This window comes from Amblyraja radiata, chromosome 19 (genome assembly GCF_010909765.2).
Source record: "Amblyraja radiata isolate CabotCenter1 chromosome 19, sAmbRad1.1.pri, whole genome shotgun sequence".
NCBI lineage: Eukaryota > Metazoa > Chordata > Chondrichthyes > Rajiformes > Rajidae > Amblyraja > Amblyraja radiata.
The window spans coordinates 23,285,901-23,430,079 of NC_045974.1; the positions used below are offsets into that span (position 1 = coordinate 23,285,901).

At 45.9% G+C, this 144,179-nt stretch overlaps 3 protein-coding genes and 2 long non-coding RNA genes across 6 annotated transcripts in view; 4 read left to right on the top strand and 1 right to left on the bottom strand.

Moving 5' to 3' along the window:
- Positions 1-4,740: 4,740 nt before the first annotated feature.
- LOC116984003 (podocan-like protein 1) lies at positions 4,741-16,768 on the top strand. Its single transcript, XM_033038026.1, has 4 exons — positions 4,741-4,891; positions 6,171-6,248; positions 12,665-13,487; positions 15,472-16,768. The coding sequence occupies exons 1-4, from the start codon at positions 4,876-4,878 to the stop codon at positions 16,556-16,558; spliced, it is 2,004 nt and encodes a 667-aa protein (XP_032893917.1). The 5' UTR covers positions 4,741-4,875; the 3' UTR covers positions 16,559-16,768.
- Positions 16,769-25,416: 8,648 nt separating this feature from the next.
- Positions 25,417-26,872, top strand: LOC116984007. The gene is made up of 2 exons (XR_004414858.1): positions 25,417-26,109; positions 26,534-26,872. It is a non-coding gene; the product is annotated as an uncharacterized LOC116984007 (long non-coding RNA).
- Positions 26,873-51,432: 24,560 nt separating this feature from the next.
- Positions 51,433-89,607, top strand: dcn (decorin). Its single transcript, XM_033038028.1, has 8 exons — positions 51,433-51,830; positions 66,063-66,276; positions 74,758-74,870; positions 82,054-82,267; positions 84,228-84,341; positions 86,248-86,341; positions 87,735-87,873; positions 88,796-89,607. The coding sequence occupies exons 2-8, from the start codon at positions 66,093-66,095 to the stop codon at positions 88,988-88,990; spliced, it is 1,053 nt and encodes a 350-aa protein (XP_032893919.1). The 5' UTR covers positions 51,433-51,830; positions 66,063-66,092; the 3' UTR covers positions 88,991-89,607.
- Positions 89,608-143,251: 53,644 nt separating this feature from the next.
- LOC116984006 overlaps positions 143,252-144,179 on the bottom strand; it is a 6,313-nt gene continuing 5,385 nt past the window's right edge. The window contains exon 3 of the long non-coding RNA XR_004414857.1: positions 143,252-143,630. This is a non-coding gene — a long non-coding RNA (uncharacterized LOC116984006). The remainder of the gene's footprint in view (positions 143,631-144,179) is intronic.
- lum (lumican) overlaps positions 143,356-144,179 on the top strand; it is a 13,401-nt gene continuing 12,577 nt past the window's right edge. Inside the window, exon 1 of one of the 2 annotated variants that reach the window (XM_033038029.1) lies at positions 143,356-143,636. The gene's annotated coding sequence lies outside the window, so the exon portion shown is untranslated. The remainder of the gene's footprint in view (positions 143,637-144,179) is intronic. The other variant, XM_033038030.1, reaches the window with a different exon arrangement.

The following is a 144,179-nucleotide window of genomic DNA, read 5'->3' on the forward strand; positions in this document are numbered from 1 at the left end:
AGCAAGGAGGGAGGGATGTGGCGGGCGAGGGTCAAAGGATAAATGTCAGGGAGTGGGAGGGGGGTCACTGAATGTGGCAGAGGTATGTTGAGGAAGGGGGTGGAGGCACAGTGGAAGCGGCTGCAATCAGTACGTATTGGAGCAAGTCGGGGAGATTCTTTGGTGATTCAGTATCCAGGCAATGCATTGTTGAAGCAGTCACTAATGATGCATTGGTGGAGTAATATCTGACAAATGCATTTGATGGAGCACTCTGGGTCGTGCATTGTTGCAGCAGGTCTGGGTGATGCGTTGGTGGAGTAGATCTGGAATATGCATTGGTGGTGTTGGCTGGAAGATGCATCGGTGATTCAGTGTCCAGCCACTGCATTTTTGGGGCAGTGTCTAACGATGCATCAATGGAGTAATGTCTGACTGATGCATCGTTGCAACGGTGTCTGGGTGATGCATTGTTGCAACTGTGCCTGTGTGATGCATTTTGGCAATAGTGGCTGGATGATGCACCTTTGCAACAGAGTCTGTGATGCTTTTGGTGCAGCAGAGTCTGGGAATGCATTGATGTTGCAGTGTCTGACTGATGCATTGGTGGGGAGTTCAATGGTGCTTTTATCGTCACATGTGCAAAGTGCAAACACACAGTGAAATTATTTTCTTACAAACAGTCCAGTGGAGAATTGCTACACCCAGACGTCCATGATTAGCAAAGTGTACGGAATTAGTCCACTGAGCCCGCATGCAAGGGGCGCATAATTTGTCTGACTGATGCAGAACAAGGGGTCACAGTTTAAGGATAAGGGGGAAGTCTTTTAGGACCGAGATGAGAAAAACATTTTTCACACAGAGAGTGGTGAATCTGTGGAATTCTCTGCCACAGAAGGTAGTTGAGGCCAGTTCATTGGCTATATTTAAGAGGGAGTTAGATGTGGCCCTTGTGGCTAAAGGGATCAGGGGGTATGGAGAGAAGGCGGGTACAGGATACTGAGTTGGATGATCAGCCATGATCATATTGAATGGCGGTGCAGGCTCGAAGGGCAGAATGGCCTATTCCTGCACCTATTTTCTATGTTTCTATGTTTCTATGCGCTGGTGGATCAGTTTCTGACTGATGCTTCGGTGGAGAGGTGCATGTTAATGCATTGTTGCAGCATTATCTGAGTGATGAAGGAGGATGCAGCCTCCACTGAGTCACTGTGGCAGTGAACACCCGCGTTTCATTGCCTCTGAGGATGGTGACCTTCTCCCCTGGCTTCCCCCCGCACTCCAGGATCACAGAGGGGTTTTGCTTACAATCTTAACTGGGGCCCAGTGCAGGCCAGCAAGCTTACTTTAATCACCCTTTACTGGACCATATCATGCACTAAATGTTATTTCCTTTATCCTGTATCAGTACACTGTGGTCGGCTTGATTGTAATCATGTGTAGTCTTTCTGCTGACTGGATAGCACGCAACAAAAAAGCTTTTCACTGTACCTCGGTGCACGTGACACTAATACATTGAACTAAACTAAATGGGAGAACAAGGCTCAGTGGGTGCGAGGACTTAGAGCAGTGGAGTGTTGGTTGATGTGAACCTTTTGAAGGGAGGGTCAGATAGAGGGTCAAACAGCAACTTGGTGATAGGCTCAACAACACGGAAGAAGCATCAGCAATACATTCCATTACTCCTGGTGTGATTATTTGGTTAATATTGTGTGAAATTGTGGATAGTGCTATGAAAAGATTAGTTTTGTCCTGTCATTAGGGGACACCATTGGTGTTTTAACAGCTAATAATTGAGACACAGAACGGGATTTGGGTAACTCAGCCCTGCGGATAAAACCTTATGTAATGTAGAGTCAGAGAGTCATGGTCACAGAGTCCCTCTAAGCCTTTCCTATCTATGTACTTGTCCAAATGTCTTTTAAATAGTGGCCCCTGCTTTTTTTTAGTTATTAGAGAAACTGCATGAAAACAGGCCCTTCAGCCAACCAATTCCATGCTGACCATGTTCACACTTGTTCCATGTTTTCCCACCGCATCCAATCCTGACGTACAAGGGGCAATTTACAGAGGGCAAATTGCAAACTCGCATGTCTTTGCGATGTGGGGGGAATGGAGCACCTGGAGAAAACCATATGGTCACAGGGAGAACGTGCAAACACCACACACTGAGCACCTCCTCTGTCCTCTGTTATCAGGCTTCTGAACGGTCCATCCATAAGCTAGGGTACTGTCCGATTAACCTCTACCCCATTGCGGACATTGGACTTGGTCTATGGAACTGATAATGTGTAGGAAGGAACTGCAGATGCTGGTTTAAATCAAAGATAGACACAAAATGCTGGAGTAACTCAGCGGAACAGGCAGCATCTCTGGAGAGAAGGAATGGGTGACTTTTCAGGTCGAGCCCCTTCTTCAGACTGATCTGTCTGAACTTCAGAATACATATTTATGTGTTTATGTATAGTATTATCTGGTCTGATAGGATAGCATGCAAAAGAAAGCTTTTCATTGTACCTCGGTAACCGTGACAATAATAAGCCTAAACCTACATCAAAAGTAGCATGGCCATCTTCTCTACGATGATATCCATATGGCTTCAATATGCAGGCAGTTCAGAGAAGGTTCACCAAGTTGCTTTTTATGATGAATGAAAGGTTTGTCTTGTGAGGAAAAGTTTGAGCAGGTTGGGACAGCATTCATTGAAGTCTAAAAGAATGAGGCGTAATTTTATTGAAAACTTTCAGGCTTCTTGGAGTGGGAAGGGGGATGGGAAATACACGGAGGATGTTTCTCGTTAGGAAGACATGTGGAATTTGAAAGTTTTCTTCAGACTGAGGCTCATCCTGTGGTGAGGAGGCATATCATCTCAATCTGAGGATCAGGAATATTCGGAATTCTTTAACCTATGGAGCTGCAGTGAGGGACCCATTGAATACATTAAAAGCTGAGATAGACAGATGGGTAGTCAAGGAGTTGGATGGCACAGTAGCACAGCAGAGCAGCTGTTCGATCCTGTCTACCAGTGCTGTCAGTACGGAGTTTGTACATTCTCCCTGTGACTGCGTGGGTTTTCTCCAGGTGCCCCGGTTTCCTCCCACACTCCAACGACTTGCAGGTTTGTAGGTTAATTGGCTTCAGTGAAGTTGTACATTTTCCCGAGTGTGTAGGATAGTACTAGTGTATGGGGATTGCTGGTCGGCGCAAACTCGGTCGGCCGAAGGGTCCTGTTTCCACGCCGTATTTCTAAGTCTAAAGAGTCAAGGGTTATAGGAATCAGGCAGTAAAGTGGATTGATTGAAAAATACAGCATGGAAACAGGCTCTTCGGCCCATCGAGTCCACGCGGACCATCGATCACTGTTCACACTAGTTCTATTTTACCCCACTCTCTCATCCACTAAGGGCAATTTACAGCAGCCAGTTAACCTACAAACCCGCCCATCTTTGGGAAGTGGGAGGAAACTGAAGCACCTGGAGAAAATCCATGCAGGCACAGGGAGAACATGCAAACTCCACACGGATAGCGCCCGAGGTCTGTATCGAACCCAGGTCTCTGGCGCTGTGAGGCAGCGGCACGGCCAGCCGCACCAGGAGGTGAGGCGGAATGGGTTCAAGTTACCAAATAGCCCATTGCTGCTCATCCCGAACAATGTACTCCCATCACTATGATTGCAGGGAATGTAGGTAGCAGTTTGGCATGGCATTAATAATAGTTCCGTTTAGTTTATTATTATCATATGTACAGTGAAAAGCTTTTTTGTTGTGCTGATTACAGTCAGCTGTCCACAGTGTACAGATACACGAGAAAAGGCATAAAGTTTAGGGCTGCACGCTGGTACAGTGGCAGAGTAAAGGGCCTGTCCCACGAGCATGCGACTCCATGCGGCAAGCGCGACCTAACGTGGTCGCTTGAGCCGTACAGTCTCGCGGGGCCGGTCCCACTTCGATCGCCGGAGCCGTATGGAGTTGTGCGGAGCTGGTCCCGACATCGTGCGGGGCTCCGAAAAACTGACCGTGTTCAAAAATTCCGCGCGGCAACGGCAGCCGCCTCGACGCCGTACGCACTGCCTCGACGGGCGTGCGCAGCGTCTTGACGCCGTACGCATCGTCTTGACGCCGTATGTCACGCGCGAACTTCCCCGGACTTCGCTCGAACTTCACGTCACTCACTCGACCTCCGCGCGGCACCCGCTTCCGGTTTGGTCGCGCTCGGCGCATGCAGGCACATGTTGGTGGGACCGGCCCTGTACGGGGATCACTCGACCTCCGCGCGGCCCCCGCTTCCAGTTTGGTCACGCTTGCCACATGCAGGTCGCATGCTCGTGGGACAGGCCCTTTAAGCTAAAAAGCGATGTAATTGAGTCTTTTACATTTCCACACTGGGATAAAAGTTCTGACTGTCTATCTTATCAAAAAAAAGGGTGGCACAGCAACATAACGGTAGATTTGCTGCCTTACAGCGACAGATACCCGGGTTAAATCCTGACTACAGGTGCTGTCTGTACAGAGTTTGTACGTTCTCCCCGTGAACAGGTGGATTTTCTCTGGCTGCTCCGGTTTCCTCACGCACTCCAAAGGCGTCCAGGTTTGTTCGTTCATTAGCTGTGGTAAAAATTGTAAACTGTCCTTTGTGTGTAGGATAGTGTTAGCACGATTCTAGTTTGCTCCATGACCTCTTGTGACCTTTCTCCTCAGGGCCGCACACACACATGCTCTCTTTCAGTGTTTGCTTGTGAAAATCACAGCATGGGGACACATAGACCGCTGGGTACTTCTGCCTTATAAATCGGGATAAGAGGATGCCTGAAGTGACCAGAACCGCAGTGATAAATGGGCAGCAACTTCTGCTGGAGTCGAATGCACCGTCTGTGATAAAGTCAATTTCTGCCGAAGGATGAAGAAATTTGAAGGTAAGGATGTCTGAAAACAGAGCAGTCGTCGTTTGTAACTGTTCTTGCATGTGTCGCAGTATGTGGAACGAAAAGGGAGAATTTTGTTGCGATATGAAAGAGCGCTTATAAGTTCATATAAGTTCTAGGAGCAGAATTAGGCCATTCGGCCCATCAAGTCTACTTCCCCATTCAATCATGGCTGATCTATCTTTCCCTCTCAACCCCATTCTCCTGCCTTCTCCCCATATCCCCTAACACCCGTACTAATCAAAAATCAGTCAATCAGTGCTTATGATGATATTTAGGGAATATTATATATATATATACGGAACTTTTTTGGTGTTTATTATGGGTTTTATACTGTACCATGTTTACATATTTATTGTGCTGCTGCAAATAAGAATTTATTTGTTCCATTCCGACCTTGCCTTGATTCTTGGGAATCTGAATGTGCACGGTTCACGTATTGCCAGAAGATACGAAGGCAATGGATACTTTATGGAGGCATACCACACAGAAATGGACAACATTCACACTGACCTCTATGCCCCTATTAATATTGCATCCATCTTTGTCTTGTCTATTCAAGTCCCTGTCTAAATGCTTCATCGACATAGTTTGTATCTGGTTACACTACCTTACAGGGAGCATGTTTCAGGTATCAGCCACACTCTGTGTGACAAGCTCACATCCTCACGTCCTCTTTAAAACTCCATTCTCTTCACCTTACACCTGCACGCTCTTGTTTTTGATAACCATACCATAGGAAGCTACATAAGGAACAACAAAAACCACACAAGGAAAGATGAAAGGACACAAAGTGCTGGAGTAACCTAGCAGGTCAGGTAGCATCGTAGTTTAGTTTGAAGAAGGGTATCCACCTGAAACATCACCTATTCCTTTTCTCCAGAGATGCTGTCCGACCCACTGAGATATTCCAGCTTTTTGTGTCTATCTTTAGATTAGTTTAGTTTAGTTTAGAGATACAACGTGGAAACAGGCCCTTTGGTCCACGCCGACCAGCGGTCACCCAGTACACTAGCACCATCCTATAACTAGGGACAATTTACAGAAGCCAATTCACAGACCTTGTGGGCCGAAGAGCCTATTCCTGTGCTGTACTGTAGTTGTACAGGTATGTATGATGTTTACATATCTGTTGTGCTGCTGCAGGTAAGAATCTCATTGTTCCGTTTCGGGACATATGACAATAAAACACTCTTGACTATGTTCTTCATTGGACATGATTGAATCTGTGTAATTCTCTGCATGTTGTGCTCTATGTCCAAATGCACAGGCCGAGGGAAGCCTTTGGTGTGGGCTTTGCTGTGGGCATCTCTGCTGCTCAAAACCTCAGCTGTCAACCCACAAAACAGTGAGTAATGCGAAAGGTTTGAAATTCATCATCTTCAGTATGCAACGGCTCCGGGTGAAAGTCGACATGGATGCTTAGCATGTAGAGTGTGGATGAGAACTAGTGTGGACAGGTGATCGACGATCAGCATGGACTCGGTGGGCCGAAGGGCCTGTTTCCATGCAGAAACTTTCAAATTGGTCATTCAAAAAGTTTGAAACCACAAAAACCCTCCCCCTCACCTCGGTGAAGATTGGTGATAAACTTTTTAGTTAAGAAACATGAAGAAGGGTCTCGACCTTTTAAACCTCAGTGAAGTAATCATGGACGTCAAAGATCTTATAGCGCTATAAGATCTTTGATGGACGTGTCTCACCCCAGTCACTCCCTCTTCTCCCCTCCCCCATCAGGCAAGAGGTACAGAAGTGTGAGAATTCACACCTCCAGATTCAGGGACAGTTTCTTCCCAGGCTTTTTCAAGCAACTGAACCAACCTACCAATAACTCGAGTGCCGTCTTGACCTCCCATCTACCTCATTGGAGACCCTTGGACTATCTTTAATCGGACTTTATCTTTCACTAAACATAATGCCCTTTATCCTGTATCTGCACGTCCAAGCCTGGACGTCTTGAATGCAATCGTATAGACATATCGCTGTCCAGATAGCACGCAATATAAAACTGTTCACTGTACCTTGTTACAGGTGACAATAATAAACTAAATGTGGGCAGTGGGCAGGTGCTATAGACCTGCACGGGAAGGTAGACGCTCCCGCCCCCACGAGTCTCGGGCAGATGGGGCTCGTCAGCCTGGGAAGGCAGTCCATCGAGGAGAGGGAAAACTCTGATTTAAAACCTCCACTGCCTTGTGGCCATATCCAGTCATGGAAGAGGCTCCAGGAGTAAACCTCAAGAAAATCTGGAGTCGGAGCCCCTAAGGCAGTTCGACGTTGTCTACAACCTCGCTCTGGCAGCTCCTGCGACGGTGCTGGTGCCAAACTGTAACGGCCCTGCTGTTCCTTTGGATCGATCAGTGACGTAGAGAGGGGGGATGTGCTGCATGGGCAACAGCCTGTTCCCCATATGACATTGCCCAGGCTTGCATCCAAACCAGGATGCATCACCCATGGTCAGTCATGACTTTTGTATTGTATTGTATTGTATTCAAATTTATTGTCATTGTCTCAGTTAGAGACAACGAAATGAATTTCCCTTACAGGCAGTATCATAAAAATAAAAATAAATAAATAATAATAAATAATAAAACATATTAAAAATAAAATAGAATTTAAAAAAAAGCACAAACAGTGAAAGTCCACGACACAACATAACACAGTGGCACCAAGGTGAGGAAGGCACCATAGTCCAGCCAGCCTCCACTCCGTTCTTCCCAGATGTTCACTCATGGTCGAGGCCTTCCTAGCACCCGCAGTCGCCGCCCTGGGTGGCCCGATGTCCAGGCCCTCACGCCGGGCTGGTGGAACGCCGACGCCGAACCCCGACGGTGAACATCCTCCCCATCAGCGGCCCGGACCTCCTGATCAGCCGCCTCCCGCAGCCGGAGTCCGCAGCTCCCGAGTCCGCAGGCCGAGCCGGGCAGAGTCGCAGGACCCCGCGCTGTCCATCAGCGCCGCCCGCGTTGGGAGCTCCGCAAACCGCAGCTCCATGATGTCGGTGCCACAGGTCCAGCACTCCGGGCTCCAGACGGCGATCCCCAGTAAGGCATCGCCAGCCCCGCGATGTATCAGCGCTGTCCCGCCGCTGCTGGAGCTCTGGTCGATCCCGGCAGGAAAGGCCACGCCAATCCAGTAGGTAGGCCGCTGGGGGGGGGGGGGGGGGGCGAGGACGGGACTCGAATAATAGTCGCGTCTTCACCAGGAAGCGGCTGAAGGACGGTATCTCCCGCACCGTACCCTCTTCCCCCACATAAAAACACAAAAACCCCACAAAAAAACACACTTTTACATAACTAAATAAACAAAAAAACAAAAAGATACCGGGCTGTAGGTGGAGGCTGCTGGCACCAGCGCCACCGGAATGACCGAGGGGGGCCTACTACTAAGTAAACTAAACTAAATCCTCAATGATGATTATTTCAAACTCACTTAAGGTCATAAGGTCATAAGTGATAGGAGCACAATTAGGCCATTCAGCCCATCAAGTCTACTCCGCCATTCAATCATGACTGATCTATCTCTTCCTCCCCACTACCCTGTGATGGGCTCATTGAAGGAGAAGGGGAATCTGCCTTCATCTCCCACTCCCTCTTCTAAGTAAGAATCAATTGCCTTGTGATTCAGCCTGGACTGTATTATGAAAGTCATAGGATCATACAGGACAGAAACAGGCCCAACTTGTCCACACTGACCAAGAAGCCCCATCTACGCTAATCCCACCTGAATGTGTTTGGCCCATGTCCCTCTAAACCTTTCCTATCCATGTCCCTGTCTAAATATATTTTAAATGTTGTGATAGTACCTGCCTCAACTACCTCCTGTGGCTGCTCTTTCCATTCACCCACTGTGTGAAAAGGTTGCCCCTCATGTTCATGTTAAATCTTGCCCTCCTCATCTTAAAGTGTATGATCCAGAAGTATTGTGGTATATGATTTTCTCTTATACGAAACTGAAGGTGAGAGGCATTTTGCAGGCAGAGATCAACGTCCAAGGTATGTATTGAAGTACTACGATCTTCCAGGGGTGAAGTTTTTTAAAAAAAACACTGAAGAGCATAAAGTACTGGAGTAACTCAACAGGTCAGGCAGCATCTTTGGAGAACATGGATTGGTGATGTGTCAGATTGAGACCCTTCTTCAGTCTGATTGTAGGGGGGAGGTGAAAAAAGCTGGATAAGAGGAGAGGCATTGTAGAGGAGAGAGGGGGAGAAGAGGGAGTGAATGGGGTGAAACACATTGAAGATAGACACAAAAAGCTGGAGTAACGCAGCGGGACAGGCAGCATCTCTGGAGAGAAGGAATGGGTGACATTTCCGGTAGAGACCCTTCTTCAGACTGACCTTGGCTATGCTGGTGGTCTTGCCGAGGTAGCGTGAGGTGTAGATGGAGTCTGCACTCAATGTTAATTTCAAATCGAGATGTATGGCTCGGGGAAGGGGTATGTGCAGCTATGCAACATTGGATCTCAATGCAATGGGCAGATGGAGAGGTCCTGGAATGTGCAGCTTCCTTTTGTGTGAAATGCTCAAGACTTAAACTTAATACTCTGTAAAAATGCAAAACATTCAGGCATAAAAGGGCCCTAAGGCTGCTGAACAATCTGTTAAAGTAATCCAATTTTTTTCATGTGTTAAGTTCTCCAGAAAAGGTAAAGTTATAAAACAGGAAAAACTTAAAAGGGGTGGAGGAGCTGGAGGGTGGGTGGGAGGAAGGAAGTCATTCAGTCCATTGTCTTCGTACTATCCACAAATAGCTCTCCAATCATATCCGACTAACTTAATGGTTTTGAGGGTTATGCCTCTTCCAGTGCAGAGCCAAGTATAAGTTTAATAAAAAGGAACTGCAGATGCTAGTTTATACTAAACATAGACACAAGATGCTGGAGTAACTCAGCAGGTCTGGCAGCATCTCTGGACAACATGGATAGATGATGTCTTGTGGTCTGTAGAAGGATAACAACCTGAAATGTCACCTATTCATGTCCTGTAGGAAGCTGCCTTCTCTGGGATTACCATCTGAGTTACTCCAGCGTTTGGTGTCTATCTTTGACATTCTAAGTTTGTCAGTAGTTTCTGTCTCTGGGATCTTTTTAAGAGGGATATTACAGATCTCTCCTCCCCCCCAGTGAATCTCTGTCATTATCATCTCTTCTCTTGTCAACAATGAGTTGTTATGGGCTCCAGCCTGTTGCTGGCCCTGCTTTGTTCTGGCCGTCTCTGCTTTTCTGACCCAAAATTTCACCTATTCATTTTCTCCGGAGATGATGCCTGACCCACTGAGTTACTCCAGCATTTTGTGTCTATCTTCGGTATAAACCAGCATCTGCAGTTCCTTCCTTCACTGAAAAAAAAACCTATCCTTATCCCCCCACTAATCCATACACCAATTACATTAAATCCTTGTCCCGCATAATTTTCATCTTAAATCAGGAAATCGTTACTTCCGACCCTCTCTGTCTAGACCCTTCAAACCTCAATTAAAACTCAACTAGACACACACAAAGGTCTTATTTTCAGACCTAAATTAAGGGGTGTTACTAATCTGGGCAGTCACAGCTGGGTGCTGCAGTATCACTGGCAATGTTTAGCTTAGTCTTAGTTTGTTTATTATTGTCATGTGTGCCGAGGTACAGTGAAAAGCTTTTTTGTTGTGTGCTATCCAGCCAGCGAAAAGACTACGCAATAACCTACCTGAACTCCCGGTGGCTCAGCACTTCAACTCCCCCTCCCATTCCCAATCCGACCTCTCTGTCCTGGGTCTGCTCCATTGCCAGAGTGAGCAACAGCGGAAATTGGAGGAACAGCACCTCATATTCCGTCTGGGGACCTTGCGTCCGTATGGCATTAACATTGAATTCTCCAATTTGCTAGCCCTTGCTGTCTCCTCCCCTTCCTTAACCCTCTAGCTGTTCCTCCCACCCTCCCATCCGCAGCCCTCGGGCTCCTCCTCCTCCTCCTCCCCTTTTCCTTCTTTCTCCCCCCCCCACCCCCATCAGTCTGAAGAAGGGTTTCGGCCCGAAACGTCGCCTACTTCCTTCGCTCCAGTCAGCCGAAGACTATACATGACTACAATCAAGCCATCCACAATGTATATAAAGGATAAAGGAATAACGTTTAGTGCAAGATAATGTCCAGTAAAGTCCATGTAAAGATGGTTCGAAGGTCTCCAATGAGGTAAATGGGAGGTCAGGACCACAATCTAGCTGGTGGGAGATCTGACCTGTTCTTTGAACTTGCCTCTGTTGTACATAGGGTTGTTCATGCTACCCTTGATTATATCTTTGGCTTAATCCAACGATATCTCTGCACCTCAGAAGGTGTAGGAAGGACCTGCAGATGCTGGTTAAAAACAAAGATAGACACAAAATGTTGGAGTAACTCAGCGGGACAGACAGCATCTCTGGAGACCCTTGGGTCGAGACCCTTCTTCAGACTGTTGTGTTGGTATTGGAGTTGGTGTTGGTTATCAGGACAGACAGCATCTCTGGAGAACATGGATAGATGACATCAGAATGAAGAAGGGTCTCGACCCAAAATGTCATCTATTCATCAGTCTGAAGAAGGGTCTCGACCCAAAACATCACCTATCCATGTTCTCTAGAGATGCTGCTTGGCCCAGCTGTGTTATTCCGACTTTTTGGCGTCTTCTTTTGTAAACCAGCATCTGCAGTTCCACATAACGACAAATACTAAACATCTGAAGTTAAAACAGAACAAAGTAGAAAATCTCAGCAGATCCTTACCTGGCTGGGTCGTACGTGATTCCAAACCACGTACCTTCCTCGTTGTATGATGTGTCCCGCAAGCCATGCAGTTCAGGGGGCAATCAGTGATGAACGGTAAAAGGAGTCCAACATTCATCCACATCTCAGTCACGATTGAAGGAACCAACCTGGACAGCAGTGACATAGAGCCATACATCAACGAAACAGGCCCTTCGACTCAACTTGCCCACGCCCACTAACATGCCCCATCTACACTAGTCCCACCTGCCCGAATTGGCCCATATCCCCTCTAAATCTTTCCTATCCATGTACCTGTCTAAATGTCTCTTAAACGTTATGTCTCAACTACCTCCTCTGGCAGCTCGTTCCATGCACCCGCCACCCTTTGTGTAAAAAAGTTACCCCTCAGGTCCCTATTATATCTTTCCTCCCTCACCTTAAACCTATGTCCTCTGGTTCTCAACTATCTTGCACTGGGCAAAAGACTGTGCATTTACCCAATCTATTCCTCTCATGATGATGAGCACTCTATAAGATCACCCCTCATCCTCCTCCGCTCCAAGGAATAACGTCCTAGTCTGCTCAACCTCTCCTTATAGCTCAGGCCCTCGAGTCCTGGCAAATTCCTCGTAAATCTTCTCTGCGCTTTTTCCAGCTTGACAACATCTTTCCTACAACATGGTGACTAAAACTGAACACAATCCTCTAAATGTGGCCTCACCAACGTCTTGTACAACTGTAAAATGGCCGCCCAACTCCTATAGTCAATATGTGTGGGAAGGAACTGTAGATGCTGGTTTGCGCAAAGGATAGGCACAAAATGCTGCAGTGACTCAGCGGGTCAGGCTGGAAAGACCCTGGAGAAAAGAAATACAAGTAAGTGACGTTTTGGGTCGAAAATCTTCTTCAGACTAAGAGTTAGCGGAGATGGAAACCGGAGTTATGACAAAATACAAAGAACAAAAGAATATACTCAATACTCTTGACGGATTAAGTTTTGTTGAAATGTTGATGTTGTGCTTCTTTCTCTCCCTGTAGCCATGAAGGGCAGGCAGATTGAAGTGCAGATAACAGGAACCTTTCTGCCGTCGACCCAGACACCGACCAAGGAGACTGTGCCTCAGGAAGACGGAGGTCTTCCAATATCTGGAGTTGAGATACTTCGTGTCGCTCCAGAAGATAAAATGCTTGTGGCCGGTTACGAGACCATCGTGACTGGTGACGGTGGGCCTTCACCGGCATCGCACAGCCCCGCTCAAAGCCCCAATTTGCAAAATCCCAAACGGACCAACATAGCGACCAGCGTGCCCAATGACACTAGTCCCAGTGGGAGCTCCGCGCCAACTCTACATGAGAGACCTAGCAACATCCAGGCTCCTCATCAATTAGAAACCAATGTGGCCACAGACGTCGTGAACACGAGCCCAACACCAACACACCGCCCAACCGTGAACCATTCTCTCACACCGGCCAAAGGTTCTTCCCAACACGCTAACTACATGCCAACAGGTGGTCACTTGGCCAAACGCTTAGGACCTCAGTTGGCAATGAAGAACCCACGCCGGCCCTCAGCTCCCAACATATCAGGGAACTATTCCGCCACCATCCTCTGGAGGCCGGGACGCGGGAAGAACGTCACCAATGGCAACGTCAAGCGGTCAAAGCAGCACAAACTCACCAAAGCCACGAAGAAGTGTCAGAAACAGCCATCTGCCAAGCTGAAGGTAAAGCCCCAGGTCCCTGGGAAACCAGGTCAGACAAAGCTGCAACAGGAGCAGCAGAAGAGGAAAAGCGTGAAGCCAAAAGCGTTCCCCTACTTTGAAGATCATTACTGTCCCCCACATTGCACGTGCTACGGAAGGTATGGTTTATTCTGTATGATGACCTTTCAGACATGAATAACGTAATTACTGGGCATGGAACCAGAGTGGGCGTTGAAGAAAAACATTTTTGCTCTTGCATGGAACATAGAGTTTCTGCCTAGCAGCGCCAGAGACCCAGGTTCGATCCTGACCTCGGCTGTTGTCTGTGCTGAGTGTATGTTTTCCCTGTGACCATGCGGGTTTCCTCCCGGTGCTCTGGTTTCTTTAGACTTTAGAGATACAGCGCGGGAACAGGCCCTTTGGCCCACCGAGTCCATGCCGATCCTGACCTACACTAACACTATCCTACGCACTAGGGACAATTTTCTGAAGCCAATTAGCCTACAAACCTGCATGTCTTTGGAGTGTGGGAGGAAACTGGAGGACCTGGAGAAAACCCCCGCAGTCACAGGGAGAATATACAGTACAAACTCTGTACAGACAGCACCCGTAGTCAAGGTCGAACCCGGGTCTCTGGCGCTGTAAGGCAGCAGCTCTAATGCGACGCAACTGTGCCGCACATATCCTGACACATTCTAAAGAGTGCAGGTTTGTAAGTTAATTGGCTTCTGCTAATTGTCCCTAGTGTGTGTAGGATAGAACTAGTGTACAGGTGATTGTTGGTCGGCGTGGACTCGGTGGGCCGAAGCGTCTGTTACCACACTGTATCTCTAAAATCTAAATCTGAAATCCAACTACTCCATATTCTCCTCTCTTCGCACCCTCGTCCCAAGCTCCCTCTAGATCTTCAGATGCTATATTTAAGAGGGAGTTAGATGTGGCCCTTGTGGCTAGAGGGATCAGGGGGTATGGAGAGAAGGCAGGTACGGGATACTGAGTTGGATGATCAGCCATGATCATATTGAATGGCGGTGCAGGCTCGAAGGGCCGAATGGCCTACTCCTGCACCTATTTTCTATGTTTCTATGTTCAGCTGCCACAGAGAGCAAACAGCTGTGAGCTTGAGCAACACTGGAAAACATCTCAGGAACCTCTTATGCTCTTGGAGAGCATGAGTGAGACACTATTAATAAACAGGAGTGAGCGGGTCAGGCCAACGTGTGTGAGATGGGTCAGATGGGAGGTTCTGCCTTGGCCAGTTTCCAACAATCCGTCCCAGCCATGATTGAGACCGTCCTCCCTGCCAGTGGCAATGTCCCTTCCTGCGGTGACCTCACCCTAGAAGGACACAGAGTGCTGGAGTAACTCAGCAGGCCAGGCAGCATCCCTGGAGAACATGGGTCGGGGATGCTTCAGGTCGGGACCCTTCTACGTCTCCTGTCCTTTGGGTGGCAAAGAGACGTAGAATCACACCCTGCGCTAGCCCAGAGAGTGAAGGCTCATTAATCATTGTAGAAACAAGGAACCACAGTTGCTGGTTTACCCAAAAGGACACAAAGTGCTGGAGTAATCATTTTACAACTGATGGACTGATTGAAAAGCCTTGGCTCCATTAACTGGCATTATCATCTATCAGGTCTCCTTCTTCTCCAGAGATGCTGCCTGAACCCCCCCCCCCCCCCCCCCCCTGAGTTACTCCATCACTTTGGGCCTATCTTTGGTATAAACCAGCACCTGCAGTTCATTATTGCAGAGGTGTCAGGCAGTTTTTCTGTTCAACATCTCTTTTCAGGGGAAATAACACCACTTATTAATGAAAAAGGACACAAATTGCTGACTCTAAATGCCACATAAGGAAGGTATACAGTGCTGGGGTAACTCAACTGATCAGGCACCATCCCTGGAGAACACAGACAGGTGACATTTCTGGTCAGGACACTTCTTCAGACTCAACCAACCCCACACGTCACCTATCCATGCGCATCGGAGACGCTGCCTGACCCGCCGAGTTACTCCAGGACTTTGTGTCTATCTTTGGTGTAAATCAGCATCTGCAGTTCTTTGTTCCTGCGTCTGTAATTCTAATAGGAAAATACCTTTCAGTTATTATTTCTCTCATTGGTATTAAATATTTACTTCCAGGGTTGTCCAATGCTCAGATCGAGGACTTAACAGATTCCCGTACGGAATCCCCTTCAACACCAGGAGTCTCTTCCTCATGAACAACCAGATCGATGTGATTCCTATGGAGTTACTGAGCGAGTATGTATCGCTTGAGTTCCTCGTGCTCAACAGCAACCGGCTGACAGACGCTGGGCTGGAGGGCTCTCTGGAGCGTATGGAGAAGCTGACTCGCTTGTACCTGGACCAGAACCAACTCTCCCGTGTTCCCGTCACTCTGCCCCCTTCCCTGGAAGAGCTGACGCTCAACTCAAACAACATCAGTACCATGTCAGCTCGAGACTGGGCAACGTACAGGAACCTCCGAATCATCAGCCTCAATGATAATAGACTAATGGAGGGATCCATCCCTGCAGGAGCACTTGGTCCAATGCAGAACCTTCACACCATTAAAATGGAGCACAATCTCTTGGCTGCTGTCCCCACCGACCTTAGCACCAGCCTACGAGAGTTGTACTTGGAAGGGAATCAGATTCAGAAAATAGCGGACAATGTATTTAGCAGCTCTACCGCACTCACACATCTCAGTCTCCATAACAACCAGGTCAATAACAGAGGCATTGGCCAAAAGGCTTTCCAACATATGAGCAAACTTGAATATTTGGATCTCGGTAAAAACGCCCTCACTGCTGTTCCCAAGCAACTTCCTTGCTCCTTGAAGGAGCTGATTCTTGAAGGGAACGCTATCGGTGCCATCAGGAAAGGTAGCTTTTGCAACACGTCGGACTTGGAGGAGGTTTACCTGGCGCACAACCGGATCGCCCTGGTGGCCACTGGGGCATTACGGGGGATGGCCCGCCTCCGGTTTGTGGACCTGAGTCACAATCGTCTGCTCCATGTGCCCCGGCAGCTGCCGTTAACCTTGCACTATCTCTACCTGCACGGCAATCATATCTCTCACTTCCCCAGAGACGCCCTCTGCGATCGTGAGTGGGCGAGGAGCCATCTAATACTCGTGCGCCTTGAGAAGAATAAACTGGACCCGGACCAGGTAGACTCCCGGGCTCTGAGGTGTCTTCGGGGCCACCAGGTGATTCATTTCGAGTGAACGGCAAATCAGAATAGTCATGTCTAACATCAAGAGAAAGCTCCCACTTTCCAGCAGAATCCATTTGGACATTGAGTTTATTCTACATTCAAGGCGCATTATCCTTTATTGCGGATACCATTTCATACCACTAGTTTTCCTCCCCCTGACTCTCAGTCTGAAGAAGGGTCTCGATCCGAAATGTCACCTGTTCCTTTTTTCCAGAAATGCATCCTGACTCACTGAGTTACTGCAGCATTTTGTGTCTATCTTCGGTGTAAACCAGCATCTGCAGTTCCTTGTAGGACCAGCAGCATCACTGGAGATAAGGAATGGGTGACATTTTGAGTCGAGATCCTTCTTCGGACTGACCAGCATCTGCACTTCCTTCCCACACATCCGTTATCCTGGTCTCTCTTGTGAAACCCTCATCTCACCAAACCCTCATCGCCTTGAAATAGGAGTCATTAATTAAATGCAGTAAAGAGTTTCATTAACAACAAATAGTTTGGCTGCTTCTTCTTTGGTTGGGCTATTTGACACAGGAATTGATACTGTAGTACTTGAATAAAATGACCATTTATTTAATTCGGAATTTTTGATCGTCCTTATCAGCTTGGTTGGACCACCAAAGGAAAAGTGTGGTTAGTTGAGGTTGGTGGTGTTTTGGGGAGGGAGGGAAGGTATCGTACATGGGGCGGCATGGTGGTGCAGCGGTAGAGATGCTGCCTCACGACGTCAGAGACCCAGGTTCGATCTTGACCTCAAGCTGCCACAGAAGGTAGTTGAGGCCAGTTCATTGGCTATATTTAAGAGGGAGTTAGATGTGGCCCTTGTGGCTAAAGGGATCAGGGGGTATGGAGAGAAGGCAGGTACAGGACACTGAGTTGGATGATCAGCCATGATCATATTGAATGGCGGTGCAGGCTCGAAGGGCCGAATGGCCTACTCCTGCACCTATTTTCTATGTTTCCATGTCTGTGCGTAGTTTGAACGTTCTCCCCGTGACCGCTGGTTTCCTCCGGGTGCTCTGATTTCCTCCCACATCTGAAAGACGTGCAGGTTTGTAAGGTTAATTGGCTTCTGTATAAATTGTCCCTAGTGTGTAGGATAGAACTAGTGTATGGGTGATTGTTGGTTGGCTTGAATTCGGTGGGTCAAAAGGCCTGTATCTCTAAACTAAACTATAATCAAATGAAAAGTTCAATGTTGTTGAACTTTGGGGCAGGTTGTAAGGAAAGAGTTCAGAGGTCACCGAGGAAATTAGAAATTTCAAATTTGGCCTCAAAACAGGAATGACCTTAGGATGGTTAAAGATGGGAACAATCTGCAAATTTCAATCAATGAAAGGAGAGTTTAGTTTAGTTTAGTTGAGAGATACAGCGTGGGGAAAGGCCCTTCGGCCCACTGAGTCCGCACGGACTAGCGATCACCCATATATTAGTTCTATCCTACACTCTAGAGACAATTTCCAGAAGCCAATCAGCCTACAAACCTGCACATCTTTGGAATATGAGAGGAAACTGGAGCACCCGGAGAAAACCCACGGGGAGAACGTGCAAACTCCACACAGACAGCACCCGTTGTCAGGATTGAACCCGAGTCTCAGGCGCTGTGTGGCAGCAACTCTACTGCTGCACCACTGTGTCAATGTTGAGATGTTAATTTTAAACCTGTGATTGTTATATTCTCACTAATTTGGAAAATCTGACCCTGAAGGGGAAGATTAACATACCAGGTTGTGCAAATGTGCGTAGCTGCACGATTTAACTGATGGACCTACAGTTCTTAGGTATGCATTCTTGTACGATGCACACTGGATGAAGTGGGATTCCTCAGTGTGTGGTAACAGGCCCCATTCATCAGCCTCCAGTCTTTCAATTGACCCAGAACTTTGAACCATTTCCCACAGCGGTGGGTTCAGATTCTCACCACTCTGTCAAATCCTGCAAGCATCTAACACATCTTGATTTCATCAACCCCATCATCCTTTGCATTCAAGTAAATACAGGCCAGAACCTGCCCTGTAAATTAACCCTTTTAGCCCCAGTAACATTTTAAGATGGCGGCGCTGCCTTAGCAGCTGCGGCTCGCCTGCAATCCATCTGTTTTTTTCTTTTTTGTTATTGTTCTTTTGTCCTGTTTTAGTTAATCTTTGGTTTATTAGGTTGTGTATGTGTGTGGGTGGGGGGAGAAACATGTTTTTGGTCTCTTCCTTCGGGGGGGATGCGACTTTTCTTGTCGTATCCTCCGCCCCCGTCTACGCCGAGGCCTAATAGTGGAGCCGGGGCAGCGGCAGCGGCCACCCGGCCTCGGAGCTGGGGCAGCGGCAGCGGTGACCTGGCCTCGGAGCTGGGGCAGCGGCAGCAGGCACCCGACCCGACCGCGGGCCCAGTGTCGGGAGCTCGCAGGTCACAGGTTGCGGACCTGTTCTCCGGAGCTCCCGCAACAACAGCTGCGTCCGCTGGACTGGGGGGGCCGCAGCTTCGACCTCCCCGGCCCGCGGAGTTGAACCGGCCCGTTCACGGAGCTCGGATTCAGCCGCGGGACTGACATTACTTACCATCGCCCGGCGGGGTCACAACATCTGAAGCCTGGATCGCCTCGACGCAGATGGAGAATAAGAAGGGATGAGACAAAGACTTAAGACTTTTGCCTTCCATCACAGTGAGGAGGTGCCTGGTGAACTCACTGTGGTGGATGTTAATTTGTGTTTATTGTGTGTTTTTTGTCATTTTGTACTATATGTAGGGCTGCAAGGCAACAACATTTCGTTCAGACCGCAAGGTCTGAATGACAATAAAGGCTACTTTTGACTTTTGACTTTAATGAAGTGGTTCGTAAGTTCATAAATCACAGGAGCCGAATTAGGCCATTCGGCTCATCGAGTCTACCCCGCCATTCAATCTTAGCTTACCCTCTCAACCCCATTCTCCTGCCATCTCCCCATCACCCTTGACACACTTACTATCAAGAATCTGTCAATCTCTGCCTTAAAAATAGCCGTCTATGGCAATGAATTCCACAGATTCACCACCCTCTGACTGAAGAAATTCCTGCTCATCTCTTTTTCCGTAGGTACATCCTTTATTCTGAAGCTGTGTCCTTTAGTCCTATACTCTCCCACCAGTGGAAATATCCTCTCCACATCCACTCTATCCAGGTCTTTCACTATTCGGTAAGTTTCAATGAGGTCCCCCCTTATCATTCTAAACTCCAGTGAGTACAGGCCCAGTGCAGTCAAATCTAATTGGCACCTATATTCTCTCTGAGGTCAATATATCTTCTCCAGCGCTGCGATCCAGAACTGATTTTGGTTACTCCAGGTGTTGCCCAAACTGTGTTTACACAATAATTTTTATGATTCCATTCTAATAGCGAAGGAGGCCATTTGGCCCATCAAGCCCTATGCTGGCTTCAGACCAATCCTATTAATCACTCCCCCCCTCCTCAAAAGGACACAATGTGTTGGAGTAACTCAGCGGGTTAGGCATCATCTTTGGAGAACATGGAAAGTTTCCTATTATCGACCCTGTAGAACTTAAAGCAATACCAAAATACTATGGGTACAGGACATCAAACAGGAAATACTGGAAGTATTCAGCAGGTCAGGGAGCATCTATGAAGCTATAGACAGAGTTTCCTTTGGATCTTACCTTTCGCACCTCTGTTGTTTGCTACGACAACTGGACACAAGGAACTGCAGATGCTGGTTTACAAGGAAAAGACACAAAGTGCTGGAGTGACCCAGCGAGCCAGGCAGTGTGTCTGGAGAACATGGATAGGTGGAGTTTTGGGTCAAGAACCTCCTTCAGATAGATTAATAGGTCTGCCCTAGATCGCACGCGATCTAACCTTCCAGTGCAGCCTACCATGCGGAACTCTATCAAAGGCTTTGCTGACGTCCATATAGACAACGGCTACGGTTTGTCTTTGTCAACATTTTTGGTTACTTCTTGAAAGAAAAGCGCAATCAAATTTGTTAACTATTCAACAGGCTGTAAGACTTGTAGGATCTCACTTTGATTATCCAGATTAGTAAATATCTTTCATAATTCCAAATTGCTTGATACATTCTTCTGCTGCTGATATTAAAAAGTTAAAATTCCTGACTGCTCTGTTAATCAATCACAAAATATTTGAAAGCATCAGGCATGAGAATATTATTAACACTTTCAGCCCTTCTCAGTGAAGGATCTGGTTACCAGTGATAACACAATGACACTTCTCTCTCCACCTTCTCTAGACTGGCTCCCTCAGTAGGAAGAGATGCTGCTCTGTCAAAGTTACTAACTTCCATATTAGTTTAGAGATACAGCGATGAAGCAGGCCCTTCGGCCCACCGAGTCCACACCGACCAGCGATCAACTGTACACTAGCTCTACCCTACACACGAGGGACAATTTACAAAAGCCAATTAACCTACAAACCGGCACGTGTTTGAAATGTGGGAGGAATCCAGAGCAGCTGGAGAAAACCTATGCCACGTGGTCACAGGGAGAACGCACAAAGTCCGTGCAGACAGCAACAGTGGATTGAACCCCTGTTTCTAGCGCGGTAAGGCAACAATTCTACCACTCCGCCACTGTGCCCCCCTGTGAGATCTTAAATTGAGGTCCTGCCTTCTCTCTCAGATGGACTTTTAATGGGGAAATTGTTCATCACGTACTCCCCATCTGCTCCATCTGAACTTTCTCTGTAGCTGTAACACTATATACTGCACTTATGAAAGTTTATTTTTTTCTTTTGCACTACCCATTGTACTCATGTATAGCATATTCTGCCTGTATAGCAGGTTTTTATTTCATTTTATCTTGGTACATAGAGTCATACAGCATGGAAACAGGCCCTTCAGCCCAACTTGCCCATGCCAACCAAGATGCCCCCTCCAAGCTAGTCTCACTTGTCTGCACATGGACCAAATCCCTCTAAACTTGTGACAATAATAAACCAATACCAATACTAATCTATCACCAGCTTTTGGCTAGGAAAGGTTTAGATTTAGGTTTAGGGCTAAACTCAAACAGGTGGGACTAGAATAGATGGGGCATGTTGGTTGGCATGGACAAGTTGGGCTGAAGGGCCTGTTTCCGTGCGGTATGACTCCATGACTACTGCCGTATTGGCCTTTGATCCTTCCACACCATCTGGGAAATACAGACAACGACATTGAAATCAAGCTTGCTAACCGCGCACTAGCAGCTGAAGAATGTCAGATACTCTGACCTTTACAACACTTAGCCACATAAACAGTAGATTAGTGTTAGTACAAGTTTGAGGACTTCAATGGCAGGGCAAGAAGAGGTATCGACACTTCATAACAGAACACCAATGTTTTCTTCATTACTTAATTGAACTCCATTCCTTGTTAAACATTGGAAACTCAGGCACAACTTAAAATAAGTGCGGCACAGTGGCGCAGGGGTAGAGTTGCTGCCTTACAGCTCCACAGCCTGACCACAGGTCCTGTCTGTACGGAGTTTGTACGTTCTCCCTGTGACCATGTGGGTTTTCTCCAGGTGCTCTGGTTTCCTCCCACGCTCCAAAGACATACAGATTTGTAGGTTAATTGGCTTCTGTAAATTGTAAAATTGTCCCTAGTGTGTAGGATAGTGCTGGTGTATGAGGCGATCGCTCAAAGGCGCGGACCCGGTGGACCGAAGGGCCTGTTTCCGTGCGCTATCTCTAAAGTCGAAAGTATCTATTCAGGGGCAAAATTTAATGAGGAAACCATCAACCACTTCATAGTTAGCTCTTTGCTTTGCAGATGCTGACTGTAAATGCCAAGTAAGGAAGGTAGACACAGAGTGCTGGAGTAACTCAGCGGGTCAGGCAGTATCTCTGGAGAAAAAGGATGGGTGATGTTTCGGGGCAGGACCCTTCTTCGGACTGAAAGTAAAGGGGAGGGAACTCGAAGTAAGAAAAGCAAGAGCAAAACAGGGCTGGCAACAGATGACCAAGGAAGGGTGGAGCCCACAATGGCCCATTGTTGGCTGAGGAAGAGGTGGTAGCAAAAGGATACAAGGATGTGAACAGTGGAACTAGTAGGACGACTGTGGTGGGGAGGGGGAGTGGGGAATGCAAGGGTTACTTGAAATTAGAGAAATCAATGTCCATACCGCTGGATTGTAAGCTGCCCAAACAAAATATGAGGTGCTGTTCCTCCAATTTGTGTGTGGCCTCACTTTGACTGTGGAGGAGGCCCAGGCCAGAAGCTCACTATGAGGGTGAGGCAGCCTCATCAGGATTTTCCTTATCGGGATTTTCGCGGCCCATCGGTGGGTCAAATTTATCCCCTGTGGTTGGGGCGCTGGAACCCCTGGCCTGGCCGAAGCCGGCAGGTCCGTTCCCATAGCTGACTTCAACGGCTGACTTTGTGGGCAGGTATCTCGGCCCCTCCAGGGCCGTGACCTCTGTTGGTCCAGCAAAACGGATAATCCAGATAGGCTCTTGAACCAAAATCGGTGGTGGACACGTTTTGTGTGTTAAATGCCAGACGTGGGTCATTTGGGAGTATGATGTGCAGTTCTGGTGCCCCTGTTACAGGAAGGATGTGGAAGTTTTGTAGAGTGTGCAGAAGAGGTTTACCAGATTACTTCCTGAATTAGAGGGTATTAACTGTAAGGAGAGGTTGCACAGACTTAGATTGTTTTCTTTGGAGCATGGGAGGCTGAGGCGAGATCCAATAAAATAACAGATTATATGTTAAATGAGAGATAATCTTTTCTTTTTGCAGAATATGACTTAGGTGTAAACATTGGCCTGTGATTTATGGAGTCATTTTGGGAAGCACAGTGGCGCAGCTGGTAGAGCCGCTGCCTCATAGCACCAGAGACATGGGTTTGATTCTGACCTCGATTGCTGTCTGTGTGGAGTTGGCATGTTTTCCATGTGACCACAAATTTAGTTTATACACAGTGTGGAAAGAGGCCCTTTGTCCCACTGAATCCACACTGACCATCGACCACCCGTTCACACTAGTTTAGTTTTGTTATTAGTTTAAAGATACATCATGGAAACAGGGCCTTTGGTGCACTGATGTACAGCGATCCCTGTACATTTGGACTATTCTACACACAAGAACAATTTAAAATGTTTAACAAGCCAATTAGTCTGTAAACCTGTACGTCTTTGGAATGTGGGAGGAAATGTGTAGGGACTGCCTGCATCCAGACACAACCCACGTGGTCACCGGGAGAACATACAAACTCCAAACAGTCAGCAACCATAGTCAGGATCGAACCCAGGTCTCTATCACATTACCGCTGCGCTACTGAGCTGTCCAGGTTCTATGTTATCCATCTCATCTAATCCCTACACATTAGGGGGAATTTTACAGAGGGCCAATTAACCTAAAAACCTGTTCAGCCTTGGGAAGTGGGAGGAAACCAGAGCACCTGGAGGAAACCCACGAGGTTTAGTTTAGTTTAGTTTAGTGATACATCACGGAAACAGGCCCTTTGGCCCACCAAGTCCGTGCTGACCAACGATCCCCGCACACCAACACTGTCCTCCACACACCTAGGACAATTTCCAATTTTACCCTAAGACATTTAACCTACAAACCTGTACGTCTTTGGAGTGTGGGAGGAAACAGGGAGAAAACGCACGTGGTCACGGAGAGAATGTACAAACTCCATACAGACAGCACCCGTAGTCAGGATCAAACCTGGGGCTCTGGTGCTCTGGTACCTTGGCACACGTACCAATAATAACTGAAAGTAAAATAAAATAAACATAATAGAAAACCTTTGAAGAGAAAAGATGAATCAGCTTGTGCTGCACGGTGGTGCAGTGAGAGTGCTGCTGCCTCAAAGCGCCAGAGACACAGGTTCTATCCTGACCTCGGCTGCTGACTGTACGGAGTTTGCACGTTCTCCCTATGACCACGTGAGTTTTCTCCGGTTGCTCTGGTTTCCTCCCGTATTCCAAAGACGTGCAGGTTTGTAGATTAATTGGCTGCTGTAAATTGTCCCTGGTGTACTAGTGATCATTGGTCCGGCAGAGACTTGGTGGGCCGAAGGGCCTGTTTTTATATTGTATCTCTAAACTAAACTAAACTAATGAGACCTGATCTCACACAGGGAAGTGCAAAAGTGTCATTAATCTAGGTCTGAGCACAGATGTTCCTATGGCTAACATACTTAACCAAGGTAATATGGTTCATACAGAGGCAAAGGCCATTCAGCCCACTGTTTATTTAAAAGACATTAGACATGGGGCAGTATGGTGGTGCAGTGGTGGATTTGCTGCCTTACAGCGCCAGAGACCCGGGTTCGATTCTGACTACAGGTGCTGTCTGTACTGAGTTTGTACATTCGCGCCGTGACCACGTGGGTTTTCTCCGGGTGCTCCGGTTCCCTCCCAGACTCCAAAGAAGTGCAGGTTTGTAGGTTAATTGGTTTTGGAAAAACTGTAAATTGCCCCTATGTGTAGGATAGTGCTCGTGTGCGGGGATCGCTGGTAGGTGCAGACTCAGGGGGCCGAAGGGCCTCTTTCCACGCTGTATCTCTAAAAACCAAAACTAAAACAAAACATTTGGACAGGTGCATGGATGGGATAGGGATAGGATTCGAGGGCTATGGGTCCTTGTGTATGGATAGAAGAAGAGTAGGGGAAGATACAAAAAGCTGGAGTAACTTGGCGGGACAGGTAGCATCTCTGGAGAGAAGGAATGGGTGACGTTTTGGGTCGAGACCCTTCCCCGGGGTCTTTCTTCTTTGTGTCTATCTTCGGTTTAAACAAGCATCTGCTGTTCCTTCCTTTACAAGAGTAAGGATGATCGCTGGTCGGCGCGGACTCGATGGGCCGAAGGGTCTGTTTCTGTGCTGTATTTCTAAAACTAAATCTAAACTAAAGCTAGCTAAATTATCCCCACCCCTCTCACTGGATTTAAGGAGGCCAGAGGGTTACAAATACTGGAGAAGCAGCTTTAAGAACATAAGGAAAGGCACCAAGAGGGCCGGTTGCTCCGCTTGGACCACTGCTCCTCCTCCTAATGCTTTCTACCTGCACTGAGCTGTCTTACACTGAGCTGCCAGAGGCCTGATGTGAGTCACTGAGTCACTGCCGCCATGGTTCAAGGTACTGCGGGGGTAGAAGGTATGCCAGACACACAGGAGGTCTGCTTGAACTTACGATCGATGCACTGATAAGGCGAGGAATGAGTTAGTGCTGCACCGTACAGCATTCGCAGAACACATATAGTCTGTCCAATGCAGCGACGTCCAGAATCAGCGGGCAGGAAGCCTCTCAGTCTGGCATCCAGCTGCTCAGTCTTGAGCGAGATTGGAATTTCAAAAGCAAAACCTCAGAGAGGAGAAGAAAGTAATATTCTGCAGTGTGTTGAACAAAATATCCGGTGGGTCAGTCCTTACCGAAGGCATATGGAAAGTTAACAATAAGATACCACAAGCTGCCACAGTGAGGGGAATGTGCATTAAATAACCAGGACTCTGAGCCAAATGACAAATTCAAGTCTAGGCAAATCCTTGTGGCCTTAAGCCTAAACACTCTTTTAACAGATGGTTTACATCTTCCCCTTAAGAGAACAGGAAACTGAGCGACCAACTGTAAGTAATTCCTTCATTATATCCAGGCTCTCTCCGCCCCTGTAGCCCCCCTTCTCCGCACATTAGTCTCGTAACCTTCTCTGCATTTTGATATGTAGAAACAAAGAACTGCAGATGCTGGATTATAATAAAGGTAAACAGAAAGTGCTGGAGTAACTCAGCGGGTCAGGCAGCATAGAGTCACTGAGTCTTGGAGCATGGAAACAGGCCCTTCGGCCCAACTTGCCCACAGTGGCCAACATGCTCTATCTATACTAATCCCATCTGCCTGCGTTTGGCCCAGATCCCTCTAAACCGTTCCTATTCAATTAAACGAAAAACCTGTCTAAATGTTTCTTAAATGTTGCGCTGGTAAAGCATCTTTGGAGAAATGTCTGAAGAAGGTTGTCCGACCCGAAACGTCACCCATCCATTTTTTCCCCAGAGACGCTGCCTGACCCGCTGAGTTACTCCGGCGTTTTGTGTCTATCTTCTACATTTTGATAATTAGGAGCTAACTTAACGGAGCAGGGAAGGAGTTTGCGGAATGAAGGGGGACGGTGCGCTGTTACAGACTCTAACACTCCCGCAACCGTACCAAACACACCTCCTGATTAACCCCTTCCCCCTCTGATGGTCTCACCCTGTTGGAGGGAAAAGAATCAACGGAGTGCAGCAATCAAGGAGAAAAGAGGACAAACAAAAATAAAATAGAGGGCTGTTACAACTTGAATGTAAAAACGTCTGCGTTTAATTAATTAATAAAAAACACTTTGGCAGGAAAGCCTTTTTTTAATTGCATTCAGCTTTTTGTTTCATGTGGAGTTGTTTCTTGTTTAGTATCTTTGATTGTGCCTCAGAGACAATAAAAGACTAGATTTCCCTCCCTCCCCCTCCCTCCACCCTCTCTTGGTGTTTTATGTGAAACGTGATAGGATTAGCAAAGCAGCAGCTTCCTTCGCGTGAGGGAGAGGTGCCTGCCTGCGGCTGCCTGTCAGGCGAATGCCCTGGGATCCAGTAGGACCCAGACTCAGGCAAGCTCGCAACCAAAAGACAAAAACGACCAGTAACTGGAGCAGATCTTACACACTGTTCCTTTGGCACACTGTCCACTGTGGCCTGTTACACTGAACTTTAGTTTAGTTTAGTTTCTCCACTTAATCTAGGATTGTGTTTATGTACACAATAATCCCACTGATCTTTATGCAAAAGAAGATTTTCACTGTGCCTTGGTACTGGTGATATTAAAGAAACGTTGAACCATTGAACAAGGCAACCTGTCCAGATATCATTTTAATAAAACTTCTTCGAACTATTCCCAATGCATAAAGAGACCAAGAGCATACACAATACTTTAGACATGATTTTACCCTAATGCCCCATGTAATAAATACATAAACTCTCTACTATGTTTTAGTTTAGTTTAGTTTAGTTTTGAGATACAGCATGGAAACAGGCTCTTCAGCCCACTGTCCACACCGACCATCAATTACACTTACACTAGTCATATCCTGCACACAAGGGACATTTTATCGAGCCCAGTTAACCTACATCTTCATTCAATACACAAAGCTCACACATACTGTTTGTCCATTTCCATGGTGATAGAAAATTACGCACAGGTCCCTGATTAAATAGTCATAGAGTCACAGAAACCGGCCATTCGGCCCTTTGGCCCAACTCACATATGACAGTGTGGTGCAGTGTTGCAGCCTCACAGCACTAGAGACCCGGGTTCGATCCTGACCTCAGGTGCTACCTGTACAGAGTTTGTACGCCCTCTCTGTGACCACGTGGGTTTTCCTCCTCCTACATCCCAAAGACGTGCGGGTTTGTTTGAATGAAGTCCTAGCCTGCTCAACCTCTGCCTATAGCGCAGGCACTTGAGTCCTGCAACATCCTCGTAAATCTTCCCTGCACTTCTTCCCTGCACGTTATTGACATCCTTCTTACGGCAGAGGATCCATGAGTCAATATCGTGGTTTGGGAGAAAGCACTCTATTCACAACCAAGCGGAGTTTATTGTCATATGCATGAAGTTCAGAAGTTCATAGGAGTAGAATTAGGCCATTCGGCCCATCGAGTCTACTCCGTCATTCAATCATGGCTGATCTAACTTTCCCTCTCAATCCCATTCTCCAGCCTTCTCTCCATTACCCTTGACACCCGTACTAATCATCCTTATATAAAGCTCTCCCGGGGCTGGGATGTTTGCCTGCTCAGTGCTGTTGGGGCTTTGAAGGGGGGAGAGGGTTTATTGTGCAGGGCCTCCCACTGACTGTCACAATCCTGGCACCACCATCCGTGGACGTGGGAGTCATAAGTTCATAAGGGATAGGATTAGAATTAGGCCATTCGGCCCATCAAGTCTACTCCGCCATGGTTGATCTATCTCTTGCTCCTAACCCCATTCTCCTGCCTTCTCCCCATAACCTCTGACAACTGTACTAATCAAGAATCTATCTATCTCTGCCTTAAAACTATCCACTGACTTGGCCCCCACAGCCTTCTGTGTGGTGGGTTGGTGGAGGGGTGGGTGGGATGGTCTAATGCAAGGACCACCACACTCCTCCACAATGGATGATTGGATAATTCTACTGCCGACCAATTTTTGCAGACTACAAGAGATTGAGATTGATGTTATATGTCATTATATTTAAATGTCTTCTATCCATTCCCTCCGCAGAGGCTGCCTGACCTGCTGAGTTCCTCCAGCACTTTGTGCTTTGCTCAAGATTCCAGCATCTGCAGTTCCTCATGTTTCTGTATTTTTGGTTTTGTTTTAATTTATTAAACTGTTCGGCACATTCGCCTTCATCAGTCAGAGTATGGAGGTTGGGAGGTCATTTTGGAATTATATAAGATGTTGATGAGCTGAAACGTCACCCATCCTTTTTCTCCGGAGATGCCGCCTGACCCGCTGAGTTACTCCAGCACTTTGTGTCTGTCTTTAGAAATTGCAGAGAGTTGTAGATGTAGCCCAGTCTATCACACAGACCAGACTCCCCACATTTGAATCCATCTACACTTCACGCTACCTCGGAAAAGTAGCCAACATAATCAAAGACTAGTCCCACCCCGGTCATTCCTTTTTCTCCCCACTCCCATTAGGCAGAAAATACAGAAGCTTGGGCAGTGGGCAGGTGCTATAGACCTACACGGGAAGGTAGACGCTCCCGCCCCCACGAGTCTCGGGCAGATGGGGCTCGTCAGCCTGGGAAGGCAGTCCATCTAGGAGAGGGAAAACTCAGATTTAAGACCTCCACTGCCTTGTGGCCATATCCAGTCAAGGCAAAGTCTCCAGGAGTAAACCTCAAGAAAATCCAGAGTCGGAGCCCCTAAGGCAGTTCGACGTTGTCTACAACCTCGTTCTGGCAGCTCCTGCGACGGTGCTGGTGCCAAACTGTAACGGCCCTGCTGTTCCTTTGGATCGATCAGCGACGTGGAGAGGGGGAATGTGCTGCATGGGCAACAGCCTGTCCTCCATATGACATTGCCCAGGCTTGCATCCGACCAGGATGCATCACCCATGGTCAGTCATGACCGAGGGGGGCCTACAGAAACTTGAACGTGCGTACCACCAGACTCTGGAACAGCTTCTTCCCCTCTGTTACCAGGCTACTGAACGGTCCTTCCGTAAGCTAGGATACTGTCTGATTCACCTCCTCCCCATTGTGGATATTGGAACAGATGCGCTACAATGCTGAGAACTATATTTTTCTGCACAGCTTTATATTTCCCTATTGTACTTGAGTTTGATGTGATTGTATTATCTCATCGATTTGGACAGTGGGCAATACAAAGGGTTGACTGTACCTCGGTACACTTGACAATAATAAACCCGAACATGGACCTAAGATTGCGGATGTGTTTGATTTAATTTTCCAAAATTATCTAAATTTGGGGAATGTTCCATAGTATCGGAAAATAGCAAACATGACTCCTTTATTCACAAAGTAGGCAAAGAGTGATTAACATCTGCTAATGTGAAAAAGTTAAAAGTTATTATTAAAGGCTTTTTGCAAGGCACTTAAAGAAAAATTCAAAGTAACCAGGAAAAGTTAACATGGTTTTGTGTAAGAGAGACCATGTTTGACCAATTTGTGGTCAAATAAAGAGGAAACGAAAGTATGTACTACAGTATACTTAGATTTCCAGGAGGTATTTGGAGTCATAGACCAGAAAGAGGCCCTTCAGCCCAATACATTCAGGTTTAGGTGTCTTCCTGTGATACCCCCATTTGCCTGCTTTTGTGCCAAATCTCTCTGAACCGTTCCTATCCAAAAACCAAATATCTTTTAGCCGTTGTAATTGTACCTGCCTCTCGCACTTACTCTGTGTTGCAGGGGAAAGAATAGTGAGGGCTAATAACTAGTAAATAGGGATGTGGATTGTGCTAATATGGTGACAGGGAGCCCCATGTCAATACCCTACTCCCGAGTGTGAGAGGTTGCAGCCACTGTTCGAGTATCTGAAAGGGCTGCTCCTCAAGTTTTGGCTACATTTTAGTCCAACGCTATTAATTTATGGGCACCCGGTACAGAGGGGGGATGGATGGGAGGGAGGAGGGGGTCTCCCTGTCGGTCTGCTCCTGGGCCTGGCCCTTTTCCGGGGTTACGTCCGAGCTCGCGTGTCCCTAGAAAAGGAACACGCGGTGTCCATGGGGACTGTGGAGGCCTTCTGTGAACGCTGGTCACCACAGGAGGTTGAATATATTATAGATAAAAATGTTAATATTTTAATTTGATAATTTTGTTTAAGTGTTTTTTAAATTGCTTGAGCTTTTTCCGGGTCTACGTCCGTGCTCGCCTGTCCCTGGAGAGGGAACACGCGGTGTCCATGGGGACTTTGGAGGCCTTCCGTGAATGCTGGTTGCCGTTGGAGGTCGAGTGTTTTGTTGATAAAGTTGACGTTATATTAATTTGATGATCGTTTGTTTGTAAACTGTCAACATAGGCAGTCTTTGATTGTGTTAATACTCTATGTTTATTTTATTTTTTGAATAAAAGTAGTTTCATAAAAATAAAAAATAAAATAAAAATACCTTGTGCTCTAATTTTGCACACTAATTTCTTGTGTGAGACCTTGTCAAAGGTTTAAAGTCCAGATATACCACATCCACTGGCTCTCCCTTATCCATTCTACTTGTAACATCCTCAAAAAAATTCCAGAAGATTAGTCGAGCATGATTTCTCCTTCATAGAACCATGCTGACTTGAACCAATCTTATCACTGCTTTCCAAATGCGCTGCTATAACATCTTTAATAACCCACCCCAGCATCTTCCCCACTACCGATGTCAGGCTAACTGGTCTATAATTCCCCGTTTTCTCTCTCCTTCCTTTCTTTAAAAAGTGAAGTTACATTGGCTACCCTCCAGTCCACAGGAACTGATCCAGAGTCGAGAGAACATTGGAAAATGATCACCAATGCATCCACGATTTCCAGGGCCACCTCCGTGAGTACTCTGGGATGCAGACCATCAGGCCCTGGGGATTTATCTGCCTTCAATCCCAACAGTTTACCTAACACCATTTCCTGACTAATGTGGATTCCCTTCAGTTCCTCCCTCCCACTAGATCCTCGGTCCCCTGTTATTTCTGGGAGATTGTTTGTGTCTTCCTTAGTGAAGCCAGAACCAATACTCGTTATAACATGATCAATGAAGTTCCTGAAGCTTGGGTGTCGTCACTGCTGCATTCCATGCCTCCACTTTTTGACTTTGTGTGTGTGTAAGTGTGTGTGTGTGTGTGTGTGTGTGTGTAAGTGTGTGTGTGTGTGTGTGTGTGTGTAAGTGTGTGTGTGTGTGTGTGAATGTGCGCATGCGCACGTGGCCAGCAAGGAATTGTGTCCCCCCTGTCCCCCGGTCCCCTCCATGTTTTGATAGTGAATTCCATGCCTGCCTGGGTGTGCTTGTACATCAGTCACTGAAAGTAAGCATGCAGTGAAGAAAACTAATGTCATGTTAGAGGATTTGAGTTTAGGAGCAAGGAGGTCCTACTGCAGTTGTACAGGGCCCTGGTGAGACCGCACTTGGACTATTGTGTGCAATTTTGGTCTCGTAATTTGAGGAAGGACAGAAACATATAAAATTCCTAAAGAATTGGACAGGCTAGATGCAGGAAAAATGTTCCCGGTGTTGGAGGAGTCCAGAACCAAGGGTCACATGTTAAGAATAAGGGGAAGGCCATTTAGGACTGAGATGAGGATTTTTTTTTTCACCCGGAGAGTTGTGTATATGTGGAATTCTCTGCCACAGAAGGCAGTGGAGGCCAATTCACTGGATGTATTCAAGAGAGAGTTAGATTTAGCTGTCTCCTGGACCTCCCATGCTCCAGGGAAAATAGTCTCAGCCCATCCAGTCTCTCCTCATAACTCAAGCACGCCAGTCCTGGCGACATCCCTGTGAATCTTTCCTGCACTCACTAGCTTTGATAAGGTGCCACATCAGAGATTGTTGTAAAGGACAAAAGCTTGTCATGTTCGAGAACACTTATTGGCATGGATAGAATATTGGCTGGTGAACAGGACATCGAGAGCAGGAATCAATGAACACTATGGGTCTTTACACCAATCCTTCATGTTTCCAGTGGGGATTTATTTGCTTACTTGAATTTGGTCGAATTGTATTTCAGATCATTGGATTGCTTTGGCCTTACTCCATTTTATCTACACCATAGAACAGTACAGCACAAGAACAGGCCCTTCGGCTCTTGATGTCTGAGCCAAACATGATGCCAAGACCATCATTAATCCACCTGCACAAATCCCACATTCCTCCATTCCCTGCATATCTACATGCCCATCCAAAAGCGTTTTAATTCAATTTAGTTTAGTTTAGAGATACAGTGTGGAAACAGGCCCTTCTGCCCACCGAGTCCGCGACGTCACTGTTGTACTATCCTCCACACTAGGGACAATTTGCAGGCGCCAATTAAACTACAAACCTGTACGTCTTTGGAATGTGGAAGGAAACTGAAGCTCTCGGAGAAAACCCACGTGGTCACAGGGAGAACGTGCAAACTCCGTACAGACAGCACCCGTAGTCAGGTTCGAACCCAGGTCAACTCGACCGCTGTAAGGCAGCAACTCGACCGCTGCACTATCGTGCTGTCTCATTAAGGATTTGACAGAGCCTTGTTCAGCTTTCCAACCTGAACCTTGTTTATTGACATAGATCTTCTCTTCTGGGACACTGCAAAGCAGATGTTTGTCAGTGCAGCTGGATCTTGGCTTCCTGTGTAACTACATTGCTTTGGATCTCAAAGCTAACTCAGCTGGAGTAACTCAGCAGCATCTCTGGAGAACATGGAGAGGTGATGTTTTGGGGCAGGATCCGAAAGTATGAAGAAGAGTCCTGACTTGAAACATCACCTATCCATGTTCTCCAGAGATGCTGCCTGACCCACTGAGTTACACCAGTACCTTATGTCCTTAATGAAAGACACGTGGATGAACATGTGTTAACAGATGGAAGCTACTTTGAGAGGTGGGACAAACGTGAGATCATATGTTTCATTGAGGTAAAGATTGTAAACCTTAAAAGCCCAAGACACAGCAAGGAAGGAAGAAGGTTTGAACAGGGAAAGTTGTTCAACTTACTACAGGGTGGAGGAAATAGTCCAATTCAGACACTTTGAGTTTTGGATGCTTACTAATGGGCCTGTCCCACTTAGGCGATTTTTCAGGTGACTGTCGGTGACTGTCAAGTTGCCGGCAGTCACCTGAAAAACCTGAAACTGGAACGGCGACTGTCAGAGTGGAACACACACACACACACATCAACACATCGCTTCCTTCACCAGGCCATTATGCAGGCGGGGGACAGGGTAAGCGGGGGTAGCACTGAGTGAAATTCACATGGTGCAAAGCCAAGGTGATACAGACACATACCACGATGAACAGGAAGATCGGTCGGTTATCCTTGGTTCTGAAAACTACTGCTGGGGTGGAAGATTGCAACCTTCACGTGGTCCGCCCTGTTTCATCAGAGGGGGAGGACGGGGATGGGGGTGAGTTATGGAAACACGCGTCTTTTGATCACATTTTACAGCTGTGGCTTTAGCAGGAACTTTAACAACAGGAGAATGTCTGTGGAAGGCAAGGTGCATTCACTTGGGTGGAAGCTGGTGAGAAGATGGCATGTTTGGACCCAGGAAACAGCTGGGGGAGTTTTCAATTTAGTTTAGTTTAGAGATTCAGTGCCGAAACGGGCCCTTTGGCCCACTGAGTCTGATATCTTACCCGCACACACTAGCGACAATTTACAATTATACCAAGCCAATTAACCTACAAACCTGTACGTCTTTGGAGTGTGGGAGGGAACAGAAGACCTTGGAGAAAACCCTTGCAGTCACGGGAAGAGCGTATAAACTCAGCGTATAAGACAGCACCCGTAGTCGGGATGGAACTTGGGTCTCCGGCGCTGCAAGTGCTGTAAAGCAGCAACTCTACCGCTGCGCCACCGTGCTGCCCAATTTTTCCTGGTCTATTCTCAGGTGTCAAGGGCCCAGAGCAATGCTCCCATTTATTTTTGTGATAGGAAAGATTCTGGGTGCCAAATGTCACCGCGGTAAAGTTGCTGCTTCACAGCGCCGGTAACCCAGGTTCGATCCTGACTAAGGGTGCTGTCTGTACATAGTTTGTACGTTCTCCCCGTGGCCGCGTGGGTTTTCTCTGAGAAAGTCAATGGAAGACAGGAATGTTCAATTAGTAAACATTTGCAATGGGTATAAAGTCTGCTGTAAAACAGAATGTTGCGGTGAATGTAATCCTTCCTTGTCTCTTGTCTTTGCTGTAATTGTTAGTTAAGGGAACGTACAATAGAAATTGTGGTAAGATGGCCTTAAACGACTGAAATGATGTACAAGGCAGAGGTTCTGTGTGTATTGCTGCAGGCTGGTTTCTGCCAGTAGGTGATTTAGTGATGTAGATGAAGTTGAACCATTCTCTGCAGACTTGCCAGTCTTGCCAGTGTGTAAGGCATGTGTGGATAGTGAGGATACCATAGATAAGGGCAGCACAGTGGTGCAGTGGTAGAGCTACTGTCTTCCAGCACCAGAGAACCGGGTTTGATCCTGACATGGGTGCTGTCTGTACGGAGTTTGTACATTCTCCCTGTGACCACTTGGGATTTCTCTGGGTGCTCAGGTTTCCTCCTACCTTCCAAAGATGTGCAGGTTTGTAGGTTAATTGTATTCTGTAAATTTCCCCTGTGTGTTGGATAGAACTAATGAACGGGTGATCACTGGTTGCCATGGACTCGGTGGGCTGAAGGGCCTGTTTTCATGCTTTATCTCTAAACTAAATTAAACTGCACAGCTGAAATAATTCCCTTTCTGGATCCAATAATTTACAGTAAATGTCTTTATATCAAATCTTTGAAACATGAAATTGCATTTAAGGCCACAATACAATTCCCCTGTCATTTAGCCAAGTGATTTGAATACTTAACCAGAAAAGGCTTTTCTCCATTAAAGAGCAAGCTGAAATCAGGGCCAATGTGGCACTGACTGTCTAACGTGTGCCAACAGACCTATTGTATTAAGTTCCATCTGGACAATAAACTTGAGTTTGAGTTTAGTTTATTGTCATGTTACCAAGATACAGTGAAAAGCATGCGTTGCGTGCTAACCAGTCAGTGTACAGACACATGATAAATATAATTAATGCGAGAAATGCTGCTGTTAGAGTAGACATTTAAAAGAATGGAGGCCAGGATAGAGTGGACATGGAGAGAATGTTTTCACTAGTGGGAGAGTCTAGGACCAGAGGACACAATCCCAGAATAAAAGGACGTGCCTTTAGAAAGATGAGGAGGAATTTCTTTAGTCAGAGGGTGATGAATCTGTGAAATTCATTGTCACAGACTGCCGTGGAGGCCGTCAATGGATATTTTTAAGGCGGAAATGGGCAGATTCCTGATTAGTAAGGGTGTTAGGGGTTATGGGGAGAAGGCAGGAGAATTGAGAGGTCAGCCCTGATTGAATGGCGGAGTAGACTTGATGGGCCGAATGGCCTAATTCTGCTCCTAGAACTCATGATTGTATTGCGTGATTGCAGATCCACGTCTTGTGACCAGCACGCAAAGAGTTCCCTGGCTTGGGCGCCAATATTGCGGAGTCAATTTCTTTCACTCAGAATCATCTCAATAATACTGGGGGCTGAAGTGACTCCAGCTGGGATTTGTTAGTCAGGCAATTATTTCTTTTGCTGGTTTGTAGTATCTTGGATCAAACACTCACTGGTACTTGGCACACTAATGATCATTTCAATATTTCAACTGGCATCTTAACAGAAGATTGTTCCCTTTATATTGATGCCAACTTGTGCAGGGCGGTTCTCAATGATAAAGCCAGCACTTTATTAGCTGTCCCTAATTGCCCTTGAGAAGATGGCGCCTACGTTAGAATGGAAACGCAAGAGACTGCAGATGCTGGAATCAATTGAGCAGTTGTGTTGGAGGAACTCAGTGGGGCAGGTAATATCTTCGGACTTTAGAGATACAGCTCGGAAACAGGCCCATCAGCCCACCAAGTACGCGCCGACCAGTGATCATTTTACACTAACAATATCCAACACACTAGTGAAGGTTTACAATCTTACCAAAGCCATTTATCCTCCAAACCTGCATATGTTTGGAGTGTGGGAGAAAGCTGGAGCTCCCAGAGAAAACCCACTCGGTCACAGGAAGAAGTGCAAACTCCGTACAGACAGCACCCGTAGTCAGGATTGCACCCGGGCCTATGGTGTTGTAAAGCAGCAACTCCACCGCTGCGCCACCGTGCTGCCCTGTGTAGAGCACGGGAGAAGAGACAGTGCAAAATATAGTTCTCAGCATCGTAGTGCACATACACCTGGTGAAGAGGTGATAACGAAGGGATAGCTGGGGAGGGAACCTCTTCCCCACCCAACAATGGGCCACGATGGGTTCCACCCTTCCTTGGCCATCTGTTGCTGGCCCAGCTTTGTTCTGGCCTCTTCTTAACTCCAGTTTCCTCCCCTATACTTATAGTCTGAAGTAGGGTCCCAAACCAAAATGTCTCACATCCATTTTCTCCAGAGAAGCTGCCTGACGCGCTGAGTTACTCCAGCACTTCAATATAGAAACATAGAAACATAGAAAATAAGTGCAGGAGTAGGCCATTTGGCCCGTCGAGCCTGCACCGCCATTCGATATGATCATGGCTGATCATCCAACTCTGTATCCCATCCGTGACTTCTCTCCATACCCCCTGATCCCTTTAGCCACAAGGGCCACTCCCTCTTAAATATAGCCAATGAACTGGCCTCAACTATTCTGTGGAAGAGAATTCCACAGATTCACCACTCTCTGTGTAAAAAATGATTTTATCATCTCGGTCCTAAAAGACTTCCCTCTTATCCTTAAACTGTGACCCCTAGTTCTGGACTTCCCCAACATCGGGAATAATCTTCCTGCATCTAGCCTGTCCAACCCCTTAAGAATTTTGTACGTTTCTATAAGATCCCCCCTCAATCTTCTAAATTCTAGCGTGTACAAGCCGAGTCTATCCAGTCTTTCTTCATATGAAAGTCCTGCCATCCCAGGAATCAGTCTGGTGAACCTTCTCTGTACTCCCTCTATGGCAAGAATGTCTTTCCTCAGATTAGGAGACTAAGACTGTACGCAATACTCCTGGTGTGGTCTCACCAAGACCCTGTACAACTGCAGTAGAACCTCCCAGCTCTTATACTCAAATCCTTTTGCTATGAATGCTAACATACCATTTGCTTTCTTCACTGCCTGCTGCACCTGCATTCCTACTTTCAATGACTGGTGTACCATGACACCCAGGTCTCGTTGCATCTCCCCTTTTGGTAATCGGCCACCATTCAGATAATAGTCTACTTTCCTGTTTTTGCCACCAAAGTGGATAACCTCACATTTATCCACATTATACTGCATCTGCCATGCATTTGCCCACTCACCCAACCTATCCAAGTCACCTTGCAGCCTCCTAGCATCCTCCTCACAGCTAACACTGCCCCCCAGCTTCGTGTCATCCGCAAACTTGGACATGTTGCATTCAATTCCCTCATCCAAATCATTAATATATATTGTAAATAGCTGGGGTCCCAGCACTGAGCCTTGCGGTACCCCACTAGTCACTGCCTGCCATTCTGAAAAGGACCCGTTTACTCCTACTCTCTGCTTCCTGTCTGCCAGTCAGTTCTCTATCCACATCAATACTGAACCCCCAATACCGTGTGCTTTAAGTTTGCATACCAATCTCTTATGTGGGACCTTGTCGAAAACCTTCTGAAAGTCCAGATATAACACATCCACTGGTTCTCCCTTATCCAGCATCTGCAGTTCCTTTCTACACCAGAGAACATAGGTTTAAGATGATAAACTAAACTAAACTTGCGCAGCGGTGGAGTTGCAGCCTTACAGCGAATGCAGCGCTGGAGACCCAGGTTCGATCCCGACTATGGGTGCTGTCTGTAAGGAGTTTGTACGTTGTCCCCGTGACCTGCGTGGCTTTTCTCCGAGATCTTCGGTTTCCTCCCACACTCCAAAGACGTGCAGGGGTTAATTAGCTTGGTAAATGTAAAAATTGTCCCTCGTGGGTCAGCGTGGACCCAGGGAAAAGCTTTTTGTTGCTGTATCTCTAAACTACTTAAAAATTAACAATAAATAAATAATATATGTTAATATACAAAAATAAAGTTTAGGATGAGAGGAGAAAGATTTAATAGGAAGTTGAAGGGACACTTTTTCACACAAAGGGTGGTGGGTGTAAGGAACAAGCTGCCGGTGGAGGTAGTTGAGGCAGGTATTGTAAAACCACTTAAAAGCCATTTGGACAGACCCGCAGATAGGAAAGGTTTCGAGGGATATGGGCCAAAGGTAGGCAGGTAGGACAAGTTGTAGATGGGGCATCTTGGTCGTTGTGGGCAAGTTGGGCTGAAGGGAATGTTTCTGTGCTGTGTGACTCTATGATTCTACTTGCTCCATTTGTGGAAGAATTCCTAGAAAAGATTCCACATCCTTTATTAGTCGCCTCAGAACCCACCAAACCCGAGAGGAAGTGTGTCATCGCCTTTTGCATTCTACCCTATCCCAAAATCTCACCTCTGTTCCCTCCCCTCTCCTCACCTCTGCTCCCTCCCCTCCTCTCCTCTCCACTGGCCCTTCCTCTTCTCTCAGTCCACCTCTGCAGTTTAGATGTTCACAGACCCTTCGGCCCACTGAGTCCACACTGGCCATCGATCAACCATTCACGCTAGTTCCATGTTATCCCACTGTTGCGTCCACTCCCTACGCATGAGGGGCAATTTACAGAGGGCCAGTGAACCCTACAAACCCTCAGTCTGAGGAAGGGTTTCGGCCCGAAACGTTGCCTATTTCCTTCGCTCCATAGATGCTGCTGCACCCGCTGAGTTTCTCCAGCATTTTTGTCTATATACAAATCCAAATGTCTTTGAGATATGGGGAGAAACCAGAGCCCCCATAGAAAACCCACGCAGTCACAGGGCGAACATACTAGCTCTGTACAGACAGCACCTGTAGTCAGGATCGAACTCGGATTTCTGGCGCTGTGAGACCGCGGGTCTACCTGCTGCGCCACCATCCCGCCCTGTTGCTGAACAACCTTGAAAGAACAACTTAACTATGAAATCATTTCTATTTTCTGAAATAATTTCGTTTGTTAGATGATTTGAATTGTTTAAAAATGTGTGATGTTTAAAGGGCTTTTATTCTTTCAAAAGTTTTGATATTTTTTAATAGTTTCTGTTGTTGTCAGCAGGTTTGTCAGTGTCTGATTGTGAGGGTCACCTACATTATCAACAGTTTTTGACCAGTTCAACATCTGTCTGAGTTGGGGTGTGCCAGAGCCATCAGTGAAAGCAACAGCTGCTTTGTAGTGGGGATTGTTCTGGCCCATTGTCATGGAGTCATAGAGTCGCAGGATCATAGAGTCATACAGCACGGAAACAGGACTTGCTTGCGTTTGGGCCATATCCCTCTAAACCTATCCTATCCATGTATGTCTAATGTTTCTTAAACATTGCCATAATACCTTGCCTGAACCACCTCCTCTGGCAGAATGTAAAATTGTCTATAGTGTGTGTAGGATAGTGTAAGTGGTGATCGCTGGTCGGTGCAGACTCGGTGGGCCGAAGGGCCCGTTTCCCAGCTGTATCTCTCAAGTCTAAAGTTTAAAGATCACCACTCAGCCTCCTGTTCTCCAAGGAATAAAGTCGTAGCTGGACCAACCTCTCCCTGTAGCTCAGTCCCTCGAAATCTGACTCAAGCCCTCTAGTCAGTGACTTGACAACATTGCCCACATAAGGCCCTGCAAGCAAATATGACTTGAAGTCAGGGTCAGCATTTCACAGTAACTTGGCGCAGTTGGCCTCTAGAGAAGGCACACAGGGACCTATCGTGTAAGTCGGCATTTAAGTGCAGACGTACACTTTCAGAAGGATAATATTTTAAGTGGAAAAGTACCAGGACCATGGCAACATGAAATGGCAACATTTTGTAGGAGAACTTGACGAGGAATGAGGGAATGGAAAGAGTAACGTCTTAGGTAACATAAATGGAAAATGCTCTCATTAGCCCAAGCTGAAGATTAACACTAAGTCTGCGAAAGTCACTCGGCAGAGTTTTCAGAATCTCCCTGTCTCCCATTGTCTACTGAGGTCATGTTGGAAAATATTCTGACTGACAATCCCCAAATGTTGTTTTTTAAAACAAAGCGTCCCAATATAGTTAATCCAGATGTCTGTTTTTTAAATCCAAAACTCCAAGGAGTTGTTTGTAAAAGAAATGAATTCATACTCTAGCAGCTGTTTGATTCTGATGAAAAGGAACTATTATAAATGTATTTCGCCCTGCACCATAAAACATTCCCAGTGGCTTCTCATTGTCAGCTAAAGCTTACTTTATCGAGTCATAGTTATAGTCACACAGAGTGGAAGCAGGCCCTTCAGCCCAACTTGCCCATACTGACCAACATGTCCCATCTACACTAGACGCACCTACCTGCGTTTGGCCCACCCATATACCACTAAACCTGAACTATCCATGTACCTATTTAATTGCTTCTCAGACATTGTGATAGTCCCTACCTCAACTTCTTCCTCCAACAACATATTCCATACACCCACAGCCCTTTGCGTGAGAAAAATACTTTGAAAACAAAAGGACCAGGAGAAGGCATTCAACAAAACAAAAGAGGTTCGGTTTCATACAGGATGTAGGAGCCAGCTTCATATTCAGTCCTTCCACAGTCATTCACTCATTCCACCACCAATGCACAGTTGCAGCAGTTTGTACCATCAGCGGCATGCACTGCTGCAACTCAGCAATGCCTTCGACAGCACCATCACGGTGGTACAGTGGTAGAGTTGCTGCCTTACATTGCCAGAAGCCCGGGTTTGATCCTGACAATGGGCTCTGTCTGTGTGGAGTTTGTACGTTCTCCCTGTGGTCATGTGGGTTTTCTCTGGGTGCTCCGGTTTCCTCCTAAATTCGAAAGACGTGCGGGCTTGCAGGTTAATTGGCTTCTGTAAATTGCCCCTAAGGTTTAGGACTGAACTAGTATATGGGTTATCGCTAGTCAGCACAAACTCATTGGTCCGAAGGACTTTTTCCATGCTATATCTCTAAACTGACAACACTGTACACAGTTTTAGCAATGTCGACTGCAATGTCGAACGGCACTCCCGTCGGAGTGGCCCAGCCCGAGGGTGGAACGGCGCTCCCGTTGGAGTGGCCCAGCCCGAGGTGGAACGGCGCTCCCGTCGGAGTGGCCCAGCCCGAGGGAGGAACGGAACTCCCGTCGGAGTGGCCCAGCCCGAGGGAGGAATTGCGCTCCCGTCGGAGTGGCCCAGCTCGAGGGAGGAACGGCACTCACGTGAGGGCGATCCGGCTCGGGGCTGGAACGGTGCTCCGGTGGCTGGGACAGCGTTCTGGCGGCTATGACCTGAGATTTTTGCCTCCACCACAGTGAGGAGGTGCTTGGAGGATACACTGTGGTGGTGTTAATTTGTGTTTATTGTTGTTATTATTGTATGATTGTATGTATGACTGCAGGCACGAAATTTCGTTCAGACCGTAAGGTCTGAATGACAATAAAGGCATTCAATTCAATTCAATTCAAGTGGTGGACAGGAGAGCAACAGGAAGTCCCCTACTCATCTTCAACATAGTACCGTGGGACCTTTAATCAGAAAGTGGATGAGGTCTCTGTTTATGTTTAATGTCTAGGCACCACATCTACTCATTCAGCTTTCCCTCAGTGTTATTGTTTAGCTTTGTGTATTGTCACGTGTGCCGAGGTACAGTGAAAAGCTTTTTGTCGTGTGCGTGGAAAGATTATACATCATTATCAGCAAGCCCTCCACAGTACACAGATACAGGATAAAGGGTGTAACATTTGGTGCAAGATCTTCTTAACGAGTCCACATCACAAGATTAGAAATCGTTCAGACAGAGCTGAGCACGCTCCTCTGCATCTGGATACAATGGCGTCTTGCGCTTCTTGTGCGTAGTGGTGGAAAGATTGGTGCAAACAGGGCCGCAACGTGAACGCTCTTTCCTTAACCCCAGTGCAACATAAAGTCTGATAAAAGATAGTTTGAGGGTCTCCAATGAGGTAGATAGTAGCTCAGGACCACTCTCTAGTTGTTGGTCGATTGGTTCAGTTGCCTGATGGCAGATGAGTTATGAATTTCAGCATAGATGGCGTGCTCAAATTGATGGAATTAGAGTTGAAACCACATCCTTTTGACTCAGAATCCAGAATATCATAGTGAATTCACTGTTTACACAACGTTAGTGAGTCACCTCTTAGTCAGAAGTACTGCCGTCATTTTTGCCAGCTGCGTTCTGGTTCCTGACGTTCTCATCCTTCGGTAAGAAGCTGAATTGTGATCAACAGCTACAAGAACAGTTTCTTCCCATCGATCACTAAGCTGTTGCCAGGGTTTGAGAGCCAGAGCTACATAAAGCAGTTGGGCAGGCTAGGACTCTATTCCTTGGAGCGCAGGAGAATGAGGGGTGATCTTATAGAGGTGTATAAAACCATGAATAGATAAGGTGAATGCAGTGAATGAGTCTTTAACCTGGAGTGTGAGAAACAAGAACCAGAGGACGGACATAAGTTTAAGGTGAGGTGTAAGATTGAATAGGAACCTGAGGGGCAATTTCTCCACACAATGCGTGGTGGGTATATGGAACGAGCTGCCAGAGGAGGTAGTTGAGGCAGATGCTATAACAGCATTTAAAAGGCATTTGGACAAGTATGTGGATAGAAAAGGTTGAAAGGGACATGGGCAGGTGGAACCTGCATATCATCAGCCCTCAGCCTCCTGCGTTCAAGGAATAAAGTCCTTGCCTGCCCAACCTCTCCCTATCCCTAGCTCAGACCCTCGAGTCCTGGTAACATCCTCGCAAATCTTCTTTTTACGCTCCAGAGAAAAATGTCTGTCCAGCCTCTCTTTATAACGCAAACCCAGTAACATATTCATAAACCTTTTTACCACCCGTCTCAATTTGATGAGATCCTCCCTATAGTAGTGCGACTGGAACACAAATGTGTTCTTACCAACTTTATGTATATGTGTACACAACATCCCAATTCTTCCACATAGTATTGTGAGCAATGAGGGCAGGTGTGCCATACACCTTTTTCACCACCCTGTCTACCTTTGTCACCACATTCATGGAACTGTGTACCTGCGCGTCCAGGTGTGTTAGCCCTGCCGCACATCAATGTTTCAATGTATTTTTACCAGAATCCAGAAGCCTGAATTTCTGACTTAGAGGCAAAGATGTGGATACTATCACAACATATAAAAACATTTGGACAAGAATATGGATAGGACAGGTTTAGAGGGATATGGGTCAAACACTGGCAGGTGGGACGTGTATCTGGGGCATGTTGGTTAACATGGGCAGTTTCCACCTAAAATGACTAAAGTTCAAATCCCACAGAGGCAGCTAGTAAAATTGACTCAAATAACAGTAGAATAAGTATGTAGCTCGAGTAGCTGTGGGCCAAAGGGCCTGTTTCAGCGCTGTATCTCTAACGTCTAAACGGGTATTAAATGCCAGCCTTGATATCAACGCTCAAATCCTATGCATTGAGAAGTCGTTTAAATGATAGATTGGGTCCTAATTTCCTGGTGAGTTGCAGTTCCCTATTCTGGTAAATCTATGTTGCAGTCCCTCCACAACTTCTCTATAATATATGAAGGCCATAATTGTACACAGTGCTCTAAGTGTGGTCTGACCAAAATTCATTACAGGTTTAGCTTAACTTCTCTGTGTTTCACTTCAATCCTTTTAGAAATAAACTACAATCCATGTTCTGCTTTCTTTCTGGTCTCATTAACCAACTTGTAGTGATTTGTTTATTTGTACTCCCAGGTCTCTTTGCACCTCTCACTGTGTTCATTCTATTTTTGAAGTAAAGCATGCTCTTGTCATTTTTCTGACCAGAGTGAAACAGCTCAAAATTAACCTCGTCGAAATTCATTGATCAGACAGTATAAACTGCTCTGGAAGTTTAGACTTTAGACTTTAAACAGGGAGCCCACCGAGTCCGCACCAACCGATGATCACCCTCTACACTAGCACTACCCTACACACTACGGACAATGTACAATTTTACCAAAGCCAATTAACCTACAAACATGTACGGCTTCAGAAAGTGGGAGAAAACTGGAGCACCCGGGAAAAGACCTATGCTGTCACAGGGAGAACGTGTGCACACCGCACAGATAGCACCCGAAGTCAGGATCGAACCCGGGTCTCTTGCGTTCTGAGGCAGCAAATCTACCGCTGCGCCACTGTGCCACCCATTGTAGTGTACTGATGCAGTCTGTTCAAGCATTGCCCACTTTCTCCCCAGTCATCCTCAACCCCCAAAATTTATAAATTGTCATTTAGGAATTCATAAGGACACAAAGTGCTGGAGTAACTCAACAGGTCAGGCAGCATCTATGGAGAACATGGATAGGTGACGTTGCGAGTCGAGACTCCTCTTTCGATCATGGCTAATCTATCTTTCCCTCTCAACCCCATTCTCCTGCCTTCTCCCCGTAACCTTTGACACCCTTACCAATCAAGAATCGGTCAAATTACCTTATGACGTGGCCTCCACAGCCTTGTGTGGCAATGAATTCCATAGATTCACCTCCTTCTGACGAAAGAAATTCCTCCTCATCTCCTTTCTAACGGCACGTCCTTTTATTCTGAGGCTGCGCCCACTTGTCCTGTAGTGTATGTAGAGGATGTCCACTCTCCCATTAGTGTAAACATCCTCTCCACATCCACTCTATCCAAGCCCTTGCAGTAGGCTTCAAAGACTCACCCTTCTCTGAGTGAATCAAAAGCCTAATTTAGTTTTAGTTTTAGAGGTGCAGTGGAGGCAGGCCCTTCGGCCCCGCAAGTCCACGCCGATACACTTCTGTGGCTGGACTTCCAATCGACGGGTCAAATGTGCCCCCTGTGGCCGGGGCTCTGGAACCCCGACCTGGCCGGAGATGGCAGATCTGTTCCCATGGCCGAATTCCGAGGCTGAATTTGTGGGCTGGTATCTTGGTTCCTTGGCGTTCGAGGCGGACCATTTCAGTACCATTGGACTCCACTCAGAGGCCGCGGCCTCTGTTGGTCCGTCAAGGCGCTGGAACCAAGAGTGCCGGAAATTCTGTGGTGGACCTGTGTCCGCGCCATTGACTATCGAGGGCCCCATCACCGTCGTTCCTTCCTAACTTCACTGTGTTTCTCTTTCTCAACCTGCTTTAATAATGGATGGGATTTATATAGCGCCTTTCTAATACTCAAGGCGCTTTACATCGCATTATTCATTCACTCCTCAGTCACACTCGGTGGTGGTAAACTACTTCTGTAGCCACAGCTGCCCTGGGGCAGACTGACGGAAGCGTGGCTGCCAATCTGCGCCTACGGCCCCTCCGACCACCACCAATCACTCACACACATTCACACACATTCACACACAGGCAAAGGTGGGTGAAGTGTCTTGCCCAAGGACACAACGACAGTATGCACTCCAAGCGGGATTCGAACCGGCTAGATTCCGGTTGCCAGCCGAACACTTAGCCCATTGTGCCATCTGCCGTCCCAAAGTTTAAGTTTAAATCATCTGATTTCATCCCCCGGTATTGACCCACCCAGCATATTAAATACTATTGGTGGACAAGATGCACCTGTAGATGTTTATGTGATGTAAGAATGCACAGTCTTAACAGTCATTTCCAGGAATTTCTTACTAATAACTAACGGGAGCAGGTAAATAAATCCAACTCACAAAACTCACTCACAAAATATTCCACTGCAGAGTTGATAGGACCATTTAGTTTTAGCTTTCATTTAAGAGATACAACAGAGCTGCTAACTCTCATGCATTGAGCGTGAGAATCACGTTTTTCGCCAAATTCTCACGCTCTCACGCTGATCACACAATTTCTCACGCTCTGCCGTCACGAGAATTTCAAAACCAATAGCAACTGCATGGGCCGCGGGTGTTGAAAAGCTGGAGCGGAGGAAGGGATGGAGCAGTGGGGTCAGATGCAGATGGGGAGCCGGGGCTGGCGAGTTTTACGGGGCTGGCGAGTCGCTCACTGCAGCTCCGGCCATGGAGCAGCCTCAGAGCAAGACTCCCGGGCATTCGTCGAAAACGTTGCGCCGCTGCCGTGAGAGCCTCTGTGCTGAATTTGCCCTGGTGACAGGCATGGACCAGGCTGCGGCTTGGTGCATCCTGGAGGACAACCAGTGGCTGCTGGAAGTAGGTACCAAGCACTGGGTAGAAGCGGTGGAAGATAGGGGCCTTCAAATGGGGGTGGTTGGAGAAAGCATCCTGCTTGCCTGCTAGATTTTCATTTACTGTAACTGCAGGAAAAATGTTCCTGATGTTGTGGAAGTTCAGAACCAGGGGTCACACAGTTCAAAAATAAAGGGTAGGCCATTTAGGACTGAGATGAGGACAAACTTTCTTCACCCAGAAAGTTGTGAATCTGTGGAATTCTCTACCACAGAAGGCAGTGCAGGCCAATTCACTGGATGTTTTCAACAGAGAATTACATTTAGCTCTTGGGGCTAGCGAAATCAAGGGATATGGGGAAAAAAACAGGAAAGAGGTACTGATTTTAGATGAACAGCCATGATCATATTGAATGGCAATGATGGCTCGAAGGGCCGAATGGCCTATTCCTGCACCTATTTTTTATGTTTCTATGCTTGAGCATATGGCAATAATATTCGACCACTTGATTTTGAAGCATTCATGCATTGTGGAGGTATTTTGTAGTCATAGAGTGATACAGTGCGAAAACAGGCCCTTCGGCCCAACTTGCCCACACCCGCCAACATGTCCCAGCTACACTATCTGCTTTTAATCCTTGTCCCTCCAAACCTGTCCTATCCATGTATCAGTCTAACTGTTTCTCAAATGTTAGGACAGTCCCTGCCTCAACTACCTCCTCTGGCAGCTTGTTCCATACACCCACCACCCTTTGTGTGGAAAAAGCTACTCCTTAAAAAGTTACCTCTTAAAAATACTTCAAACAAAGACATTGAAATCACACTTCTTCAATGCACTAAAACATGATTTAGTGGCCCCCCTCCCACACCCTCCCCCAACTCGGTTGTTCCACTCCCTCGCCAGACACCCCAAGGCCAGTGATCAGTGATCACTCAGCCCCCCCACTTTCAAAAACGTTCTGCAGCCCCTGGTTCAGACGGAGAGCACTGCCTGATGTGAGCGGAGAACTGAGGCCAATTGTCAGTGATGTCTGGATCCCAATGCTTTGTGTTTCGGAGTTGGCTAATGTTATTGTAATTAGCCTGATTTGTAATTAGTTGACAAAACCTTAATTTATTAATCCGGAATATCCAGGAGGATGGGATAAGTGTAATGTTAAAATGACATGCAAGGTGTCAGGCTGTCTGTCACAACATACAGCCCCGATAACCCACTATTTCCTTCAGTTAAATATTGGGAAGGTAACACTATTGTCATTTGCCACTCAACTATTATGTTTGTTTACCTCACTAACAATTTCTAACCCCCCCCCCCCCACCCAATCTGTGACAGGTTGAATAGAAATGTCCCCAATCTCATTGTTTTATTAATTGAACACGAAGATGAACATCCTCAAGGAGTGTAATCAGATGGAAATTGAAGCAGATGCGATGTTTAAGAGCTTGTTCAAAGAAAGGACATATTTTAAAGGAGTGACAGAGATACTTGCAGCGGAATGTGTTATTATGTGTTATTAGGAGGTTATTATTCGTCTTTAGTTTTAGCTTGAACCCAGGACATCTGAAGAATCAAAGTTTAATATAGTAATTGTGCTGATACTGACTCCAACCAACCACGCAATTAATTTCATTCATTCTTGAGGTTTTATTTTTCTGATGCCATTTAAACTTCACTCAGATTTCAATCACTTCAATGTAAAAGTAATTGGGAATGGGGAGCATTGGTACAAAAATTTACCCTCGGGTACATATTAACTGTAATATAATAATGTATGCATAATAATGGTAGGTGCAATCAAAACAAAGATATTTTTAGCATTGTTGTGTTATGAATACCACAGAAAATATTATGTACTCTCAAGATCACATTAAATAGAATATTATTGCTTAAATATATAGTTGTTGGACTTTGCATTTATGGAAAAGTTCCATCTGAGAGGAAGACAGCAAGTTACTGAAAATATTGAGGATGAAAAAGACTTCAGGACAGTTTGTTAGGAAAATGAAGAAAATGGTAACAGAATACATACAGCTGAGTGAGTATAATTTTATTGGTGAGAAATTGTGTTCAACTAATTGATGACTTCTTTGACAAAGTAACTAGCATGTTAGGCAAGGAAGCCAATAGATGTAGCAATTTTGTTATACAACATTTGGCCCGTGAAGTGCCCCATAAAAGATTACCGCATTAGATAAGCCCCTGTGGACTTGAATGTAATAGGTTAAGTCCAGGGGGTCAGATATGGGGCTTTATGTTTGGGACAGATATATTGTCAGTGCAGAGGGGCTAGGTGCAAGGCCAAGTGTGCATCCAGAGTCAAGGTCTGGAATAGTACTAGGTTTGCAGTCAATGCTGTGACAATGGGAGTGTTCAGCACTGGGAACCTCAGCAGGTAAGCAGCTATGATCAGGGTAGAATAGGGGGCCAGGTGTAAGGCTGGACTCAGGGTCCAGAGAGAGAAGGTATGCAAGTGGTGTCAAAGTCAGGAGTAGTACCAGGTGTGCAGTGAGACCCAGGTTGGTCAACATGGGCCAATTACTTGATTATAATCTGATTTCCATACATGAATATACTAAGATCATTCATGTGCTGCACCTGTCGATCAGAGCCTGGCTCCATTTTGGAATGTAATTAAGAATGTAATTTAGCCTAACCTTATTCATAGCTAATGCAATTTAAAGCATAAATATTGCATTCAAGTGTACGTTAAAAGACTCACTACAGTATGCACCAGATTGCACAATTTCAAGCTAAAAAACGCAAAAGCTCCATACCCCCCCCCCCCCCCCCCCCCCCCCACACGCTCTTCCCCCCCACAGTCGCTACGCTCCCTTGGGCTTGGTGTCTTGCAATTTCCCGCCCCCAACTTTCACCCAATGTTGGCAGCCCTGGATACAAGGTGGAATTAAGCTCTTCGGTGACCAGCAGGCCAGTGATCACCCCGTACATTAGTTCTATCCTACACACTAGGGACAATTTGAAGAAGACAATTAATCTACAAACCTGCATGTTTTTGAAATGTGGGAGGAATCCGGAGCAACCAGAGAAACCCCACGTGGTCACAGGGAGAACGTGCAAACTCCATACAGACAGCACCTGTAGTCAGGATCGAGCGTGGATCACTGACGCTGTAAGTCAGTAACCCTACCGCTATAGCACTGTGCGGATCATTGTTGGCCTAGATTCTGGTGAAGCTGCACTTGGAGGATTGAGTTCAGTTTTGATCACCCTGCTATAGGGTAGATGCCCCGAAGCTGGACAGAGTGCAGAGAAGATTATCAAGGATGTTGCCAGGACTTGAGGTCCTCTGCAATCGGGAGAGGTTGGGCAGGCTAGGGCAATATTACTACATCCACACAATATTAGGGCAAGAGGCTGCGGGATATTATAAATTCAGGAGGGGAATAAATAGGGTGAATGCACAGAATATTTTTCCCCAGTGGTAGGGAATCAAGATCCAGAGGACATAGGTTTAAGATGAGAGGGGCGAGGGTTAATAGGAACCTTGGGAAATATGTTCTTAAATAGGCAAAGTTGTCACAGAGGGTGATGTGTATATAGAATAAGCTGCCAGGGGAAGTTGTTGAGGCATGTGTAATATTTAAAAGACATTTGGAGGGGTATATGGATAGGAAGCTTGAGGGATATGGGTCTAATGCCATTTGGGGACTAGTTTAGATGGAACTGCAGATGCTGAAATCTTGAGTAAAACACTAATTGCTGGAGGAAGTGAGAGGGTCAAGCAGCATCTATGGAGGGGATAGACAGGCGACATTTCAGGTCATGTCGGGGTCCTTCATAAGACCCATCTGGTGCAGATGGGGCATGGACCGAAGAGCCTGCTACCCTGCTATAAGACTCTATGACTCTATCTTTCAGCACAGTAGCGCAGCGGTAGAGCTGTGACCTTACAGCACCAGAGTTCCAGGTTTGATCCTGACTACGGGTGCTGTCTGTACGGAGTTTGTACGTTCTTCCTGTGGCCGCGTGGGTTTTCTCCGGGAGCTCCTGTTTCCTCCCACACTCCAAAGACGTGCAGGTTTGTAGGTTAAATGTCTTCGGGTAAAATTGTAAATTGTGCATGTTAATCACAAAGTAACTATGTGGGGCTGTTACAAAGGGCCATAATGATGTGCTGAATGAACATTTGCCATTTATTTCATTTTATGAGGGAATTTATACAGCTTTGTCCATTCAGCTTCGAGAAAGTACACTGAATGAGGCTTATTTTGGTCTACTCTGAAATCCCACTGGGCTGGTTCATTATAATTCTAAAAATGGCTGTTTTTTTTGTGTCAACTTAATGGCAGGTTTCCCAAAGAGAAGAAGAGATTTATTTTTATAAAGAGCGCAGATTTTTTTGGGAGATTCTGGCAGGCAACTTCTCCATTTTCTAGACACCCTGAAAGGAACAATCCACCAAATTATTTATAATCAGCCAATTATTCCCCTAAACAATATTTTAGCTATCATGGAAAAAAAAGTTATTGCTGTTCCCTTCTCTAAAACATTAACGACGACATCTTTGATAAATTACAGGTTGAGAGGTTGTGGGTGTGTTCAAACAAGCCGTCCATTCCCTTCACTAACCCGGGAACACACAAGCCAAACAGAGGGAGGATACTAACAAAGACTGATAAAGTGTTCTTGGCTCCCACCAATGATATATGATTACCATGTGATCTGAAGTTACCGGTGTGTGTGTGTGTTTGTGTCTGTGTCTGTGTGTGTGGAATTCGCTTCAGTCATTGCACCCAAGTCTGGAAGACTTGTTGAGGCGCATAAAGCAGGCGACCCCTCTTTCTTTCTCCCCTCCTCCTTTTCCTCTCTGTCTGTGTGTGTCTCTCTCTCTCGCTCTCTCTCTCCAAGACAGCGATCTCGCTCCCTCCTTCCTCCTGCACACCTGTGTGCTGTGTACAAGCCCGGAAGATTCACCATCTCAACATCTTAGAATAGACTGGGACCCATCCGAGCAACTTTGAGGTATGGCTCGCGTCCAGAGTTGAGCTACGCTTCATTGTGATTGATTTTATTTGTTTTTTGTTTTGTGTGGGAGAGAAAAAGAAAATAATTGGTTCTGATGTTGAATGATATGTTCGCAATTCGTTAACTCAGGCAGATTTTCTACGGCGAGGCTTCACGTCCTCCACAAAAGAAAGTAACAATTGTATTGTCTTATTGCAAAATAGTTTGCTGGTTGAAGTTCTTCTTCACACGGGCGGTTTCTAAATGGCGTGCGTTTAACGTGAGGGACGAGCGATGCCTTGCGATGTTTGATCTGGTTTGAATGGCGATAATTCTGGACAAGTTGTCGAGTCCGTCTCTGAAAAGCTGGCATAAAAAAAAGTGACCTTGTATTTAGTAAGTGTACGCTGCAGTGCCCGGGAGGGTTGAATGGTTTCAGTAAAGCTGTACAACTGATCAGCTTGTGTTAGGACTGGGGTCATTGAATGAACATGTGAATACCACCGGACAAACTTACCAGTCCCACACTGGCGGTCCTGCGATCATATGGGATTAGTTAGGTTTTATTTGCTTTGGCTTTAAAAAAAAAAGTGGCATCCTTTTTAAAGCGACTGTCATCCTTGTTGGCGGTTTGTTTGCATTATATCTCTCGAATGTCTGTTTGTTTTATGTGTGTGTATATGTATAGATGTATTGATATGTGTGTGTGTATATGTGTTTACATGTATGTGTGTGTGTATATATCTGTGTGTACACGTATAAATATATATATATATATATATATATATATATATATATATATATATATACTGAACTTTTTGTGCTTATTGCATTGTTTACAGAGTACTATATGTGTAGAGCTGCGAGTAGGAATTTAATTATTCCGCTTTATGACAATAAAACTCTCTTGACTCTTAGCTCTTGATGCAGGGGGGCTGTGCGTGGGGTGGGCTGGAGGAAGTGGCGATTGAAGCGTAAAAAAAGTGTTTTTCTAGTTTACATTCCATTCATAAAGTCAAGACCAAAAAAAACCTGATAACGTGGCAGCCCAGAAGTGTGTGATGTAACGGCTCCACCCAGGGCTGCAGGGGGCCACTTGTGGGGAGGGAGGGAGAGGGGGGATAGATGAATGCAAAAAGTAATTGCAGTCGTTTTAGTTTCCTTGTGGAAGGAAATTGGTGAGCAGATTCCCAGCAGGATTGGTGAAGAGCGTATGATGTTCAGCATGGAGAGAGGCCTTTCGGCCCACAGGCTTTGTGCTGACCACCAGCCATCTATTTATGTGAATCCCACACTAACCAAGCTTTTTATTCTACCTGTACTGTCATTAACTCCACCCCCCCCCCCCCCCCCCCCCCCCCCCACAGATTCTACCACTCACCATCACCAGCGGCAATTAACCAATGGTCGATTGCCTTTAGGATGTGGGAGAAAACCTGCACATTCCCAGGAAAAACCTGCAAACTCCACACAGACAGTGCCTGAGGTCGAGACTGAACCCAGATTTCTGGCACCACGAGGCAGCGGCTATGCCAGCTACACCACTGTGCCACACTTGTGCCCGATATAAAGATCTATAAATTCTCGTATTAGTCATACAGCATGAAAACAGGCCATTCAGCCCGACTTGCCCACATCAACCGAGCTGCCCTATCTGCACTGGCCCCATCTGCCTGCATTTGGCCCATATCCCTGTAAACCTGTCCTATCTATGCACCTGTCTAAATGCTTCTTAAACATTGCGATAGTACCTGCCTTAACTGCCTCCTTTGTCAGCTCTTTCCAGACACCCACCACCTTCGGTGTGAAAAAGTTGTCCCTCGGGTTCCTGTTAAATCTTTTCCCCCTCACCTTAAACCAATGTCCTCTGGTTCTTGATTCCCCGACTCTGGGTAAAAGACTCAGTGCATCTACCCTATCTAATCCCCTCTAATTCTGCTCTTAATGAATATCCTTCACACTTCCTTTGATGCGGTGTTTTAGTCCATGCATCAGCCACACTGGGAAGATGTCAATGGAAGTTCAACAACCCAGAATTACAGCAGGGCACTCAGTGGGCTTGGGATGTTACTCCATCTGGGAACGGATAGCTTTGGCCTGGGATGGAAGGGCTGAAGGGCTGAGTGGCCTCTTTCTGTTCTGTGTCAATTTAACGATTGATCAATTGACATTCAGAGTTCAGAGACATGCTCCAGAGTTGAGAAGCAACAAACTGAGGCATGAACTGAGGCAGGTACTAAGCAACATTGCAGGTACCATGTAAAATACATAATAACATGTAAAATACATTTAGACAGGTACAAGAATAGGAAAGGCTTAGAGGGATGTGGGCCAAAACGCAGGCAGGTGGGACTAGTGTAGATGGGGCAACTTGGTCATCATTGGCAAGTTGGGCCAAAGGGCCTGTTTCTGTGTAGTACAACTCTATGACCCCATCCATGGTCAAGTCCAACGCACAGTCCAATACCACTGTTGCAATTGCCTTTCTTTTTACTGCTACATTAAACATACATCAATATTGGTAGGTATAAAATGTCCCTTGAAAAAGACCAGGTTAGTTTTTTTTAAGCAATGTCAAAGGTGATGAATGACAATACAGAAGCCAGGTTGACCCATGTGAAATAGATAGGGTGAATGAATGCATGGTCTTGTACTCAGAGTAGAGGAATCGAGAACCAGAGGACATAGATTTAAGGTGAGGGGGGAGAGATTTAATAGGGACCTGAGGAGTAGCTTTTTTACACAAATGGGTGGTGGGTGTATGGAATGAGCTGCCTGAGGAGGTAGTTGAGGCAGGTACTATAAAAAGTTTGCAAAACATTTATAGGAGAGGTTTGGAGGGATATGGGCCAAACTCAGGCAGGTGGGACTAGTTTGGACGGCATGGGCAAGTTGGGCCAAAGGGCCTGTTTTCACACTCTATGACTGTCCGTCTCTGCTAGCACACTCAAAGGCTGATCTAATCAGGCACTTGTTCACATCGGGAATAATTTATTGCATTTTGCAAAACCGCTGACCATTCCAAGTGGTGCTTTCAAAGTTGGAGCAAGTTGCTGCATGAACTCTTTCCTCCGTGTTGCCTCTTGTTCTTTTGCTAAATCAGTTTCCTCTCTCGGTCGACCACACAGCCAATGGGGAACTATTTTTTCCCCCTTATTTACAGTTGAAGCATAATCCAGGACCAGTCTCAGCCCGGTCACTCCCTTTTCCCTCCTCTCCCATCAGGCAAGCAATACATTTTTACACAAAGGGTGGTGGGTGTATGGAACGAACTACCTGAGGACATAGTTGAGGCAGGTGTGAAAACGCACACCTCCAGATTCAGGGACAGTTTATTGCCAGCTGTTATTAGACAACTGAACCGTCCTATCAGCAACTAGAGAGTGGTTCTGAGCAACCATCTACCTCATTGGAGACCCTCAGACTATCTTTAATTGGACTTTACAGGACTTTATTTTGCACTAAACGTTATTTCCTTTATCACGTATCTGTATTGTCTTTCCGCTGACTGATTTGCACGCAACAAAAGCTTTTCACAGTACCTCAGTACACGTGGCAATAAACTAAACTGAAACAGTATCTGTCTGCTGTGGACAGCTCGATTGTAATCATGTATAGTCTTTCCGCTGAGTGGTTAGCACGCAACAAAAGGTTTTTCGCTGTATCTCGGTACATGTGACACTAAACTAAACTAAACTAAAGATGTGAATAAGTTGGCATATCTCCCTATAGTCTGATAGTCCACAGGTCTCCAATGAGGTAGATGATAGGTCCGGACTGCTCTCAAGTTGGTGATCGGAAAGTTCAGTTGTCTGATGAGAGCTGGGAAGAAACTGTCCCTGAATCTGGAGGTGTGCGTTCTGTACCTATTGCCTGATGGAAGAGGGGGACATCTCCAAAGAGAACATCTCTTGCATTCACAACGTTGCCAACATTCTGCAATGAGTCGTCCTCTGTCTTCCTATTGGGACCAAATGGCATCTTCATCACCCGTTCGAAAGTCAAGCCTTATCTTGGAATCTGGAATCTTTCCTCTTCACTCTTTGGAAGACGTAGAGTTATAACATGGTACAGCACAGAATATAACATGGAAGCAGCCTCTTCATCCTAACCTTGCTCATGCCAAGTTGGCATATTGCTAGTTCCATTAGCCTGTATTTGGCCCACAGCCTTCTAAACCCTTAAAGCATCCCAAGGGACTTTGAAGGTATGTTTTTTGGATGGCTGTGACACTGAGCCTCAAAGTGTGATATTAGGATGGAGCAAACAGGATATTAGTTGGAAAATCTCATGGAACTGAGAGAGGTTGAAGTGGATTAATAGCAGGGGTGCAGGCAGCCAAGCCAAGGCTGTCATTGGTGGGCATTAACGTTGAGAAAATGAGAGATGTCAGCGGATGAATAATGAATTGGAGAACCAGCATAATCCAGGGCCAGTCTCACCCCAGTCGCTCCCTCTTCTCCCCTCTCCCATTACGAAAGAGGTACAGAAGCCTCCAGATTCAGAGACAGTTTCTTCCCAGGTGTTATCGGGCAACTGAACGGTCCTCTCACCAACTAGAGAGTGGTTCTGACCTCCCACCTAACTCATTGGAGACCTTTGATCTATCTTTAATCGAACTTTGTCAAACGTCAATGCCAAAACTTGCACGAAAATGTTGTACCCTTTATCCTTTATCTGTGCACTGTGGACGGCTTGATTGTATTCATGTACAACCTTATCGTTGAGTGGATAGCACAGGACTAAAAGCTTTTCACTGTACCTCGGTACATGTGACCATGATAAACCAAACTAAACTAAACCTTCTTGCAGGAGGAGGTTATGAATGAAGAGAGAGGCAATGACACAGAAGGAGTTAAAATGAGTGTCAAGGTTATTTGTTAATGCGTTTACCTTGTCTTTTGGCTTTCCATCCTCGATTTTATTATCTATTTCTTACACAATGAACATTCCAACATTTTGGCATGTTTAACTAACAGGAAAGTACCTAGCTCGTACAACATGAGAGTTTCACTTTGGTTCAGCACTGTCCAGTCCAGTCTACATCCAAGCAGTGGGTTTGAGTTTAGTTTATTGTCACATGTACCGAGATATAGTGGTAAGCCTTTGTTGTGTGCTAACAGGTTTGTGGAAAGACAATAGATGATTACAATCATGCCGTCCACAGTGCGCAGATACATAATAAAGGGTATAACGTTTAGCGCAAGATAAAGTTCAGTAAAGCCCGATCAAAGGAAGAGCGAGGGTCTCCAATGAGGTAGATAGTAGCTCAGGACTGCTCTCGAGTTGTTGGTAGGATGGTTCAGTTGCCCGATGATGTTAGGAGAGAATCTTGTTCAACTGTATTTAGGGCTGGTACCTAAACGAACTCCTACACATTGGTACAAACCTAAAATGTCACCACATCAGAGTAGAGCATGATATTCTTACACCCATTTAGCAAGGCTCCTAATTAAATTGTGCCAGTGTGACTTTTGATTTGTGGAAGTGTGATGTAGTCATCAACAACATTCTGAGGAGGGATGTGCTGGCGTTAGAGAAGGTCCAGAGGAGGTTTATGCGAATGATCTTAGGAATGATTGGGTTAACATATGATGAGCGTTTGACGGCACTGGGCCTGTATTCGCTGGAGTTTAGAAGAATGAGGGGTCACCTCATTGAAACTTCACCGAATAGTGAAATAGTGTTAATGTGGAGAGGATGTTTCCACTAGTGGGAGAGTCTAGGACCAGAGGGCATAGCTTCAGAATAAAGGTACGTGCCTTTAGAAAGGAGATGAGGAGGACGTTTGTTGGTCAAGAGGGTGGTGAATCTATGGAATTCATTGCCACAGACGGCCATGGAGGCAATCATTAGGTATTTTAAGGCAGAGATTGACAGATACTTGATTAGTAAGGGTGTCAGGGGTTTATGGGGAGAAAGCAAGAGAATGGGATTGAGATGGAAGATAGATTGAATGGCAGAGTAGTCATGATGAGCTGGATGGTCTAATTCTGCTCCTATGACTTATGAACTTAAGAACGTATGAATGTTGTTGGAACTGATTTAGCCAGATAAGACCAGAGAGAGCATTCTGCCACACTCCCGACGTGCTTTGTAAATGGTGGAAAGACTTGCAGGATATCCAACCTCTCATTTTTTCTTAGTTTAGTTTAGTTTTACTTTTAGAGACACAGCGTGGAAACATGCCCTGTGGTGCAACCAATCCACGCCAACCAACAATCACCCATACACGAGTTCTACCCTACACTGAGCCACCACAAACGTGGAACCACAAGATGTACTTGAGTCAAAGGCCAATGGCGATCACCAGGATGCTAATGGTGGGGACTGAATAATTGTAGTGCCGTTAAATGTTAGAATAATGGAATCTTTTTTGATGACATGGGTTACAGAACTGAAGCAGGGCGATGGAGTTAAGATATAATAATTTTATAGATTGTTGTAAATGGGCTCATGGGGTTTAATAATGTTCACTAGTGCTGATGAATTTCTGGCCCAATGCAAGTTATTTATAATTAAACAGTACATATAGACATAGACATAGAACAGTACAGTACAAGAACAGGCCCTTCAGCCCACAGCATGTATGCCAAGCATTCAATTCAATTCAATTCAATTCAATTCAACTTTATTGTCATTGCACAAATACAAGTATAGGTACAACAAAATGCAGTTTAGCGTCTGGTCATAGTGCAAGATAGTAGAAGTAAAAATAAAAAATACAAAGTTGGCATACAATAAAAGTTTAAAAAAAAATACTGGTTAACAATGTGTGGATTGTGGATGAATTAAAACTGATACATAGGCAGATAACTGTATACAAATGGGAGAGTCTAAGGATGGCTAGCGTCGGGACTCCGAGTTCAGCAGTGTAATGGTGTTGTTGAAAAAGCTGTTCCTCAGCCTGCTTGTGCGAGACCTGAGGCTCCTGTACCGCCTCCCTGATGGGAGGAGGGCAAACAGTCCATGGTTAGGGTGAGAGGGGTCCTTGATGATTTTCCCGACCCGTCTCAGACACCGTTTTCGGTGGAGGGCATCCATGGCAGGGAGCGGGGCACCGATGATGTGCTGAGCTGTTTTCACCACCCGTTGTAGTGCCTTCCTGTCAGCTACGGTGCAACTGCTGTACCATACCGTGAAGCAGGTGGTCAGGATGCTTTCGATGGTACAGCGGTAAAAGTTGGATAGGATCTGGGGGAACAGGTGAGCTTTATTGAGCCTCCTCAGAAAGTAAAGGCGCTGCTGCGCCTTTTTGATCAGTTTGGTGGTATTGAGGGACCAGGACAGATCCTCTGAGATGTGTACCCCGAGGAATTTGTAGTTGGAGATGCGCTTCACCTCAGTCCCGGTGCCAAGACCAACGTTAACCTACAGTATATCCCTCCATTCCCTTCATATCCATATGCCTATCAAAAAGTGTTATAACTGCCATTAATTGCCCCCTGATGCCACCACTAATGCCAGCTGCCTGATAACAGCTGAGAAGAAACTGTCCCTCAATACCTCCAGATTTGGTAAGGCCACCAGCATAATCAAGGACCGGTCTCATCCCGGTCACTCCCTCTTCTCCCCTCACCCATCAGGCAAGAGGCACAGAAGTGAGAAAACTCACACCTCCAGATTCAGGGACAGTTTCTTCCCAGCTGTTATCAGGCAACTGAACCATCCTCACCTACTGGAGAGCAGTCCTGAGCTATCATCTACCTCATTGGAGACCCGCAGACTATCTTTAATCGGACTTTACTGGACGTTTTCTTGCACTAAACGTTATTCCCTTTATCCTGTATCTGTACACTGTGGATGGCTTGCTTGCAATCACGCATAGTCTTTTCGCTGACTGGATAGCACGCAACAAAAAGCTTTTCACCGTACCTCGTTACACGTGACAATAAATAAATTAAACTAAAACTAAACGAATGTATCGACTTCAACCACCATTCCTGGCAGCACATTCCAGGCACCCACCACCACCAAAAAACTTGCCCCACATGTTTCCTTTCAACTTTGCCCCTTTCACCACCATTTTAAGAAGGTCTACTCCAAATCATAAAATGACCAAGATATTCCAAAATTGGACAATTAATTTTGACATCTTTTTCATATCAAACAAAGCAAAACCTGCTGGCTTGAAGCAAGGTTCTTGCAATTATTTCAGAATGTTGCTTTGTTATCTCTGTAATGTATAGAAATATATTAATGGGATGATATTGACTGCTTTGATATGTTGTTCATATTTACCAGTAAAGAATGGAATTTAAAAGACAAAACCAGCCCAAATCAAATGGTTATCATCTGAGAATTTGTCTCTTGTTATCATAATGAGCTAATACGATAAATTCACCAGATGCCTTCTGGAAATTATAGTATATTCTCGCTTTATTGGGAAAAAGTCTTAGATTCAACTTAAGAAATCCATGGATATTGCATGGAGCAGTACTTCAGTAGATAGAATGGCAACCAGCTTAATTGTCACCTTCAAGAACTCATACAACTTTCAGCCCTATCTACTGCAACTTTATTTACTTAGACCCGCTGAGTTACTCCAGCACTTTGTGTCCTTCTATCCAATGACCTAAGCAGATTGCAGTTCCCACATTATCACAGGGATATTTATTCCTTTGGAAACGAGCCCTACCATTACCATTGACCAATAGTACTGTATCCCACCCACTTCCGATGAAGGGATAAGCGCAATTGAAGACTATCTTCACCTCTACACTAAGTGTTAGTAGCTTTATCGGGTATAACGTTACAAAATAAAGCCTGATATTTTTAGCCCATGATGTACTGCATCCAGAAATATTTCCTTTGCATTTGCATGGAATGAGCTGCCAGAGGACGTAGTTGAGGCAGGTATTGCCTCAATTTAAGAAACATTTAGACAGGTACATGGACGAGACAGGCTTCGTGGTATATGGGCCAAATGCAGGGAGATGAAACTAGTGTATATTAGTCGGCATGGGCAAGTTGGGCTGAAGGGCCTGTTTCCATGCTGCATGACTCTATGGGTCTAAACAGACGTTCCTTTCTCCATTTTAATCAGCTCCATCTTTTTTCTCCTGCACACCCTGGGTGTCCTGGGGCCAGAAATGACAGCTGGATGTTAAACAGATGTTTTGAGCTTAGGAAAAGAGAACCTGCCACAAGTTTGCTAAAGGATGAGGTGGAGTCTCAGTATGTCGGCGTTTGGATCGGACAAGTAATTTGTCATGTTTCAGTAACTGAGCAGAAAAACAGAGCGTAGAATAATATGAAGGACCAGTGAGTGTAATGTTTAGTTTAGTTTAGTTGAATTGAATTCAGTTGAGATGAGTTGTTAGTTCTTTCTGATCAGTCTTATGTGCTTTTAGTGCTATTTCTTGTAACACTACAGTTACCAGATCGGTGCATGTTGTGCATTCTCTGACTTATGGTTGACAGTAAAAATGGAACCCATTCATTGCCCAGGGATGGCTTGTAATTCGTAGACTAGACTTTAGAGACACAGCATGGAAACAGTCCCTTTGGCCCATCGAATACCTGCCGACTGGTGATCACCCTGTGCACTTGCACTATCCTACACACTAGGGATAATTTACCATTTTTACCCAAGCCAATTCACCTACAAACCTGTACATGCTTGGAGGGTGGGTAGAAACTGGAGCACCCAGAGAAAACCCATGCGGTCACAGAAAGAACGTACAAACTCCGTACAGACAGCACCTGCAATCACGATTGGACCCAAATCTCTGGCGCTGTAAGGCAGCAGCTCTACCGTTGTGCCACCGTGCCACCCTGTTGAGTTGAGTTGAACTGAGGTTATTATTGTCATCCGTGCCGAGGTACAGTGAAAAGCTTCTGTTTGCCTGCAATCCAGTCAAAGAAATGACTATACATGATTACAATCAAGCCGTCCACAGTGCAAGGATAAACGGTGCAACTTTTCAATGCAAGACAAAAGTGCGATTAAAGATAGTCCAAAGGTAGTTCAATGAGGTGGATGGAGATCAGGGTCCGCACTCTAGTTGGTGACAGCTGGGAAGAAACTTGTCTCTGAATGTGCAGTTTCAAACTTCTGTACCTCTTGCCTGATGAGAGAGGGGAGAAGAGGAGAGACTGGCCCTTAATTATGCTGGTGGCCTTGCCGTGGTAACGTGAAGTTGAGATGGTGCTTCAGCTGGGAATGTTCAGTGCAGTTAGATAACATGTCTGGTTGTTTGTAGCCTGAAGCTAGTCGCTGGCTCCTTCTGAAGATAGAATACAATGTGCTGGAGTAACTCAGCGGGTCAGGCAGCATCTCCAGAGAAAAAGGATGCGTGACGTTTGGGGTCGGGACGCTTCTACAGAGTGAAAGTAGAGGAGAGGGAGCTGGAGGTAAGAAAGGACCAGAACAAAGCTGGATGACAACAGATGACCAAGGAAGGGTGGAGCCCATAATGGCTGGGGAAGAGGTGATAAAAAATGGGATACCAGGATATGAACAGTGTAACTAGTAGGACAACTAGGGAGGGGGGTGGGGGGGGAGGGGAACGGGGGAGAGAGGGAAGAGTCATAGAGTCACACAGTGTGGAAACAGGCCCTTCGCCCCAACTTGCCCACACCGCCCAACATGCCCCAGCTACACTAGTCCCAGTTGCCTGCATTTGGTCCATATCCCGTTAAACCTCTCCTATCCATGTACCTGTCCAAATGTTGCGATAGTATCTGCCTCAACTACCTCCTCCGGCAGCTTGTTCCATACACTCACCACCCTTTTTGTGAAAATGTTATCCCTCAAGCTCCTACTACGGGAATACAGCGTGTATTCCACCGGGTGGCGCTTCGATGGCAGCCTCGCCTACGGCCTGAGTGTCTATTTTGTCTTTTTTTTGTTATTTTTATTGTTATAAAAGATTGTGTGAATGTTCTCTGGTTTGTTTTATGTGTGGGGTGGGGGAGGGGGATGGGGGAAACTTTTTTTTCGATCTCTCACCTTGCCGGAGATGCGATTGTTTTCCGGATCGTATCTCCGGCCGCTCTGCAGCCTAACATCGTGGAGCTGGAGGCCTTGCTCAGGTCTGACTTTGAGCCCCACCGCTGGGCGTGGACTTATGATCGGAGTTGATTCCTTGCCTGGGATCGACGCTCCAACCGTGGCCTGCAGACTTTAACATCAAGGAGCTCGCAGTCTCGGGTTGAGACCGTTGTCGGGAAGCTCCAGAATCCACACAACGTGTGACTAGCCCCGACCCGGGGTAGATCGCCCGGCGCGGGGGAGCTGAGGTTCCCCCCCGTTGCACGAGCTCGATCGCCCTGTCGAGGAAGGCCTGCCACCGGTTACGGGAGTAAGATCGTCCCGTCAACGGAAGGTTAGAGGCCCCTAACTGCTGGAGGACAAAGAAGGAAGAGATCGAACTTTTTTTCGCCTTCCATCACTGTGAGGAATGCAGAGGAGTCACTGTGATGGATGTTTATGTTAAAATGTATTTTGTGTATTCTATTGCTTTTTATTAGTATAAGTGTATAACAAATCAAATTCCTCATATGTTGCAAAACACATTTGGCTAATGAAATATGATTATGATTATGATTAAATGGGCCGAGTGTAAGCGGGTGTTTGATGGTTAGTTTGGACAATGGGGCGAAAGAAAAGGGGCCTATTTCCACGCTGTAAGACTCTAATTCCTTTGTTTTAAATTTGAGCAACAAGCCTAGTTGTCAGATTCCAGATTCCTTTCCAAGTTTTTCCTGGACACTTTCACTCACTAACACGTCTTAAAATCACTAGCAGACTTGGTGTCTGCAATGTCTGTTTTAATATGTCAGGTACAAAGGAACTGGCCAGTCACTGACCTTGAGGGTGGCTCGAAGTAAATTCCTTTATTTCTAAACCAACATTTACTCAAATGCAAGGGAGATCTGGTGAACAGGGAGGAACCCAGACTTGCTCCAGTTTAAGAATAACATCCCAGACTAACAACTATGTGAAGGTTCCTCATTATTATAAGCAGGCCTCGCTGAGGGTGCTGAAATGGAGGCTGCTTGACCCAGCGATGTTTCCACTTGGTTGACCTAGCTCTTCATTACACAATCCACTCTGCAAACCGAGTGTGGCACAGTGGTGCAGCGGTAAACTTGCTGCCCTAGAGGTTCAATCCTGACTATGGGTACTGTCTGTACGGTGCTTGTACCTTCTCCCAGTGACTGCGTGGGTTTTCTCCGGATGCTCCGGTTTCCTCCCACACTCCAAAGATGTACAGGTATTTGTAGGTTAATTGGCTTTGGGAAGTTGTAAAATTGCCCCTAGTGTGTACGATAGTGTTAGCTAATGGAGTGATCGCTGTTTGGTGTGGACTAGGTGGGCCCACAGGCTACTGTTCCCCCACGGTAACTCTAAAGTCTAACTCTAAGGTCTAAAGTCTAAATCTTGTTCAAAATAGCATTTTCCCGCTGCGGCTTGTAAGAATGTGACGTTTCATCTGAGACGGTAACTGGATATTGTTACCATTATTGTGTCTGGAATCGTTGTCATTTCTATTAATGGAAAATGTTCCTGTCTGTAAACAGGACTTTTGGACAGTTGTGGAGGGATTATGATATTGTGGGTAGTAAATGGGCAGAATGGTGGTGCAGCGGTAGAGTTGCTGCCTTACAGCGCGAAAGATGTGTGGGTGTGTAGGTTAATTGGCTTCTGTAAATTGTCCCTATTGTGAGGGACATAAAACTAGTGATCGATGGTCAGCGTGGACTTGATGGGCCAAATAGCTTGTTTCAATACTGTATCTCTAAAACTAAAACCTAAACCAAAAACAGGCATGGTCAGTTTAATGAATGTAGACACAAAATGCTGGAGTAACTCAGCTTTCAGACCGCATCTCTGCAGAAAAGAAACAGGTGACGAAGAGGAAGGATTTCGACCCGAAATGCCACCTATTCCGTTTCTCCAGAGATGCTGCCTGACCCGCTGAGTTACTCCAACATTTTGTGTCTATCTTCGGTGTAAACCTGCATCTGCAGTTCCTTCCTATTCAGATTTATGAATGTTTGAAGTGAAATGGGGTGGCAGATGAGTTTAGGGACTGGATTAATACAGGGAACTGTGGTATAGTAACCAATACAGACATTTGGTTGAGAGAAGGGCAGGACTGGCAGCTCAGTAATGCAGGTTGTAGATGTCTTTTAGATGTGCCAGGTAGGGATGTAAAAGAGGTGGAGGAGATGTATTATTGACTAGGTAAGATTCACAGTCGGACTAAGAGAGGACATCTTGGAGGATCTGGCAAGGTATAATTGGGAAAACATGATATTGTCCATTTTGAAAAGGTGGGCCGAAGGGCCACAGTCAGCCGTGGAGGCCAAATAATTTTAAAGTGGCGATTGATAGGTTCTGGATTAGGAAGTTCATTAAAAGTTAATGGGGAGAAGGCAGGAGAATGGGATTGAGAGGGAAAAACAGATCAGCCATGATTAAATGGCCGTTGGGCATAATTCTACTCCTATATTGTCTTAAGGTCTAATTTGGGCAACAGTCAAATTGGGAGAAGTGGTATATGTGTACAAAACGTAACTGCAGGTAAGGAGAAGCTAATGATTAGGTTAGATTAGGTTCCTGATTGTCACGTGACCTGAGGTACAGTAAAGAGTTTGTTTTGAGCGCTTTCTAATCAGATCAGGTAATATTATACAGGAATATAATGAAGTCAAACTCAAGTACAACAGGTAGAGCAAAGGGGGAAGATACCAGAGAGCAGAATTTAATTCTCAGCATAGTAGCATGACAGTTACAGAGACAAAGTTCAGGAGTGAATAAATCATAGGAGTAGAATTAGACCATTTGGTTCATCCAGTCATTCAATCATCAATCTTTCCCTCTAAACCCCATTCTCCTGCATTCTCGTACCAATGCCTGCAATGAGATGGATTGGGGATTTGGAGCCTAGCCTATGGATTAGATATCCTAGCCGATGGATTAACTGTTCAGAAGCCTGATAACTGAGGGGAAGAAGCTGCTCCTGAGTCGGGTGGTGCGAGCTTTCAAGTTTCTGTGTCGTTTGCCGGAGGGGAGTGAATGGTGAATGAGAGTCACCCTGACTCCCAGTCTGAAGGAGGGTCTCGACCCCAAATGTCACATATTCCTTTTCTCCAGAGATGCTCTCTGGCCCGTTGCGTTACTCCAGCATTTTGTGTCTACCTTCGAATGGAAGGACATGTTGAGGTGGGAGGAGGTGCATGCGGTCCAGACATTGTACCTGCTGTAAACGCGTGATCTCGCCTTCTTCTCTTCTCCAGGTGAAGCTGCCGTGGTACTAAGGGTCAGCCATGCGTGTGATCATATCCTTGGCCTTCCTCCTGGCCGTCGGCTGGGCCAAACCTTTCCAGCAGTCCGGCTTCCTTGACTTCATGCTGGAGGACGAAGGGTCGGCGTTTCTCCCTGAGATCGATGTGCCCATGTGCCCGTTTGGCTGCCAGTGCCATCTGCGAGTGGTGCAGTGCTCCGACCTGGGTGAGCTATATTATCTCAGAAAGTTCATTAATTCATAGCTTCATAAGTTCTCGGAGCAGATTTAGGCCATTCCGCCCATCAACTCTGCTCCGCCATTCAATCATGGCTGATCTATCTTTCCCTCTCAACCCCATTCTCCTGCCTTCTCCCCATAACCCCTGACAATTTTACTAATCAAAAATTTGTCAATCTCCACCTTAAAAACATCCATTGGCTTGGCCTCCACTACCTTCCGCGACAATGAATTCCACAGATTCACCACCGTCTGGCTAAACAAATGTCTCCTCATCTCCTTGCTAAAGGTACGTCCTATTATTCCGAAGCTGTGCCCTCTGGTCCCAGACTCTCTCACTAGTGGAAACATCTTCTCCACATTCATTCTATCCAAGACTTTTCCAGCCCCTCCTTTAATCCGGACAAAATTATGAGAGTGCACTTGAAACTCATTATCCAATGTTTTAGACCAGTTTAACATCTGTCTGAGTTGGGGTGTGCCGTAGCCAGCTGTGAAAGCAACAGTTTTTTTGCAGCAGGGTTTGTTCTGAACCATTGTCATGGAGTCATACAGCATGGAAACAGGCCCTTCAGCCCAACTTGCCCATGCTGAACAATATGCCCCACCTACACTAGTCCTACCGACTTGTGTTTGGCACATATCTCTCTAAACCTGTCTTATCCATGTACCTATCCAAATGTATTTTAAACATTGTGATAGTACCTGCCTCAACTACCTCCCCCAGCAGCTTATTTCACATATCCCCCACCCTTATTGTAAACAAGTTGGCCCTCAGGATCCTATTAAATCTTTCTACCGTCACCTTAAACCCATGTCCTCTGGTTCTTGATTCCCCTACTCTGGATAAAAGATTCCATTCTCCCTCTCTATTCCCCTCATTATCTTATACACAGCAATGTTAGATGTTAGCAAAGCAACATCTAAATCAGTCTGTTAGATGGAAGCAATGTGTTTCAACACATTGGATAACAACCAACCTAAATGGAGGAGAATGCTATTTTGCATCCATTTTGGAGATGATTCTGCTGCACATGGGGGGCTCACCGGAGGTAAAGACCACCAGCGGATGAATACATTGGCTTCTTGGGGAAGTAGAACATGGAGATAGGCAGGACGGGACCATGATTGGAAGCTGAGAGCCTCGGTGAGCAGATGGTTGACTAAGCAAGAATGTAGCTTTAGAATGAATGAAATCTGCTTTGTACGTGTCATGTACAACCCACTGAAGTTGTACTGATGCTGCCCGACCCACTGAGTTAGAACCCGGTAGATTCACTAAAAGGGATTCCCTTGATTGCCAAAGATAGACACAAAGTGCTGGGGTAACTCAACGGGTCAGGCAGCATCCCTGGAGAAAAAGGACAGGTGACGTTTCAGATCGGGACCTTTCTCCAGACTTGCTATTGTTCCCATCCTTCTTCAGAGTTGCTGCCTGACCCGTCGAGTTACTCCAGCACTTTGCGTCTATCTCTGGTATAAACCAGCATTTCTTTACTATGACACAAAAGCTGTAAAGACCCAAAAGAGACTAACCTACAGTCTAAAGCAGCGTGGAGGAGTTAGTGCAAGAGGACTAGAGGCAGCAAGCAGATTTACCAAAAGCTGATTAATTCAAACAAGCTCTTGCTGCTTTAGTTCCATTACTTCATTTCAGCTAAAATATCAGATGTGCAGGAAATTGCTTAGCTCCGAGTTCTTATTTCATTGCTTTCTGATGTTCCCTTGGCACATCACTTCTGCTGCAAATGTTTCCACCAGAACTCTTGGACCTGCCATTGCACCCATTTGCAGAGCATTCCTTTCCAAGATTATATATTTTCCTTTGCTTGTTGCAACGAAGGATGTGCGTGTGTGAGTGGAAACTTTCCTTGTTCTGCTTACCCAGTGAAAACATCGGCCTTTGCTAAAGGATGCTGGAGTTAAAGGAAGACACAGAGTGCTGGAGTATCTCAGTGAGTAAGGCAACATCATAGGTGATGTTGCGGGTCAGGATCCTTCTTCAGTCTGACTGTGGTGGGGGTGGAAGGGAGTGTTGGGGGGTGAAGAAAGCTGGAAGAGCTGGAGGACAAAGCCTGGAAGGCAATTTGCCAAGAATGAAGATGGGTCCCAACCTGAAATGTCACCCATCATTTTCCTCCAGAGATGCTGCTTGACCTGCTGAGTTACTCCAGCATTTTGTGCCTATCTTAGGTAATATGCCAAAGCAGGTGAGCTGGGATTTTAGATAGACAGATGGTTGGATAAAGGCCAGAGATGAAAAGGTGGAAGGTGTGAGGCAAAAGGATTGAAGAGTAGGGAATTGTGAAGCTAGAGGAAAGAATGTAGGTTGATTCATAAAATGGTAATCCAAATCGAAATAGTAAATGGATTCGCCGTCTACAGAGAAAATCCAGTCAATTTGGATGACTGGGCCACAACTACTTATTAACGCCAGCTTCCCTCTGATTGAAATTCAGAAAGGAGCTTATTTAGCAACAGTGTTTGGAAAATAGGCATTGGCTTAAAGTCATGGAGCACAGAAAAGGTGTTTGATATGGAAAGAGCAATCTACAGTTGGATTGTACAGTTGTGCATGTGCACAACACATGCAAACAATGAATGAATGGAGCAATTTTAACCCGATCTTGATACGTGTCCAAAGAAGATTTACGGGGATGTTGCCAGGTCTCGAGGGCCCGAGCTATAGAGAGAGATTGAGCAACCTAGGACTTTATTCCTTGGAGTGCCGGAGTCTGAGGGGTAGTCTTATAGAAGTGAATAAGATCACGAGAGGGAAAGGATAGGATGAATGCACAGTCTTTTACCCAGTATTCAGTATAGACATTTAGGAGGTCATGTTGCAGTTATATAAGACATTGACGAGGCCACATTTAGTGTATTGACTTTCCATTAGGCTATAGGAAATATGTTGTCAAGCTGGAAAGGGCGCAGAGAAGATTTACAAGGATGTTGCCAGGACTCAAGGGCGTGAGCTATTGAGAGAGGTTGAGCAGGCTAGGACTTTATTCCTTGGAGTGCAGGAGGATGAGGGGTGATCTTATAGAAGTGTATAAGAGTATGAGGGGAATGCACAGAGTCTTTTACCCAGAGTAGGGGAATCTAGAACCAGGGAACATAGGTTTAAGGTGGGGAGTGAAAGATTTAATAGGAACCTGAGTGGCAATTTTTTTTACACAGGCGGTGGTGGGTGTATGGAATGAGCTATCGGAGGAGGTAGTTGAGGCAGCTACTATCAAAACATTTAAAAGACATTTAGACATGTACTTGGAGAGGAAAGTTTTAGAGGACTATGGATTTGTGGGACTAGTGCAGATGGGGTTTGTTGGTTGCCGTGGGCAAGTTGGGCTGAAGGGCCTGTTTCCACACTGTATGACTCCATGACTCCTTCCTGCCTTGAGCCTTGCTCAGCAATGGAGAATAAACTCAATGAGGATTCAAGATTGGAAGAGGAAGGGTCTTGACCTGAAACATCACCCATTCCTTCTCTCCAGAGATGCTGCCTGTCCCGCTGAGTTACTCCAGCATTTTGTGTCTACCTTCGATTTAAACCAGCATTTGCAGGTCTTTCCTACACAGAGGAATCCATTAGGTCTAGTCAAATCCAGGGTATCTTACCCGGGGAGTTTCGTTAAAACCTTTCCCCCACTTCGCCGAACCCTGCTGCTTTCCGAAGATAGACACAAAATGCTGCAGTAACTCAGTTGGTCAGGAGAAAAGGAATAGGTGATAGTTTGGGTCAGAAAGTCTGAAGAAGGGTTCCCACCCGAAACATTACAATACCTTTTTTCCTGAGATGCTGCCAGCATTTTGTGTCTATCTTTGGCATAAACCTGCACCTACAGTTCCTTCCTACACATTTTGCCTGCTGCTACCAAATGGTGAAATGCCTGGATAAAGTGGATGTGGAGAAAATGTTTCCAATGGTGGGAGAGTCCAGACCAGAGGCTCAGAGCCTCGGAATAAAAGGACATACCTTTAGAAAGGAGATGAGGAGCAATTTCTTTAGTCAGAAGGTGGTGAATCTGTGGAATTCATTGCTACAGATGGCTGTGAGGGCTCTCAATAGATATTTTTAAGGCAGATTCTTGATTAGTGTGAATGTCAAGGGTTATGAGGAAAAGGCGGGAGAGTGGGGTTGAGAGCGAAAGATAGATCAGCCATGATTGAATGGCAGAGTAGATCCGATGGGCTGAACGGCCTGAATTATGTTCCACTAACTTATGAATCTATGAATGAATGAACTTTCCCTCTCTGACCCAGAATTTAACTGAGTTAAAAGTGAGAGAATTTTAGTGAAATCTTTTTAATGTGAAGACGACAAAAAAAACAGTGAAGCATGATTTTAAAGAGCTCTTCCTTCATTTAAAAAAAAAAAGAACTATTTCCCCAAAAACTCCTCCAGCTATCATTTCGACTTCACTTGTGGTGTGAGCCATCTGTCCAGGGGTTGGACACATCTGCCTGTGACTGTAAGCTCTAACCGTCTACACCCAAGAAAACCTGCCAGTCGAAAGTGACTGACAAGTAGTTTTCAAAGTCTTTTTCCATGGCCCTGTGATGTGGTGTGTTGTGTGTCAGTGCAGTGCGCAATGAGTGGTTTGCATTCGCTGCAACATGGTTTGTTTAGTCTTTGTCAGTTCTAGGCTCAACAAGACCAAAGCTGTACTGGCTTTTCAATTACTGAACTCATCCATACTTCAGCTGCCTGCATCCTGACAAGTGCCCACATCTACTTAGTCATCCATCATTCACCTACAATGACTTGTGCCTTAAACATTCCAGCACTTCTTTTAGGCTTTGGTTTAGGCAGAAACAGGCCCGTCGGCCCACCGAGATCGTGCCGACCAACAATCACTCTTTAGACTTTTGAGGTACAGTGCGGAAACAGGCCCTTCGGCCCACCGAGCCCGCACAGACCTGCCATCACCCCGTACACTTGCACAATCTTACACACTAGGGGCAATTCACACTTCGCAGAAGCCATTTAACCTACAAACCTGTACGTCCCTGCAGTGTGGGAGGAACCTTGAGCACCTGGAGGAAACCCACGTGGTCACAATGGGAATGTACAAACTCTGTACGGACAGCACGCCTAGTCAGGATTGAACCCGAGTCTCTGGCGCTGTGAGGCAGCAACTCTACCACTGCGTTGTGTCTCTGTATAAAGTCTAAAGGGACTGTATTATTGCTTATCGTTCTACACAGGATCTGATATGAATTAAATTAATTAAGTTAGTAAATGGCAAGTAGCAGTAGTGGGAGGAATTCAGGACTCAAGCTACAGGGAGAGGTTGGGTAGGCTAGGACTCTATTCCTTGGAGCGCAGGAGGATGAGAGGTGATCTTGTAGAGGTATACAAAATCATGAGAGGAATAGATCAGGTAAACGTACAGAGTCTCTTGCCTTGAGTAGGGGAATCGAGAATCGAGGTTTAAGATGAGGGGGAAAGATTTAATAAGAACCTGAGGGGCAACTTTTTCACACAAAGAGTGGTGAGTGTATGGAACGAGCTGCCAGATATGTTACGTAGTTGAGGCAGGGATTATCACGATCTTTAAGAACCATTTAGCCAGGCACATGGATAGGACAGATTTAGAGGTATATGGGCCAAACACAGGTAGGTGGAACTAGTGTAGATGGGGTTGGTCGATGTGGGTAAGTTAGGCAGAAGAATTGTTTCCACACTGTATGACTCTCACTCCAGGTAAGTACTGCATTTATTCAGTTCATGTGAAGATTCCCAGTGGAGTTGCCCACAATCCTTGTGATGCCAGACTCCCTCCAATGAAGCAGCCAGTTTTAATTGGCAAGCCCAGACTTACAGCTCCAGGCTACAGACTAAGGGAAGCTGGCGGCCCACCTCAACTCAAGTCAGACCCGCGCCAAGTCTGGGAAATTCAGGATTTCTATTGATGTGGCTCACTGAATACTAACTCCAGATCATAGGTTTCTTCAGGATATGATAGAATCTTGGACCCAGCTTCGATCCTGACTATCGGTGCGGTCTGTATGGAGTTTGTACATTCTCCCTGTGACCACGTGGGTTTTCTCCGGGGGTGCTCCGGTTTTTTCCCCACATTGTAAATATGTGCAGGTTTGGAGGTTAATCAGCTTCAGTAAATTTGCCCTTATTGTGCAGGATGGTGCCAGGGTATCGGCTGACCACTGGGCAGAGCAGACTCAGTGGGCTGAAGGGCCTGTTTCCCCACTTTGTCTCTGAAGTCTAAAGTCTCTAAAGCCTAAAGCTGTACAGCACGGGAACCGGCCCTTCCGACCATCTAGTCCATGCCGAACAAGTTAGCGTATTGGGTTTGTCCCACCTCCTTCCCCCTGTGGCCCATATCCCTCTAAACCCTTCCTATTCATATACAGTATCTGCCCAAATGTCATTTAAAAGTCATTAGGTTCGTGTAATTGTATCTGTTTATACAGGTTCTTCAGGATAAATAATAGTGGGATAAATACTTTACTTATGTCAAAATTATGGCGAATTATGCAATTTTCACATCCACTCCCTACAAACCCGCACGTCTTTGGGATGTGGGAGGAAACCGGAGAAAACCCACGCGGTCACAGGGAGAACGTACAATTTCCATATAGACAGCACCCGTAGTCAGGATTGAACCCGGGTCTCCGGCGCCCCGTGAGACAGTGGCTCTACCCGCTGCACCACTGTGCGTCCCCTGACTCGATTAGAGGTGGCGCTCTCAGTCCACCTTGGCCTACGCGATCTCCCAGTAACCAAACACTTTAACTCCCCTTCCCAGCCAAATGCCCAAATTGGAGGAACAGCATTTCAAATTTCGCTTGGGCAGCTTCCAACCTAGCGGTATGAATATTGATTTCTCTAACTTCAAGTAACCCTTGCATTCCCTCTTTCTCTGTCCTTCCCTCACCCTCGCCGTCGTACTAGTTTCACTGTCGTCCTGCTGAGTTTCACTGTTTGTATCACTCGTTATCACCTTCTCCACAGCCAACAATAGACCATTGTGGGCTTCACCTTTCCTTGATTATCATTGCTGGCTTTGATATCTTTCATTCATTTGTCCTGTATCGTTTCATACCTCTAGTTTCCCTCTCTCCTGACTCTCAGTCTGAAGAAAGGTCTCGACCCAAATCAATTCCTTTTCTCCAGAGGTGCTGCCTGACCCGCTGAGTTACTCCAGCTCTTTGTGTCTATCTTCTTGTGTGGAGCTGAATGGCCTGTTACCTTTCTAAAAGTTTTCCAAACACTTTGTCAATGGTTTATGGCGGCCGTTTAATTTGTTCACTGTTAACCTACTTGACATTAATTCCTGCGGCTGTTGGTCACATCTGCATTGTATTAAGTAAATTACACATTGTCAGGAATGGAACAAAATGCTTCAAGACACATATTTTTTTTTCTTTGAGGGAGAAATGGGGAGTTTTTTTTGTTCTGCATCTGATAAATGTCTTGCCCAAAAGTGTCACATTGAAAGAACCCTTCGAAGTCACCAATCAAACTCTCGTTCAATCTCAACTCTGTGAGACAGAAGATCACCATGCAGATAGCGTACCATTACGAACATCTGCCTGCCTGCCTGCCTGCAGCCTAAATAAATCAAACCATTCCATGAATGTGTATTCTGAAATGTGATGTGGAGAAGATTGGCAGTTCTCGAGGCAGTAATTCTTCCCTTTGCTTTTCAGACTTTAGACTTTAGAGATACACTTTGGCCCCGCGGGTCCGTGCTGACCAGTAATCACCCCGTACATTAGAGCCCTATCCTACACACTAGGGACAATTTACATACTAGGGACAATTTATAATTTTTACCGAAATCAATTAACCTACAAACCTTTAGTTTAGTTTAGAGATACAGAGCGGAAACAGGCCCTTCGGCCCATCGACTCCGCGCCGACCATCCTGAAAACACCCGCAGTCAGGATCGAACCCGGGTCTCTGACACTGTAAGGCAGCAACTTTACCGCTGCACCACTGTGCTATTTGTTTCAGTATAGCCATTGCCTCAGCGTAAAATGACGTACCTTTAGAAAGATGAGGTGAATTTCTTTAGTCAGAGGGTGGTGAATTTGTGGAATTCGTTGCCACAGACGGCTGTGGAGGCCAAGTCAATGGATGTGTTTATGGCAGAGATTGACTGATTCTTGATTAGTAAGGGTGTCAGGCGTTATTGGGAGAAGGCATGACTGATTTATCTTTCCCTCTCAACCCGTTCTCCTGCCTTCTCCCCGTAACCCCAACAACCCACTTTTACCGGCCTTGTTCCTCAAGTCCCCCGTCTCTGATCTTCGGGGACCGAGCAGGGGCCGGCTCAACGGTTCCCCCTACAGGCCGAGGCTCACCAGGTCTTTGGGCGATTGGACCTCCAATCTTCGGACGTGACCCACTGGAGTAACTTCTGTCATTCTTTCGTCTAATGTCCAAGTATTTTGAAGCAGTCCTTTTTTAAGATTGTCTTTTCACCTTGTTCCTGAACCAGGTCTCAACAATGTACCGGAGAATATTCCCAAAGACACCACGTTGCTTGACCTGCAGAACAACAAGATCACAGAGTTAAAGGAAAATGACTTCAAGAACCTGAAGAACCTTCACGTAAGTTGGTGGGTAACGTTGGCCGGGCTTTCATTCCTGAGGTGGTCCGGTTGACTCCACATGTCAACGGCAGGATTGAGGCCTCAGCTCTTCACCTTGAACTTGCCTCATTGAGGCCCTTCTCCAGTTTCTGGTGACAGTTTAGTTTATTATTGTCACTTGCACCGAGTTACAGTGAAAAGCTTATTTTGTTGTGTGCTATCCAGTCAGCGAACAGACTACACATGATTAAAACCAAGCTGTCCACAGTGTACAGATACATGATAAAGGGAATAAGGTTTAGTACAAGATAAAGTCCAGTAAAGTCTGATTTAAATAGTTCAAAGGTTTCCAATGAGGGAGATGAAAGATAGAAACAAATTGCTGGAGTAACTCAGTGGGTCAGGCAACCCCTCTGGAGAAAAGGAATATGGGATGTTTCAGGTCGAGACCCTTCTTCAGACTCCAGTCTATAGAAGGGTCTGGGCCCGAAACATCACCAATTCCTTTTCTCCAGAGGTGCCGCCTGACCCGCTGAGTTACTCCAGAATTTTGTGTCTATCGTCAGTATAAACCAGCATCTGCAGCTTCTCCTGTCATGTTTAGTGCAAGATAAAGTCCAGTAAAGTGCGATTAAAGATAGCCCGAGGGTCTCCAATGAGGTAGCTGGCAGGTCAGGACTGCTCTCTAGTTGGTGACAGGTTGGCTCAGTTGCCTGAGGCCTGGGCTAACATTCACATGGAATAACAATTTGTAAAGTTGCAGTGACAGCAGAAGAATCTTAACTTGGCTTCAAATGAATCTGGGAATAAAATGCCGGGATCTGGAAGTGCTCACTTTCTCCGGTTCACCAAAAAACTTCTTGGAATGTTTTTACCAAAATCTTTAACTAAATGTGCAGTTTGGAATTTGCGTCCCTTTGGGTTTAGAAGAATGTAGGGTGTGAGAGGTTTATTGGCACAGATCAGGAGGCTGGACATTTGGCCCATCATGTGCTTACTAATTAAATATTCATAAGCTCTAGCCCCATTGGTCTTGGTCATTAACTTGTAGGCAGCAGCACTTTCAAGTGTGTGATCAAAAACTTTATCAGGGAGCATTTGATTGATTAGTTGAAAGATATGGCATGGAAACGGGCCCTTAGGATCAGGAATCTGAACCGTCCCCTCACCAACTACAGGGAGGTCATGACCTCCCGTCTACCTCATTGGAGATCATTGAACAATCTTTGATTGGACTTTATCTTGTATTAAATGTTATTCCCTTTCTCCTGTGTCTACACTGTGGATGGCTTGAATGTAATCTTGTATGGTCTTTTTGCTGACTGGATAGCACGCAGCAAAAAGCTTTCTGCTGTCCACGTGACAATAATAACCTAAACTAAACTGAGTCCACGTCAACCATCAATTACCCGTACACACAAGTATGATGTTATTGCATGTTCTCATCCACTCCCTATGCACTAGGTGCAATTTTACAGAGGGCCAATAAACCTACAAACCTGCACGAGTTTGTTGAAAGTAGGAGGAAACCCCGGAGCATCGGAAGAACGTGTAAACCACACAGACAGCACCCGAGGCCAGGATTGAACCTGTCTCTCTGACGCTATGAGGCAGCAGCTCCAGCAGCTGTGCCACTGGGTGGTTTTGATGAGTTGCTGCCTCTACCAATGAAACTGAGTTCTTCGAGGGGTCTGTAGGGTTGAACCAGACCGTCCACTTCCTCAGGATGGTTCTGAGATCTGTGGCCTTTGAGGAAGTAAGAGGACAAGCGTTTTAGTTACTCCAGCATTTTGTGTCTAACTTCAGAGTAAATCTTTGGAATTCTGTAATCCAGACAGCTGTGGAGTTAAAGGTAAAACAGATAAGTCATAGGAGCAGAAGTAGGCCATTCCACCCATCAAATCTATTCCACTATTCCATCATGGCTGATCTATCTTTTCCTCTCAACCCTGTTCTCCTGCCTTCTCCCTATAACACTAGACACCCTTACCAATCAAGTATCTGTCAATCCCCACCTTAAAAATACCCAAGGACATCCTCCACAGCCACCTGTGGCAATGAATTCCACAGATTCATCACCCTCTGACTAAATAATTTTCTCCTCATCTCCTTTATAAAGGTACGTCCTTTTATTCTGAGGCTCTAGACTCTCCCACTAGTGGAAACATCCTCTCCACATCCACTCTGTCCAGGCCTTTCACTATTCAGTTTAGGGATATTGGAGATTAGATGGAAAAGTGGCACCGTGGCGCAGCGGGTAGAGCTGCTGCCACACAGCGCCAGATAAAGGGGTTAGACCCTGACCTCCGGTGCTGTCTGCATGGAGTTTGCACGTTCTCCTTGTGACTGTGCGATGCCTCATCCAGAGTTTCCTCCCAACTCCCAAAGACACTGGGCAGCCACGGTAGCGCAGCGGTAGAGTTGCTGCCTTACAGCGCTTGCAGCGCCAGAGACCTGGGTGCTGCCTTTACGGAGTTTGTACGTTCTCCCCGTGACCTCGTGGGTTTTCTCCGAGATCTTCGGTTTCCTCCCACACTCCAAAGGCGTACAGGTATGTAGGTTAATTGGCTTGGTGCATGTGTAAATTGTCTCTTGTAGTAGGATAGTGTTAATGTGCTGGGATCGCTGGTCGGTGCGGACTTGGTGGGACGAAGGGCCTGTTTCCGCGCTGTATCTCTAAACTTAACTAAACTAAACTAAACATGTGTGTTAGGTTAATTGGCCCTTTGTAAAATTGTCCCTAATATGAAGGAATGAATGAGAAAGTGGCATAACATAGAACTAATACATCGGAAGGAACTACAGATGCTGGTTTACACCGAAGATAGACGCAAAATGCTGGAGTAACTCAGTGGGTCAGGCAGCACCACTGGTTGAAAAGGAATTGGTGACGATTCATGTCGAGACCCTTCCTCAGACTCGGGAAGGAAACTAGTGCAAACGGGTGATCAGAGGTCGGCGTGGACTTGGTGGATCGAAGGGCTTATTTCCATGCTGTATCTGTCTATCAAAATTCAATTAAAGTGGACTTGAAATGAAGATGAGCCAATATTTTACTTGCTGAAGGAGCAGGATGAAGGAACCTTATGGTCAATTGGTCTAATGGGCTGAAACAGCTTCAACTTATTTTTTTTAAAGCCTGTCCTCGACAAAAGTTATCTAAGCCAAAGTACATGTTATTTCCAAAAAGTCTGTCTCCTTCAGTTGAAGGTACCAAAACCACAAGTGGGGTAAGTGTTGCGTGCGGTCACCAGGTCTGGACGCATTGGGAGAGGCTTCATCACAAGGTCTCTTGCCGCCAACCACTGTTCAGGCAAAACAGGCCCTTCCCTTACCTCCAGTGCTTTTATTGGTCTCAAACCAAAGTATTCACAGGAAATATAAAAAATAAAAACTGGTCCCCTGGTGTATTGTGATGTTGGATTGCATTAATGTTGAGTTCTGTGTCTGAGAGCTAAATCTTGGACGTGGATATGTTCCTCTAGAAGTGCGTTATGTTTGGAAGTGAATAATAGTCTCAGGATAAATTTCTAACCTTTTATTTTTAACATGGCTCCATTTTGATGGTGTATCGTCCAGACATTGCAGACTGCAGGATCAAGTTTAAATTCCTGGAAACACTAGCATGGTTTTGCAGAGTTAGCAACCTTGAAATGTTAAAACCGCAAGGGCAGCACGGTGGCACAGCGGCACAGCGGTAGAGCTGCTGCCTTACAGCGCCAGAGACCCGAGTTCGATCCTGACTACGGGTGTTGCCTGGATGGAGTTTGTACATTCTCCCCGTGACCGCCTGGGTTTTCCCCGGGTGCTCCGGTTTCCTCCCACACTTCAAAGATATACAGGTTTGTAGGTTAATTGGCTGGGTAAAATTATAAATTGTCCCTAGTGTGAAGGATAGTGCTAGCATACGGGGTGAATACTGGTTGGCACGGACATGGTGGGCCGAAGTACGGAAACAGGCCCTTCGGCCCATCAAGTTCATGCCGACAAGCAATCCCGCACACTAAGACTGAGGCAGCAACTCTACCGCTGTGCCATCATGCCACCCAGTTTTACCCTATCAAAGTAATTCCCTCCTCATCTCTCTTTCTGCCCCTTAACTGCCCCTTTATTAGTCTCCTTCCCAGTTCTGACGAAGAAGCATTGACGTAAAACATTGACTTTGTTTCTCTTCCCACAGATGCTGACTGACCTGCTGGATTTTTTTTCTGTTTTCATTTTAGATTTCCAACATTTGCAGTTTATTTTGATTTTCAAATATTTTAAGAGACTTGTCGAACACAATTTAGTTTTCATAAATCTTGTGACTGCTGAATCCCATGGTTATTTTCCAGGAGCTCTGTTATTTCTTCCTTTGTTAAGAGATCCCAGCGTTTTGTCTACGATTAATGGCAGGCTAACTGGTCCATACCTTAGAAACAAGGAACTGCAGATGCTGGTTTACACAGAAAAAACAAAGTGCTGGAGTAACTCAGTCGGTCAGGCAGCAACTCGGGAGAACATTGGAAAGGTTGTGTTTAGGGTTGGCCCCTTCGTCAGACTGACCCCATCTCCAGGGACACTGTCTGACCTGCTGAGTTACTCCAGCACTTTATATATTTTTGTGTAGTACAGCATCTGCAGTTCCTTGTTTCTGAATGATAGACCTATTGGTCAATTTTCTGCTTTATCCCTCTTGGTCTTCAGGTCTTAAATTGTGAGTTTAATTTAGTTCATTTTTGTCACGTACACCGAGGTACAGTGAAAAGCTTTTTGTTGCATTGCTATCTAGTCAGCTACCCTGTGAACGGCTCAGTTGTAATCATGTGCAGTCCTTTCGCTGGCTGGCTAGCACGCAACAAAAAGCTCTTTGCTGTAACTCAGTACACATGACAATAATAAACTAAACTAAAGCTGTTACTAGAATCGTTAGGAGAAATTAAGAGTTGACATTTCGGGTCGAGACCCTTCTTCTGACAAAGAACCTGAACGGAATTCGAGAGTCAAGAGTGTTTTACTCATTGGAGTTTAGAAGGATGAGGGGGTACCTCATGGAAGCATTGAAGAGTGAAAGGCTCGGTTAGAGTGGATGTGGAGAGGATGCTTCCACTAGTGGGAGAGCCTAGGACCAGAGGCCAAAGCCTCAGAATAAAAGGATGTTCCTTTAGAAAGGAGTTGAGGAGGAATTTCTTTAGTCAGAGGGTGGTGAATCTGTGGAATTCATTGCCACAGACGGCTGTGGGGGCCAAGCTATTCGGCAGTTTTAAGGTGAAGATTGACAAATTCTTAATTAGTACGGTTGTCAGGGGTTATGGTGGGGGTGGGGGGGGGGGGAAGGCAGGAGAATGGGGCTGAGAAGGAAAGATCGATCAGCCATGATTGAATGGCGTAGTAGTCTCGATGGGCCGAATAGCCTAATTCTGCTTCTACAACCTATGGACCTTATGGACATGAAACATCACAATTCATTTTTTCCAGATGTAAACCAGCATCTGCGGTTTCTTCCTACACGCTAGTCTTTATGACGATACCACAGAGGGAACCAGTGAGCTGAGCCTCATCTGAAGTTTATTAGAGAAGCCTTGGTGCTGGGAGTACATTAGAAAAATTTAAGACAAAATGTTAATAGTTTAAGGCCGCATTGGAGGAAGATATAATCAGTTGTGTTCAGTGGTCTCATAGAGTCATACAGTGTGTAAACAGGCCTTTCAGCCCACACCGACCAACACTAGTCATACATGCCTGCGTTTGGCCCATATCCCTCCAAAACTGTCCTAACCATGTACCTGTGTAGGAAGGAACTGCAAATCTTAGTTTAAACCGAAGATAGACACAAAATGCTGGAGTAACTCAGCAGGACAGGCAGCACCTCTGGAGAGAAGGAATGGGTGACGTATCGGGTCGAGACCCTTCTTCAGACCCGATCTGGAGAAGGGTCTCGAGCCGAAAAGTCACCCATTCTTTCTCTCCAGAGATGCTGCCTGTCCTGCTGAGTTACTCCAACATTTTGTGTCTATCCATGTATCTGTCGAATAGTTTCTTAAACTTTGCAATAGTCCCTGCCTCAACTACCTCCTCTGGCAGCTTGTTCCATAAACCCAACACTATTTGTGTGAAAACGCTACCCCTTAGATTCCTATAAAATCTTTCTCTCTTTCACCTTAAATGTATGTCCTCTGGTTCTCGATTCCCTTACTTTGGGGAAGAGTCTCTGTGCTGCTACCCGATCTATTCCTCTCATGATTTTAGACACCTCTACAAGATCACTCCTCATCCTCCTGCGCTCCAAGGAATAGAGCCCCAGCCTGCTCAACCTATCCCTATAGCTCAGGCTCTCGAGTCCTGGCAACATCCTAGGGTCTTGTTCTTGTAGAACAGCAGTTACATTTTTACGATGATCTAAATTTCTCCCAGATGATACTGAAGAGGATGTACGAGCATCTCAAAGGTTGATTCATTCGGAAATCATTTTTTATTAGAAAATGTGAATTACTTTTTCCAAGGGAAGTCCAAAATGGTCACTATAAACATAAATGGCACTATTCTTTGAACATTCTCACTTCTGGTTTTAATTAATATATTCTAACTGGGTATCCAGCAGGTTTTGAAATGGGAGCATTAACTGTTAAAGTTGGCAAACTATTACTGGAGAACTTGCCTGGCCAAACAAGGCTCTTGTATCTGGCGAGTGCAAGACATTGCAGAGACTTGTGGACGCCGCCCAGACCATCACACAACCTTCCATTAACTCTATCCACACTTCACGCTGCCTCGGCAAGGCCTCCAGCATAATTAAGGAACAGTCTCACCCCCGGATACTCCCTCTTCTCCCCTCTTCCCTCTCCCCTCAAGAAAGAGGTACAGAAATGTGAAAATGCACAGCTCCAGATTCAGGGATAGTTTCTTCCCAGTTGTTGTCAGGCATCTGAACCATCCTCTCACCAACTTGTGAGTGGTACTGAGCTATTACTGACCTTATTGGAGACCCTCATACTATCTTTAATCGGACTTTACTGGACTTTATCTTTCACTAAACATTATTCTCTTTATCCTGTATCTGTACACTGAGGACGGCTTAATTGTAATAATGTATTGTCTTTCCACTGACTGGATAGCACTCAACAAAAGCATAACACTGTACCTCGGTACACGTGACAATTAACTAAACTAAAGTAGGTTGGTTTGCTGAGAGTTATTTTGAAGGCTCTCTTTTTCTTTTCTAGGCCTTGATCCTGGTTAACAACAAGATCGGCACGGTGCATCCCAAAGCCTTTGCACCTCTGATGAAGTTACAGAGACTTTACCTGTCCAAGAACCTGCTGAAAGAGATCCCAGCAAACATGCCTCCCTCACTCCAGGAACTACGCATTCACGAGAACGAGATCACCAAAGTGAAGAAGCATGCTTTTGACAACTTGTCGCAGGTGTACGCCTTAGGTATATCGCATCTCTGTTGAGCTCGTCCAGGCGTCTCTGTTACGCTCGTCCTAGCCCGGAACTAACCGTTAGCTTAGTTTAGAGATACAGCGTGGAAACAGGCTCTTCAGCCCACCGAGTCCGCGCTGACCAGCGATCACCCCATACACTAACACTATCCTACATACTGGGGGAAATTTACAATTTTACCAAAGCCAATTAACGTACAAACCTGTATATCTTTGGAACGTGGGAGGAAACCGGAGCACCCGGAGAAAACCCACACGGTCACAGGGAGAATGTACAAACTGCGTACAGACAGCACCTGAAGTCAGGCCCTGCTGAAACTAGTCATGTAACTGGTCCTGAAAATCTATAGGAAGCTTTGTTTAGTTTAGAGATACAGCATGGAAACAGGCCCCTCAGCCGACCGAGTCCAAGCCAGCCAGCGATCTTCCATACAGTATAGAAGTTGGGATGTAATGTTAAAATTGTACAAGGCATTGGTGAGGCCAATTCTGAAGTATGGTGTACAATTTTGGTCGCCTAATTATAGGAAGGATGTCAACAAAATAGAGAGAGTACAGAGGAGATTTACTAGAATGTTGCCTGGGTTTCAGCAACTAAGTTACAGAGAAAGATTGAACAAGTTAGGTCTTTATTCTTTGGAGCGCAGAAGGTTGAGGGGGGACTTGATAGAGGTCTTTAAAATTATGAGAGGGATAGACAGAGTTGATGTGGATAAGCTTTTCCCATTGAGAGTAGGGAAGCTTCAAACAAGAGGACATGACTTGAGAATTAAGGGACAGAAGTTTAGGGGTAACATTAGGGGGAACTTCTTTACTCAGAGAGTGGTAGCTGTGTGGAATGAGCTTCCAGTGGAAGTGGTGGAGGCAGGTTCGATTTTATCATTTAAAAATAAATTGGATAGGTATATGAACAGGAAAGGAATGGAGGGTTATGGTCTGAGTGCAGGTAGATGGAACTAGGGGGGGGGGGGGGAAAGTGTTCGGCACGGACTAGAAGGGCCGAGATGGCCTGTTTCCGTGCTGTAATTGTTATATGGTTATACACTAGACACAATGGTTCAATGGTACTTTTATGGTCACATGTGTAAGTGGACAGTGAAATGCTTCCCTTTTCGGGACCAATTACAGTAGTTACCAGGGACCATTTACAGGAGCCAATCAACCTACAAACCTGCACGTCTTTAGAATGTGTGAGGAATCCCGGTGAAAACCCACACGGTCACAGAGAGAACGTACTAACTCCACACAGACAGTACCTGTTGTCAGGATTCAACCTAGGTCACTGGCGCTGCGAGACAGCAACTCCACCGTTGTTGCCGTCAGCTTCACAAGATTCATTTTATCACTCACTTACAAATAGTGTTTATTTGTAGATTTTTATGTGTAATTCTTCAGTTTTTTTTGTTAATGTTCTCTCATTGTACTACCCCAGGTACTAGAAACTAGTTGTGCTGGGGGGAGTTTTAGTTAAAGTTTAGTTTAGTTTAGAGATACAGTGCGGTAACAGACTCTTCGGCCCATCAACTCCGTGCCGACCAGCGACCCCTGTACACTGGCATTATCCTACACACTAGAAACAATTTACAATTTTACCGAAGACAAAATAACCTACAAACCTGTTCGTCTTTGGAATGTGGGAGGAGACTGGAGCACCTGGGGAACGCCCACGCAGTCACAGGGTGAACGTACAGAAATCATACGGACAGCACCCGTAGTCAGGATCGAACCCGGGTCCCTGACGCTGTGAGGCAGCAACTCTACCGCTGCTCCACCACGCACCAGAGAGCTCAGGGACGCCCATCTTTTAATACGCATGTGGTGTGGGTAAAGCCGGTCTGCGGAGAAAGAGAAGGGGGTAGTTCAAGGAGCTAGCACGGCTGCGATGGGCCCAACTGCCTCCTGTGAGATTCCATGTCGATAACATTTCTGTTCAATCCATTCCTGCCCCACAGAAATGGGCGGCAATCCCCTGAAGAACTCCGGCATTGACAGCGGGGCGTTCAAAGGGCTGAAGAAGCTTTCCTTTATGCGTCTGTCGGACACAGCCCTCACTGCCATCCCCAAAGGTAATGACTTAACGAAGCGGTAAAGTTCACACGTTCATAAGGCATACGAGCAGAATTAGGCCACTCGGCCCATCGAGTCTACTCTGCCATTCAATCATGGCTGAGCTATCTTTCCCTCTCTGTTAGAAGGGGCCGGACAAATCATGGCCGTCAACAGATGACCTCGGGCGAGAGGGTTCCCTGATAGACAGATTGTTGGACAAAGGTTAGATATAGAAGCAATTGTGAGCCCAAAATGAATACATAATTTTCTAGTGTCAAGCTAAAAGCAGTTTTGGTGGGGTGGAGGGGGAGGGGAGAAACTGGTCCATGTTCATAAGATCATGTCATAGGAACAGAATTAGACCATTTGGCCCATTGAGTCTATTCCGCCATTCAATCATGGCTGATCTATCTTTCCCTCTCAACCCCATTCTCCTGCATTCTCCTTGTAATCTTTGACGCCCTTCCTATTCAAAAATCTGAAGAAGGATCTCGACCCGAAATGTCACCTGTTCCTTTTCTCCAGAGATGCTGTTTGAGCCGCTGAGTTACTCCATCTTTTTATGTCCATCAGGAATCTGTCAATCACCACTTTAAAAATACCCAATGACTTGGCCTCCACAGCCGTCTGAGGCAATGAATTCCACAGATTCACCACTCTCTGGCTAAAGAAATTCCTCCCCATCTCCTTTCTAAAGGTACGTCCTTTTAGATGGCTAAGCCCTCTGGTTCTAGACTCTCCCACTAGTGGAAACATCCTCTCCACATCCATTCTATCCAGCCCTTTCACTATTTGGTAAGTTTCAATGAGGTTCCCCCTCATCCTTCTAAAAGTGACCCAAGATAACTGACAATGGAGGGATCTTTGTGTCCTATCATGCTTACTCTTCTGTGTTTTATCTGTTCACAGCTTGCACAAGTTCTTTATTTAGTTTAAAGAGACAGCCCATCGGTCCACAGAGTCCACACCGACCATTGATCACCCATTCACACTAGTTCTAGTACCAGTATTTTTAATGCAGAGATCGATAGGTTCTTGATTAGTATGGGTGTCAAATGTTACAGGGAGAAGGCAGGAGAGTGAGGTTGTGAGGGAAAGATAAATCAGCCATGATTGAATGGCGGAGTAGACGAAGGGCCAAATGGCCTAATTCTGCTCTTATGTCTTATGAACTTACTATTGTGTGCTTTTATTAAGTAAAGGGCCTGTCCCATGAGCATGCGATCTGCATGCAGCGAGCGCGACCATACCGGAAGCGGGGGCCGCGCGGAGGTCGAGTGATCCCCGTACAGGGCCTGTCCCACCAGCATGCCCCTGCATGCAGCGAGCACGACCATACCAGAAGCGGGGGCCGCGCGGAGGTCGAGTGAGTAAAGTGAAGTTCGAGCGAAGTCCACGGGAAGTTCGCGAGTGACGTCCGGCGTCGAGACGCTGCGTATGGCCGTCGAGGCGGTGCGTACGGCGTCGAAGCGGCTGTGGGCCGGCAGGCCGTTGCCGCGCGGAATTTTTGAACACGGTCAGTTTTTCGGAGCCCCGCGCGATGTCGGGACCAGCTCCGCACAACTCCATACGGCTCCGCTTGCTGCATGGAGTCGCATGCTCGTGGGACAGGCCCTTAACAATTAAATAATTGCACGCGATCTTTTATGGTAAACAGTAGTGTTACAGCAGTTCAAATATCTATGTTGCTCCTGCCAACAGTCCCGCTTGGCAGAGTAGACTCGAATTCTGCTCCTATGCCTCATGGACTCCACCAGCTGAGATCCCACTACTCCTAACCAGGGAAGTGCGGGAGTGGGGAATCTCCCAAGCTTGGAATATATTGGAGACAAAAGTTTATGGCTGAACACTTTGTTCTTCCAGGTTTTTTAGAGTTGCACCTAATTCATTTTGAGTAATTTCTTTCCCCAACCACCCAACTAGATCTTCCGAGCTCTCTGTCTGAAATCCATCTCGATGGTAATAAAATCAGTCGGGTGAAAGCCGATTCATTGAAGGGTCTCCACAACTTGGTCAGGTAAGCTGTAACTCCAGCGCATTGTCTATGTGTGTCCAGTGATCTACTGTACAAAGTGCATTCTTCCAACTTTCACTCACTGTTGGTTGGCTTTCAATATTGTACAGGTCCACCACCGATTTTCCAGCAATTTGTGGACCTGCACCTCCTTTAATCCGGACAAAATTACGGGAACTCACTTGCCCCTCTCCCCCGCCCCCCCCTCCCCACCTCCCCCCCCCCCCCCCCTCCCAGAAGTCCCCTTGAAAATGTGGTGCCTAGGCCGGATGAGGCGCCAATCTCGACCTCATTGGGACTTCCACGGCCTATCGGCGGGTGGAATTTGCCCACGGTGGCCGGGGCTCTGGAGCTCTGGCCCGGCTGGAGCAGGCAGATCCTTTCCCACAGCCGACTTCCGCAGCCAACTTTGCGGGACGGTATTTTCGCTCCCCGAGGCCATGACCTTTGTTTGTCCGGTAAAACGGTAAATACGGCAAGGCTCTGGAACCAACAATGCCGGGAAATCGGTGGAGAACCTGTACTATATTTTCTTCTGTATATCTTCTCTTCCCAGTTAATAATATTTATGAAATACAAAGAACAGAAACAGGAATAGAGTTATTTCAGTATGAACATAGAACAGTACAGCACCGAAACAGGCCCTTCGGCCCACAATGTTTGTGCCGGACATTATGCCAAAATAAACTAATCTCATCTGCCTGTTCATGATCCATATCCCTCCTGACAAAGGGTAGAGGTGAACATTAGACAACAGGGTGCCAGATAAGGAGAGAAGAGGAGGAATCAAATACAAAGCTGGAGGGAGGGAGATAAATTGAAGGGGACAGGGGAGGGGGATATATGAGATTATTTATCTTATTGGGCTATTAATTTGATACAGGGTGATCAATTAGCTTGAACTGGATCTTGATTTTGATGGACAGGCAATGTAAAGGTAAGTAACAAGCACAATCTCTAACAACAGGAGAGGAATCCATACTCTAATATGTGAAGGACTGAAGACCATACTGCCATTTAGCTTAGTTTACCGAGCTACAGTGAAAAGCTTTTGTTGACTATCATGATGACACTTGAGCCATCCGCGCTGTAGATACATGTAGGGAATAACATATAGTGCAAGAAAAAGTTCAATTAAAAATAGTCCGAGAGTCTCCAATGAGGTAGATGGTAGCTCAGAACAGCGCTCTAAGATAGGATGGCTCGACAACTAAAGAGCGGTCCTCAGCTATCATCTATTGAATAAAATCTGTCTGCCAAGTTTACATATGCTTCGAAATCAGAGGCACCCTGTTCTCATCAGGTCCCAAGTTCCCAGCGACAGTAGATACTCAATGACGATAGACTCTGTTATCAACCTGGTCAGTGTTGGTCTAATTGACTCCCATCATTGCAGGTTGGGTCTGAGCTTCAATGAGATTGCCTCTGTGGACAACGGGTCCCTGGATAATGCTCCGTACCTGAGAGAACTCCACATGGACAACAACGCCCTCGTCAAGGTCCCTGCTGGCTTGGCTGACCACCGATACATACAGGTACATGGACCTCCCGCTCTGAGATGAGTATGTTGACTAACGTGCGCAGTGGATCTTGCTATCCGGCCACTTTATCCACTGATCGTTGTAAGACATACATCTTTGTAGTCATACAGCTTGAGAATAGGCCCTTGGGTATACCACAATGTTAACATGGACCATTGAGTATCCATCGTAGATATACACAAAATGCTGAACGAACTCAGTGGGTCAGGTGATATCTCTGCAGAAAAGGAATCGGTGATCTTTTAGGGTCGAGATGCTTCTTCAGACTTAGTCGCTGAGTTACGTCAGCATTTGGTGTCTATCTTTGGTGTGAACCAGCATCAGCAGTTCCTTCCTACACATTACGTATCACACCATTTCCCAACAATTGGTCTGTTGCCTACTCTCAGTGGTTCAATGATTTCTTCATTATCCCGTGTACCAAGGTACAGTGAAATAGTTTTTTTGCATACAGCCCAGCAAGACTATCACCATGCATAAGCATAATCCCCCAGTTAGCACAAAATGTACAGAACAGCCCGCTGAGTCCATATGCAAGTCTTGTGCCATATGCAAGACACATGTCTTGGATATGCAAATGCTCATCCAAATACTGCTTAATGTTTATTTTTAGTTTAGTTCAGAGATACTGTGGAAACAGGTCCTTTGGCCCATCGAATCCACGCTGACTAACGATCACCTGTACACGAGACCTGTTTCCACGCTGTATCTCTAAACTAAAACAAACCAAACTAAACCAAATGCCAATCATTTAAAATATAGGAGAATGCAGGTACACGAGTAAAATAATGATCTGCTGCTGTTGATGTTGCAACACAAGACCCAGCAGTAAACAGTCAAGAAACAAACAAGATGTATAACACGGCCTGTATTTCATTTCACTGATTATCGTTCGCCTTCCACCTTCTACCCGCAGGTAGTTTACCTCCACAACAACCGCATCACGTCCGTGAGCACCAACGACTTCTGCGGCCAGGATTACTACGCCAAGAAGAACCTGTACTCGGGGATAAGCCTCTTCAACAACCCCGTCCCTTACTGGGAGATCCAGCCGATCACATTCCGCTGCGCCATGAACCGAGCGGCCATCCAGCTCGGCAACTTCAAGTAAACCGCTCTCCCGCCCCATCATCTGCGAGAAGGAAATGCCGCGGGAAGCGCTGGGTACCTCTCGCACGGTCCTTTTGAAGAAGGGGAAGGGAGGGAAGGGAGGGGAGGGAAGGGAAGGGAATTTTCCAAGAACTATCAGTAGGTTCAAGCCTGGCTTAATTCCAAAGGACAGATGCTACTAAACTCTCCATTATTCAAAAATAGGTATAGAAACTTGCATAGTCTCAAGCCTCATGCTCTTGCCTGTCAACGTACTCGAACGCGCACATATGTGTCTTATGCGGCTCGATTGCGGCCTATCGCCCGCTGGTAATTTATTGCCCTTGGTGTGATGATCTCTGTATCTCATGGCTCCTCTTGGCCCTAACCCGGGACAGTGAACCATTTATCGTCAGATTTCATCATAGTTTGAAGCAGCAACTACGGCAGATTTGTAACGGCAACCTTTAGAAATGCTCCTGAGCTTGTTTGGCAGTGGAAGCCTTTGTGTGTGCTGGAAGGGGAGGGGGCCGGGGATTTTGACTGTTGATTTATTTTGTAAACTCTATGTATCATAAACAGCATGTTGGTGCTTGTACATCCAAACTGATACCAAGACTAAATATATTGTAAGCTAAAGGCTGTGTGATTCATTTATTTCAAAATGGATTCTTAAACCGGAGCTCATATGTTCATCTGTTCACAAGCCATAGGAGCAGTAGTAGGCCATTTGGCCCATCTATACTTTGCCATTCGATCATGGCTGATCTAGAAAGAAACACTGAACACCTCCACTGAACACGTCTGTTCAGTCCGCCTGGGCCTATGTGATCTCCCTGTTGCTAAACTCCCCCTACCATTCCCACGCTGACATTTCTGTCTCGGGCCTCATCCACCATCAGAGTGAGGCCTAACGCAAATTGGAGGAACAGTACCTCATATTTCACTTGGGCAGTCTACAACCCAGGGGAATAAACATTGATTTCTCTAACCAAGTAACCCTTGCTTTTCCTCTCTCTCTTTCTCTCCACTATCCTAGTTTCCATCTCATTTCACTGTCCTCCTGATTAATTTTACTGATTGTATGCATCATAGTCAACTTCCCCGTAGCTAACAATGAACGATGTTACAATTCCTGGATCAGCATCTGCTTTGACCGCCACTTCCACTTTAATACTACTCATAAACAGATGGATTCACATCTGCTGAGAAGGGGAGTCACTAATGACAGGATACCAACTGCACATTTTGAACTTTAACATTGAAGGACTATAGCACCAAAGAACTGCAGCTGCTGCTTTATACCAAAGTCAGACACAAAGTGCTGGAGTAACTCAGTGGGTCAGGCTGCATCTCTGGAGAAAAAGGATAGGTGACGTTCGGGACACTTCTATCTGAAGAAGGGTCCCAAAGTGAAACGTCACCTATCCATGTTCTTCAGACTTGAGAAGGGTACCGACCCACAAGGTCACCTATCCTTTTTATCCAGATATGCTGCTTGACCAGCTGAGTTACTCCAGCACTCGGTGGCAATCTTTGATTGAAGGAAGCCGATGATGGAAAAACATAACGTGAGAAGGAATAGGGATCATTGTTATGTTGTTTGACTTCACTCCATGTCTTACATTGTTAACTAACTAAGACAGTGTCAGTCTCTCCCACAATATGGGTACTTAACTAGATGGGAGGCAAGGTGGTGCAGTGGTACAGTTATTGCCTTACAGTGCCAGAGACACGTTTGATCCTGACTACGGGTGCTGTCTGCACGGAGATTGTATGTTCTACCTGTGACTGCGTGGGTTTTCCCCGGGTGCTCTGGTTTTCTCCCACACTCCAAAGATATACAGGTTATTTGGCTTCAGTAAAGATTGTACATTATTGACAACACAAACAGGTTGATGCCAACACCCCATAAGGTCACAGGGTCATAAGTGATAGAAGTAGAATTAGGCCACTCGGCCCATCAAGTCTAATCTGCCATTCAATCATGGCTGATCTATCTCTCCCTCCTAACCCCATTCTCCTGCCTTCTCCCCATAACCTCTGACAGCTGTACTAATCAAGAATCTCTCGATCTCTGCCTTAAAAATATCCACTGACTGGGCCTCCACAGCCTTCAGTGGCAAAGAATTCCACAGATTCACCAGCCTCTGACTAAAGAAATTTCTCCTCATCTCCTTCCTAAAAGAACGACCTTTAAGTCTGAGGCTATGACCTCTAGTCCTAGACTCTCCCACTAGTGGAAACATCTCCCCACATCCACTCTATCCAAGCGTTTCAGTATTCTGTATGTTTCAATGAGGTCCCCCCTCATTCTTCTGCACTCCAGCAAGTACAGGCCCAGTGCTGTCAAACACTCAAATTGCAGAAATTGAGAGTGCACAGAGTGAAGTCAGCCCAGTTTTCATTCATGGTGAATGAGAAAGAATTTGTGTTAATCCCACTACTCTGTTCACGGCTTGAAGTCTTGCGAGTCTCGACACATGAAGCGCTCCCCTAACCTGCCTTGGATTCATTCTTTCAGCACCTTCTCAGGCGGCAAGTTCCAACCTAGTCAGCAGCGGTGAAGTGTGCAAGACTTCAGCTTTGTTATCTTTAACATGAAGAAGCACATCCATCCATCCGTACTATTCTGATTTGGACCTACAGTTTAGCTTGGTTTAGAGATACAGCATGGAAACAGTAACGTGGACCCACTGAGTCCGCACCAACCAGCAATCCCTGCACACTGTCCTACACACACTGGGGACAGTTTTACCAAGCCAATTGGCCTACAAACCTGCACGTCTTTGGAGTGTGGGAGGAAATCGGAGCACCGGAGAAAACCCACGCAGTCACAGGGAGAACGTACAAACAGAGACAACACCAGCAGTAGTCAGGATTGAACCTGGGTCTCTGGCAGTGTGAGGCAGCAGCACTACCGATACACCACTGTTTATCCTGGTTACCGATCCTTGTGCCTTCACATTCACTATCTCTGTAATGTACTCCAGCCTTACAAAGCTCAGAGACCTCCTCACCCTCTCCGTTCCCTCTGTTGCATAACTCCAACCTCAGTGGCTGCTTTTTAGATTCAGGTTTAGGTTTATTACTGTCACATGTACAGAGGTACACAATGAAAAGCTTGCTGTCCGAACAGATCCGATAAACCATACATAAAACTATTTGTTCAAACTCATATAATAAATAGAGCAAAGGGGCAGGTACAGAGTGCAGAATATTGTTCTCAGCATTGTAACAGGGGGGGGGGGGGGGGGAAGAAGCTGTTCCTGAGTCACGTGGTGCACCATTTCAAGCTTCCTTACCTTCCGCGAGACACCCCACCCAGAAAGTTAATCCCTAAACTCTCCCATTTCTACAGTTATTTCCTCATTCAAAATACTCCTGAAAATCAAACTTTCTTCTGCCCTTATATCTCCTTCTGTGACTAATGGGCCTGTCCCACTTAGGTGATTTTTCAGTGGACTGCCGGCGACTATCAAGTTGCCGGCAGTCGCCCGAAAAACCAGCAACTGGAACGGCGACAGTCAGAGTGGAATACACACCCACACACTCACATTGCTTTCTTCACCAGCCCGTTATGCAGGCGGGGGACAGGGCAAGCGGAGGGAGCACTGTCTAAAAAATAATTCACACGGTGCAAAGCCAAGGTGAAACAGACACACACCGCGATTAACAAGAAGGTTGGCGCTGTAAAATGACGGCTAAAGCACAGGGTAAGGTAAGTTCTTTAAAAGAGGGGGGGGAAGGGTGGGAGAAGGGGGCAGAAGGAGTGGACAACTTTTAAGAAGCTAGAGATACACGGCTGTGAAGCTCGGCGGACATTTAACATTATCCTTGCTTCTGAAAACTACTGCTTACCTTTTTTTTCCCAATGAGCCAATGAAATTCACCGGTCAGCACCGGCTACAACCTACGAGAACCTCCGAGAACCTTCGACCACCTGGCAACCCACTAGGACCTCCTGGCGACCCAACTACGTCACGGGGAATTCTCACTACTCTCCATGGCGGCTTCATTCTAGTCACCGCTAATTTTTCAACATGTTGAAAAATTCACGGCGACCGTAATGAGGCCGAGACTATTTCCCAGAATGCGGGAACTCCTCGCGATCATGAAGGCGACTCCCCAGCAACCACCCGCGAACATGTGGCGACCATGTGGCGACTGCATAGTCTCCTGCAGTCGCCTAAAAAGTCACCTAAGTGGGACAGGCCCATTAGTGTCAAATTGCATTAATTGAAACATTCTAAGACCTCTTAACGTTGGAGGAGCATATTCATTAGTTTATATGTTCATAACTTATAGGAGAAGAATTAGGCCATTGGGCCCATCAAGCCCACTCTGCCATTCAATCATGTTTGATTTCCCTCTCAACCCCATTCACCTGCCTTCTCCCCGTAACCCCTGACACCCTTTTTTATGCCCCTGTCCCACTTAGGAAACCTGAACGGAAACCTCTGGAGACTTTGCGCCCCACCCAAGGTTTCTGTGCGGTTCCTGGAGGTTTTTGTCAGTCTCCCTACCTGCTTCCACTACCTGCAATCTCCGGCAACCACCTGCAACCTCCGGGAACCGCACGGAAACCTTGGGTGGGGCGCAAAGTCTCCAGAGGTTTCCGTTCAGGTTTCCTAAGTGGGACAGGGGCATTACTAATCAAGAATCTGTCAACCTGCGCCTGAAAAATATCCATTGACTGCAGTCATCTGCGGCAATGAATTCCACAGATTCACCAACCTCTGACTAAAGAAATATCTCCACATTCCTCTCTGTTGGTTTCAGGGAGGTCACCGTTAAAAACATGATAACTTAAAAAAGTAAATTTAAAATAAACATGACTTTTCAATTCTACTTTCATGAAAGTCCAATCATTTAATTATCAGCCTTAAACATCCTTGACAAATGAGTACTCATGGCTACTTGGAATGAGAATTCCAAAGAATCACAATTATCTCATCCACCATGAGAGCCCGAGCATTGGAATCATAACTCTCATATTAACTCAAACGCACATTAAAATTCTTCAGTGTCATTTCAATAGGGGGAAATAAAATAAACTACAGTACGTACCACACCAAAAATACTGCTCTATTAAAAGCTTAGCTGAAGGACTGACACACACAGTGCTAGAGTAACTCAGCGAATCAGGCAGTATGTGCAGGAAGGAACTCAGATGCTGGTTTTTACCAAAGGATAGACACAAAATGCTTGAGTAACTCAGCAAGTCAATACAGCATCACTGGAGAAGAGAAATAGGTGATGTTTTTGGTTAAAACCCTTCTTCAGACTTAAAGATAGAGGTGGATGGGGGGGAGGCAAGGCCAGAACAAAACAGGGCCAGAAACAGATGACCTTAGGAATCGTGGTCCATAATGGCCCATAGTTGGCCCATGTGCTAAAGACAGGGGTACAAGGATGCAAACAGTGGGACAACTAGGGTGGGGGTGGGGGGGAGGGGGGAGGCGGTGTGGAACGAGCTGCCGGAAGAGGTAGTTGAGGCAGGTACTATCGCAACGTTTAAGAAACATTTTAGACAGGTACAAGGATTTGGCAGGTTTAGAGGGATATGGGCCAAACGCAGGTTGGTGGGATTAGTGTAAATGGGACATGCTGGTTGGTGCGGGCAAGTTGGGCCAAAGGGCCTGATTCCACGCTGCCATGACTCTATGACACAGTCACCCAGGCGATGATTTAAAACACATCTCTTCAAATGTGAACCTCACTGTGGAAAGACTTGGGCAAGTATGACTAAGACATAGCCATTGATCAGGAAGAAAATCAACATTATTAATTGTATTATAATTAACTTTTCGACATCCCCTAACTCACCCCCTATGAACATAAAGCCCTCTGCTCATTTTGCTACAATTCATATAATATCATCAAACTTGCCTCTTTCAGTCAGAAGAAGGGTTCCGACGTTTTGTGCCTATCTTTGGCATCTGCAGTTCCTTCCTACACTTAGTCTGAAGAAGAGTTTCAGCCCGAAACGTTGCCTATTTCCTTCTCTCCATAGATGCTGCTGCACCCACTGTGTTTCTTCAGCACTTTTGTCTACCTTCCTACACTTATTAATTGACCACGTGTCTATGATAATCTCCGTTAAAACTACATCTGTTGAGATAAAACTACCAGCAGAGAGCACCAGCAACATGCATTAGGCAGAGTGGCTCACTTAGTTAACACAATTACAATCCATTGCTAACTACCACCGAAAATAATCTGGGTTTCTAATTAGGCACTATTTTGGCTTGAGGACTAATCATACTATTTTAATCTCGGTACAACGTACTCCCTGGGCACTGCTTTGAAGGTGGAGCACAAGTCCAGACTGCTTAATTGTAGAGTTTAATTGTTAACACATGTGGAGCGGATTCCATTTGGGGATGCCTGTGTCAAAATCACTAAACTGAAAAATCCATGCCTAGAAGTTGGCCAGCACAAGGCCATGGTTTTTGTACCTTGTGGTCTGTGTTGAATGAACGATGAGATATAATTGAAGCTGGAGACTTCATACATGCGATACAAACCACAATGCTCATCCTGGGCCCTCCAGGTGCCTGAGGGACCAATAAAGCGTAGTCCACCCATCTCTCTGTGGGACAGTCATTGAGAAGGTTTCTCTTGCCTAAAGTCTGAAGAAGGTTCTTGACCCAAATCGTTCCCACCCCCCCCCCCCCCCACCTCTTCCTTTCAATCTGAAGAAGGGTTCCGATTCAAATTGTCAACCCGTCCCCCCCACATCCCCCTCCCCTCCCCCCACATCTATGTTTCAGGCTGAATATGGGTTCCGACCCAAAATGTCCCCCCGCCCCTCGCCCCCCGCCCGCCCCATCTCACCACACCCCTATCTTTCAATCTGAATATGTGAGGAATATGTGATTCTGTTACATTCTGTTTGTAGTTTGTTTGATTGTTTGTTTGTTTGTCTTTTTGCACAAAGTCCGCGAGCATTGCCACATTTCATTTCACTGCACATCTCGTATGTGTATGTGACGAATAAACTTGACTTGACTTGAAGAAGTATTTTGACCCAAAATGTCACCCGTTTCTTTTCTCCAGAGATACTGATTAACCCGCTGAGTTACTCCAGCATTTTGTGTCTATCTTTGGTATTAACCAGCATCTGCAGTTCCTTTTTACCCAAAACATAGTCTGTCCATTTCCCTCCACAGAAGGTGTCTGGGCCATTGAGTTCCCCAAGAACTTTATGTGTTATTCAAGCAATAGGCAGACTCAAATGAGGATGGACTGATTGGCAGATGAGTTGGGTGGAGGAGAGATGGGCGGAGATATTAAACCGAGGTTGGAGGTGATAAGTGGAGAAGACAAAATTGTGGAATATGATCACTTTTGTGCTGCATCTGCATTCTCTTGTGTCTCTGTCCTCCTTGCCTGCCTGTGAATCCTCCTTCTGCGGGGACTTAGTTTAGTTCAGTTTAGTTTAGAGATACAGCGTGGAACTAGAGGTAGGTGAAGGCCAGAACCAATTATGACCGGCAATAGATGACAAAGGAAGGGTGAAGCTCATAACGGCCCATTGTTGGCTGGGAGTGATAATGAAGGGATACAAAGATGCAGACAGTGGAACTACTAGGACAACTAGGGTGGGGGGGAAGGGAGGGAATGTAAGGGTTCCTTGAAATTAGAAACGTCAATATTCATACCACTGGGTTGTAAACTGCCCAAGCAAAATATGAAGGTAGTACGGGAATGGAAAGTGGAGTTAAAATATTTGGCAACTGGGAGATCGTGTGGGCCAAGGCAGTATTCCAAGGGCTACATTTTTTTTTACTTCACAGCAACAGAAAACAAATGATATAGACCTACTGAAGGAATATTCACATGATCAGCACATTCTTCCCCTTTGAAGACTGTGAAACTAACAGCGATTGTGGATAAAGTCAAGTAGATTGCGTCAAAGATCCTATAGCAAGCAAGATAGTCCACTCGACGAAAGGTACGGTCATGGGCAGATTAATGGGTAATTTAAGGCCCCATTTCCGTAACCGGCTTCCGTCTCCGCACCAAAGATCCCATACGATAATAGTGCGGAGACGGAAGCCGGTTACGGAAACGTCCTTGTAAAAATAAAAGTTATTTGGTAAAAATCTTCACCTCATTTTCAGAATTTTAATTTATGAACACAAACTGTTCCCCCGCAACGTTGATTACACTGCGGGTCGGGTCGGGTCCGGTTACGGAAATGGATGAAAAAAAGGGCCACGATCCATTCCGTTGTGTACTACACGTCAGCCCATTGCATTTAGCAGGAGTGGACTATCTTGCTCCGCTATAGGATCTTTGGATTGTGTTATCAGATCATGCACAAGGTCATTGCTCTTCAAGATATCTCCACCAAGCTTTCTTTAATTGGATTTAATTGGACTTTATCTTGCACTAAACGTTATCCCCTTTATCCTGTATTTGTACACAGTGGACGGCTGGATTATAATCATGTGTAGTCTTTCTGCTGACTGGATAGCACGCAACACAAAGCTTCCACTGTACCTGAGTACACATGACAATAATAAACTAATAATAATCTAATAATAAGCTCCCCCCCCGACCCAAAACATCACCTATCCATGGTCTCCACAGATGTCGCCTGATCCGCTGACTTACTCCAGCATTTTGTGTCTTTCATAGAGTCCTACTAGTTGACAATAGGCCCTTAGGCCCAACTTCCCACTCCGACCAACACGCCCCATCTACACTAGTTCCACCTGGCTGCTTTTGCCCCATATCCTTCTAAACCTGTCCTATCCATATACCTGTCTAAATGTTTCTTAAAGGTTGCAATAGTACCTGCCTAAACTACCTCCTCTGACAGCTTGTTCCTTGGTAAACCAGCATCTGTAGTTCTTTGTTTCTACTTTAGTTTAGTCTAGTTTAGTTTAGTTTAGTTTAGTTTAGTTTAGAGATACAGCACAGAAACAGGTCCAACTTAACCTGCAGACCTTTACGTCTTTGGAGTGTGAGAGGAAACTAAAGCACCTGGGGAAAACTTACGTGGTCAGATAGAGAACGTACAAACTCTCTACAGACAACAGCCGTAGTCAGGATTGAACCCGGGTTACCGGCACTGTGAGGCAGCAACACTACCGCTGCGCCACCGTGCCTGCCACTCCCACGTGGAATTACTGACCCGTTTCCTGGATTTGCTTTTAGATTTATATCTGATTTGAAATAACGGCGTGACTTGTGTTCTTGAGAACATAGAGGACCATTGGAAGATTGAAGATTTCAACCAGCGCAGCGGGTGGAGCTGCTGCCTCACAGCGCCAGGGAGCTGGGTTCGATCCCAACCTCGGATGCTGTCAGTGTGGAGTTATGACCACCCAGTGAGTGTTAAACACACAGCACTACATCTCCACCTCAGTGTCCTTTGTCTCCTTTGAGCTTCTCACCAGACTGCCACGAACTGATCTTCAGCAGTTGTTTCTGGTTGGCGGCTGCATCCCCCCCTTTGGTGCTTTTGCTACGGATAAAAACTCGCACACTGCTCCAGGCAATTGGCCTGGAAAGTACAGAAAATCCTCTGTGGAGCTAACAGTTTAATTGGAATTGACATTAGAGTTGCCTTTTCACCCATGGTGGATTCAGTTCACATTTCAATAGGGCAATCTCTTATCGTGATTTGATTAAAACAAAATATCGATTTCACCACAGGTTCTAAACACAGGCTTGGGTTAAACAGCCTGGAATCACTTGAGTTTCATTAAAAAAAAAATATAGAACTATCTTTATCTTTATATCTTTATATCGTTTCCATTTACATTGTCAAGAGAATATATTAATCGTGGAGCATGTTTAACCTTTGTATCTGTATCTGACAATAACGTGTGGGGAGGAACTGTGGATGCTGGTTTATACCAAGGTCAGACCCAAAACACTGGAATAGCTCAGTGGGACAGGCAGCATCTCTGGAGAAAAGGTATAGGTGACGTTTCGGGTCGGGACCCTTCACCAGTTCCACCTTACACATTTTGTCTGCTCCACAGTAAAAGCTCTTCGAGAGATGCTGCCGAACCCGCTGTGTTGGTCCGGCATTTTGTGTACAACCAGGACAATAACCTTAATTAGAAAACATGGCTGGTAAATGTCTTTCTCAAGCAAATAGCAAGCTGGATTTAATTTCCAACATTAACCCTGTTTCGCCAACCAAACTGAACGTACTAAAGAGTTCAGAATTCAAATGCTTGCATAAATGGAATTGAAGAATGGTTAACGATGTGATCTTTATGAGTCACAGATGTAGCGTAATATGTGGAACGAGCTAAACGCTGGAAAAAAAAGTTTAAAGATCCACGGCTGGAGAATGTAGCCCCATGAGTACAAACCAGATGTCATTGTGCAGGAAGGAACTGCAGATGCTGGCTTACACCAAAGATAGACACAAGATGCTCAGCGGGCAACATCTCTGGAGAAAATAAATAGATGACATTTTGGGTCAGAACCCTTCTTCAGACTGAAAGATAGAGGTTGGGGGGTGGGGGGTGGGGGGTGGGGGGTGGGGGGAGGGTAAAACTGGAGCATGCACATCTTCGGGATGTGGGAATGAACCAGAGCATCTGGAGGAGATCCATCACGGGGAGAATGTGCAAACTCCACACTGACAGCACATGAGGTTGGGATCGAATCCAACTCCCCGGCGCTGTGCGGCAGTGGCTCCACCCGCTGCGCCGATGCTGCCGCTCCAACAGCAAGCACATCAAGGTCTTGTCTCTCACAAGTATTTCTCATCCTCAATATTTGAATCGAAATAATCAGAGGAATAGATCGGATAAATGCAGTCTTGGCCAGAGTAGGAAAATCGACAACTTGGTGAAACGTCACCATCATCATTGTTGAAAACATCAACAAGCACGGTGCCTTACAATGTACGACAGTGATCGCAACTTCTACTGAAGTGCGGATGGCCGTTGACTCGCCAGGAGCTCATCCGCCCTTTGACAGGTCATGTTTTTGGTCCTGTTAGGGTTCCACAGCCCCCTCCTCACCTGGCGAACCAGGTGGGGGAGACGGTTTAGTCGCCGACTATCCGACCATGGAGGAGGTAGCACGGGATTACATGGTGCCCGTGGTGGGGGGAACTCCCCCCCCCCCCCCGACCTGACCTGCTGAGACACATGCTGAGGAAAAATAATTTCCAAGAAACCGGATGAGACATTAAGAGAGGTGATCAAAGGATTGGCAAGAGTTCTTAAAAGGTGGCTTTGAGAGCGAGATTTGAGAGAGAGAGATTTAAGAGAGAGTTAGATAGAGCTCTAGGGGCTAGTGGAGTCGAGGGATATGGGGAGAAGGCAGGCACGGGTTATTGATAGGGGACGATCAACCATGATCACAATGAATGGCGGTGCTGGCTCGAAGGGCCGAATGGCCTCCTCCTGCACCTATTTTCTATGTTTCTATATTTTCTGATTACTGGCTTTAACTTGCATGAAACGTTATTCCCTTATCATGTATCTGCCCACGGTGAATGGCTTGATTGTAATCATGTGTTGTCTTTCCGCAGACTGGTTAGCACGCACCAAAAGCTTTTCACCGTGCCTCGGTACACGTGACAATAAACTAAACTGAACTGAGACGAGCTTAGAATTCCACAGCTAAGGGTCGACAAAACTGCTGTCAATTTTTGCAACGATGAAAATTAAAGATTCACCAGGGGCCAGAAACCAAAGAGTGCTGAGATAAACAGAGGGGCTTCGAGAGGTGGGGTGGGATGAGGCCAGTGAGAGCGGTCAAAGAACAGTATTTGTTTTGTGATCAATATAAACCCATGAGGGGTGAATATTGCAAATTACAAGGATTGCCATTCACAGGATAATTTTTCCCATCTGTCCGCACCCTCTCGTGGGATGTGTTAGTAAGATGTGGCCCTCTGTTGACTTCAACATGGTCTTTTCCTCCATTGGCGTGTGGCAGAGGCCCTTACAGATGTGCAGCAACATCTGTGGTGGCCGGAGGGCAGCTCCACTGTGGAATGTGGACAAAGGAAATGAGAAACCGAGCTGGCTGAACAGTCACGATACAACGCTCTTCGCTGCAGATGAATAACTAACCTCACCAGGAAATTGTACCCACAAATAAACGACTGTGCAGCACCTGCTGTTGTGCCGCCCCTGGTGTTGGTTTGTTCTGCTTTTGGAGTTAGATACCCTCGGGCAAATTAGCATCACGAGTCACGCGAGCCTCCATTCCAAGAGATGTTGCGTACTAACCAGTCAGCGGAAAGACTGTACATGATTACAATTGAACCATCCACAGTGTACAGATAGGGAGAAAGGGATTAATGTATGGTACGGTGGCGCAGTGGTAGAGTTGCAGCCTTACAGTGGTTACAGCGCTGGAGAGCCGGGTTCGATCCCGACTACTGCCGCTGTCTGTACGGAGTTTTTACGTTCTCCACGTGACCGCGTGGGTTTTCTCCGAGATCTCCGGTTTCCTCCCACATTCCAAAGATGTTCAGGTTTGTAGGTTATTTGGCATGGTAAAAGCGTAAACGGTCTCTAGTGTGTGTAGGATAGTGTTGGCGTGTGGCGATCGCTGGTCAGTGCCGTCACAGTCGGCCGATTGGCCTGTCTGCGCTGTATCTCTAAAGTAAGTTAAACTAAAATTAAAGTTCAGTAAAGTCCAATTAAAGATAGTCCATTGTTGTCAACTAGGCTAATGGGACTGAAGGATGATAAATCCCCATGGCCTGATGGTCTGCATCCCAGGGTCCTCAAGGAGGTGGCTCTAGAAATAGTGGACGCATTGGTGATCATTTTCCAATGTTCAATAGATTCAGATCAGTTCCTATGGATTGGCGGATAGCTAATGTTATCCCACGTTTAAAGAAAGGAGCGAGAGAGAAACCGGGGAATTACAGACCAGTTAGCCTGACTTCAGTGGTGGGAAAGATGCTGGAGTCAATTATTAAAGAGGTAATAATGGGGCATTTGGATAGCAGTAAAAGGATTAGTCCAAGTCAACATGGATTTATGTAAGGGAAATCATGCTAGACTAATCTTCAGGAATTTATTGAGGATGTGACAAGTAAAATTGGTGAAGGGGTGCCAGTGGATGTAGTGTATCTAGACTTTCAGAAAGCCTTTGATAAGGTCCCGCACGGGAGACTGGTGACTAAATTTAGATCACATGGTATTGGGGGTAGGGTGTTGACATGGATAGAAAATTGGTTGGCAGACAGGAAGCAAAGAGTAGGAGTGAACGGGTCCTTTTCAGAATGGCAGGCAGTGGCGAGTGGAGTGCCGCAAGGCTCGGTGTTGGGGCTGCAACTGTTTACCATATATATTAATGATTTGGAAGAGGGAATTAGGAGCAACACTAGCAAGTTTGCGGATGACACAATGCTGGGTGGCAGTGTGAACTGTGAAGAGGATGTTAGAAGGTTGCAGGGTTACCTGGATAGGTTGAGTGAGTGGGCAGATGCGTGGCAGATGCAGTATCTATATTACTAAAAGTCTGATCTTGACCACTTCCTGTTGTTCTGTATATTGATTTTAGAAAAAAACGTTGCCACTTACGGCTGTGATTTTGGCCATCTTACTCAGAGGCCAAAATCCTGTGCAGGACAAGAGGATTTTTCCCATCAGTGAAAAATAAAAGAGTTATTAGTGTTTAAAAACTGTTGAGATTCTTTCTCCTGAAGATCACGCCCCTTCCGGAGGGACTATAAAACCCAGAAGTGTTGTGCCTCAGTCAGTCTCTGCAAGATGGGGAAGCGAGAGGGTCACATCTCTCAGTCTGAGCTGTGAATAACACTGAATACATGTCCACTAAACTGTGAGTATGGTTTTACTGACCTTGAGTGCCCTTGATGTGATTTGAAAATGAAAATGTGGTTGGTTTGAAATAAAGTATAGCAAATGGTTGTTGGTGGTGGTTGGTTTGAAATAAAGCACAGCAAATGGTTGTTGGTGGTGGTTGGTTTGAAATAAAGCGCTGCAAGTGGTGGTTGATTTGAAATAAAGCGCTGCAATTGGCTTTTAATAATAATAATACATTATACTTATGGGCGCCTTTCAAGTACTCTCAAGGACACCTTACAAAATTTAGTAAACAGATTACAAAACATGTAAGCGGAATGAAACAAAACAAAAAAAAAATAACACATGATTACAGCACATGATTAAATACAGCACATGATTAAAAGTCTAAACTTGACAACTTCCTGTTTGCACTGTATATTAATTTTAGATAAAACGCTACCACTTACGGCTGTGATTTTTGGCCATCTTACTCAGTCCCCCTCCACTCATCCGGTGCAGAAGATTCTTGGAAAATAAAAGTGCTATGAATGTTTAAAAAATGTTGAGAATCTCTCTGCTGTAAATCACGCCATGAAGGCCACACCCTTTCCGGTGGGAGGGGGGAGGGATTATAAAATCCGGAAGTGTGGGTGTGGCTCAGTCTCTGCAAGATGGTGGAGGGAGAGGTCACATGTCTGTCTGAGCTGTGAATCAACTGAACACACTGAATGTCTACTGAACTGTGAGTGTTGTGTTTATGTGTTTTGTGTGGTTTTATGGTGGTTTCACCCTGCTTGAAATGGTATGAAACTGCATTTGAATATGGTGGCCTTGCACCCTGCATGAAATGGAATGAAACTGCATTTGAATTTGGAGGCCTTGCACCCTGCATGAAATGGAATGAAACTGCACTTGAATTTGGTGGCCTTGCACCCTGCTTGATGTGGCATGAAACTTCACTTGAGTTTGGTGGCTCTGCACCCTGCTTGAAGTGGCAGGAAACTGCACTTTAATTTGGTTGCCCTGCACCCTGCTTGAAGTGATAGGAAACTGCACTTGAATTTGGTGGCCTTGCATCCTGCATGAAGCGATATGAAACTGCACTTGAATTTAGTGGCCTTGCACCCTGCTTGTAGTATGAAATTGCACTTGAATTTGGGGGCCTTGCACCCTGCTTGAAGTGGTATGAAACTGCACTTGAATTCAGTGGCCTTGCACCCTGCTTGAAGTGGTAGGAAACTGCACCTGAATTCGGTGGCCTTGCACCCTGCTTGAAGTGGTATGAAACTGCACTTGAATTTGGTGGCCTTGCACCCTGCTTGAAACGGTAGGAAACTGCATTTGAATTTGGTGGCCTTGCATCCTGCTTGAAATGGAATTTCAAGGAATAGCCGTGAGTCAACTGCCAGCCCACCAGCCGTGAGTGAGCTGCCAGCACATCAGGCTTGAGTGACTGAGCTGCCACCCCAAGAATCCATTTGACCCACAATGTCTATACTAGCCCTCTGGAAACCAGTCCCTTCAGCCCACAACTTAATATCGCTCCAGAAAGCCCCCCCCCCCCCACCACTGGCAACCAATATTGGAATTGGTGGAGAGGTGGAATATTGCGTTGGGGGACCAGCCCTCCCGTGTGAACACTTAGTCTAGTAATATAGATATATGTGAGGATATCCACTTTGGCGGCAAAAACAAGGTGGCAGATTATTATCTCAATGGGGTTAGGTTAGGTAAGGAGGAGGTGCAGCGAGACCTGGGCATCCTTGTACACCAGTCACTGAAAGTTGGCATGCAGGTACAGCAGGCAGTGAAGAAAGCTAATGGAATATTGGCCTTCATAACAAGAGGATTTCAGTGTAGGAGTAAAGAGGTTCTTCTGGAGTTGTATAGGGCTCTGGTGAGACCACATCTGGAGTATTGTGTACAGTTTTGGTCTCCTAATTTGAGAAAGGACGTCCTTGTGATTGAGGCAGTGGAGCGTAGGTTCACGAAATTGATCCCTGGGATGGCGGGACTTTCATATGAGGAAAGATTGAAAAGACTAGGCTTGTATTCACTGGCATTTAGAAGGATGAGGGGGAATGTTATGCAAACATATAAAATTGTAAAAGGACTGGACAAGCTAGATGCAGGAAAAATGTTCCCAATATTGGGCGAGTCCAGAACCAGGGGCCACAGTCTTAGAATAAAGGGGAAGCTATTTAAGACTGAGGTGAGAAAAAAACTTTTTCTCCCAGAGTGTTGTGAATTTGTGGAATTCCCTGCCACAGAGGGCAGTGGAGGCCAAGTCACTGGATGGATTTAAGAGAGAGTTATTAGCTCTAGGGGCTAGTGGAATCAAGGGATATGGGGAGAAGGCAGGCACGGGTTATTGATTGGGGACGATCAGCCATGATCACAATGAATGGTGGTGCTGGCTCGAAGGGCCGAATAGCCTTCTCCTGTACCTATTTTCTAGGTCTAGGTCTACTTAATTGTGGGAGTATTTCATCCCATTGGCTGCAGTATTTGAAGAAGGTGGTTCATTGTTTACCACGTTGCAAACTGACCCCAATTCACTTGAGGTGTCATAGTGACAAAGGAGAGTTTCTCAACCTTACATTTTTAGTTCAGTTCAGTTTAGACAAACCCATACACGAGCATTATCTTACGCACTGGTAATATTATTACCAAAGCCAGGTAACCTTAAAAACCTGCACGTCTTTGGAGTGTGGGAAGAAACCGGAGCACCCGTAGAAAACCCATATGGTCACGTGGAGACGTACAAACTCTGCCCAGACAGCACCCATGGTCAGTATCGAGCCAGGGTCTCTGATGCTGTAAGGCAGCGACTCTAATGATATTTTATCCCATTCGCCACAGTATTTGAAGAAGGTGGTTCACCACGTTGTAAGCTGACCCCAATTCACTGTAGGTGTCATAGTGATTAAGGAGAGTTTCTCAACCTAACTGTGTCTTACATGTTACCCTTTACTCAACTTCAAGTGTACACCCTTCAGTGTGAGATGGCAAGGGTTCCCAAATCTATCAGGGAATGTGAGCGATAAATGTGAGGTTATCCACTTTGGTGGCAAAAACAGGAAAGTAGACTATTATCTGAATGGTGGCCGATTAGGAAAGGGGGAGATGCAACGAGACCTGGGTGTCATGGAACACCAGTCATTAAAAGTAGGCATGCAGGTGCAGCAGGCAGTGAAGAAGGCGAATGGTATGTTAGCATTCATAGCAAAAGGATTTGAGTATAGGAGCAGGGAGGTTCTACTGCAATTGTACAGGGTCTTGGTGAGACCACACCTGAAGTATTGCGTACAGTTTTGGTCTCCTAATCTGAGGAAAGACATTCTTGCCATAGAGGGAGTACAGAGAAGGTTCACCAGACTGATTCCTGGGATGTCAGGACTTTCATATGAAGAAAGACTGGATAGACTCGGTTTGTACTCGCTAGAATTTAGGAGATTGAGGGGGGATCTTATAGAAACGTACAAAATTCTTAAGGGGTTGGACAGGCTAGATGCAGGAAGATTGTTCCCGATGTTGGGGAAGTCCAGAACAAGGGGTCACAGTTTAAGGATAAAGGGGAAATATTTTAGGACCGAGATGAGGAAAACTTTTTCACACAGAGAGTGGTGAATCTGTGGAATTCTCTCCCGCAGAAGGTAGTTGAGGCCAGTTCATTGGCTATATTTAAGAGGGAGTTAGATGTGGCCCTTGTGGCTAAAGGGATCAGGGGGTATGGAGAGAAGGCAGGTACAGGATACTGAGTTGAATGATCAGCCATGATCATATTGAATGGCGGTGCAGGCTCGAAGGGCCGAATGGCCTACTCCTGCACCTATTTTCTATGTTTCTATGTTTCTATGACCTCAATTCAAATATGTACTCAGGCTTTGGAGCCTTCATAATCGTCTGTACCTTTTCTTTCACAGACTATACATTGCGTGGTTCCATACTTAGACTCTAATTAATCACAAAGTTGTACATAAAAACACTGGTTTCCCTTTCATTTCACTTTCTACTTGTGTAGTGATTGCAACTTCTCTGCTGGAATTGAAAGTGTTTCCGTGTTGTTAAGCTTAGTTCTCAAGACAAGGTTCCGGTTACACAAAACTGTAATCGATTCTTTCTAAAAAAAATCTACCCCAAGGTAGCTTGAAAAAGTGTAGGAGATGATTTAATACTACGAAGGAAAAGACACAAAGTGCTGGAGTAAGTGGGCCTGACCTACCGTGCCCTCAAGGTTGCCCGCGGGAGGTGACCTCCCCTCCCCCCCCCCCCCCCCCACATCATGGGGACAAAGGCTGAAGAGGGCTCCAGTTCACGGGATTACGGACTGGAGATGACGGCTACAACAGGCCTCTGTGGCCATCTGCAGCTGGGAGCTGGGATTGTAAAATGGCGGCCTTGCATGTGGACTCAGTGGGCTGTCCTGTACATTCTGTACTAACCGGGGAATTGTGCTTATATACGGCGATAGTCTTGCTGAACTGTACGCTAAAAATGCATTTCACTGTGCGTTGGTACACGTGATAATAAAGAACCATTGACCATTGACTATGGACCATAACTCAGCTGGTCAGGCAGCAATCCCAGAGAACTGTGAATCTGAAAAAGGGTCCCCATTCGAAACATCACCTTCTCCAGAGATGCTGCCTGACCCGCTGAGTTACTCCAGCACTTTGTGTTCCAGCTTCTGCAGTTCCTGTGTCTCCAATTTCTGTAAGATATTTCTTGGCACATAATAGCAGAGTTTGTGGCAGCGTTGATCTTCATCTCAGTGTGATTATTGTCCGTTAAAACATGCATCTTAAACTAATGGTTCATCTGGTTTGCATTTTACCTACTTAAGCATGCACAGTGTATGCAAAAGTTTCTTTCTCACTCTTGTCAACTTCCATACAGTAAAGCTTCATGGCAGCATCTGTCTTCAACTTCAGTTTGTTTTTTGACTTGCAAGCTGCAATAATATGATCCTTCATTTGGCATTTATAGCACTTGGCTGTTTCTGAATTTACATTGCTGTTCTGACTTATTACCATCACAACTCCCACAAGTCGTGTTGGTGTTTTCCTTTCTCGGTTTAACTGTGCAATACTTCTGTATGAATATAAACTATGTCCAGAGAGCGTTCTCATACTCCCGAACTTTCTCCTCACTTTTACAGAACGTTTTTCCAGCTGGGTTTGCACAGCCACTCCACAAGTTGCTGGGCAGCGAACTGACAAGTCACCAGCAAATGCCTGTCTCAAGCACCAAATGTTTAACCTCCTCTGTTATCCCAGGCCTCAAACTCTTGATCACAACTTTCAAAGCGCTCGTGATTAGGAGGGAAATTGTCTAATCTGATGGGCAGCTGAGAACGCCTGGAGACTTATCAGACCAAATATTTATCTTGGATCACTCAGACGATTTTCTGGTTGTATCCAGATTGTTAAACTGCAGTTATAAAAACAAGGCTTCACAGGTTTACATTGAAAAAACAGGCTCTCTCTCCGCGTTTACATTTTATGTGACACAAAGAAAAATAAATCTGTGAAGTTATTCCAGTACTTTAATTTAATTTCAATATTATTCTGGCAGAGAACAAAGTTTGATGTTAGTTTGGATAAGAAGTAAGAGGTCTTTTCATCTCTGGATCTAAATGTGGGATGTGTGAAGATTGCATCTTTGTTGTCAGTGTTGTAAAACTCCTCTTGTTTAATAAACTTCAGTCTTAAGTCCTGCAAGGATTTATGCCCCTGTCCCACTTAGGAAACCTGAACGGAAACCTCTGGAGACTTTGTGCCCCACCCAAGGTTTCCGTGCGGTTCCTGGAGGTTGCAGGTGGTTGCCGGAGGTTGCAGGCAGTGGAAGCAGGTAGGGAGACTGACAAAAACCTCCGGGAACCTCCGGGAACTGCACGGAAACCTTGGGTGGGGCGCAAAGTCTCCAGAGGTTTCCGTTCAGGTTTCCTAAGTGGGACAGGGGCAAAGGTCTACGCTATGAGGGAGATAGACACAAAATGCTGGAGTAACTCAATGGTTCAGGCTGCATCTCTGGAGAAATTACACCGTGAACAGTAGGGCTCTAGGGAGTGTTGTCGAGCTCTCATAGAGCTGTAGATGGATCTAGGAGTGCAGGTACATCATTCATTGAAAGTGGCACCACAGGTAGATGGTGTGGCCAAAAAGGCTTTTGGCACATTGGCCTTCATCAGTCAGAGTATTGAGTATAGGAGTTTGGAGGTCATGTTGCAGTTATATAAGACATCAGTGAGCCGCATGTAGAGTATTGTGTTCAGTTGTGGGCACCGTGTTATAGGAAAGATATTGTAAAGTTGGAAAGGGTGCAGAGAAGATTAACATGGATGTTGCCAAGACTTGAGGGCATGAGCTATAGGGAGAGGACTCTATTCCTTGGAGCGCAGGAGGATGAGGGGTGATCTTATAGGAGTGTACAAAATCATGAGATAAATAAATTGTGTCTCTTGCCCAGAGGAGGGTTATCGAGAACCAGAAGATATAGGTTTAAGGTGAGGGAGGAAAGATTGTAATAGGAGCCTGAGGGGCAACGTTTTCACACAAAGGGTGACGGGTGTAGGGAATGAGTTGCCAGAGGAGGTAGCTGAGGCTATTGCAACGTTTAAGATACATTTACACAGGTACATGGATAAGACAGGTTTAGATGGGTATAGGCCAACAGCATACAGGTGGGTCTCGTGGAGCTGGGACACGTTGGCAGTGGACAAATTGGGCCGAAGGGCCAGTTTCCACACTGAATGACTCTACGCTATAAAAAGAATAGATTGTAGTGGCCTGGTCAAGGTCAGGAAAAGACTGGACACCAGGCGGATTCACACAAGATGACATTTTAGGTCATAGTTACTCCAGCACTTTGTGCTTATCTTTGGTATAAACCAGCATCTGCAGTTCCTTCCTACACGTAATGCCATGAGGCTCTTGGATGAGGGAAGGGGGAAGGTAACGAGGTTGTCCACTTTACACAGCAGTTGTTACGTGCAGGGTAGAATTTCAAGGGTAGGGCATAAATATCAGCAGATTAATAATGGCCCTGTCCCACTGTACGAGTTCATTCAAGAGCTCTCCCGAGTTAAAAAAAAAATCAAACTCATGGTAAGCACGTAGAATGAACGTAGCTGGTACGTCGGAGCTCGGGGACGTCTCTTAGCGGCTCGTAACACTCACGGCAGGTACTCGGGAAATTCAGTAAGCTCGGGAAGACTCGTGAGGATTTTTCAACATGGTGAAAAATGTCCACGAGAGCCCCGAGTACCGACGGGCGGCCATTACCGTAAATCTCCGAGTTCGAATCAGGGCAAACTCGGGAGAACTCTTTGAATGAAATCGTACAGTGGGACAGGGGTTTAAGGAGATTGGGAAGAGAATCAGGAGATTGGGAAGAGAATCAGGAGAGTTAGTTAATTGAGAGGTGGGGAAGGAACCACGGGACATGACTGCCCCCAGAGACCCACGGTCCAGCTGGCTGCTGCTGTCTTTTCCTTTCCGGCAAATTCCTATGATCCTATGTAACCCCATTTTAGAAAACAGGCTTGGGGACCAGAAGGAGCTGGGAGGCTGCCTGGGACTATGCACTGTACTCTATCTGTGAGAGCAACTGGAATCTGCACACAGCTGGAATTTTGAGATATATTTATGAGATATATTTTTGCCAAAGATAAATTGAGACAGGATCATAAATATCACAGAATCATTCAAGCATAAGAGGAGGTTGTTTAACCCATTAAGTTTAGTTTAGTTTAAAGATACAGCATGGAAACAGGCACTTCAGCCCACTGCGTCTGTGTTGATCATCGATCACTCGTACCCAAGTTTAATCCTACATACTAGGGACAATTTACAGAAGCCAATTAACCTATAAACCTGCACTTCCTTGGAATGTGGGAGGAAACCGGAGCACCCGGTGAAATTGTAAGAACGTACAAATTCCGTGCAGACAGCACCCGTAGTCAGGATCGAACCCGGGTCTCTGGCGCTGTAAAGCAGTAACTCGAGTGCTGTGCCACTGTGCCACCGTGCCAGCATTAAGGCTGTGCCCACTCTTAATGGATGGAAAAGGTGATATGGGCCAAATGCAGACTAGCTCAATTCTGAAACCTGGTTGAGATGGACCGAAGGGCCTGTTTCTGTGCTGTATGATGACAATGAAATAATTCAGTGCTCCAGCATAGTGTGCAATGGCCATGAAGTGCAGAGTCTATGGAGTGTTGACAAGTATGCGTGCGGGAAGGACAATGGTACATTTTACAGGAAGACAATAAATAACTAGATAAAATTAATTCTGCAATTTAACAAAATAATCCGGCATGCTGAGGCAGGCAAGGTAATTTGGGAGAATATGGACATTGATAGGATCGACAGGTGCATCTATCGCGGGTGTTATTGAGCTCGAGTCTGAAATTGGACACTGTGATATTGTCAGGGAGGTAGAAAGATTCTTAGATATCGGTTCCAGAGCCAGTCACATCTTTCAGATGTAGAAACAAAGAACTGCAGAAGCTGGTTAATACACAAAAGGTCACAAAGTGCTGGAGTAGCTCAGGTCAGGCAGCATCTCTGGATAACATCTAGAGGACAGGTGATGTTTTCTGTTGAGACTCTTATTCAGATTTTTTAGATTATGCACTGCAGAATTAATTGCCAACAGAGGAAGGAAGGTGTGGTCTCCAAATTGGGAAGTGCAAGCATCTGTAAAGTAGCTTCACGTAATTGTCCAACAGGTACACGATTCTTACAGCAGGTGTGAGAAAAACAATGCCATTTTACATCTGTTTAAGAAGGAACTGCAGATGCTGGAAAATCGAAGGTAGACAAAAGTGCTGGAGAAACTCAGCGGGTGAGGCAGCATCTATGGAGCGAAGGAAATAGGCAAAGTTTCGGACCGAAACCCTTGTTCAGACTGATGTGAGGGTGGGTGGGGGGGTGGAAGAAGAAAGGAAGAAGTGGAGCCAGTGGGCTGAGGGCGAGCTGAGAAGGGGAGGAGAAAGTAAGGACTGCCTGAAATTAGAGAAGTCAATGTTCATACCACAGGGGTGCAAACTGCCCAAGCAAATATATGAGGTGCTGCTCCTCCAATTTATGGTGGTCCTCACTCTGGCCATGGAGGATGCTGAGGACAGAAAGGTCAGATTCAGAATAGGAGGGGGAGTTGAAGTGCTGAGCCACCAGGAGATAAGGTAGGTTATTGCGAACTGAGCTGAGGTGTTCGGCGAAGCGATCGCCAAGCCTACGCTTGTTCTCACCGATGTAGAGCAGCTGACATCTAGAGCAGTGGATGCAATAGATGAGGTTGGAGGAGGTGCAGGTGAACCTCTGTCGCACTTGGAAAGACTGCTTGGGTCCTTGAATGTAGTCAAGGTGGGAGGCCATTTTACATCTGCCTGCACATGATCCATATCCCTCCATTCCCTGCACTTCCATGTTTAGTTTTTAGTTTAGTTTAGAGATACTGAGTCTGCATCGACTAGCGATCCCCACACATTAACACTACCCTACACACAATAAGGACAATTTTACATTTATGCCAAGCCAATTAACGTACAAATACACGTACAACTGTACGTCTTTGGAATGTGGGAGGAAACCGAAGATCTCAGAGAAACCCCACGTAGGTCACGAGAATGTACAAACTCCATAAACAGCACCCGTAGTCAGGATCGAACATGGGTCTCTGGCGCTGTAAGGCAGCAACTCTACCGCTGTGCCACCGTGTCGCATGTGCGTATCTAAAGGCTCATAAACACCACTATTGCATCTGCTTCCACCACCACCCCTGGTTCAGGTTCCATGTTCCAGGTTCCTACCACTCTCTGTGTAAAAATCTTGCCTCGTGCATCCCCTTTGATTTTTCCCCCCATTGATGTTAAAGCTATTTCACAATGGAGCTGACCGGTGAAACAACATATGGGTGTTCTGGAGTACACCATTGGAATAGTTATATTCTTGTAAAGCGTAATTGAAGAAAGCAGGAAAACTATCCTTTCACTTCACTTTACAGTGAGAGCCCAGACACCTCTGTGTGAAATCCAATCTGTAAAGAATTTTTTGTCCTTTCCAAAAATAAATCAGTCCTTTTCTTTCATTTGCTCCACAATTGCTCCATTGCAGGGTGCTGGCAATGCTGAAAGCAGACTTCATGGAGTAGACCATCATGTGTGGAAGTTGCCCAGTTTCGTGGCAATTGACGCTGTTTCAGATTCATTACATTTATCTGTAAATTACACCGAGAGTTCCAACGTGTTCTGGCTAATATTTATTGCAAAGACTGTGGATGTAACCCAGTCCATCACACAGACCAGACTCCCCACCATCGACTCCAATTCCATTTTGCGCTGCCTCGGGTAAGCAGCCAACATAATCAAAAACTTGTCCCACCCCGGCCATTCCTTCATAAGTTCAACAATCATCGGAGCAGAATTAGGCCATTTGGCCCATTGAGTCTACACTAACATACAATATGGCTGATCTATCCTTCCCTCTCAACCCCATTCTCCTGCCTTCTTCCCATAACCTTTGACATCCTTACTAATCAAGAACCTGTCAATCTCTGCTTTAAATATACTCAATAACAGTCTCCACAGCCGTCTGTGGCAATTCCACAGATTCATCCCCCTCCAACTAAATCCTCATCTCCTTTCTGAAGGTAGGTCCTTCGTCTCCCCATTCCCATCCAGCAGAAGGTACAGAAGCTTGAAAGCACGCACCACCAGACTCAGAGACAGCTTCTTCCCCGCTGTTATGAATGGTCCTTCTATAAGCTAGGGTTCAGTTTCAATCCTCCAACCTACCTCATTGCAGACATTAGACTTTCTCTCTGGAACTGTTGGGCCACAATGCTGAGCACTATATTCTGCACTCTGCATCTTTCTCTTCACTCTACCTGTTGTATTTGTGTTTGGCTTGATTGTATTTATGCATGGTATTATCTCACTGCGGTACACGTGACAGTAATAAAGGTAAACCTAGATTGCTTGACACTTTCCCAAGATTGCACTTGGAAAGTAGGGGGACATAGCGCGGGGATTTTATGTGGGGGTCATGTGCTTGAAAAGCAGTGCGTAATTCAAAGCCATGCAAATTAAACATATACACAACTGCGCTGCCAGGAGTAAATTTGAGAGTGTTATGCAAATACCGGTGTCTGAATCAGGGTTTGATATTTAAGGAACAAGCACATTATATCAAAAACGCATGAATCAAACACATCTAAATCCAAGGCGCCTGTGCTTCACAATGTGCTTTGGGACATCCTGAGGCCAGGTCAGGTGCTAACTAAATGCACACTTTCTGCCACAGAGTATCCTCCTGGGGCGGCACAGTGATGCAGCGGGTAGAGCTGCTGTCTCACTGCGCCAGAGACCCGGGTTCGATCCTGATTTCTATCTGTGCGGAGCTTGTACGCTCTCCCTGCGACCATGTGGGTTTTCTCCGGGTGCTCCAGTTTCCTCCCACATCTCAACGGATGCAGGTATGTACGATACTTGGCTTTTGTGAACTGCCCAGAGTGTGTAGGATGTGAAGATGGGATAACATAGAACTAGTGTGAGCAGATGATCGATGGTCAGTGTGGACTCGGTCGGCCGAAGGACATGTTTCCATGCTGCATCTCTAATTTAAATTAAACTAAACTGAAAATGTTGATTCCGGATCAAATACTATCCCCTTAGTCTGGTTCAGTCAATCGCTGAAATGAACACAGTAGCCCAAACTCTTCTTTATTTGTAAACGGTACCGCGGGGCCAGACTCGGATCTACTCACTCGAGCCCTCGCCAGCCTCGTGTAAACAGAACAGAAGAAAGAGACAAAATTGCTGGGGAAACTCAGCGGGTGCAGCAGCATCTATGGAGCGAAGGAAATAGGCGACGTTTCGGGCCGAAACACTTGGGTGTACCTTCGATATTCCAGCATCTGCAGTTCCCTTTTGAACACAGAAGAAAGAGACAACTGGCTCGCCCAAATTAATTATCTTCACTTTTATACCCCTAAACAGAGGCGGGGACACTAAAGGCGCAAAAATGCAATGGGATGGCCATCCCTACATGTCAATCACTTCTTACAGATAAGAGATCACATTAAGAGGCACTTACTCTGCTTACTTACAAACAATGTTTACAAAAAAACACTTAACACACAAACTATGCATAAACACAAAATCTTTTACCCAATCACAGGCTTGGGTTTAGCGTCTGTTTAACAGAAACCTAGACTTGGCGGCACCTAGGACTTCATAGGAACAGAAACAGTTGGGAGCTTCTTTACAAATCTAGACTTGATGGCAAGATTCAATTGCATGGGCCTCTTGCACCTGGTGTCCCTTTGTCACTCAGCAAAGCTTGACGTTTTCACAGAAGCCTGCCATTTCCAAAGTACCCAATCGCCTGCATATCTACAAAGAGGCATAGAGTGGGACAAAGTTAGCAGGTTGCGGTGCATAGAATTGGTTCAGAAACCTAAGCCAGTTGATTTCCTCTCCCGAAGCATCGCTAAGGCTGATTTGGGGCGGCACGGTGGCGCAGTGATAAAGTTGCTGCCTTACAGTGCCTGAGACCCGTGTTTGATTCTGACTATGGGTGCTGCCTGTACGGAGCTTGTATGTTCTCCCTGTAACCGCGTGGGTTCTCTCTGGGTGCTCCGGTTTCCTCCCAAAATGCAACCACGTACAGGTTTGTAGGTTAATTGGCTTCGGTAAAATTGTAAATTGTCCCAGGTGTATGGGGTGATCTCTGATCGGCAACGACTCGATGGGCCGAAGGGCCTGTTTCCATGCTGTATCTCTAAAGTTTAAAGTCTTAAGTAAAGATTATCAAACCCAACCACTGTCTCCAGCTGACAAAACAAACTAACTGAAAGCAGACCAGGAATTGAAAATGGGGCCCAAATTGTTTTATGCAGAAGATTATTTATGAGTTGGAATTCAGACAAGGGATTTACTCAAGGCTGTAAATGATACAGCCCTGAATCTGAAGAAAGGTCCTGACCCGAAACATCATCTATCCATGTTCTCCAGAGATGCTGCCTGACCTGCTGAGTTGCTCCAGCACTTTGTGTTTTTTTTAGTAACCAGCTTCTCAGTTCCTTTGTGTCAAAAGACATTTAATTCACTGATCTATAATAAGTGTTTTGTTTTTATTGCTTCAATTGTTCAGATTAAGTACCACATTCTGCAATAAATAAACTTGCATTTTGTCATATTATTTATATGTACTGCCAGCCCGAGTGGTGTCATGGTAAGTCACTGGTTTCTTAAGCAAGTGATCATGGGTTCAAGTCCCAGCTGAGAAGATTAATTTCTTCCTAGGGCGAAACAGTGGCGCAGTGGTCAACCCTGACTACGGGTGCTGTCAGTATGGAGTTGGCATGTTCTACCTGTTTTCTCTGGGTGCTCTGGTTTCCTCCCACATTCCAAAGACGTAGAGATTTGTAGGTTAATTGGCTTCTGTAAACTGTCCCTGGTGTGTTGGATAGAACTATGAACGGCTGATCACTGGCCAGTGCGGGCTTGGTGGGTGGAAGTGGCTGTTTCTGTGATGTATTTGTAAACTAAATTAAACTAAACTACATTTTGGCTTCAACTGAGGCTTGAAGATGCAGCCCTAATGTTTTCCTGTCCTGTGTGCCTCAAAACAAGAGTTACAGGAAAAGAAGACACAGAGTGCTGGAGTAGCTCAACAGATCAGGCAGCATCCCAGGAAAACACTTTGGGTTGAGACCCTTCTTTTGTCCGATTTGGGGGGTGGGGGGAGAACGCCGGATGAGAAGAGGGGCAGACAAAGCCAAGCAGAAAAAGAGTTGGCCATGAAAGGCCGAAAGGAGCAGAAGTGTCTTTACCCAGAGTCATAGAGTCGATGATTCATACAGCCGATATATAGGAATCACTGATCCCTTCCCACCCAAACCACCTTCTCCCCTGGGACTTTACTCTGCAACTGCAGGAGATAATAATAATAATAATACATTTTATTTGCGGGCGCCTTTCAAAAGTCTCAAGGACACCTTACAGAAATTAACAAGAGTAAAAAAACATATAATCGGAATAAAATAAATAATAAAGACATCACCAATACACAAATTAAAGACAGAATTCGATCCAAAGACAAAAAATCAAAAACACAATGTGAAGAGAGAGCAGCGGCAGCTAAACCGCGCCAGCGTCCACTCTCCCTTCCGACAGCCATCTTGGACACAGACTAAAATATTCACTTACACACAAAAATCATCCCCCCACAATGGTTACCACTGTAGGCGAAGGCACAATGTCCAGACCCCATCCCCAGTTCTCCCAAAGTCAGGCCTATTGAGGCCTCCGCTATTGCCTCTACGGAGGCCCGATGTTCCTGACCGTTCTCGCCGGGTGCTGTTGCCCCGGCGTCGAGAGAGTCCTCTCAGCGGCTGGGCCACCTGGAACAGCCGCTTCCTTACCGGAGACCGCGGCTTCCGAAGCCGACAAGGCCGTGCCGGTTTGGAGCTCCCAGGCTCCCGATGTTGAAGTCAGCGCCGCCCGCTCCGCTCCGCAGACCCGCAGCCCGGAGGTGATGAACTCGACGGTCACAGCTCACCGGAGCTCCAGCGCGTCGATCCAGCGCGGCGATCCAGGCAAAGCATCGCCCGCTCCGCTCCGCGATAGCGCTCCAGCGCTGTGCCGCCACCGAAGCCGAGGTGCTGGGCGGTCCCCGCCAGGAAACGGCGCTCCATGCCCGCTGGTAGGCCACGAGGACGGGTCGACGGGCAGCACGGAGAAAAAGCTGCCTCACCGACCAGGTAGGGACCTAGAAATATAGTTACCCCCTACCCCCCACATTAAAAAGTCTATTTCTCCCACAAACAAAGCACAGGACTCACTAAAACTACAAAAAAAAAGTGAATTAAACGGACGGCTGCTGGTTAGCAGCCGTTCCCCAAGATGGCTCCTCCTCCAGAGATGCAGCACCTGTCCTTATACCTCCTACACTCAACTCCATCCAGGGACCTCAACCATCCTTACAAGTGAGGCAGTGGTTTACTTGCATCTCCTCCAACCTCATCGACGGTATCTGCTGTTCTCGAAGTGCACTCCTATATATTGATGAGACCAAGTGCAGATTGGACAATCGTTTCGCTGAACACCTACGCTCAGTCCGCCTCCCAGTTGCCAAATATTTTAAATCCCCTTCCCATTCCCACACTGACCTTTCTGTCCTGGGCCTCCTCCACTGTCAGAGTGAGGCCACACGCAAATTGGAGGAACAGCATCTCATATTTCGCTTGGGCAGTTTACAACCCAGTTGTATGAGTATTGATTTCTCTAATTACAAGTAACCCTCGTATTCCCTCCCCCAACCTAGTCTGTTCCATTGTTTGTATCCGCATATCCCTTTGTTGTCATCTCTTCCGTAGTCATCAATGCACCATTGTAGGTTCCTTGGCCATTGGTGACGGCTCTGATTTGCTCTGTACCTTTTCATACCTCCAGTTTCCCTCTCCCCTGACTCTCAGTCTGAAGAAGGGTCTTGACCCGAAACGTCACCTATTCCTTACCTCCAGAGATGCTGCCTGACCCGCTGTGTTACTCCAGCATTTTGTGTTTCTCTACACAGATGTTAGTAGGTATGTTACAATACTTACCTTCAGCGGCGCTGCAATTCTGCCACTGGCCGTGTGCGCGATTTTGGCGCGTTTGAGGGGGGGTGGGGGGGGGGGGGGTTAAAACGCGTTTTTTTTCCGACCTGGTCCTGGATTATATTTTGTTGGAGTGCAAGATTTTGCTAAAGAATTGTTCGGACGGGCGTTCTGAATGTTTTTTTTTTTTAATTCGCCCGACAAGTTAATCGCTGGAGTGATTTTAAAATCAGCTTCTGAAGCCGTCAATGCCAACAACGGGGACGGATTTTATGTAGGGGACAGGTAAAATAAAGTAGTTTATTTTTATGTATAAAAGTGTTTCTTAAGATGCATTTAATTCACATTCTAAGTTGCGAAACGGTGATTTTTTCCCCCGAAGAACCGGCAGTGTTTTTGCTGCAGATATGGGGGACTAAAATCACCGCAACCTCAACGTTCCAAATGGTCTCGTTCCAGAAAAACCCACTCGCAAGCTGATTTAAATGGCCATTAATTTACAGGTATTAAACATTAAATTCCTTCCATTTGGCCTATAAACCCATGACAATGAGATTTAAAAATTATGTTATATTGTGAATTCTTGTGTGAATGTTATTTGGACACTTAGGCTATTTTATAATGTTAATCTATTCTTAAGAAATGGATAGATGTTTAGATCTAGTAATTAATTTTGTAATTAGCTACAATTAGGTAACTAACTAATTATAGGCTTTAATTTCAAGTCATCTAAGTAAGATTGTTTCATATTTGTTTCAGAATACTTCAATCTATAATAACTGAAAATGTCTTTCAGTTCTCTTAAATTTTAAGAAAGTTATGGGCTTTTAAATGTTCTCGATCACAGCTTTTGTGTTAAATCAATGAAAAAGCAATAGGGAACAAGATGTCAATTTCCGAGTATGAAAATGGCCATAATATTTTTAATACTGAAGATATGAAAGTGAATTAGGTGTCAAATTAAACTTCTTTTTATGCTTTATCTGATGGGATAAATTAAAGACTTGATTTTTAAAATCTCAAAATGTTGTAACATTGCTAATGTTAGGTTGACCTTCATGAATATTTCCAGCTTTTTGCATTTCACTTGTAGAATTACGACATCTGCAATTGTTTTGCTTTGTAATTCATACTGTAGGTCCTCGTGATTCGTGAAAGAACTAACAATTCCATTGGCATTAATTTATTTGCTTTTTTCGCCCTTCCCAACATCCTGCCCAACTTACCACCCAGAAAGGAAGAGTAGTTAAATGGTTATTGTAAAGGATTAACAGTTAAGTGTTTATTGGGGGCAAAAACCTCACTTCATTCAGCAAATTTTCAGCTTCAATAAGAATTTAAAAAATATTGGTATACTAATTCTGAATATTCCAATACCACACTATGGATGTTAAACGTTCATTTGGCTCTACAAGGGCCAAATTAATGCAAATAGGACTAACTTGAATGGGGCATCTTGGTCAGCATGGGCGAGATGGGCTGAAGGGCCTGTTTACGTGCTATATGACTGCAGCATAGAATTGCACAAAGTCTACTGAGCAAACCAGGCTGTTCAGCCCTGCAGCTCAATCTTAGTATTTAGTCTCCACATGTCCCGCCTCTGACTCTTTCAGCTATTGCACGGATAGGAAAGGTTTATAGGGTCTTTATCTCTAAAGTCTAAAGGCTCAGGGAAGATTTACGAGAATATTGCTAGGACTTGAAGACCCGAGCTATGTGGAGAGATTTGACAGCCCACACTTTATTCCTTGGAGCTCAGGAGCATGAGGGGTGATTTTTTTAGACAATAGACAATAGATGCAGCAGTAGGCCTTTCGGCCCTTCCAGCCAGCACCGCCATTCACTGTGATCATGGCTGATCATCCACAATCCTGTTCCTGCCTTCTCCCCATATCCCTTGACTCCGCTAACTTTAAGAGATCTATCTAACTCTCTCTTGAAAGCATCAGAGAATTTACCTCCACTGCCTTCTGAGGCAGAGAATTCCACAGATTCACACCTCTCAGGGTGAAAATGTTTTTCCTCATCTCCATTCTAAATGGCCTACCCCTTATACTTAAACTGTGGCCCCTGGTTCTGGACTCCCCCAACATCGGGAACATGTTTCCTGCCTCTAGCATGTTCAAACCCTTAATAATCTTATATGTTTCAATAAGATACCCTCTCATCCTTCTAAATTCCCATATATACAAGCCCAGTCACTCCATTCTTTCAACATATGACAGTCCCGCCATCCCGGGAATTAACCTCGTAAACCTACGCTGCACTCCCTCAATAGCAAGATGATAGAGGTGTATAAGATAGCGTGGGGAATAGATATAGTGAATGCACAGAGTCCTTTACCCCGGGAAGGGGAATTAAGAACCTGGGGATATAGGTTTTGTTTTGTTTTGTTTATTGACACATGTACCGAGGTACAGTGAAATGCTTTTTTGTTGCGTGCTTCCAGTCAGCAAAAAGACTATACATGATTACAATCAATCCGTCCATAGTATATAGATACTGGATAAAGGGAATAACGTTTAGTGCAAGATAAAGTCCAGTAAAGTCTGATTAAAGATAGTCCGAGAGTATCCAATGAGGTTGATGGGAGGTCAGGTCCGCTCTCTAGTTGGTGATAGGATGGTTTTGACAGCAGCTGGGAAGAAACTGTCCCTGAATCTGGAGGTGTGCGTTTTCACACTTCTGTACCTCTTGCCCTATGGGAGAGGGGAGAAGTGTGAGAAGAGGGAGTGACCGGAGTGAGATCCCCTGGTGAGTGGGAAAAGATTTAATAGGAACCTGAGGGGCAACTTTTACACAAAGTGCCCAAGTTAGGGGGGTCAGGCAGCATCTGTGAAGGGAATGGATAGGTGACGTTTTGAGTCAGGTCTCTTCTTCAGACCCATCACATATCTTGAGTCACTAAATTACTTTCTAATGAAAGTAAATCTTTGGTCGCTACACTGAGAAAAATGTTCTTGCCAGAAAGTTTTATTACTGATTTTAACCATCCGGGCCATAAGATTAAAGCCATGACAGAATAATCACAAAATTAGTACATTCCTCGTATGTATGTCTCTGTATTATCGGTAACGGTAAGCACCACCAGTGGTGGACTGGCCAGGGTGTCAGCTTGCCCGATGTCAAGTGGGCCCCTGATGAAGTGGGCCCCCGATATCAAGTGGGCCCCTGATGAAGTGGGCCCCCTATATCAAGTGGGCCCCTGATGAAGTGGGCCCCCTATATCAAGTGGGCCCCTGATGAAGTGGGCCCCCTTTGCCTCCTGGCAACCAATATTTTTAGACCCAGTCCGCCACTGAGCACCACCTACTGTGACAGGTTTTATTTTAGCTTTAATTCTAGTTGACATCACTCACTGGATTTAAACTCTTCAATTGCTGTGGTGAAATTTAAACTCACATCACTAAACTAGTGTCCTGCAACTTAACCATTGCACTACGCTTCCAATGATATAACTACAGGTCCATCACTGATTTTACTTCGGAGTCACGTGAGTGACTACGTGAAGAGCCCGCTCAGCACGCATGCGCGGCATTACGCCAGCAGTGCAACAGCGGCTGCAGCGGGAGTCAGGCGCTCCCGCTGCAATTTAAAAGACGGACCGTCAGGTAAGTTAAACTGAGGCGGCTTTACTTGCGAAAGGAGAGCCTTCTGATTTCTGTTTCAGAATGAGTACAACTAAGAAGAGGCTCTCAAAGAAATCTGTCCCCCGTTCGACTCCAACGGAGGAGCGTTCCATCAGGGGGGGGCAGCAACAGGCGGTAGGACCGCTTACCGGGCGCTCCGCCGTCCCCGACACCGTGCCGAGCCCAGTCCCGCTAGCGCCTGAGCAGCGGGCTGGATGTAAAGCTACCCGGAAAAGCGTCCGGCCGGTGGTTTCCGACTCGTCGGACGGGGACGTCTCTCCACCCGCACGGGGGAGAGACAGCCGCCTGAGCCACATGGAGCGGCTCCTGGAGCAGGTGCTCCAGCGAGACGCGCCGCGTGAGGGGCGCTCTCGCAAGGGGAGTTCAGGCACTCCCTCCACAGTGTCTTGTGCACTGCCCATTGCTTCCTCCTTACCCGAGGGTAGCTTTGGTGATCAGGACTGGGCTGGTCAAGAAGAGGGGATAATGGCTGAAGATGTCGGGAGTATGCAAGGGGTGCAGGAACAGGAAGAGCTGCTGGGTGTGGTGGACCGCTACGTGCCAGCCCCACGTGCAGGAAGGCCGTTAGAGGTCAAACTAGCGGCCAGCATTAACCACCTCTCCAACAGGCCCCTACAGGAGCAGGTGGTCAATGAGGCCTTAGAAACGTATACAGCTCCAGAGAACTATGAGTCCCTCAAAGTGCCGGCTGTAAACAGCCAAATCTGGGGGCACGTTGGGGTAAATATTCGGAACCAGGAGCTAAAATTGCAGTGGATCCTCAGGCTCCTGATGTCAGCCATCACATCGTTTGCTCGTTCCGTGGACAATACGGAGATGACCACTAATCAACAAGATACTCTCGCTCTGTTGTGCAACACGCAGTTCGAGATCAACAACCTTCGTAAAGAAATCATAAGACCTGCCATAAATCCTAAATTTGCGGGGTTGTGCAAAACCCCAGCCACTGAGCCAGAAACACTGCTCTTTGGCAAAGACCTCACAAAGCAAATGAAGTATATGGAAGAGGCCTCAAAAACTTTCGGTCTCATGAGGGCAGGCCCCGGGACGAGCAAACCAAAAACAATAATTCCCAAGCGGCAGCACCCCATCGCGTCCACCAGTCGACGTCTACCATATGGGACTGGTGAAAGCTCGGGGTCCGCATTCTATCACCGAAAGTCTTTTTTAGACCAGGGCCCAGAGCGGACCCCATGGAAAATGCGCCACCCCCCAACATCACCACCACGTCAGACAACACGCAAGACTCGTTGGACCGGGAGGAAACAGAAGAAATACCCATAACCATGGAGGTAGGTGGGTCTGGTTCCTACCAGCATATAGAAAGTAGGGGCTTAATACTAACAGGGGGGAGATTACACCTGTTTAAAGAAGCATGGGAGTCTATCAGATCAGAATGCTTTATTGTCATTGCATGTGTCACATACAACGAGATTACTGTGTCTCTCCATTTAAAAGAACTTCAAACATTCACATACTCATACTTTTTACACTCCCTCCCTCCCCAAACCCACCCATGGATTCACATTTACATAAATTAACACTGTCTCCCACCCCCCCTCCTTCCCCATAACCCGCTCCCGAGACAGAGTTCAGTTCCAAGATTGCTGATGGGTAAAAGCTGTTCTTGAGTCTGGCAGTGCGTGACTTTAGCGACCTGTACCTTTTTCCTGAGGGCAGCAGTGTGAAAAGGTGGTGACAAGGATGTGTAATGTCTTTCACGATATTACAGGTCCTGCTGCGGCATCTGGAGTGGTAAATGTCCTCCAGAGGGTGCAGGGGGGATCCAATGATACCCTGGGCAGTTTTTATCACCCTCTGGAGAGCTGCTCTGTCAGCTGCTGAACAGTTCCCAAACCAGGCAGTTATGCAGTAAGTCAGTATGCTTTCTACCGAACAGCGGTAGAAAGACTCCAGCAGTTTAGCAGACAGATGGGCCTTCCTCAGTATTCTGAGGAAGTAAAGTCTCTGTTGCGCCTTTTTTACAACTACAGCAGAGTTCACAGACCATTTAAGATCCTCACTGATGTTGATCCCCAGAAATTTAAAACTAGGCACCCTCTCCACCTCCTCGCCCCCTATCTCCAGTGGCCTGAGCTCCGCTCTATGTCGCCTGAAATCAGTGATGATCTCCTTTGTCTTTTTAGTGTTCAGAGAGAGATTGTTGTGAGCACACCACTCAGAAAGTCTGTGCACCTCCTCTCTATAGGCGACCTCGTTCCCATTTGAGATGAGCCCCACCACGGTTGTATCGTCCGCAAATTTTATGATCCTATTTGCGGGGTGATGGGGCAAGCAGTCATGTGTGTATAGAGCGTAGAGGAGCGGGCTGAGCACACAGCCCTGCGGTGCTCCTGTGCTGAGGGTCAGGGATGTCGAGGTGTAGGGTCCAAGTCTCACCGTCTGTGGGCGTTCACTGAGAAAGTCCAATATCCACCGACACAGTTGACTGCTGAGGCCAAGGTCTAGCGTTTTTGTGATCAGCTTGCTGGGTATGATTGTATTACAAGCTGAGCTGTAATCAACAAAAAGCATCCTGACATATGACCCCTTCTCCTCTAGGTGTTGTAGTGCAGCATGGAGGACAGTGTTTATGGCATCCTCTGTAGATCTATTAGCCCTATATGCATACTGGTGTGGGTCGAGTGAGGGGGGGAGAGATAATTTAAGGTGACCTAGGACCAGCCTTTCAAAGCACTTGGAGACTACAGATGTAAGAGCAACGAGCCTGTAGTCATTGAGGGAGTTGATGATTGTCTGCTTGGGCACCGGGATGATAGTGGTGGTTTTCAGGCACGCTGGCACGGAGGAGTGTGCTAGGGAAAGGTTACAAATGTCTGTGAATACCCCAGCGAGCTGGTGAGCACAGTCCTGGAGCACCGTGCCTGGGATCTCATCCGGGCCAGCAGCCTTACTAGCATTAACAGTTCTCAGGGCCCGCTTTACCTCCTCTAACTGGAGGGTAAGTGGCTGGTCAGCAGGGTCCAGTTGGAGAGAGGTTCTTTCATTCGGACCTCTCTCGAAACGGGCAAAAAAGTGGTTGAGCTCCTCTGCCAGCGATGTATTTGCAGTTGTCGGTGGGTCCCTGCTGCCCCTGAGGTTTGTTAGGTGATGTATTCCCTGCCACATGCGTGCTGTATCCCTGGAGGTGAAATGGTCCTCGATCTTCTCCTTGTAGGGCATTTTAGCTGATTTAATGCCCTGCTTAAGGTTGTGTCTGGCAGCGCTGTACAGTTCTTTGTTGCCAGATTTGTGGGCCAAGTCCCGCTCCTTCAGAAGACGCTGGACCTCTGTAGTTATCCATGGTTTCCTGTTCGGAAAGACACGGATGCACTTGTTGATGGTGACACATTCCACACAACATCTGATGTAGAAGAGTACTGCTGCAGCCTACTCTTCTAGGTCCTGGTTATAAAATAGACTCCAGTCTGTGCTCTGAAAGCAGTCCTGTAGTTGTAAGGTTGCATCCTCTGGCCAAGTTTTAATGATCCTGGTAGTGGGTTTCTGCTTTCTACTGATGGGGATGTAGGCTGGGATTAACAACAATGACTGGTGGTCTGACTGTCCTGGCGGGGGGGGGGGGGGGGGGGGAGGGGTAAGGCTCTGTAACCTTTAGGAATGTTAGAATAAACACAGTCTATCACGAGTGATCAGTATATACTCCATGGCATTAGTGGATACAAAATACAATTCATACTAGAAAAATTGCCACCAGTTCAACATTCACCCCAGAGGGTATTTTCCCTCTCAGTTAAAGAAAAACGAGAGGGACAAGCTGAACTGGTGAGACTAATTACAAAGGGTATAATTGAAAAAACAAAACATGAACCCTTGGAATTCGTATCAAATATATTCACTAAAACCAAAAAAGATGGTGGATGTCGCATCATCATTGACTTAACTTCACTAAATATGTTTGTTAAGTATATACATTTCAAAATGGAAACGTTTGTTACTGCCAAACAACTAATTTTCAAAGGGTACTTCATGGCAAGCATTGATCTTAAAGATGCTTACTATTCAGTACCCATTCACAAGGATCATCGCAGATACCTGAAATTTACCTGGATGGGGCAGCCATGGCAGTTTAAAGCGTTACCCAATCAATTAACATCAGCCCCAAGATTATTCACCAAGATACTAAAACCAGCTCTGGCAATATTAAGAAGACAAAAACATATTGTCATGGCATATCTTGATGATATTTTAATAGTAGGCAAGACCATGGAATTGACTATGTCAGCTGTATCAGCTACCAAACAGTTGTTCGAAACCCTGGGATTTGTCTTACATCCAGATAAATCTAAGTTGAAGCCATCCACAACCATGGACTACTTGGGCTTCACAGTTAATTCAGTCCACATGACTGTAACATTGCCAAGAGACAAAACAGTTGAATTGGCACAATCATGCAACAAATTAATGGTCAACGAACGACCAACTATTCGACAAGTAGCAAGAGTAATTGGGAAAATGGTAGCAGCATATCCGGCTACACAATTCGGACCTTTGCACTATCAAAACTTACAAAGAGCAAAGGTACAGGCACTAAAACGACATGCAGGTCATTATGATCGTGTCATGAAGTTACCCACTGAAGCAATATCAGAACTACAGTGGTGGGCAGAAAACGTTTGGCATAGTTTCAGCCCTATTATCATCACTAACCCTACGTTAGTTATCCAAACAGATGCCAGTGCTCAAGGCTGGGGAGCAACTAACTCCATATCCAGCACAGGTGGTAGATGGACTAACCCAGAGTCATCATTACTACTTACACTGGGCATTAATTATCTAAAGATGTTTGGTACCTTTTATGGTTTAAAAGCATATGCACAAATATGCATCACTTGCATGTACGGTTACAAATAGATAATACTACGGTGGTGGCCTACATTAACCATATGGGCGGCATAAAATCGTTATCATGCGACAAGTTGGTCAACACAATTTGGCAATGGTGTGTCGAAAGACATATTTGGCTATCAGCAACTTACCTGCCAGGTAAGCTAAATACAGTGGCAGACACCAGGTCACGTAAATTTAATGACAACATCGAATGGATGTTAAACCCCAAAATATTTGCAAAAGTTATCAAGCAATATGGCATGCCAGATATCGATTTATTTGCATCAAGGCTAAATCACCAGGTACCTATGTATGTCGCTTCGGAACCAGACCCTGAGACAGCAGCGGTAGATGCGTTCGCGCTGGATTGGGGAAATTTCTTCTTCTATGCATTTCCTCCCTTCTGCCTCATCAGTCGGGTACTACGCAAAATACAAATGGACTCTGCTTCAGGTATTTTGATAGTACCCGACTGGCCTACGCAGCCGTGGTTCCCAATACTCCATGACATGGTTGTTGAAACTCCGATGGTATTCCCCAGTGACCCAGAGTTATTAACACACCCAGTGTCAGGCATAAGCCACCCGTGCCATGAAAAAATCAAACTCCTGGGTTGCAGATTCTGAACAGACCACTTCTGGGACTGGGATTATCAGAACAAACCGTCGACACCATGTCAGCATCCCTCCGAACATCCACTAAAAAACAGTACTTGACCAGTATTAAAAAATGGGAAAAGTACTGCCTGGATACAGGGACCACCTACACAACTGCATCAATCACCAACGTACTGGAATTCCTGGCCAAACTTCACTACAAAGAAGGACTCAGCTACAGTGCCATCAACACAGCAAGAAGTGCCCTGTCTGCCTATTTAAAACTAGCACCAGGACAACAGGCCATGGGATCTCACCCGCTGGTGGTCAAATTAATGAAGGGCATTTACAATACCAACCCCCCTAGACCAAGGTACACCCATATATGGGATGTCAGTGTGGTCCTGACATACCTCAGGGGATGGCCATCAGCCAGATCCCTCAGCCTGGAACAATCAACACTCAAAACGCTCATGTTAATGGCACTTGTATCCGCACAGAGGGTCCAGTCACTACATCGATTGCGACTGGACAGCATGATTACAGCTCCAGACCAGATCTCTTTTATGATCCAGGGACTGATCAAACAGAGCAGGCCAGGAACACCCAATCCAGTCGTGGAATTCCGGGCTTACCCGCCAGAACCACGGTTATGTGTCATGACCCACCTACTGTCCTATATAGACACAACTAATAATATTCGAGGGAGTGAAAAAGCCTTGTGGGTCAGTCATAAAAAACCTCATGGTCGGGTGACGAGCCAAACCATTTCGAGATGGCTCAAGCAGGTACTAAAAGCTGCCGGGATTGACACTAACTTGTACAAATCTCACTCCACCAGGGAAGCATCCACATCAATGGCTGAAAGAATGAACGTGCCGATGGACCACATCCTGGCTACAGCAGGATGGTCGAGGGAAACCACGTTCAGAACTTTTTATAACAAGCCGTTGGCAAAACCTGTTTTATTTGCAGAAAAGATTTTACAGACTGCAAATATTTAATTAAGCCCGGGGGAGCAATTTATTTTTGTTGTTATTGTTAATAAATACCATTTTGTTTTCTACAAACAGATTCATTGGTTGATTACGATAACACACTTCCTCCCTCAAGGACTTCGGCAGTGAGTGAAGTAATAACTGTTACATGGTTTGAAATCACAGAGCTTTAAAATCTTCACGTAGTCACTCACGTGACTCCGAAGTAAAATAGTAAGATTAAACGAGAACTTACCAGTTTGAAGTTTGATCTGTATTTTATGAGGAGTTACGATGAGGGATTACGTGCCCTCCGCTCCCACCATCAATAATATGGGTCAAACTGATAAACTGATGTCTCCTTTCTTTACTATGTTTACTTCAATAACTGTGTCTATCTGTGATTCCACACTGCTGCTTTGAAGTATGCCGCGCATGCGTGCTGAGCGGGCTCTTCACGTAATCCCTCATCGTAACTCCTCATAAAATACAGATCAAACTTCAAACTGGTAAGTTCTCGTTTAATCTTACTATTTTACGGCACCGGGTGGTCTGGAACCTCCTATAATCCAGACAATATTACGAGAGCGAACTTGAAATCTCTCGGGGAAGTCCCCCCCAAGACTGTGGCGCCCAGGCTCGGTGAGGCGGCGATCTCAACCTCATCGATCATTCTGCGGCCGATCGGCGTGTTGAATTTTCTCCCAGGTACACAGAATTGCTGGAGGAACTCAGCGGGTGCAGCAGCATCTATGGAGCGAAGGAAATAGGCGACGTTTCGGGCCGAAACCCTTCTTCTCCCTGCGGCCGGGGCTCTGGAACTCCAGCCCGGCCGGAGCCGGCAGATCGGTGCCATAAGTGACTCCCGAGACTGATTTAGCAGGTGGCTATCTCGGCCCTCCAAGGCCATGACCTCTGTTGACTCGGCAAAATAGATAATACTAGACTAAGTGGGACCCGTTGGGTCTCAGTCACACGGGAGGCCTGGTCCCCCAACGCAACCCATTCCCCAATGCAATATTCCAACACTCACCTGTTCTCCCAACACAACGGCGGGAGCATTCTGTAGCCGGGGGACGGGGATGGCTTCAGGCGAGAAGCGTCCTGCAGTCAGTAGGGATGGCATCAGGTGGGGCCTATCGGGGGATGGTGGGGGGGGGGGGGTTGTGGGGGAGGGGGAGTGTTTGGGGGAGGGGGATGTGTGGGGTAGGGGGGGGCTGTGGGGGAGGGGTGTGTGTGGGGAGCGGGTGAGTGCGGAGGGGGTGTGGTGGGGGAGGGGGTGGTGGGGAAGGGGGAGGTGTGGGGGAGGGGTGTGTGTGGGTGAGTGTGTGGGGAGTGTGTGGGGAGTGTGTGGGGGAGGGGGGGGGTGGGTCTAGGCGGTGGGTGGGTGATGGGTCTGTGTGTGGGGAGCAGGTGTGTGCGGAGGGGTGTGTGTGTGGGGGAGGGTGTGTGTGGGGGAGGGGGAGGTGTGGGGGAGGGGGGTGTAGGGGAGTGGGGTGTAGGGGAGCGGGGTATAGGGGAGAGGGGTGTAGGTGGAGGGGGTGTGTGGGGGAAGGGGAAGGGAAGAAGTTCCCTTAGCAGAGGGGTACTATTCTTAAATGCTTACTTTTCCTCCCGAATGTTACTATCCCTCTGCTAAGATTGGACTTCTATAGGGGGACCTCCATCCCTCCTCTCTGAGTTTGACAGAATTAGGGTTACCCTTCGCTATTCGGATTACTTTTCGTCAAGTAAGGAGGCTCCCGTCTCTCAGGTACTCTTCGCTATCAGGTACTAGTCAACAATCGACCAGAGGATTACTATTCACTGTTGATCAGCTGCTATTCGGAATCGATCATGGACATGCACCAACTTCAAAGTTCTATATACAGGAATTCGAATTCCACCTTACTGGCAGAACTTCAATATGAAATCCAGTATTTGAAAATTTGGCTACAAATATAGACTCAGACTTGAACTCGATCGCCTAAATTTTAGTGCTATTCTCTCTTACTACGCAGGCTCTCGAATCAGCTAAAATTGCCCAGTTATATTCTTGAACGAACTGGAGTATTCCGGCCTATACTCTGTTCATCCAAGCCCGGTACCTTCTCGAGGCTCCTCGTCCATCACTTCAGGGAGAGACTCAGATACCTACGCACAGACATACCTCTCTGCTAAGTACCGAGGATCCAGCGCTTAGCCGCTTCGCGCTGTGAATTATCGATGCAGTTTTTCGAAGCGCACCTTTTCAATTTGCGCTCCTGGCAACGATCCGATTGAAGGCGAGACCTGTCTTTTAATACCCCACCAATTCGGATACCACGTCTAACCCTGGGCCACTCCTCGCCCGATGAAGCGCGTTTGGCCCTCGTTAAATGCAGTCTGCAGTATGCCCAACTACGACCAGTTTTGGGCCTCTAACCCAGGAGAGGGCCTCTAATCCAACCCCACCTGGGCCTCTAACCCCAGCCTGGTTTTATGGGCCTCCAACCCAAAGGCGTGTTAACCACTCCTCTGTGCTTGCTAGACTCTGTTCTAATGATCTCGATTAGACCCTTTCCCAAGCCCGCGAATGATCAATCTGCTCCCTCACGAAGTACCGAAAATCAATGCGAAAACCGCACCATGGGCCCGATTTCTGCACTTGCGATCTAAACAGCTGAACACCCTTGATTGCAAACTTGTGTTTGGGGGTCTTTTGAGATTTCGGACAAGCCCCCAAAGATAATTGCTCGTTTCTAAGCTTCCCCCCAGTCTAGTGTCAGTAAAAACACTGAATCGAGCACTTGAAACAACTAAATTTAACGTTATCAAAAGCACGTTACAGATCAACTACTGTACCTATCCCACCGTGGGTTCGATCCTCGTGTCTGCCTGTTCAAGCCCTTTAGGCCTCGCTCAGACAGAGACACTCCAGACGTTCCCGCAGTCCCAAGCGTTCTCCCAGAAACCTCGTGGTAGCGGACTTTTATATGTCCCGGGACCTCGAGGGGCCGAACCACATGGGGGTGGTCTCTCAATAACCCAATTATAGATATCGATTAACCTCATATCTAACAGACATTCCCCTAACCCAGTGATACAACAGTTAAATACATTGTATTCAACACAGACTTCGAGAGGAAGCCAATTTAGAAACATTTACCGTGATTTACAGAAAACCCAGAAAAGGCTCAACACCTTATCCAATTAACACTTGGCAAAGTCAAACTGTGCAACATTACTTACAACTATTTACAAGGTGTATGTCTGGTTTGCGGCCATCCAATCCATTCTATGCATTTTGCACCAAATTGACAGGGTTTGCAGAACTTCCCATTCTTTGCTTGTAAATTATATCTAAGCTCCAGACACTCTGGCACCACTCCGCAGCTTGTCCCAGCTCTGCAGAGAGCAATTCCAATTTGACCAAATCTCCCAGCAACCCTGAAACTTAACCCCATTTTAAAGTCCTAGTTGCCCCAATTTAACCAGGATTAACAAGAGGACATCAGCTACAATGATAGGATACGAAGAACTGCAGATGCTGATTTACAAAAAAAGACACAAAGTCCTGGATTAAGTCAGCGGGTCAGGCAGCATCTTTGGAGAACATGATGGGTGACATTCCCGGTCGGGACCCATCTTCAGACTGATCAGGAGAACATTTTCAACGTTGGCATACCTTGAGGAGATTACTCAGTAGAGCAGTAAAATGTGATTATAAGGAATTGCAGATGCTGGTTTACAAATAAAGACACAAAGTGCTGGAGTAACTCAACTAGTCAGGCAGCATCTCTGGAGATCATGGATCTGTGACGTTTCCGGCCAGGGCAGAAATGCTAAAGAGGGCATACGTTTAAGGTCAGAAAATGGAATTTGAAAGGAGATGTGCAGGGTAAGTTCTTTTACACAGAGAGTGGTGGGTGCCTAGAACACATTGTCAGGTATGGTGGTGGAGGCAGAAACGAGAATTGTGTTTAGGTGGCTTTTAAATAGGCACATTAATATACATAGAATGGAAGGATATGGATCATGTTCGGCCAGAACCATGAGTTTAATTTGGCATCACGTTTGGCACAGATATCTTGGACTGAAATGCCTGTTCCTGTGCTGTACTGTTCTATGTTCTATCTGGAGAATAGATAAACAAACAAAGGAGAAAACATATCTTCAATTAATCTTCCAAATTTCTGCAGATGCATCATAAAGAGCATACTAATGGGATGCAGCAAAACTTTGGTTCGGCAATTGCTGTCTCCAAGACCACAAGAAATTGCAGAGTTGTGGATGCAGCCCAGTTTTCACGCTGCCTCAGGAAAACAGCCAACAAGGTCAAGGACCAGAGGCAGAAGATACAAAAGCTTGAAAGCACATATTCAAAATCGCGAGAGGAATAGATTGGGAGAATGCGCAGAGCCTCTGGCCCAGAGTTGGGGAAGGACCACTCAGACAACAATCATCCTCTCCTCTCCCCTCTCCTTTCAGGAAGAAGAAACAAAAGCTTAAAAGCACGTACCACCCAGATTCATAATCGCCAGAGAAATAGACCGGGTAAATACCCAGAGTCTCGTGCCCAGCTTTGGAGAATCGAGAACCAGAGGACACAGGTTTAAGGTGAGGGGGGAAAGATTGAATAGGAATCTGAGGGGTAACTTTTTGCACAAAAGGAGTTGGGTGAATGGAAGGAGCTGCTGGAGGAGGTAGTTGAAGCAGGTACTATAGCAACATTTAAGAAACATTTACACAGGTACATAGAATGAATGAATGAATCAATCAATAAGTTTATTGACCAAGTATTCACATACAAGAAATTTGCCTTGGTGCTCCACCCGCAAGTAACAACATGATATACAGTGACAGTTAGGAATGACACATCAAACATTAATAATAAAACATGATTGATTAAAGATAATAGATAATTGATATAGATAGGATAGGTTTAGAGAGATATGGGCCTAACGCGGGCAGGTGGGACTAGTGTAGATGGGACGTGTTGGCCGGTAATGGCAAGTTGGGCTAAAGGGCCTGTTTCCAAGCTGTATGACTCTATGACTCTCTATGACTCTAGTCAAGGACTGCTCACACTCCAATCCTCCTTTCTGCTCCCCTCTCCTTTCATGCAGAAGATATAAAAGCTTGAAAGCATGCACCCCTAGATTCAGGAACCGTTCTACCCCATGATAGATCGGAACCGCACAGTGGTAGATTTGCTACCTACAGCGTCAGAGACACGGGTTTGATCCTGACTACAGGTGCTGTCTGTTCGGAGTTTGTACGTTCCCCCTGTGATCGCGTGGGTTTTCTCTGGGTGCTCCCATATCCTTCCACACTCCAAAGCATGCAGGTTTGTAGGTTAATTAGCTTCTGCTAATTGTAAATTGCCCCTAGTGTGTAGGATAGTAGTTGTGAATGGGATGATCATTGGTCATGCAGACTCGATGGGCCGAAGGGCCAGTTTCTGTGCTGTATTTCTGAAGTCTAAGGTCTGAAGAAGGGGATGTATCTCCTCCTCACCTCCATCCAGAGACCGCAACAGTCTTTCCAGGCAGGGGCAGAAAGCCCGGGGGGGCCAGGGGGCATATGCCCCCCCTCTGTTTTGAGAGGTGGGGGACAATCCCTCCCTTTTTTTTGTAATCCGGATTTTAAAACCCAGTGAAATCTCCGCTTTCCGCGAGACAGTGGGGGTGGACTGATGATCGAGGGCGCCGATTGGACGAGAGAGTCGTCGGTCAGCAGGAAATGGGGGCGGGACATGATGATTTAGCACGATCATTGGAGGAGGGAGGTGTCAGTCAGAGGCGGAAGTAGGGGGCGGGGTGGGACTGAGGATAGAGTGCGGTGATTGGAGGAGGGAAACGTGCCAAAGCACTCTCGGCACAGACCTGCGCCTCATCCGCAGCCAGGATCGACCCTGGCTCTCCGGCGCTGTCCCGTCCCCACCCGAGTGCCCCCCCACACCCCACGCCCGGGGTGGCCAGAGACGTCGGGAGTCAGACGGGAGCTGTACCCCCGGCCCACAGCCAGCGCAGAGAAGCAGCGCTAAACCCAGCTCAACTCTGCCTGTCCCACCAGGTTAACCTACAGCCCTGCCTGGACTAACGGGAAATATGGCCCAGGTTTACAGCATGCGCGCACGGCCGCCAAAAAATGGTGTCCCCCTGTCCCCCAGTCCCCTCCATATTTTGATCGCGATTTCCGTGCCTGCTTCCAGGTGAGACAGAGGTTCATGTGCATCGCGATTAAACTCATCTACTGCATCTGGTATTCACGATGTGGCCTCCTGTACATCTGAGACCAAGCATAGAGACTCAGTGTCAGTAGCAATTTGGGAGATGAAGAGATGCTGAAGGAAGGAACATGGGGTGTCAGCATGTACATCGAAACCTAGAACAGCCAGACACAGCCCTGGCAGCAGAGTGAAACCTTCACAGAGAGATCAGTCTGTCTGCGAAAATAGAAAGGTCATCGAGTTGAATCTCTTGCCACAGAATCTTCCTGGCCTGCTGAGTGTCAGCAGAATTTTCTGTTTTAGTTCAGTTTAGAGACAGAGCATGTTTAACAGGTCCTTTGACCGAGTCCGTGCCGACCATCAATCATCGATTCACACAAGTTCTACGCTATCCCACTTTCTCATGCGCTCCCTACACACTTGGGGAAATTTACACCGGGCAGATGAACCTACAAACCCGCACGTCTTTGGGATGTGGGAGAAAACCGGAACACATGGAGGAAATCCACGCAGTCACAGGGAGAACGTGCAAACTTCACACACAGACGGCACCTGAGGTCAGGATCTAATCCGGGTCTCTGGGACTGAGAGGCAGCAGTTCAACCAGCTGAAGGTACAGGAAAGGGAATTGCTTAAAACGGAAGACAATTCAGAACACAACCAGGTTTGAACAGCAGCTAGGCTACCATTGAAAATAGCAGGAAACTGCAAGGTTTCTCTAACTAGAATCTAGAATATAGAACAGTACAGCACAGGAACAGGCCCTTGAGCCCACAATATCTGTGCTGAACATGATGCCAAGATAAACTAATCACTTTTGCCTGCACATGATCCATATCCCTCCATTCCTGCATATCTATCTCCACTCCTATCTAAAAGTATCTTCAACTGCGCTGGAATAATTCAGCAGGTCAGGCAGCATCTCTGGAGGTCATGGATAGGTGACGTTCCATAGTCGAGACACTTCTTCAGACTGATTATAAGAGGAACGTTTCCATGTTTATGAAAATGATCCTGGGGATGATTGGGTTAACGTATGATGAGCATTTAACGGTCCTGGGCCTGTACTCGAGAAGAAGGCATGGCCCAGATGGTGGGGATCTTTGATGATAGATCTGAGGCAACATCGCATAAACTTTAGACTTTAGAAATACAGTGCAGAAAAAGGCCCTTCGGCCCACCGAGCAACCAGCGATCACCCTGTACACTAACCTACATTCGCTAGCAACAATTTATTACCAAAGCCAATTAACCTGCATACCTGTACGTCTTTAGAACGTGAGAGGAAACTGGAGCACCCAGAGAAAACCCATGTGGTCACAGGGAGAACGTGCATACAAATATTAACATGGTGGGAGTGGCGGCGCCTAACGGCAGCGGCTCGACTACAGTCGTCTGTCTTTTTTTAATTTTTGTCTTGTTAAATGTATGTCTTTGAGTCAGTTTTTATTATTTTGTTTAGCTGTGTATATGTGGGTGGTGGTGGGGGGGGGGGCTGTGGGGAAAACCGTTAATCTCTTCCCTGTGCGGGGACCCGACTATTCCCTGTCGGGTCTCGGATGTCGTTGGGCCTAACATCGTGGAGCCGGCGGCGGCCTCCGGCCGGGACTAACCTGAGGGCTCCAGTTGCAGAGCCTGCGGAACTGACATCGCGGAGCTGGCCAACGTCGGAGCGGGAAGAGCTGTGGTGGCGCGCAGGCGATACCCGACTTTTGGAGTTCGGAGGCACCGGCCGCAGACCCGGTGGACGGGAACATCGGGAGCTCGCAGGTCCCTAGTGGGAGACCGCTTTTCCGAGCTCCGCAACGGCGACTTCTCCCGCTGGAATCGCGGGTTTAAGGACATGGGGCCGGGGCCTAACATCGCCCGGCGTGGCTTAAACGGCCTCAGGACTTACCATCGCCCACCGGGGGCTTTAACATCGGAGCCCCAGTTCGCTTCGACACTGCAGTTGGACTGCTGGACCACGGGAGAAGGAACAAAGGGAAGAGATAAAGACTTTGCCTTCCATCACAGTGAGGAGATGTTGGAGACTCACTGTGATGGATGTTTATGTAAACTATGTTAAGTGTGGGTCTTGGATTGTGTTTGTAATGTAAATAAACTGTAGAAATGGAATTTCGTTCAACCCAGGTTTGAATGACAATAAATAACATTCTATTCTAACAATTAAAAATGTTTAACTCTTTGTGTCTGGGGGGGATCTCGTTGAAACCTATAGAATAATGAAAGGCCTGGATAGAGTGGATGTGAAAAGGATGATTCAATAATGGGAAAGTCCTGGGTCAGAGGGCACAGTCCCAGAATAAAAGAACATACCTTTAGAATGGAGATGAGAAGTAATTTCTTTAGCCAGAGGGTGGTGAATCTGTGAAATTCAGTGCCACAGAAGGCGGTGGAGGCCGAGTCAATGGATGTTTTTTAAGACGGAAATTGACAGATTCTTGATTAGTATGGATTACAGGGATGTGAGAAAAGGGTTAATAGGGATGGTTGATTTATACTAGAACTGTGAAAAATATAACTTAGAAAGAAATGAGCTGTCAGCAGAAGCCAGGCTGCTGGTAGAATAAAGTAACAATATACAGGACAGAGGGTAATTCTAGATAAAGAAAGTAACAAAGATAAAAACTCCAGCAGAAGCCTTTGACGTCAGGAGATGTTCCGAGACGTTCCTGGACATTCTCGTGGGAATGTGGGCTTTATGTTATGATTGGACGAAGCTAGATGGGGAGACATGAGGCAGTGACCATAGTGAAGAATGGTATAAAAGATAGATACAATCTCCATTTTTGTGTGTCTCTAGAGGATGATAGACACCCTTTTCTGCGCAGAAATGTAATAAAGGAAAACTTGTTTCTTGACCTTGTCTCTGAAGAGTTTGTGATTGATTTTGTATCTCACAGGGAGAATGGGGTTGAGAGGGAAAGATAGATCAGCCATGATTGAATGGCGGAGTAGACTTGATGGACCCAATATTCTAATTCTGCTCCAATGACTATGGTCTTATGGTCTAAAATAAAATGTAAAGAAATACAATACCTGCTTTCAATGGGGCTTGTACCTGCCTCTACAACTTCCTCCGGCAGCTCGTTCAATGTACCAGCTTCTTTGTGTGTGAATAACTCTCCCCTCAGGTTCCCAAACTATTTTTTATGTTTCTATTTATTGATTGGGGACGATCAGCCATGATCACAATGAATGGCGGTGCTGGCTCGAAGGTTCGAATGGCTTCCTCCTGCACCTATTTTCTATGTTTCTATGTTCCCTCGCACCTTAAAGTTATTCCCTCTAGTTTTAGACACCTCTACTCTGGAAAAAGAGACTGTGACCATCTGCCCAATCTATGGCCCTCAAGGTTTTCTAAACCTCTAAGATATGAGTCTGTCTTGGCCTACGCAATCTCCAGGTTGCCAAACATTTAAACTCCCCTTCCCATTCCCACACTGACTGTCCTGTTCTGGGCCTCCTCCACTGCCAACTACAAATAGTAGGAACAGCACCTCATAATTGCCTGGGCAGCTTACAACCCAGCGGTATGAATATTGATTTCTCAGTTTTCAAGTAACCCCCGCATCCCCTCTCTCACCTAGTCGTCCAACCAGTTCCACTGTTCGCATCCCTTTATCCCTTCATTATTGCCTCTTCGTCGGCCATTGTGGGCTCCACACCTTCCTTGGTCATCTTTTGCCAGCCCTGATTAGTTCCGGCCGTCTTCCGATCTCACGGCCCCCCCCCCCCCACCCCCCTCTCCTTTCAGTCTGAAGAAGGTTTCTTTTTTTTTTTTTTTCTTTTTTTTTTAAATTAGAAGTACGGTAAGTTACAATAATACACAACACATATGTCTTAATACATTTTTTTGTACCGCTTCATTTTTTGAGCTTTAAGAAAAAGATAGAAGTAAAGGAAGTAAGGAAAGTGCGCAAGAGTCGTGAAGGTGCAAGAGAGTGTTGAGAAAAGAAAGCCCCTTAGAAAAGAAGTTAGAGAAGGAAGTAAAGAAAGAAAGTAGACCCTAGAAAAGAAGGAAAAAGAAAGGAGAAACAATCGCTCTATTATAACATTAAACTCTGTTTTTGTTGTTGTTGTTTTACCCCCCGTTGCCAGATCCTGGTACCATCTATTTATTTATTTATTTATCTATTTATTTATTTATTTTTTAAATTACTATTGCGCCTCATGCTTGTAATAGTTCCAAAAACGTAGACCACGTCTTTTGGAATTGGTCTGCTTTGCCTGCTAAGAGGAGTCTCATCTCTTCCAGATGTAATGTTTCAAACATATTTGATATCCACATTTTTATTGTTGGTGTGGGCGCATTTTTCCAGAATTTAAGTATGAGCTTTTTTCCCATTATTAGCCCGTAATTGAGTAAATTCTTCTGAAACACGTTTAGTTCAGGGTTGCCTTCCGATATTCCAAAAATGATCCATTCTGGTTTTGGTACCAGTTTTATTTTGATTAATTTTGTAAAGATATCAAATATTTAATACCAGAATTTTTGGATTTTTGTACAGAAAACAAAAGAATGCGCTATGGTAGCTTCTTGACACAGACATTTATCACAGATGGGTGAGACATTAGGGAAGAGTTTATTTATTTTAGGTTTTGAATAATATAGTCTATGTAATGTTTTGAATTGGATGAGAGTATGTCGTACGTTGATCGAACATTTATGCACCTGTAGTAAGTAATTATCCCAGCTTTCTTTTGAAATTTTTATAGCTAATTCTTGTTCCCAGTCTCGTCTAATTCCATCAGTTGTGGGTATTTCTATGTTTAAGATGATGTTATATAGGTACGATATTAGATTCGCTGATTCCGCCTTTGTCTTCATTGCTTCATCCAGTAAGTCGGTAGGCATATTATGATAGTCTTTTGTATATTATTTCAGATAATCGCGAATTTGAAGATATTTAAAATATTGATTATTTTTCAAATTATATTTCAGTTGTAATTGTTGAAATTATAGTAATTTTCCCAATTCATACAGATCTTCGAGCGTTTTGATTCCCATTCTTTCCCATTGTATAAATGATTTGTCTTCACACTGTGTTTTTGATTTTCTGTTTTTGGATTGAATTCTGTTTTTAATTTGTGTCATTGTGATGTCTTTAATTACTTGTTTTACTCCGATTATATGTTTTTATTCCGATTACTATGTAAGGTGTCCTTGAGATGTATGAAAGGCGCCCATTAAATAAAATGTATTATTATTATTATTATAATTGATGGTTTAAACGATGGATTATTAACTATTGGTATTAAGAGATAGGTTTCTTAATTTTAGATTCTGTTTTATTTGTTTCCATGTTCTAATTGTGCTATGTATAATTGGACTTTTATTATAATTTTTGTTATTCAGATGTATTGGTGAGAGGAGAGTCGCTCCTATATTACACGGAGAGCAGTCCTCTCTTTCCATTACAATCCAGTCCACCTGCTGGGCAGAATTGTCCAGCAGATGAATCATATTTTTAATATTTACTGCCCAATTATAATACATAAAATTAGGGAGCGCTAGACCCCCCAACTCTTTTCGTTTATTAAGGTGTGCTCTTTGTATTCTATGGGATTTATAATCCCATATAAAATTTGTAATGTCTGAGTCCAATTTTTTGAAAAACTTTTTTGAGAGATATATAGGTATTGATTGAAATAGGTATAGGATTTGTGGTAAAAAGATCATTTTTATAGCGTTTATTCTGCCTATTAGGGACATCGGAAGTGTTTTCCAGAATTTAATCAAATTATTTAGTTTCTTAAGTAAGGGATTATAATTGGCTTTAAACATATCATGGTAGTTTCTAGTAATTTCAATTCCCAAATATTTGAATTTTTCTGTGGCTATTTTAAAGGGGAATTTCCGGAGGTGTGTTGAGTCTTTTGGTTTTATCGACATAATTTCACTTTTGTTCCAATTTATTCTATATCCTGAGAAGGATCCAAAGTCCTCAATTAAATTTAATATGTTTGGTATACTAATTTGTGGTTTTGTGATGTACAATAGTACATCATCGGCGTATAAGGATATTTTGTTATTTGAATATTTTGTATTATAACCATAAATATCCGGGTGTGTTCTTATTTTTTCAGCAAGGGGTTCAATTACCAGAGCACTGAAGAAGGTTTCTGACCCGAAACTTCACCTATCTTTTTTCTCCAGAGTTGCTGCCTGACCCACTGAGTTACTCCAGCACAAAGGACAAAGGACATTTATTGTCACATACACCAATTGGTGCAGTGAAATTTGAGTTCCAATGCAGCACATCAAATAAGATAAACACAACACGCTGGAGTAACTCAGTGGGTCAGGCAGCAACTCTGGAGAAAAAAGATAGGTGAAGTTTCGGGTCAGAAACCTTCTTCAGTGCTCTGGTAATTGAACCCCTTGCTGAAAAAATAAGAACACACCTGGATATTTATGGTTATAATACAAAATATTCAAATGTTAGAAGGATGAGGGGCATCTAATAGAAACATATAAAATTATAAAAGGACTGGACAAGCTAGAAGCAGGAAAATTGTTCCCAATGTTGGACCAGTCCAGGACCAGTGGCCACAGTCTTAGAACAAAGGGGAGGCCATTTAAGATTGAGGTGAGAAAAAACTTTTTCACCCAGGGAGTTGTGAATTTGTGGAATTGCCTGCCACAGAGGGCAGTGGAGACCAAGTCACTGGACGGATTTAAGGGAGAGTTAGATAGAGCTCTAGGGGCTAGTGGAATCAAGGGATATGGGGAGAAGGCAGGCACGGGTTATTGATTGGGGACGATCGGCCATGATCACAATGAATGGCGGTGCTGGCTCGAAGGGCCGAATGGCCTCCTCCTGCACCTATTTTCAATGATTCTATGTTTTATCCCCCCACAGCGGAATCAACGTTTCCCACTGTGAGGGAAGGCAACAAAGTTCAGTCATCTTCCTCTTGTTCACTCGTGGTCGGGGCCTATTGAGGCTTCCGCAATCACAGCAACGGCGGCCCGGTGTTTCAAGCCCTCTCTCCGGGATGATGGAACTCCGGCGTCGGGACGGAAGAACACTCTCAGTGGCTTGGAGTTTCCGAAACGGCCGCTCCCTACCGGAGACCGCGGCTCCCGAAGTCCACAGGCCGAGCTGGGCAGAGCTCCAACACAGGCGACCTTGGCGAAAGATCCCAGGTTCCGCGATGTTAAAGTCAGCACCGCCCGCAGCTGGAAACTTTATGTCTATCTCTAAGTCATCCCTCAGTCCCAGCCTACCCACTCTCTTCTCATAACTCTAGCCCACCAGTCATACAACATAGAAACAGGTCCTACGCCCTAACCTGCCCACTACAACCAAGATACCCTATCCACACTGGTCCGCCATGTCTGTGTTTGGCCCATATCCCTCTAAACCTTTCCTATCCATGTGCCTGTCCAAACGTTGTGATAATGCTTGCATCAACTACCTCCTCTGGCAGCTCGTTCCATATACCACCAACCATTTTTTGGGGGAAAAGTTGTCCCTCGGGTTCCTATTAAATCTCCCCTCTCTCATCTTAAACCTGTGCACTCTGGTTTTTGATTACCCTACTCTGGATAAAAGACTCCATGCATTTACTCCCCTCATGACCTTATACACCTCCATAAGGTCACCCCTAATCCTCCTGCACTACAATGGAAAAAGTCCCAGCCTGCCCAAACTCTCCCTATAGCTCGGGCTCTCGAGTCCTGGCAACATCATTGTGAATCTTTTCTGCACCCTCTCCATCTTAACCGTGCAACATACCGAAACCTCACAGCCACGCTGCAAGTTGCAGTTTACTTTAATTACAAGTGTTTTCTGTCTTGCAGTTCTACGTCTTGGAAGGTTTAAGGTTTCAGGATGAGTCCACATTCTTTAATGTTATCCACATAATAAGAAACAGGCTTCACACAAAAGGTTTGATAGATTACAGACTATTTTACAGTCACATCCAAAGACGCTGAACTCGAATTGGATGGAATTTGTAAATGTGGTGAGGGGTCATTTGTAGACTTTTGATTTGAGAGATGCAGTGCAGAAACAGTCCCTTCGGCCCACCGAATCCATGCCGACCAGCAATCACCCCATCCATCAGCACTATCCTACACATCAGGGCCAATTTACAATTTTACAGAAGGCAATTAGCCTAAAAAACTTGCACGTCTTTGGAGTGTGGGTGGAAGCCGGACCACCCGGATAAAATCCATGTGGTCACAGGGAGAACGTGCAAACTCCGTACAGACAGCGCCCGTAGTCAAGATCTGGCGCTGTGAGGCAGCAACTCTACCGCTGTGCTGCCCCATTGTTTATTGACTACAGATATTGAAATGTTAAATCTGATCTCTCACTGTGGCAAGAACCTGTAACCCCGTTCTCCTTTCTTTCGGCTTTGAGTATCGAACAGAAACCTTCCACTGTTTTTGTTTTGGCCTCAGTGCGAGATTTGATTCTCGGCTGCTTTTCGTGATAGGTTTCGGAAAGGCACAAACCCTTGTACAGCATTCTGCTCAGGGTCAGGCTGTACTTCACGTTTCAAACACTTTCTCTCGGGATCTGAGAACACATGGAAAGTATTGCTTTGCTTCGTGGAGTGTTGAGCTATGCACTCTGAAGAGCGTCGGGCACTTTGAAGTCGTTGGCTTTCGCTGCTCGTTCTGGCTGTGCTTTTCCCAAAAAAATAATTGAATCAAAATGGGGAACATGTGAAAATTGAAACGCCAACACGCAAATTGTACCAAAAAAACCCTTAACCCTTGTGTCTTATCTGCACCGTAACTCCAGCCATCCATCTGCATTTAATTAGCGGGCTCTATTTTTGGTATTTTTTAGCATTCCACAGTACTAATCCAAAATGATGACATAGCAGCTCTCTAGCAGTATCCACCTCTCTCACTGTTATTGTCAGCATTGGGGCACGGAAGTCTGGCAGCTTCCTCTTTCTCCAGAGACCCAAGAGAACTGCACTTATTATTTGATTCTTGTCCTCTTTGTCTCTCTCTCTCTCTCCCCTCTCATTCTTTTGGAATTAGGAAACCACAAGGCTCCCAGCTAAAGGTAAGTTTAATTTTGTGGGTTTCAGCGTTTGAGCTTGAACGTATGTGATTTCAGTTATTGTTAGTGGAGGTCTTTATACGCTCATTCTTTCTCTTCCCCCAAAGTTACATTCAGAAACTTTTGTTGCACAGGGAACAGATTGGAAAATTGCTTCTTAACCCTTGAACGGTGGTATTGTAAGATATGCACAGCAGGCAATTTGTGAAGGGTCATCATTGTCGAGTGTATTCATAATTTGTTGTAGGCTGGTGGATATTAATTGATCATGGTAAACATACATGCCCGGGGCTAATACAGCTGTTTGTGGGCGGAAGAGTAATTAACATGAAATTCATGGCGTTTGGTATTTTTAAGACTCTACTGTTAGAGAGATTCTCCTCGCAACTGTGAGCAAAGCAGATCAAATTCAGAAATAATCTCAAAACTGTACAAAACTGTAGAACCACAATACTTAAGCCAACTACCGAAGCAAAGAAGTAAAAAGGAGTGCATTCCTGGAGCTATCTGCTGCTGATAATCTGCTTGCTTCATTCAAAGAAAGCA

Excerpts from the sequence above, each read along its gene's own strand:
- LOC116984003 (XM_033038026.1), top strand. Across the intron at positions 6,249-12,664 it reads AGCTGTCAACCCACAAAACA|CCATGAAGGGCAGGCAGATT; the intron begins GTGAGTAATGCG and ends CTCTCCCTGTAG. Across the intron at positions 13,488-15,471 it reads CATTGCACGTGCTACGGAAG|GGTTGTCCAATGCTCAGATC; the intron begins GTATGGTTTATT and ends ATTTACTTCCAG.
- dcn (XM_033038028.1), top strand. The coding sequence starts at position 66,093 with ATGCGTGTGATCATATCCTTGGCCTTCCTCCTGGCCGTCGGCTGGGCC. Across the intron at positions 86,342-87,734 it reads GGTCTCCACAACTTGGTCAG|GTTGGGTCTGAGCTTCAATG; the intron begins GTAAGCTGTAAC and ends CCATCATTGCAG. Across the intron at positions 87,874-88,795 it reads CTGACCACCGATACATACAG|GTAGTTTACCTCCACAACAA; the intron begins GTACATGGACCT and ends TTCTACCCGCAG.